The sequence below is a fragment of the Canis lupus genome, chromosome 22 (genome assembly GCF_011100685.1).
Source record: "Canis lupus familiaris isolate Mischka breed German Shepherd chromosome 22, alternate assembly UU_Cfam_GSD_1.0, whole genome shotgun sequence".
In the NCBI taxonomy this organism is placed as follows: Eukaryota; Metazoa; Chordata; class Mammalia; order Carnivora; family Canidae; genus Canis; species Canis lupus.
In genome coordinates, this window is record NC_049243.1 from 32809862 (window position 1) to 32950429 (window position 140568).

The 140568-nt window shown below is 36.8% G+C and overlaps 1 protein-coding gene and 1 long non-coding RNA gene across 3 annotated transcripts in view; one reads left to right on the plus strand and one right to left on the minus strand.

Annotated features, from left to right (window-relative positions):
* LOC111091666 overlaps nucleotides 1-530 on the minus strand; it is a 6465-nt gene extending 5935 nt beyond the window's left edge. For both annotated transcript variants that reach the window (XR_005376431.1, XR_005376430.1), the window contains exon 1: nucleotides 322-530. This is a non-coding gene — a long non-coding RNA (uncharacterized LOC111091666). The remainder of the gene's footprint in view (nucleotides 1-321) is intronic.
* A 10220-nt stretch (nucleotides 531-10750) lies between these two features.
* Nucleotides 10751-76043, plus strand: NDFIP2 (Nedd4 family interacting protein 2). The gene is made up of 8 exons (XM_038569856.1): nucleotides 10751-11041; nucleotides 42255-42420; nucleotides 47671-47804; nucleotides 54412-54505; nucleotides 64532-64656; nucleotides 69282-69348; nucleotides 71957-72062; nucleotides 74500-76043. Exons 1-7 carry the CDS (start codon nucleotides 10766-10768, stop codon nucleotides 72058-72060), a joined length of 966 nt encoding a protein of 321 aa, XP_038425784.1. The 5' UTR covers nucleotides 10751-10765; the 3' UTR covers nucleotides 72061-72062; nucleotides 74500-76043.
* The last annotated feature ends 64525 nt before the right edge of the window (nucleotides 76044-140568 follow it).

Sequence of the window (140568 nt, forward strand, 5' to 3'; positions counted from 1 at the left end):
TAAGGAAATTAATACACAAAGAGAAAATGCAACTTGGCCAGAGTCAGTTGCTATGTAAGTGACGGTCAGTTTTCCAGTGTAGGCATACCAGCTCCAGTAATTGTGAAGATTAAATAAAATAAGCCAGGTGGAAACAACTCAAATGTCCACTGATAGATGAATGGATAAATAATATGTGATGTACTCATTCAATGAATATTACTTAGTCTTAAAAAGGGAATGAACTTCTGATACATTCTACAGCATAAATAAACCTGAGGACATTAGGCTAAGTGAAATAAACCAGACATAGAAGGATAAATATTATATGATTCTACTTACATGAAGTACTTCCAATAGTCACATCCATAGAGACAGCAAGTAGAATAGTGGTTACTAGGAGCTAGGAGGAGGGGGGAATCGGGAGGTAGAATTTCATGGGTACAGACTTTCAGTTTGGGATGATGGAAAAGTTCTGGAGACAAATAAGAGTGATAGTTGCACAACAATGTGAAAGTATTAGTGCCACTAAACTGTACCCTTAAAACTAATTAAAATGATAAAATTTAGGGGTGCCTGGGTGGCTCAGTCAGTTAAGCATCTGCCTTCAGCTCAGGTCATGATTGTGGAGTCTTGGGATTGAGCCCTGCATCTGGCTCCCTGCTCAGTGGGGAGTCTGCTTCTCCCTCTCCCTCTGCTCCTCCCCCTGCTCATTCTCTCTCTCTCTCTCTCTCTTTCATTCCCTCTCAAATAAATAAAAAATTTAAAACATGGTAAATTTTAAAAAAACATGGTAAATTTTATGTTGTGTATATTTATCATAATAAAAAGCAACTTATGAAAATTTTTTAGTAGAGCTATAGCCCATTATAGTACCAAATCAAGGTGGAGAATCATTATACTTTATCTGTAATAATAAAAATAAATAAAAGTGAGAAGGAGATAACTAGTGAGATGCCTTTGAAGTGGTCAGACCTTACCTTATTTCTGGAAAAATTATGAAGTATTGCGAATCTAAGACAAATGCAGGTAACTCAACTGAACAATAGGCAAATGACCAGATCAACAAAATGACCTCCAAATGATCAATAAAGTTATCAAAAAGGTGAGGAACCCCTGGGTGGCTCGGCGGTTTAGCACCTGACTTTGGCCCATCCTGGAGTCCCAGGATCAAGTCCCACATCAGGCTCCCTGCAGGGAGCCTGCTTCTCCCTTTGCCTGTGTCTCTGCCTCTCTCTCTCTCTCTCTCTCTCTCTCTCTGTGTGTGTGTGTGTGTCTCTCATGAACAAATAAATAAAATCTTAAAAAAAAGATATCAAAAAGGAGTTCAACTTTATTAATCATCAGAGAAATCCAAATTGAAATCAAAGTGAGATACAGCTATATTCTCATCATGATGGCTTAAATAAAAAAGACACAATACTAAATGTTTGTGAGGCTGTGGCTCAGCTGGAATTCTCATATGAGAGGTTGAGAGGAGAGAAAACTAGTAACATCATTTTGGAAGACTATTTGGCAGTATCTGCTCAAGCTGAACATATATATACTCTAATATCTAGCAGATCTACTTGTAAGAGCATACTCTCCAGAAATAAGTACATATATTCACTGAAACATGTATAAGAATATTCTTAGTAGTATTGGTCATAATAGCCTTGTTATGGGTTGAATTGTGCCTCCTCCACCCTTCAATTCATATGTTGAAGTCCTAATCCCTGGTATCTTAGACTGTGGCCTTATTTCGAAATAGAGTCATTGCAAATGTTATTAAAGTGAGGTCATAGTAGGGTGTAGCTCTAATCAGACCAATGACCTTTAGGAGGGGAAACTTTGAACATAGACACACACACACACAAGATGAAGGTGGAGAGTGGGGTAATATCCTATAAGGCAAGGAATACCAAAGACTGCCAGAAAACCACCAGAAGCTAGGGGAAAGGCATGGAACAGATGCTTCCCTACATCCCTCCAAAGGAACTGACCCTGCTGACACCTGGTCTCGGACTTCTATCCTCCAGAACATTAGATGATGAATTTCTGTTGCTTCAGCCACTCAGCTTGTGATACTTTGTTATGGCAACTCTAGAAAACTAATACAGGCTTCAAATTAGAAAGAACCCAAATGTCAATTGGCTGTATTTATTCAGTAAAGCAAGTAAATAAAGTAAGGTATATTCATGCAATGGAGTACTATACAGCAACAAAAATGAACCAGCTACAGCTACACAAATTATATGAATTGGCCTTAATATAAGGTTAAGAAAAAAAATCAGACCCAAAAGAGTACATGTAGTATGACTTCATGTATATGAAGTAAAAATTATAAATTAGCCAAAACTAATTTGTGGTGTTCAAAGTCAGGAATAGAGTTACTCTTTGTATGGGAGAAGAGACAGGAATTGGGCCAAGGATTTTTCTGAGGTCCTAGAAATATTCTATTTCTTAATATAGGTGCTGGTTGCATGGGCTGTGCAGTTTATGAAAAATCTTTGCGCTGTACACTTACCAAAGTCTGTGTATTTTAATAAAAAGTTGTTAGAGTGGAAAAAAAATCCAGAAAATCCCTTTTCCCTAAATTGTTTGTGACCTTTGGTAAATTTCTTAATACTCTAGGTGTCAGTTTTCTGATATATAAAGTGATAGTAACAACAGTACTTATTCCATATGTTTGCTGGGAAATATAGGGAGATAATATATATGGTAACACCTACCAAAATGACTGGCAGCATTCAATAAGTGTTAGCTATTATTACCATAATTATAATGATTGACAAATATACTATGGAATAGTTTTACTTCTAGATAAACAACTGATGTATTTTTTATGGTTACACACATTGGAGTCTTTTATTTATTTTATGATGACTCATTTGGAGTATAAGCCCAGACACTTAGCCTAGAAAAAATATGATGTGACCAAGTTAGAAGGCCTAACCACCTTCTGGGTTTCTTTGAGCTAATCTTCATTGTTTCTAAGTTATATTTATTCCACGTTTGACTGTGTTAAATGTCACTTTTTTTTTTTTTTCTGACAGTATTAGGAAATGAAAGGAAAAGAACCTCCAGGATTAATATTACTTTATATATGTATGGTTACATTTCCTTTGAGCTTCACAACAAGTGAGACAGGTAGGGAAGGAATTAGTATTCTAATATTTAGGATGAGCAAACCAGTTCAGCAGGTTAAATGACTTACAGAAGAGCCGGATTGCTAAGATATGAAGAGTTGGGATGAAAGCTATTAGAAAATTATACGGATAATTCAGGAAATAAAAGAAGGTAATTTAAGTGAAGAGTAAGATAATCTTTGCTTGAGCAATGATGGCCAGTGGAACTTTAGGTGATGATGTAAATGTTCTTTATTTGCTCTGTCCAACAGAGTAGCCAGTGCACACTTTTGGCTAGTATCATTGAGGAACTGAATTTTTAATATTAATTTAAATGTAAATGGTCATATGTAACTATCATATGTATGTGTAACTATCATTTCCAGGAATCATGGTAAAGTCCATGGTCAAGGGGTTGGGGCTGTGCTGAGAGCTGGCATCTTGTTCACTTTGTGTGTTTAGGTCATCTTATATCCCAACCTTATCTGGATGGACATGCATATATAGGGTTGGGATTGTTTGGTTTTTAAGCTTGCAAATATACATCTAGTATTAGGTATCTATTGTATTTTCAAAGATTATCTTTTTGCATTTAAAAAAGTAGAAATTCTTAAGGAATCTGGTGCTAAACCATTTTTAGACAACCAGCTTCTGGGTCAAGGTTTCATACTTAGTAAAGCAGCAACTTCACTGTGATCTATTGAAAGTCAGCCCTCAACATTAAGGTTTGAAAGAAAAAATAAGAAGAAAAAGAAGACAAAAGATAAAACAATATTTAATATGTTTGTAAAATAAAAAATTTAAAATACAGAAAAAGAAAAAAAGTAAATATTTTACTTGTGCCAAAGCAGAAATGCCTGAAAGAATTAGCAATGATCATAGAATTTATCCTGTTTTGTGGAAATACCTTTGACTATACTATCTCTTCCAAGAGAAATGTTGACATTTTGAGTTCATGATGTGTTGGAGTTCTGTATTTATTAGTACTGTTTTGGAAAGTGTTTCTTTTTGGATGTGGTAGGAACAGTCAATGGAATATTTTTTATTGTTTTATGAATTTTCAACCACATTTGAACCAAACTGGAAGTGGAGTGATAGTCTCATAGATAATCACGTCAAGGATACATTTACCTCTCTGAGCCTCAGTTTCCATCTATCCAAAATAAAGTTTTTGGAATAGGTGACTAGGAAGTTCCCCTGAAATGCTAAAGTTTTATGAATCCATGAAAAAAACACACATTTCTCTCTTTCCCAGACATTTGGGTTCCAAGGAAATTTCAGTGGCCTGTAAGCGAGCCAAATTACCTGTTCTGTTCAAACGAAAAAAAAGTTAAATTTGACTTTATACTCTATGTACTATATTTGTATGTACACATGTGCTTTGGTAACATTCATGTTTTTTTTTTTAAAGATTTTATTTACATGAGTGACAGAGAGAGAGAGAGAGAGAGGCAGAGACACAGGCAGAGGGAGAAGCAGGTTCCACGTAGGGAGCCCAATGTGGGACTCCAGGATCAGGCCCTGGGCTGAAGGCAGGCGCTAAACTGCTGAACCACCTGGGCTGCCCATGGTTTTGTTTTTTAAAGTCAGTATCAGAATGCTATGATCTGAGTGTTTGTTCTTCCCTCCACACAAATTCAAATATTGAAAATCTAATGGCCAATTTGATGGTGTTGTTAGGTGGTGCATCTTTGGGAGGTGATTAAGTCCACAGGCATGGGATTAATGCCCTTATAAAAGAGTCCCTAGATAGATGCCTCTTGGCCCCTTCTGCCACATGAGGATACAAAGAGAAGTTGGCAGTCTGAAACCTACCAGGGGGCCCTCACTAGAACCCAACCATGCTGGCATCCTGATTTTGGCCTTCTAACCTTGAGAGGTGATGAGAAATAAACTTTGTAAAAGATTTTATTTATTTATTCATGAGAAACACACACACAGAGGTAGACACACAGGCAGAGGAAGAAGCAGGCTCTCTACAGGGAGCCCGATGTGGGACTTGATCCTTGGACTCCAGGATGACATCCTGTGCCAAAGGCAGATGCTCAACCACTAAGCCACCCAAGTGTCCCGAGAAATATTTTTTTTTATATGCCACCCAGTCTATGGTATTTTGTTATAGCAGTCCAAACAGATAAAAAAGATTTGAGCTTGATGTCTTTACCTTTATTGGAGAAATCATGCCAGATTTCTCAGTGATCATCTTTCATAAGCAGAATTTATAGACATTTCATGGGAATGTTACATACTATTGACAGGTGAAGTGGGATAGTATAAATATTTTATTTTTTCTATGAGGTCTACTAGATATAAAAGGAACTCCCTTTTTTCATTATCTTGGCTTACTTTGGCTCTGTCAGGCCACTAGCTTTTTTTTTCTCTCCTATTTGAATCTTAAGGTCAGGAAATGGGTATGAATTTTTTCTTAGTTCTGGAAAGGCAGCATCTTATGAGTCACTCCATCTGAATACTTTTATCATTTTTCCCCTTCAGATAGTGAATGCCCTTTATCCTCATTACTGAAACCAGGCAACTTTATCATATGGAAACCTTATTGCTAATGTTATACTATGTTAATTGTAAAGGAGAATTCTGACTTCAGATGATTTAACAAATGAGGCCCGGTTCCTGTTATGGAAGAAAGAGAGCAGACAATGTTTAACATGTTAACATCTTTAACATGTTGATATATAGAAGACATTTTCCACTCCTAATATTTTATATACACACCCACACTCACATGCACAAATAGTATTTGTCTTCTTATACAATGATCTTGCATTAGTTAGTCAAGAGAAAACTGTCATAATAGGAAATATACTCAGTGCCAGCCCTGCTCTTCTATGATGAAAGTGATTATCAGGATTGCAGAGAAAACAGGAGACAAAAAACACATAAACCTGCTTTAATATGGTCAAAGAACAGCCTTCTGTATTCAAGGTAAAGCAAAGAACATTTTAATAACTTATGACTCAGCCCAATTTAAAATAAGTAATCCCTAAGGCAAAATGGCTATTGATTTGCTCACATTTGTTGCTCATGACAACAAAAAATTAAAATGCTAAATAAAACTAGCATTAGGACAGTTTATCAGAGTTCAGATATTTTCAAATCGCTTCCTAGTGATGCCTCCATGGATAATAGTACAAATATAAAATAAAGCTCATAGGAAATACTTAATATGGAAATTTTAATCCCTAAGCTACCTCTCTCATACTTTTTTTTTTTTTTTTTTTTTTTTTGTCTCTTTGGTTTCCTTCTCTCTCTCTTTTTATCCTTTACTGTATGGAGACAATTTCAGCTTGCAATATTTAAATAAATATGTGATAGTCAGTTTTCTGTGTCAACTTGGTTAGGCTATAGCTCCAATTATTCACTCAAACACTAAACTAGGTGTTGCTGTGAAGGTATCTTCTAGATATTATGATTAAAGTCCAATTCCGAAGTCCAGTGATTTTTTTTTAAGATTTTATTTATTTGTTTATTTGAGAGAGTGACGAGAGAAGGGATGAAGGGGAGAAACAGACTCCCCTCTGAGCAGGGAGCCCAACATGACTGGGATTGATCCCAGGACCCTGGGTTGACCTGAGCCAAAGGCAGATGCTTAACTGACTGAGCCACCCAGGTGCCCCCAAATCCAGTTGACTTTCAGTAAAGGAGATTATCTTGTATAATCTTGATTTATCCATTGAAAGGTCAAGAGAAAAGGCTTCCTTGAAGAAGAGGAAACTCTGCCTGAAGACAGTAGTTCTAGAACTCTTTTAGAGTCTGTAGTCTGGATTTTGTACATTTAGCCAGCCTGTAGTCTGTAGTCTGGATTTTGTACACTTAGCCAGCCTTCGCAACAGTGTAAGCCAATTCCTTGCAATCAATCTCTTAATATATATCTTCTATTGGTTCTTTTTCTTAGACCTTGACTGATAAAAAACATTAGCTATATTTTAGATTCTTCCCACACAGTGTATGAGAATAAAGAGAGGAAAAGGGAGTAGATACCTGATTGTCAAATTGCTCAGATTTTTTCTCTAAAATTACAGAGCTAAACAGATGACAGGAATTTCAGAAACCGTTAAATAAGGAACACTATGTGAAGCTAAATTAAGGTCCAAGCCTCGAAACTGCTTAAAAGATCCATAGACATGGTAACAGAAATAAAACTTTAGAGTAATAAATGATGCTTATTTTCAGTTACCAAAATGATAATTTCTTATATTTTCTAAAACCTAGTTTAGAATTTAGTGTACAGAAAATATGACTAGTGAATTTTTATTAGGTAGAGATAGAAATCTTCAGACAGAGGATGTAATTTTATCTCTTTTAATCATTCTCTAGATAAATATGCAAAATCATGCATATTCCAGATACAATTAACTATTGAGATATATGGTCACACTAACCATCAGCAGCTACCTGAGTAGTAGTTCTATGTTCTAAGTTCTGTGTTGTATGTTCTGTGTTGTAGAGGTAGTGATAAAACTAAAAATCATGAAGAAGTAAGGAAAATTTGGAGTATTTGCCTACCTGTGATTTTAGGCCAGAAAGCCATCTGTAGGCAATGACCTGTCTCTCCACTGCTCCTTAATTGGTGAGAATATCAATTAAGACTCCTGGCACATATATATGATAGTTTAGTATACCTGTTTTGAACTAAGAGGAGACTATGGGAGGATGATAAGAAATCAGTTTACCTGTGGAGGGGATGACTCTGCCTCTGGGAAGGTAGGAGGGATTTTGGGGGGAAGTATGTCCTAGGAAAAGGGGTCCCTGTGACCCGATAGCGTTATTCTACAGAGCATTAAAGTCATTCTTTGTGGGAAGATTATCTCCACATGAGAAGATGATAACAATGGAGGGTACTCGGGGGTTGTTCTGGAGGTGAAACATCAATTATGTGACAGGACTGTTGTAGTCACTTCACACAATTTTGATATTAACAATGTTTTATTACTTTACATCTTGGCACTTGTCTAGTTTGGGTTCTGCAGGAAGCAGATGCTGGTATGAAGTTATGAGTGCAAGAGGTTTATTAGGGGGTTAACAACTGTGAAGGGAAAAATGTTTGGGCAGGGAGATTCATTACAACATACTGCCAAGCTAAAAAGTCTCTGGTAGTTTAGCAGGGAGTTCTGAAGCAAAGATTGCCCCTTAAAAGGGTCAATGTCAAGCAAAAGTGGCTCAACCTGTACCACCACCAGTCAATGGCCAGATGCCACCCTGAAAGGAACACAACCTCAGGGTGAAAACTAAGGAAAACCCTGACAAAGCTAAGAGCTGGAAGCTGTTGATTAATCACGCTCCTTGCAACTGGTCAGAGAGTGTTTTCTGAATGGGGAATCCAGGCAGTTTATCTCCATGTCTGCCCCAATACTGCAGTGTGGCATTAGTGAAATTATGGGTGGCTGTGTGTTTGGAGATGAAAATCAATTAGGCCAGAACAAGAGATGTTAGTGCATTACCATTTTTAAATTCCACTTCTTAGTAGTTTATAGTGGTACACTGCCACCATTCCTTAGTTAACTAGAGTTGTCACCACCAAAAGGTTAGGGATTGAATATATCAGATGTTGTTTAAAGCCTCCAAAATAATAAGAATATTGTAAGAATATTGTTACTCCCATTTCATCCCAAATAAGTTGCTCATAGTGGGTCAACTCAGGGCCTCCATTTGTGTTGGACTATTACAGTTATGAAATGGGCAAAGGAGTTCAGAACAGCTCTTTAGGGGATGATGAGAAAGATTCATTTCCTTCATCTAGATCAAGAAGGTGGGATTTAAAGAAGTCATATTGGCTCTTTGTGATGTATCACTATTTTTTTAAGGGCATATTATAGCATAGTGCTTAATATAAAGGAGACTCTGGAGTCTGTGACCACTTGCTAGTGATGTGGCTTTTGGCAAATCCCTGAACCTCTTGGTGCCTTACTTTCCCCATTTGTTAAAGATTATAGTAGTGCCTACATCATGGGGATGTTGTGAGGATAAAATGATATAACACATGCAGTCCCTGGCTGGGGAAGGATTCAATATCTGTTAGCTGTTATTCTACTTCTTCCCCCACTTTTTCTTCCCTTCTTCACTGAATAAGTGCTTTCCCTTTGAATTTTGTCATCTCTCTAGATGAGCAAAATGTTCACAGAACTTGGGAGGAAGGTAAAATGGAAAGAATCTGTTACTCTAACAGGATTCAGGATGTCTCCTTTTGATCAGGTCTTTTAGTGTTATGTTCTCAGTCTTGTTCTGGGAGTGTTGAGTGTAAAAAAAATGGCCTCTGCCCTGAGCAGTAGCATATTTGAAAAACAACAAATGGACATATAAATGATTAATGAAAACACAAGCATATATAAAATTAAGTTCTAAAAAAATAAAAATAAAATAAAATTAAGTTCTAAAGGAACAGTCTAGGAATCTAATTTCATTTTGCTGACACACTGTTGTTTTGAGCATGAAAGATGATACCATTTGGGGTAAAATTGTGAGGGTGACCTCTTGTATGATAATACAATAAAAGGTCCCATGTTTATTGTCTTCGAATCTAAAATATATGAACTCAGATCAAAAGAAAACAAGTTTAAGGACATTTAAGCAGGATTGTATTGCCTCTTTTTATTGTTAGCCTATTCATGCTCTCTACCGCTGGATGTGTCAGGATGGCAAAAAATAGGAAGAATTGCTCAATACTTTGAATAAAGCTATCAAGAAGGCTTAATTTGTGTGTGTGTGTGTGTGCGTGTGTGTGTGTGATGATTTCTCAATGAGTTTGTCTTTATTGTTTTTTTTTTTTTTTTTTTTGCTACTTTAACTAGCTGATTCAGCTCACTCAGTGGCCTTTTTCATTCCAGGAATCTCCTTTGGAAATTCAGGAAGGAAGTAAAGTAAAAGACACAGGGCCAGATTATGGGATCATAGTTTTCAGGGCATAGAAAGCAGGTCTTTGGGTTAAAAGGTGCTTTACTTTGTCCCATCATACTCTCCTGGCTCCCTAGAAAAACATGCTTTGTGGCTTTGGGAGATGCACATAGTAGGTCACGTGTGGCTAACCAGACACTGAAATCCTCTTACCATACTGCACACAAGGGGATTCCTTACTGTTAAACCCTTCATAATTACTGAAGCGAGCATGAGGACAACACAGTCCCATCTTACTTTCATGTATCCTTTCAGTGACCTCGGGCTCTCTAGAGGCCTCCTTCCTTGGCGAGAGAGGAGTCAGGTTGAAGAGTCCCTGTGAGACTCTTAAATCTCCTACTACCAAGAGAGGGACAAAACAGCATTTAAAAAGATGCCCCTTCCCTCACTAATGATTTTGAATGCGCGTTTTAGGAACGTCCCAGGGGTCCCAGGGACGGCTCTCCCTACATCGTCCTGTGCTGTCGTGTAGGGTAAGCGGGTGACCCGTCCCCAGGTGTTCTAAGACACGCGTGCCCTTTCTCCTGGACTCTGGTCTCTGCCTGGTGCCACCGTGTCCCCGCCTATGCTTGCGCGAGACCCGTCCAATAGGAAAGCCCTATCAAGAACAGTGATACTTATATTTTTTCCGTTCCTTTTGCCGCCGCCCACTCCCGACAACCTAGACAGCTCCCCCGACCGGTCTTACTTTTCCATCTACCCAGCCCCACCCCCCGCTCGCGACGCGAAGGGGACGCCAGAGGACTCACGGAGCATGCGCGCCCTTCCCGCGCATGCTCAGTGGTGCGCGCGGCGCTCTGGGGCTTCGCCGCGCGGTGGGCGACGCGGAGGTGTCCGCGGCTGCTGCGGGAGCGACAGGAAGTGAAGCGGCCCGGCCGGGCGACAGCGGCGGCAGAAACAGAGGCGGAAGGCGCGCTGCGGCGGCGACGACGTCGTCGACGGGGGTGGACGAGGGGGCCGAGCGCCGGGAGGACTCGCCCGCTCGGAAGCCGGATCCCGAGCCGGGCAGGATGGATCACCACCAGCCGGGGACTGGCCGCTACCAGGTGGTGAGTTCCCGCGGCCCCGGCCCGGCCTCCCGCGCGGCCCGGGACCTCGGGGCTGCCTTCCCGTCGTCGACCCGGGAGTCCCCTTCTTCGGGCTAAAACCTGCCTCATTTTCTTTTCTTTTTCTTTTTTTCTTTTTTTTTCCCTTTACACTTCTCGTGGAGCTTGCCTCCGACTCCTTTGAGACCCTTTCCTCTGGATCCAAGGCTTTCCCCACCTCTCTACCCCGCACCCTCCCCCTACCCCCCGAAGGACGCCCTGCGCCCCCCTTCCAACTTGTATTGCTTTTACTTGTGACTTCCTTGATCATTTCTTTATTCCCTGACTGAGTCACTTCCAGTGTGGATTGTCTGCTGGAAATGGTGCTGAGTTCGCGTACCTGCTGGGAAGATGATCGCCGTCACAAATGGAGCGGGTGGGGGGTGGGGGGAGGAGGAGATGTAAGCACGGCGAAGGGTAGGATGTGGATTCGGTGAAAAATGTGGGTTGAACAACTGCGCGACTGGAGAGAACAGAGCTGCTGATCTTGTGTCTCCGCTCTAGTTAACCTTGTCATTTTGTCCTTTAACATTTTCTTAGTATTAGAAATGACTATTCCTTTTTTCCCCTATCCACACCTTTTTATTTTATTTATTTTATTTTATTTTATTTTATTTTATTTTATTTTATTTTATTTTATTTTTAGGGAGGGGGGAGGTAGGAGAGGGAACAGAAGTTTTCCTAGAAAAAAAAATGCAAATCTTGTTCGAAGAATTATTTTTCATTAAATACAGGGTTTCCAGTTCACCCACGAAAGCCCTTGTATGTGAAAATGAGTGAAAAGTGTCCCTCTCTGTTTTCAGGGTCAATGTCTCTAACGTCGTTTTTCCTGGAGTATTAAATTATGGTCCTGCCATTGAGGTTTCTACCGTAAACCCTCTTTAAAAAAGTGGACTCAGCAGTAGTTGACTATTTTGCTGTACGTAGGTAGCATGTTACAGTATAAACTTTCGGGTAGTGATTAGGTTAAGGAAAAGGAGGAAGACGTTAATAGGTAGCGTTGATGGTGCAATTATTAGTACTGTTTGTGAAATTTTACAAATGTAGATACAATAGTGCAGATTTCACCTCTCAAATATACATTTGCACATGTGAGCCTTAGTTATGAACTAAGAATCTATTTTAGTTAGCTCATTTTGACAAATATGAAGGCTCCTGAAAGATGAAATCCCAATGTGTGCAATTTCGCATTTTTCCAAGAATAAAAGCTCATGGTGTTTTCATTTTATCCAGTTTATATCCTGTAAATCTTCAAATGATCTATATTGGATTTGTGAAAATTTGTCCGTATTTTCAGAATGGTTTAAACAATAGCGCTGCCAGTAGGGAAGGCATTTTTCAAGTTGTCAGCGTATACACTTTTGGTAGTTTTTTTTTTTTTTTTTTTTTTTTAAGCCCATTCTTATTTTTGCGTATATTAGCTATAATACTATAGCTAATACTGTATAGCTAATACAGTGTAATACTGAATACTATTTCCAGTGTCTTTTCTAATCTCTTTTCTTTCTTGTTCCTATTTGTTCCCTTAATGGCATTAGGTGATTTGAATCCTTTCTCTTTGGGGATTTTGCTTATTAGATTCAACCATGTTCTCATATACAAGTCACTACTCAAAACATTTTTAGCTGGTAAGGCTGTACCTTAAAATAATTTATTATATTGTCACATTTGCTTTCAGTAGTTATGACTAGTTAAAATTGGACTTAATTACTAAAAAAAAAAATTCTTAACACCAACATATTGAAATTTACTCACTCAGTTTTAAGATATTTTCCCCTTTTCTCTACATCTTTTTTTCATAAGTGGACAGTATCATATTTTATTGCAATTTTTTTCCTCAACTGGAGATGTGTCCTACATAGACTTTGAAATGGACTTTGAGTGGACACATTCCTTCAGAGCAGAGGGCAAAAATTTTAAAGTTGGTATTCACTTTAAGTAAGTATGGTATCAGTGTGTTTTCCTTGTAAGGCAAAGTGTTTGAGAATCTTAGAATAGTTTAAATTTGGATTTTAATTCCTGTTGCTTTGTAATCACAATAATTATTTCATTTGTCTAGTATAACTCTTGCATTCGCTGAGAATGGCCTGAGTTATTCCAAAGAAGCAGCTGAATTGGTGTGTAGTAGACTATTTGGCTAGGGAAAAATCTGCAGCTCTGGTTTATATTGATGATCACAACTGCTGTGTGGCTTTCTTAGTTCAGTTTTTTGAAAATTCTGGAATGATAAATCATTGAACAGTCAACAATTCCAGTTGTTGACTGTTAAGAGATGACTAAGTAGGAGACAGGCAGATATGCTTAGGGATGAAATAGTATATGACATTAATTTATCACTCATAGATAGAGTTAAAATTTAGCTTTCCATATTGGAAAATTAGTGATGCACAAGACCATCAGAACGACTCGCTACCATTAACCAGTGCACAGGGTTTTATATGGAAACTGGTTTTTCTGTGGCCTTTTCTTCCATTGTTAGAAGGGATCTGAATTTTGTTAAGTAAAGCAGTGGAAGACGATGTAGAGTTACAAAAAGCCTTCATTATAACCCTTCTAATTTCAGAAGAAGCTAGATGTGCTAGTTTCCTAGTGTTATGGGTAATTAAGTAGTCTTTGGTAGAAAATGAGCAGTGTTGCCAAACTATGTAGTTGTTGATTTGGCTTGAAGCTGTTAGGCCACATTCTACCTTTGATGTTCTCTATTTTAAAGGATTATGTACCCGAACCAAGCCGACTACTAAGGTGTCAAAGATCATCCTGTAGACAAGTAAAGTTGGCACTGTTGATTGTAACAGTGGTTTCCCAAACTGTTTTCCAGAATGATTGTAATAGATGGTCTTAGAAGATTTATGACCTATGTTAGCATCTAAAACCATATATTTGCACATTAAAACGATGAGAAATTCTGCAGTAAAGACAATAGTTTGGATTTGTTTGACCTAGCTTTTCCTAAATTTTGATCACAGATTTTTGAAGAAAATTTTAAGATTATGCTAATATTTCCAAAATGTTAATATTCTGTGAACATAATAAAGTATTCATACTACAGAGGTCTAGGTACTTTGGTCTTATATCTGGAGAATTAGAGTTGTCCTTGATAAATCAGCTGGGAAGGAGATAGACTATTGATGGTTAAAAAACCCCCAAACACCTTTTAAGGGCATCTGGGGCTTATATTTAGGTCGTGCTGTTTACAGTATGTGAGGCCTTAGCTTTTTTACTTAACATTTTAAAGCCTCGGTTTTTGTCATATTAGTACCTACCTCATAAGGATTATTATGAGAATTATATGTTGTAATATATGTAAAACCTATAATACAGAGGTTGTTACATGGTAGGTATTATGAATAATTTAAGGTATTCAAACTATAAAGTGTTACATATTTTAAAAATTTCAATTTTTGTTTGTGACTACTTTTGTGTCTCTTTTATATAGCAACACGAATATCAACTAGTTCTTTGTTCATGGCAAATACTGTGAAAAGTCTTGATTTGATTTTACCATATTTATAGGCTAAGTTAGTTTAATTTTAATGATTGCTAGCAGAAAACAGGAGACTCCCAGATCAGAAACAAATAGAATTAATTACTTACAGCACAGCAAGCTGTATGAACGTCAGCATATTTGTGTAGGTTTTCCTTACACCCAGGTTCCATGTAGGTGATGGGTCTAGATGGATGCATCTAGTGGTCACAGTGGAGGAACTCAGGACCAAGGCTCCAACACTTTTATAGCAAGCAGCAAACATTGTAGCGAGCAACAAACAAGGTAGTTCACCTCTCCCAGGGAGTATAGTTATGTGCTGTGGTAACTTTGACCTTCTTGGTTGCCTAGGTGACTTATTACAAGAATCCACTCAATATCAGGAAATAGGTAAGTTTTGCAGACTTTCACACTCAGCAAGAATATGCAGGAACAGCCAGGCCCATGGCAGGCTGCGTTACTCAATAGTACATGTTCTGGATGAGGTAGATAATAGATGGGGATTTTTAGGTGTAGTCATTTACTTTTGCTTTCCATGTTAGAGAAATATTGTAGTTTTTTTACCTTATGTTGCTCTCTAGTTTTTGCCTTCTTTTCTTGGCCCACCTCTATTTCTTTGATCCTCACTTCTTTATTTCCTTTGAATTTATCAGTATTCTTTATCTGGTTTACATTCTTACCACGTCACTTTTACATCTTCAGAGTTGCTTATTGCTTAATCTAATAGATGTTTTTCTGTGTTCATCTTGCTTGATTTATATTACATTGACACTAGGAACTTCCTTTCTCCTTGAAACTCCTTTTTTATTCCTAATAGAAACTTTCTACTCTTTACTTCTCTGACTTTGTGAACTCATTTTGTACTTACTCCTTAAGTGTTAGTACTTTCTATGACATTGACTATTGTTATAGCCTACTTACTACTTTCTTCCTTCATGTGATCATCCTTCAGTGTGTCTTTTGCACTGCATGACTCATATTTGTAGACCATAAATTTGATTTTCATTTCTTTGCTCAAAAATCTTCGGTGGCCTGTTACTGAATTCCCCCTCCTCCACATTTAATATTAAAACTTTCAAGTACCTATATAGAAATGTTGAAAAAATTATACAGCTAACCCCCATATACCAATTGTAGGGTCTGCAGTGGCCAACAGTTTGTTATATTTGTGTTGTATATTGTACACGTATCAATCCATCTTTTTTTTTTTTTTTTGATACTTTCAAAGTTGCAGATATCAGTGTACCTCATTGCAAATCACATGCTTATCATTAGCCTAGAGTTCAGTATTTCTTTGTGGTTCTCTTTTTTTGGGGGTAAAATTGACATATAGTGAAATGCACAAATCTTAATGTGGCTTATAAATGAGTCTTGACAAAAACAAAAACCTTTGTAACTCAAATCACTTTCAAAATATAGAGCAGGGATCAGCAAACCATGTTCCAACTACTGTTTTTGTAAATGAAGTTTTATTGTAACACAGCCATGCCCATTCATTTACAATGCCAGAATTGAATTTTTAAAAAATATTTTATTATTTATTTATTCATGAGAGACACATAGAGAGAGGCAGAGACATAGGCAGAGAGTAGCAGGCTCCCTGCCAGGAGCCTAATGTGGGACTTGATTCCAGGACTCTGGGATCATACCCTGGTCTAAAGGCAGACGCTCGACCACTGAGCCACTCAGGCATCCCCAGAATTTAATATTTGATGCGGGGTTCACAAATAACAAAATATTAACTATTCTGCCCTTACCAGATAACATTTATTGACTCCCTCATATAAAATATTGCCCTTACCAGATAACATTTATTGATTCCCTCATATAAAACATTGCTATCACCCTATAAAGTTCCTTTGTGACTCTTTACTGGTGATTCTTCTTCTCTAGTTAATCACTGTTCTGATTTTTTTCACTTCAAATTAGTTTTGCTTATTCTAAAATTATATAGCATATGGTCAGCAAAATTTCTTTCATTCGGCATGAAGTTTTGGAGACAGGTCCATGTTATTGTATATATCAATATATCCTTTTTATTGCTGAATAATATTTCATTGTATAAATTGAATGGATACAGTTTGTTGATGGACATTTGGGTTGCTTCTGGGTTTTGGCTATTACGGATAAAGCTGGTAGGAATATTTTTGTACAAATCTTTTTTATCAACATATATTTTCATTTCTCTTGGGTGGGATTACTGGGTGATAGGGTTGGTGTATGTTTACTTTTATAAGAAACCAGCAGCCTTTTTTTTTTTTTTTTCCATGTAGTTGTACCATTTTATGCCTATACCAACGATGTATGAAATTTTGGTTGTTCTACCGACTTGCCAGATTTTGGTGTTATCAGTCTTTTTAATTTTAGCCATTCTGGTGGGCTTATTGGAATTTTGAAATATAAATGTCTGGTTTTAATATACAAGTTCCTTGAATGGACCTTTCCATAGCTATACTGTGCAATATGTTAGCAGTTTCCCCTCGTAATGTTTATGCACTAACTGCTGTTGTCCAGCAGGATATACTTATTATTAGTTCTTCAGCCATGATGTCTGTCTGTCTTTCTTTCTTTCTTTCTTTCTTCTTTCATTTTACATGTTTATTTCTCAACTGCAGTTCAGTTTGTCTGTTCTTAAATGTAAAAACTCCTACATAACTATAATTGGAAGAGGGAAGGAGGGCAAATTACTTGCATTTCATCTGTGTCAAGGCATAGAAAAGTTGAAAATCACAGTATTAGACACTTTGTTATAATTATGTTTTTATGTGGCTTTCTACCCTCTAGACTGGTGTATTTCAGAGATGCTTCAGGGTTCCTGTGAATGTCTGATTTTTATTTCATCTTTAAAATAGGTTTTAAACTTATAAAAACTGTAATTGAGGAAATTCACACTCAACTGTATATTATACCAATTTTCCTCAGCTTGAAGACTAGTATTATGTTATTGTGTGTTGCCAGGTTAATTTGGTTTTGAACAGTGCCCATAGTAAAGTTTCTCTGGCTATTTCTGTGCTTATGGTGATATTAACTGTAAGTGTATCACTAATTGGATGGATTGAATGCAGCTCTCTTTTTTTTTAAGTTATGCAAATGAACAAGACACAAAACGTCTTGGTAAGGATGTGGAGAAATAGGAACCCTTGTGCACAGTTGGGAATGCAAACTGGTGTAGCCACTGTGGAAATAGTATGGAGGTTCCTCAGAAAGTTAAAAATAGAACTACCTTAGGATTCAGTAATTGCACTACTGGGTATTTATCCCCAAAATACAAAAACACTAACTTAGAGTGATACATACACCCGTATGCTTATTGCAGCATTATTTATGATAGCCAAATTATGGAAGCAGCTCAAGTGTCCATCCATAGATAAATGGATACAGAAGATGTGTGTGTGTGTGTGTGTGTGTAAAATGGAATATTAATCATAAAAAGAATGAAACATTACTATTTGTAACAGTATGGATGGAACTAGAGAATATAATGTTAAGCCAAATAAGTCAGAGAAAGGCAAATACCACGTGATTTCACACTCGTGTGGAATTTAAGAAACAAACAGAAGAAAAAAAGAGACAAATCAAGAAGCCGATTCTTAACTATAGAGAACAAAGTGATGGTTACCAGATGGGAGGTGAGTGGGAGGTGAAGGGGACTAAGAGTATGCTTATGATAAGCACTGAGTAATGTATAGAACTGTTGAATCAGTATATTGTACACCACCTGAAACTAATGTAATAGTATATTCTTAACTACTGGAATTAAAATAAAAAGCTTAAAAACCTTAATTAAAAAGATAAAGTTTGGATCCCTGGGTGGCGCAGGGGTTTAGCGCCTGCCTTTGGCCCAGGGCTCGATCCTGGAGACCCAAGATCGAATCCCACGTCGGGCTCCCGGTGCATGGAGCCTGCTTCTCCCTCTGCCTATGTCTCTGCCCCTCTCTCTCTCTCTCTCTGTGTGACTATCATAAATAAATAAAAATTAAAAAAAAAAAGTTTATAGGAGTATACTATATTAGCATTTCTAACTGATGCTGAATCAAATGCTAGCCATTGCTTAGGCATATTTGAACAGTACATGACCTAGTAATGGTAAAAGATTTGTGCAGTAGCAAGTATATATGTTGGAATTATGTCATGAAAATACCACCTTATAGTTTATATGCTTATTTTATGTTTTGAGTACATAAGATTTATGCTTAAGATAAGGTATGGGAACAGTTTTTTGATATCATTACTAATTGTGAAACAGAGGTCCTGTAATTTTTTATTCAGTTTATAATATTTATGATGTATTTCTGTCTTCCAAATTCTGTTTTAGGTGCTGGTGAACAAGACAATAGCCAATTGTCGTATGGCTCATACTTTGGTGGAGGGGGTGCAGATAAGTAAGCAATTTCAGATAGTACCAGGTAGTTTAAAGAAAATGAAGGTTGTGGAATGACTAATACAGTTTATCAATACTAAAATAGCAATAATAGAACAGTAATGATTTTGTATTTTGTCAGAAATATGCTGAGAACTCTGTCAAGTGCTTTACACATATGAGCACATTTAACCCTAAGACCACTTCTCTGAAACAGATAATGTCCTGATCCTCACTTTGCACATGAGGAAAAAAATGAGACATGAAGAGGTTAAATAATAGGCTTAGCTGTAATGGATCTAGTATTCAGATTTTGTTGTAGTTTTAGTTTTATATTGCTTTGTAACAAACTACTCCATATGCAAGCATTTTATTATGTTTCAAGATTCCATGGGTTAGTTCTGATCAACAAAGGGGTTCTTCTGCTTCATGTATTGATTGCAGTGTGATGATTGCTGGGGCTGCAGCCATTTTGGGGCTAGATTGGGTTGAAACATCCAAGGTAGCTCGCTCACTTGGCTAGCGCTTATGCTATTGATGGGGAGCTCAGCTGGCACTGATGACTGGATAATTTCAGTTGTGTTCTGTGTTAAAGTTTAAAACAGTCATTGGTTCAGTCCTATTCAAAAGGAGAAGAAATAAACTCCATCTCTTAGTGAAAGAGAGGCGTGTATATATATGGAGGTAAGAAATTGGTGGTGACCATCTTTGGAGATGTCACACCAGTTGGTTTGACCCCTCAGTTGACTGGAGTCAGGATAATCAGAGGGCTTCATTGACTCTAAAGGTATGACAATCAAGCTGAGACTTGATTGAACTGTTCTAGGTGATGAGTATTTCAAGTGTGATAGTGGCCTATGGTGGAAATTAGTTTGTTGGTTTAAGAATATGAAGAAAACTTTGTGGCTAGAATGAGATGAAAGGAGTTGGCTTAGTGAAATGGGACAAGCCATAGAAATTTCATGAATGTGATAGGTACTGGAACTTTCATTTACAACTTTGTTTTATAATTTTTGTTTTGTGAAAGCAATGAAGTCTAGCTACATAATCTCTAGGACCTACTGCCAGATGAAAATAAGGGGTCCTCGCCTAGGGCAGGGAGGCAATCTCCCTTTTCTACAGGTATGCTGTCTCAACCCATAGCAGATGGACAACTCCCAAAGCATTGCATCTTCCGTGCCAGGACTTGTTCCATATCTGAATCAGCAATAGGAGGAGACCTTTCTGGTTTGCCTATGAGTGTGTCATGATGATGGCAGCCTGGGATGCCTAGTTATGGGACGAAGGTCGGGAGGTTAAGCAGAGCCAGAGAGTTCAGGTGACTGAGAAGACTTCCTGGGGAGGAAGATTGCTTTTAAGCTAAGGTTCTTTTTTTTTTTTTTTTTTTTTTAAGCTAAGGTTCTAAGCCCCTGGCACATGCTCTGATGTCCCATTGGGGTTCACTTACAAAATTCAGAGTCAAAGATAAAATTATAAAGAATTTTAAGATGGTGACCATAGAGCATTAAACCCCAAGCATGGGGCCTTCTGGAGGCAGAGTTCTGTGTGACTACACTGGTCATGTGCTCATGAAGATGGCTCTGAAAGTAGTCTTACTGTGGGATGGTAGTGGTGGTGATGGTGATGGTGGTGATGATGATCATCTACACCAAGTGTCATCAAACAACTTCTGTAAAGGGCTGGATAGTAAATATTTTAGGCTTCCAAGGCCATGTTGTCTCTGTCATAACTTCTCAAATCCACTGTTGTAGTGCAAAAGTATCTGTACCAAGTATTTAAAATATATAAACAGATTAATGTGGCTCAAAAACAGTGGGCTAGATTTAGCTTGCTAGCTGTGATTTGCTCACCCCTGATGTAGGTGTTATGGGAGTGTACCTCAAACAGTCATAAAGTTTGGGCCTGTTGCCAGATGCCTCTGACAAATTTTTTATTTCACCCAGTCTAGAAACAAAACCTTAGGAGTGTGGTAAGGTTGTTTTGCATCACTTACTTGTACCTGGTAATCAGGCAACCACCTAGTCTGTCACTAGAATTGGAGTAGAGATGAATGGGTAGTGGAATAGAGTATAAATTTTTTTTTTTGTGAGAATGGCTAAGTTTCTTGTGTCTAGTAAATCTTCATTTTGTTGGAGTGGTCGCCTCATTGAGGGCATTCTGGCCCATCTTAATTAAAATACCTATACCCTCTTCACTGTACACCCTAACCCCACTCTGTTTCAGTTTTTCTAGAATACTGATCACCAACGGATACTGTCAATATTTCACATATTTAATTCCTACTTCCTCCCTTCACCCCAATGTAAACTTCATGAGAACAGAGATTTTGTTGAGTTCACTGCTATATCTTTCTATCCTTCAGTACCTGGCATATGGTAGGCATTTAGGAAGTATTTGGTAAGAAAGAAGAAAGGAAGGAAGGAATATTGCTAGCTCAAGACCAAATTTATACACTCAAAATCTTGCTTATTTTATTATGCTTTTATGTATTTTTTTTCCATTGCTGAGAATTGGGCTTTCTGTGGTGGTGGTGGTGGTTTGTGTATTTGCATTATGTTCCAGTTTAATGTGTATTGTTCAGTTAATCTTTCTGTATATGTGTGCATGCATGAGCATGCACATGCGCATGCACACACCCCCCCCCCCCCCACACACACAATCTATGATTGGCAGCATCTAGAGTTGTTCAGTAAGTAATCTGTGAAGCCATATGCAGTGGCCTTGCTTAGTATCTTCATTAATTGTGGAGTTATGGGAACTCCTTTGATTTTCTCATCTGTTTTATATTGATCAGTTAGTGATTATTTTCTTAATGTTAGACTTACATTCTAAAATGTCTGATTTTTATGTCTATTATTAATGGTTTAGAATTTTAAATCATTTTTGTGTATTTTTTGCCTGACTTAAGTTTAAATAATTATGGAGGGATGCCTGGGTGGCTCAGTGGTTGAGCAACTGCCTTTGACCCAGGGTGTGATCCTGGGGTCCCAGGTTCGAGTCCCACATTGCACTCCCTGCATGGAGCCTGCTTCTCCCTCTACCTGTGTCTCTGCCTCTCTGTCTCTCATGAATAAACAAATAAAATATTTTTTTTAAAAAGTTTAAATAATTATGGGATACATTCTGCTGTTTATTAAATTTAAATTTATTGACAAGATCCTTGTAATAATACTAACCTACCTAGTGTGTGATTATAAATCATCCTGTATCTGTATTTTAGCAACCATATTGTTATGTTTTCTTCCAGAGTTTGGTTACTTAGCTGGAATTAAGGTGTGGATAAAATTCTTGTTAAAGACATGTCAAATGCAAGTTGGGAAATGCTGCAGTGGTCTAAGATTTACTGTGAGATTATTTCAAGCGTTTGACTTGCTTGCTTTTAAGATTTGTTTGAACATGAACAATTTAATATTTTAGAAGTTTAGGAATGTGCTGTGGTTGAGTTGTCTATGATGTTTCTCCAGAATTACCCATTATATTATGTAAAGAAATTGTGCTGTTTGGCATAGGCTTTGAGAATCAGGAAATAAACTAGATGGTTTTACCTCTTTACTAACTATGAAGTACTTACAACTCATAGACTTTAGATAATGGTCTGAAGAAATCCAGTAGTGACAGTTTTTATATAGAACATTTGTGCACACTCAGAGCTTGCATTTATCAGTGTGATTTCCTCCAAAGAGGAAGGGTTTTGAAATAAATCTTGACCCTTTTTAAATTTTTGTTTGTAACCTTTAGAGAACTACATGAGGCTCTGCTTACCACCCCCCACCCCGACCCCCGCTTGGTTTGTTATTGTACTGCACAGGAGCCAAATTTTGAACTATATTACTTTTGTCTCTTTCTCTGCCCTTTTCTAACCACCACTCCAAACCATGCTTTCTTGCCTTTGGGCTTTGGAACATATTATTCCCCTTTTTTCTTTTTTCCCATCTTCCTCCAAGATTAATTTCTGTTTATTCAGAAAATCTTCCTTCACCCTCTGCTTTGTGCCCTTTATTTCCCACCCCTTACTACCAAGTTCTTTGTGTTCTTTAACATTGTGCACTTATCCCTATCATTTTTGAAAATATTTTATTTATGTGAGAAAGAGAGAGAGAAAGAGAGTGCATGCACATGAGCTGGGGGAGGGGTAGAGGGAGGAGCAGACTCCCCGCTGAGTGGGGAGCCTGATGCTGCTGGATGCTGGGACTTGATTTTGGAACTCCAGGATCATGATCTGAGCCGAAAGCAGATCACCAGGTGCCCTGGTGACTGAGCCACCCAGGTGCCCTGCACTTATCTCTATCATAGTTCTTATTTCATGGCATCTACCAGGTGCCCTGGCGACTGAGCCACCCAGGTGCCCTGCACTTACCTCTATCATAGTTCTTATTTCATGGCATCTATTTTGTAAACTCAATGGGAAGTAGAATTTAGATTTTTCTTGTTTTAATAGTAGATAGCATAGTTCTGGGCCAATATGCATAGTACATACTTCTTGAAGAAATAGATGAAAGTCCGAATGACTTCAAGTGTATGCATGAGTTTATTGGTGTATTATCTTTTATTTATAAAGTGAATGGTTTTGCAGAGTTATAGTAAAACAACAACAATGTATTGCCTGGCCTATACTGTGATATTCTTGATGTCCATAGTTATGGTAGATATTTTCTTTTTAGAATAGTGCTAAGGGATCATTTAGATGAATTCTGGTTGTTTTTGTTTGTTTGTTTGTTTATTTTTTATTTATTTATGATAGGCACACAGTGAGAGAGAGAGAGAGGCAGAGACACAGGCAGAGGGAAAAGCAGGCTCCATGCATCGGGAGCCCGACGTGGGCTTTGATCCCGGGTCTCCAGGATCGAGCCCTGGGCCAAAGGCAGGCGCTAAACTGCTGCGCCACCCAGGGATCCCTTTTTGTTTGTTTTTTACATAATTCCTCATCTGACTGGTGACTTTCATTTGCAAGATAATTAACTATGATTAGGTTATTTGGTCTACTTATGGAAAAAAGGAAAATAAATGAAACTGTTCTAGGTGTGGAAGTTAGCATTCATTTTCTTCAACCTTCTTATTTTACAGAAGATTGAAGGGGAGGGTCTGGTGGACAAATTTTACTTTATTACTTGAAAACATATCAGTTCAGTTAAAATGTTACATAATATATAAAATGTATATTATTCTCTATAGTTTGTTAATATTAATATCAAGTAACGAGAAACACTAGTCTCCTTTTGTTCTCCAAGGTTACTCAAAAAACAATTTCTTTTAGCTGCTTTAACTTTGTATTTTTAACACATATGTATATTCATTTATTTGTTGATTTATTAATTTTACATTGACTCTTGGACAATGTGAAGGTTAGGGATGCTGCCTGCTTCCACCACCCCCTCATCAGTCAAAAATCCCAGTATAACTTTTGACTCCCCCAAAATAGCCTGCTGTTAACTAGAAGCCTTACTGATTACAGTTAACACATATTTTGTGTATTATATACTGTATTCTTTTTTTTAAAGATTTTTTATTTCTTTATTCATAAGACAGAGAGAGAGAGGCAGAGACATAGGCAGAGGGAGAAGCAGGCTCCCTGCAAGGAGCCCAATGTGGAACTCGATCCCAGGACCCCGGGATCACAACTTGAGCTGAAGGCAGACACTCAACCACTGAGCTACCCAGGTGCCCCTGTATACTGTATTCTTACAATGAAGTAAGCTAGAGAAAATAAAATCTTACTAAGAAAATTATACTAAGAAAATACAGTACCGTACAATATATATATACTTTTTATATATATATAAATATATACTTTTTATATATATATTGTACGGTACTGTATTTTCTTAGTACTGTATTTTCTCATGTGTAAGTGGACCACACAGTTCAAACCTATGTTGTTAAAAGGTCAACTCCGCTTGTTTTCTTATATATCCTGCCTTACCTGCCCAGATCATGATCTTTGTAGTCTAACCTTTAGGGTTCAAATCTTGGCTACTCAAAGCACTATAACCTTGGGCCAATTACTTAACCTCTCTAAGCCATTGCTTTCTCATTGTAAAGTAAGGATAGTACGATACAGGACTTAACAGAATTATCGTGAGGATGAAATGTATGGAAGGCACCTAATTCTAGCTAAATCAGTAATTAGTATTTACATTTTATGACATGAATATATTGCTCACTACTGAGTCAGGTGGTGTAATTTCTATAACTTTTAAAATTTTTAATGGTGTTGCCTAATTTTTATTTTTTTATTTTTCTTTGTATCTTTGTTAAGTCTTTGCCTATCCTGTGGTGATTTTTTAAAATATACTTTTCAGCTATATTCTTTGTATGGTCAGACACATCAGTAATTATTTGTTCTTTTATTTTGTTTCTTGAAGATGTTCTTCTTAGAGCCCTTCTCCTGTTTCCATCTGTAGTGTTTGTTCTCTAGGCCTGATACAGAGCTGCCATACAGAGACTTTTCTTCAACACTTTGCAATGTTAGATCCTTTATTTCTTGAGTTTTAAATCTTACTCTGGTTTTTGGTTTACTCTCTTATTTTAGTGGGATGTGTTCTCTTGTAAATTCATAAGAAAAGATGCTTAGTGGTAAAATTCACTCAAATTTTGTTGTTTTTTCTGTATACCTGCTAAGATTCTTTCTCTGTCATTTTCATTGAGTTCAAGGTAATTTTGATTTACTTCCTGGAACATAGTTATAATAGCTGCTTTAAAATCCTTGCATGATAACTATAATCTGAGTCATCTTGGAATTGGCATCTCTTGATTGCCTTTTCCCCAGATAATGTTTTCTATTTTCTATTTTTTATTTCCAGTAATTTTGGATTTTATCTTGGATCTTCAGAGTTTTGCTGTGGTCCTCCGGAGAATATAGATGTTTTGTTATAGCGACAGTCAGCTCAACTTTAGGTTTTTTAAGTGTTGTTTCACACTCTGTGTGCAGTAGTTTAAATAAAATTTTAATTCCTTAGTCCTTTACTAATCTATTTTGGGTCAGTCTTACACATGCGTGGTTTCAGAGTTAGTGATTTCTCCTAACTTTCTGGCTGGTTGGGCTCCATTTCATGTTTCCCTTGGCTAGAAGTAGGAGGATTTCAATTGGGGTTTTTGTAGCTCAAGCTGTGGTGTTTTTCACAACTATGATTTTGCCTCAGAATCAAGTTGCAAAAAGAAAGGTGGGGAGTGGGGGAAATTTCTGTAGGTTGCTTCCTCAAGTTTTAACTTACCTCTACATCCCTAATTTTTTTTTTTTTTTAATAAATGTTCAGATTGCTCAGACATTGGGTTGTTTTGTATGTTTTCTCAAGTTTATAGTTGCTGTCAGTGGGAGGCTTGGCCGAGGGGGCCTGTACAGCCATGCTGGAACTAGATCCCACTGGAGATTTTTGAGATTTTTTGTTTTTATTTCCTACATGAACTTTCTTCCTAATATTTTTGTTTTGTTTTTCTTTCATGTTGGAGGTTTTCTCTAAATTTGGGTGTTCCTTCTTTGCCTGTTTGAATTTTATAAGCTGTGTTTATGTGTTTTTGACTTATTAATTGGTGGGCTTCAGTGTTGTGTTATTTTTTGGTGAACCAGCCAAGAAATAAGAAAGGCAGTGTCTGCAATTTAGTAGGAAGTTGTGGCACTAGTTGAGGTAAGAGATAGTGATGGCTTGGATTACAGCAGTGGCATTGAAGGGAAGTAGATGGGTGGATTGAAAGATGTGTGTACTGTATGTTCGTGTGTGTGTATGTTTGTGTGTGTGTACTCGAATCAGCATTAAAAGTACTATAAAGGACATTTTGTGGCAGAGTAGGTTACTACCTGTGATTTGTTTTGTTTTGTTTTGTGGTTTTTTTTGGAGGCATTTTGAAATAGGAAGAGCATGAATTGGGATCCCTGGGTGGCGCAGCGGTTTAGCGCCTGCCTTTGGCCCAGGACGCGATCCTGGAGACCCGGGATCGAATCCCATGTCGGGCTCCCGGTGCATGGAGCCTGCTTCTCCCTCTGCCTATGTCTCTGCCTCTCTCTCTCTCTGTGTGACTATCATAAATAAATAAAAAAAAATTAAAAAAAAAAAAAAGGAAGAGCATGAATTTGGAAACAGTACAACCTGTATTTGAATCTTGACTTTGCTTCTGTGTCCCGTACTCAACATACTCAACCATACTCAGAGGGTTATGCTAGAGACTGAAGTTGATGATCTATGTAAAGTGCCTTTGTTTTGTTTTGTTTTTTAAAATATTTTATTTATTTATTCATGAGAGACACAGAGAGAGGCAGAGACACAGGCAAAGAGGCAGAGGGAGAAGCAGGCTCTATGCAGGGAGCCCGATGTGGGACTCGATCTGGGGACTCCAGGATCACACCCTGGGCTGAAGACAGATGCTCAATCACTGAGCCACCCAGGAATCCTGTTTTGTTTTATAAACAAACATTTATTGGGTTTTTACTATGTCTGGCATTATTCTAAGTATTTACAAAGGTTAATTTTTGTAATCTTTACAAAAACTCTCTGAGTAAGTATTTCCTGTTTTAAATGATGGAACTGAAGCTCAGGCTGGTCACAGGTTGTTGGTAAGTGCTGGAGCCTAGACTTGAATCTAGAAAAATTGGTTCAAACCCTCATTATTTAAACCCAGTATGCTTCTTATTCTTAGTCCAATACAGGTAATTGAGGATAGGCTTAGAACTATTTGTGCTAGTATTTTATTTCATTTATCTGTACTTTATTGTCTACACAGTGCTTTTTGTTGACCTTGTTTAGAGCAAAATTAACGTATAATGAAATACTTTCAAGTCTTAATCAGTGTTTTAGTTATGCTAACTAAAGATTTCTCTTTGGGGCACCATGGGTGGCTCAGTTGGTTAAGTTGGACTTTTGATTTCCTCTTCAGTAGTGATCTCAAGGTCATGAGATCAAGCCCCATATCAAACTCGGTGCTCAGCAGGGAGGTCTGCTTAAGATTCTTTCCCTCTTCTCTGCCCCTCCCCCTGTGGTCTCATGTACTCTCTCTTTCAAAAAGAAAGATTTCTCTTTAAAACAAAATGCCCTTTTTCAGAAAGTAAAGCATTTAGATTACCAGCATTTCCCCCCCTCAAAAACTATTTGATGAATTTGTTTTATAATGTGTGCTGAGGTTTGCTGACAATTGGAATTTGAGTATCATAGAGAACCACCTACTCAGTTTCTCTCTGGAAAGTAATTTTGCTCTGTTTTTTTTTCTTTCTGGAAAGTCATTTTTGCTCAAGTTATAACATGTTTTTCTTATGCATCTTTGCTCCTAGTGCAAATCAATAAAGCAGTGGAATTCAAGTGTGTAAATTTTTATTCAAAAATGCCAGTAATGTCAAGTTGCATGGAAAACCTCAATGTAATAGTGTTTCTCTATTGACCAGTATTTAGAAGTGTGACATTATAGTGATCCCTATAATGTGAAGATATTATTTACATAGAAATAAATAGGGTGAATCAGCACAGAGGCACACGATAACTAACTTTTTTTTGAAAGGAACAGAGAGAGATCATGTGTGTGTTTGGCTTCTGATATTATGAAGTTACTGAGATTATGTATTTAGATTTATCAGCCAGTTTTTGAGGGTTTGCTTTGGCATATGACACTGATGGATGAGCCCTTCAACTTTTGTCTGCAATGGCATCTTGTCATTTGCTGTGCTTCCTGGATGAATCATTAACAGTTTATCTCAGTAACTGGTATTACTGTATTTAGTTTTGCTTGAGGATTCTGTTCATAGCTTCTCTGTGTTTACTGAGGGAAAATTGATGTCTCAGTCCTAGATCATTGCTGGTCTTGGCTCTCTGATTTACCTGTGATAAAATATGCAGACCTTTATTTCCTTTATTCCCTGTTGCAGCCCTAGTTTTACTGTATCGTGGCCTTGCTTCAGAACTCCTACTTGTTGAAAGCTAGAAGTTCTAGGGATTGATGGGTTGGCATTTATATCCATTACTTACACCTAGTATAGTACCTAGAACCTACGAGGCACTTAGTAAAATATTGGCTGAGCAATTGAATAGAAATGAATGATTCACAGAAAAAAGATGAGGCTTGAAGACCAGTCAGGATTATGCAGCTAGGAGGTGGTAGATATCTTGAATTTAGATCTTCTGGCATCAGATTATCTTCTTTTCTAATTTATTCACTTAGCAGCTACCCAATCATCTAAGGAAATGTAAAATCAGAAAGTACACCATGCTAATTTTGTAATGACAAATGAATGCTTGTAATAGTAACTTTAACACTATTACATGAGGATAGTTGCCTCATGTCCTTGCAAATGAAACTAAATCATACCAATTACACACTATCCAGCTTCAATCCAGTCTCTCTGTTAGAGGCAGTCTCCACAGTTCTTGATTCAGTTTCAGCTAAGACTCTTTCAAGTTGGCAGAGTAAAATAAGGACCCCTACAAGAGAAACAAAATGAATAGTCAGAGGTAGGAGGAAAGCCAGAAGGAAATAGTTCTCCAGAGACTAAAGATAAACCAATTAGAAATACACTCAATAAAAAAAAAAAAAAAAAAAAAAAAAAAAAAAAAAAAAAAAAGAAATACACTCAATTGTGTTGAATGTATTAAAGGTTTTCTTATAATGAGGACTAAGAAAAAAGACTTTTGGGTTCAACAATTAGGAGGTAGGTGTTCTTAGCAAGAACTCTTTGAGTGAAAGCCAGTTGGTAATGGATTGGGAGGAAATGAGAATTAAAAGTGCACAGAATAAGAATAGATCTCTCTCGCGCGCTCTCTCTCTTTTAGGATGTTTGGCACTGAAGGCAAGAAAGGAGAGATGGAAGTAGTTCAAAAAGCACAAGGGGAAGAAAACCCTTTATTTTTAGCTGATGGCAGTTTTTCTCTTTTTTAAGTATGGCATAAATAGAATATACATGTGGGTAGAGAGAAGGAAATTAGTGGAAAAAGGAAAGAGAGACAATTTAAGTAAAACGATCCATTGGGAGGCAGGATCTTCTTTGTACAGTTGTCTGGCATTTAGGAGCAAGGAGTTTAAGTTCGGATAGATGCCATAATGCTAAATTTAGAGATGCAGGGGAGAAAAGTTGAAGGAATTTTTGCTTGAAAACCTGTTTTCCTCTGTGAAGTAGGAAGCAGAGACTTTTGAGAACTCCAAGGTTGGAAGTGGGGAATAGGAGATTGGCAAGTTGAAACACCTGCCCTGGTGAGGACTAGTTCTGATAGCCCAGCAGGAATTAGAATAAATCTGTAGTGGCATAATCTTGTGATTTCTTTTCCTCTCTCTACCAAGAGAATAGCAGTTAGACTCATTCCAAAAGGGTAGATGTAGCAGAGGATATAAGAACTAAGAAATGGAGTGTGAATATTATGCAGATTTTTCACTTTATAATCCTGGCTACGTACAATAGAAAGTGGTTAGTGAATGGAGGACCCAAAGAATACATTTAGTGGAAATTAAGGGAGTGAGAAAGATAAAGGCTAGGAGCTTGTGACCAAGTACTAAGATGTAGAAATCTTTTTTTTTTTTTTTTTTAAGGTTTATTTATTCAGGAGAGACACAGAGACAGAGAGAGGCAGAGACATAGGCAGAGGGAGTAGCAGGTTCCTTACAGGGAGCTTGATGTGGAACTCGATCCCAGATCCCAGGATCACGCCCTGCGCCGAAGGCAGACGCTCAACCGCTGAGCCACCCGGGCGTCCCTGGAGAAATCGTTTTGTAAAGTGACTGAAGGTCTAGAGGTTTTTCATGGTCTGTAGGATTTTGATACTTTATTGGAAATTGTTAGAAGCTGGATTTGTTGTAGAGTTTAAGTTAATCTGTTGGTTTTTACATAATCATTTTCTTATGTAGCATTTTGTTTTTTAACTTTTATTTTAAAATATGTTAAGCTTACAGAAATGAGTGGAAAAATATTGCAAAGAATTCATGTATATCGTTTATCCAGTTTCCTCAAATATTGAACTTTTTAAATATTTGCTTTGTGATATTTTCTTTAAATGTGTATACGCATACAAATGTATACTATGTTTTTTTTCTGAAACATTTTAAATAGCAACCATGCTGTCCCTTTACATCTAAACGTCTCTGTGTATATTTTCTGAAAACAAAGGCATTCTATTATAAACTACAGTGCAAATTATTGAAATCGATAATACTTATATAATAATGTAACCTGTAAACAAATTTCACCAATTTCCCTAAGATCTTTTATAGCAAAAGAAAATACATTTTTACAATGTCAGGATTCAATCCTTGATTAAATCTTGTGCTTAGTATTGTGTCTGTTAGTCTCTTTTAATCTGGAACTGTTCTCTAATCCTTTTAGTCTTTCATGATAGTGTTTTGGAAAGATTTGCATCTGTAATTTTGTGCTATTCCCCACAGATATATTTATACTTTTCACCCATTGGCTCTAGAATTCATTGATTATGATAGCCTGAAAAATAGTTCTGGTGGTTGTGTTGTCAAATGGTGATTTCCTAATTCTGTCATTTCTTCTACATTTATTTAGGATTCTATAAGGAAACATTTTCCTTTTCTCCAATTTATTCATTTATATCGGTATGAATTAATGGAATTCTTATTTTATTCTACTAGGTTTAATCTGATGCTGTTATCATTTATCATGAGGCTCAGCTCATCCCAGATTTGATCATTGGGCGCATCTTCCATCAGCTTCTATGTCCTTTGATCATGTCTGTACTTTCCTACCATATAGCATCTAGATAATGTGAAGTATCTGATTTCTAGAGTTTGGTTTGGATTGAAGAAGGTTCTGTTTACACTTACACATAGGGCTGTCATGAAAGCAAACTGACCAACACAAGAGTTATTGCCACTGTAGCTTACTACTGCTGTATTGGGTGCTTAATGAACATTTTCTCATGGAGTTGTTTGTGGAAAAATTTTAATAAAACAGTTGGAACATTGGTGGCACTAACATTGGTTAGTGTGCTGTGCCATCCTTACAATTAGAGTATAAGGAGTAGATAGTATTACTGTGAAAACTGAATGCCTTTGTAATTTATTTAGAAGAATCATATAATGTGATTAACAAAGGCAAAAAAGGACACCATGAAGATAACTCTTATAGATGGAGAGGAGACAAAGAAAAAGCTCGTAAGAGTTATTCCGACCTCTAAGATAGGTTTCATTAGAAAATCATCACACTAAAATGGATACGTGTTCATATCTATTTAGCACTATTAATTGGACTGATTGAAAATAACAAACATGATCATGTTGGTTTATGTACCTTTGTTTTCTTATAAAGATAATGGTTATAAAAGATGATTGAATGGATGTACCATCTGTGGTGATTTTTTTCTTTCAGTATAATTGAGAAATTTTACATTGTCAGTTTTATAACTTACAGAAAATTATTCCTTTAGTCAAAGTGGAAATCTCTTTAATGTACCACTTTGTGTCTTACTTTAAGAACATAAAAGAATGTTTCTTACTTTCATCTTCCAGTTCTAAGGAACTTGGGAAAAATAGAAAAGTAAAAAAGAAAAAAAGAAAAGTAAAAATCAAAGAAATAAAAAATTTGGACAACTTGGCAAGCACTCATGCTGCCCATTTTGTCAGCTGTCATTTTGTAACATTTTTTCTTATTTAAAAATAGAATAATTTATGAGTTAGTACACTATTTTGTTACTTCTTTAATACAATGTCATGATCATTTCTTTATGTTATTTTCATGTTAGAAACACCATCCTAAATGGCTGCATAGTGTTTTGTTATATTGATATTATGTGTTTATACATTGTTTCCAGTTTTCCGTTATAAAACTGTGATGACATGGGCAGCCTGGGTCGCTCAGCGGTTTAGTGCCGCTTTCAGCCCAGAGCATGATCCTGGAGACCCGGGATCGAGTCCCTCATTCGGCTCCCTGCATGAAGCTTGCTTCTCCCTCTGCCTGTGTCTCTGCCGCGCGCGCTCTCTCTCTCTCTCTCTCTCTGTGTATCTCATGAATAAATAAATAAAATCCTTAAAAAAACTGTGATGAACAGTTTTATAAAGAAATCCTGTTTTAAGTTTCTGATTAGATTCTTTGGGTGTAGTCAAAGTAAATGTGTTCTTAAAAATACGGCAGTATAAGTACAGAGAAAGAAGCAATCTAGGCATCCATACCTTACCAACCAGAAATAACTTAAGTTAGCATTTGGTGAGCATAATTTCATTTGTACGTATAGAAGGGAACAATGTTACAAAAACAATAATGTTATTTATGTTGTTTTAAAAAATGAAAATGTGAAATATGATTTTGTTTGAATTTAACACCCAGGGAAAAAAATTTAAAGAACTGCTGGATTCTAGATAAAGGTTTCTTTAACACAGAGCTATTAGATTATGTAAGATTTAAAACACTAAAATTAAGAAAAAAATGAAAACCAGTAAGAACTTGGTTGGGGTAATTTAAAAAATGGTATGTTTTAATTTTAGATCTTAGAGAGTAAATCCCTGCGGTGATAGGTGAGTGATAACTAATACTTTCTCTCATCTCATCTTTTCCCCATTTCCTGATTTTAATGTTGCGTATATTTTTACTTTTTCAGAGTGTATGTTTCTTTTCTGTTTGCCAGCAGCTATTTAGTCTCTAGCTCTGTATTCACTGTTAGTTGCATTTTTAAGAGAATTCAGTGCTAACCACCATATCTTTTCTTTTTCTTTGATTCATTTTCTGATTGCCTGGTTTTCATTATGGAGTAATTTTTTTTCAAGAAGTCATGGGTGTTGTAAATACTTTATACATGGAAGACAACTTAGCTCAACTTTTTAAAAGTGTAAACATTAAAATTATAAAACATTTCAAATATAATGAAAAGTACAGAAAATAATGTAAAAGATGGTTTTATATCCACTATGGAGATAATGGCAAATGGGGATAATAGCATTTTTACCATATGTGTTTCAGGCTTTGAGCAGTTTTTTCCTTTTATTTTTTTAAAGAAAGATAATCTTAAAGCCTTATATTTATGCCCTTCCCTTCTTCCTCATACGCTATCTTGAATTTGACTTATGTAATTTCTGTGAATGTTTTTACTACATAAAATAGACACTTTAGTTTTAGATTATGTGAAAATGTATTTATTACAATATTTTGCTGTTTTATACTTTCCCAGCTTGCTTTATTCACCTCGCATGTTTTAAAGATTGGTCTATGATGATCCATGTATATCTATCAATATAAAATATTGAATTGTGTTATAAATCATGGAATAGTATTCATTTTCAACTGGCAGACAGTTTTCAGTAATCTCACTATTACAAATAGTGCTGCCGTAAGCATTCTTTTACTTGTACCTTAATGTCCAAGTGTGAGAGTTTTTTAGTGTTGACATCTGGAAGTAGATTTATTGCACTCTACACACCTTCAGCCCTACTCGAAATTGCCAAATTGGTTTTCAAGGTAGTTGAGTGAATTTATACTCTTTATTAGCTGCTCCAACTCCATCCTTTCTAAGAGACATCTTTGCTCTTTTAATTGTTAGGGATATTTTCTTTTTTTCATTAATTTATATTCTTTATGTGATACTGTTTAATTTCTTTTGTCCAATAAAATGTGTTTTCCTAGAGTTTTCATTTCTACTAACTTTTGTCAAAAGATCACCCCCTTTATGGCCTGTTTTTGGTTTTGTACCTATATTTTTTCACAGTAAACTATTTTTTGAGTAAAAATTATGTTTATGAGCATTTGTTACTGCTCTGTGCTGTAAGTCACTTATGTTTCCTTTGTCAGTGTATACAGTCTCAGGCAGTTTATCTCTGATCCTGTGATCTCAGTGATTTTAACCTTGCCAACTCATTGATTTTGTTGTGGGAGAGGATAGCTACTTGTGACTTTTGTGACTTTCTTTGTTGTTGGCTGTCTTGTCTGCTGTGGTAAGAAGGGCTGTCTCTAGGATTGTTCTAAAGACTTGAATGATGTGGGGATTTGGAATTTATTTTCTTGTTTAGGATGTATAAATCAGTGAATTTTTGTTTTGAAAACATGTTTTAATTTAGTAAGCTTTTGGACCCAACATTTGCTTATTAAGTTATGGTGAGTGCCCATAAAGTTGGATAATTAAATAAATATTTCAGGTTTCCACTATGTATAAAGCACTGAGGAAATCATAGGAATATATGAGGATGTTTCTTGCTCTTGCAGCGTTCAGTGCATCCATTCTTGACTAAGCTCTCTTTCCCCACTTTGGTAAAATAAAAACTCTGGGAGGCTTAGACAACAGTGTATTTTCTGTGAAGCCTACTGGAAGCTCTAAACTGAACTATTTTAGGGGATACTAGGATGAATAAAGCATACTTCTAAATTCAGAAGGTTATGAACTGATTGGGAAGGTAGAAACATTCCTAAATAATTAGAAGTTGCCAGGGTCCCTAAGTACCCAGGGCATCATGAAACGGTACAAACTTGCAAGAGGTAGTTTCCTGAAAGGAAATGGTTACAATTAGAATTTACTAGATCTTGTTTTTCATTCTTGTGCCTAAATAGGTTTGCTTTTAAAACCTCTAGTTGTTCAGATTCTGATTGCTGAAAGGGGCTTATTTCATGTCTGAGGACATCTATTTTGATGTTTTTACTCTATTTTAATGTCTGAGATCTCAGTTCTTTATTATGAAGCAAATTCCTTAGACAATTTTGCTTTTTAAACTTTACCAGATACCACATTTGCTGACTTATTTTGGTGCATGCAAATCAGAAAATCTATCAGCGTGTTCTTATTTAATTTGATTAAGGAAATAGGAATGAAACATTTCATTACAAGTTGCTATTATATTGTCAATGGCAATATGTTACATATTACTAATGCCTATGTTAGATAGAATAACACACTCATATATTTCTCTCCTGTCACTCCCCCTTCCTTTTTTTTTTTTTTTGAGGACCATGAGATCAAGCAAGTTGTTAGTAAGTCTGTCTTAAGATCATTTTGACCTGTTGGTAAGGAGACAGAATTGTAGGGCACATTTATAATAAATACATATTAGGTAAGATCTATATAAGTTAAACAGAATTTTGAAAAAAATCTTACTATTTGTAACAACTAAAGAATTAGGTTACACGTTTGACATTAATTAGCTATGAATACAACTAATGAGATGCCCTGTAGAACCCTTTGTACTTAAGGAGGGAATCTTAGGGTCTAGTATATTTACATTGGAACTTTAGCATATAAAAAGGAATTTAACCAGAGGTTGAGTGCTTTTGAAAATAGAAATTTATAAAATCTGTTTATAAACATCTGTTTAGTTTCTTTGTTCATTGCTGGTCTTCGGTATGTAAATATTGCTCCCTCTTTTTATCCTTTCGCTTGCTTAGGTAGTAAGTAGCTCTTACACAGACGTCAGAGTACATAGGTTATTCACTTTCAAGACTTCCATTTTACACTATTTGACTGGTGACCCATTTTGCATTTCTTTTTAATTTTAACCAATGTTGACTCCAAATACTTTGGAGCTTTTATTTTTGTAGTGTTCAAGAAGACAGATACAACCTTTTATAAAGCTCTTACTTCAGCTGGGAAAACAGATTGCAAATGAACAATTACATAAATAATTGTTATGATAGGTACTCTGAAGAATAGTGTGCTTTAAGAGTACAACAGAGAGTCCTCATCTACTTTTGGGAGATGTGAAAGGCTTCTGTGAGAACTTGATTTTGATCTGAGATATGAATGATGTGTAGAAGTTAGCTAGGCACAGAATGTGTGATATGGAAATAATTGAACATATATAGCTCAGAGTTCTTTTCTTTTATGTGATTATGTTTAATGTTTCAAAGAAATGAATTAATAGTAATAAATGATACAGGCCTAAAGCTCAGATAAACAGTCTAGTCTGGCATTATAGATTTTGTCTTCTGTTCTTTAATCATTCTGTTGTCTCATTAAATATCTCTCTTATTTTTTCTTAAAACAGATACATATTGTGTATTACATTCTTCTAATGTATATTATTTTGGCTGCAATTACAGGTTGTGTTATTTTTATTAGAAAATTGCATATACATAAACCTAGGGGGACTGCTGTAATGATATTATGTAATAGTTATGTTGGAGAAAGCTTTTTATCGTAGAATATGGTGCTTACCCGTATTACCTCATTGCTTCTGAGATATACCAAACCAGAAACTAGAGGTTTCATTTTATTGCATTTTGAGTTTATTAAAAATTTCAAAATAACTTATATTTAGGGTGAAAAATTCAAGTAGTAGAAAACAATGAAGTCTCTCTCCTCACCTGCAGTTCTTTCCTGTTTCTTGCTTATCTTTCCAAAAATTTTGATTGCACATGTGTATTACACAAATAATATCTCTCATTATTTTAAACATTCAGTTACATATATACTCTTTGCATGTTTTTTTTTCAACTGACATGTGAACAGACAATAGCAATTTTACAATGAAACAATCCTTATTTATTTAAAAGATAGTTTAGTTGTGCCCTCATAAAATATCTGATGATACTTAGTTTTGTTTTATTTTATTTTTTTCTTTTTTTTTTTGATACTTAGTTTTAAACAGTTGTTTTGCAGACTTGTTCAGGTAATAGAGCATCTGGAGCTCATGGTGCTTTTTGTGGAGCACCATGAATAATGAAATAATGATATCTTTCATACTAAGAAGAAAGTATTAAATATAAAACTACAACCAGGATTCTGTACTTTGAAGAGAAGAGGCTGAAAACTAGGCATAATTTGCCAACTCACAGTTTTTTTATTAATACTCATTTCTTATATATTCTTTCCTAATTGTTTATATTTTTACTTTTAACATAAACATTCATTTAATACATTAAAACATTTAGTTTTTATTAATGGAAAAATGTCCAGAGACAATGAAGTTTTAGTGGAAGTAACCCTAAAATTAAGATAATCCTGTTAATTTGCTAAATAAATAGTGTGTTTATATCATTAGGAAGACCTAGAAGTTTTATTGGTAGAAAATCTACCTTCATTTGCCAAGCAGCAGTGCTTTGTGGGAATCTACCTTCTGAGCTATTGGTTTAGATCACTTGGGCTATCTGCAGGGATTGTTTAGCCCCTGCTATATTACCTTATCCCTAGCAGCATAGATAAGATAGCTCACTTTCTTTGTGAATGATTAAAATGGGTAGCTTGATTCTACCAGTTGATTTTATTGCAGCTCTAATCTGTTTTTTCCTCTGATTCAGGTGTTAAAGAAGGCAACATAGAATGATAGAGATGACCATAGATTTTTGCTGGAGTCACATTATATAAGAGTTCAAAGAAGCCTTTGTCATCTATTAATATCATACAAAGGGCAAAAATCCCATTATATGTAGGATGATCATTCAATTTTCTTGAGAATGAAAGGGGTGGAGAAAATGCTAAATTGAGTGGAACCCTGAAATAATAGGTATAAACTAGGACTGTCCTGAGAAAAACAGCTGTATGGCCATCCTAGTTATAGCAGCCCTGCCAGAGATTCATCCAAAATCTGCCTGAAGCTATTTGTTGCCCTACAGAAAAGCTAGTGTTCTCATAATTTAAAAGATCTAATTAAAATTTTAACAGTCTTTTATAGAGTTAAAAGTTATCTCCTTACAACTACAAACTCTTCTTCCCAGTTTTGTCTTCTGGTATTAAATGTAGTCAGAATATGGTAGTATTCAAAATACATTATCTCTTTGCATACCTTTTTTTTCTTTTTGACAACTTTTTTTTTCAGATATTCACTGAACAACACTCTAGTTCATCCATACATTCTCATTTTGATATGTTTAGAAAACATAGCTTCTCAAAAAGCAATGCTCACAGTTATTAATCTTTTATCTTAAGATAGAATGAAGTGCTACAGCAAAGGAGAGCTGCCAATTAAAGGAAAAGAAACAATAGTTTACACATGGGAAGGCTGGACTTTCAGCTAGTGTTAATCATAATGCTTATGGTTGTCTTATTTCAAAAATAATACATATACATCAAATAAGGACTAACTACAAATATGCTTAAGACGGCCCTCTTGTCATTCTTTTATCCTTCAGGCTAAACAACTGGCTTTATATGCAACCTTTCATCATCCTGGTCACTATATTCAAGACATATTTTAGTTTTCATTTGCTGTTGCCCGTGTTTTTTCCAGGAGGCTCAAAAATAGGACAAGCTAGGAGTATCACTTTTGAGGTGATATGTAGACAGTAGACAGAGCCTAGTTCATTATTGTTTTTTTTTTTTTTCCTAGTTCATTATTGTATATATGGAGTTCTCATCCCACTAATCTCTGACCCCCCCCCCCTTTTTTTTGGCTGCTTATTATAATCCTTAAAGAATATAAAATAGAACCACTGGACAACATGATTAAGGAAAATTTCCATAAATGGCATTAATTTGATGAGCATGTAATTTGATTTGAACTCTTGAATGAATTTAGTTAAAAGGCAAAGTAGGCTAATTTATAGAGGCACCAAACATATCAAAAATAACAAGTTGAATTTTGGAAGTTCTCTGCCACAGTGGGTAGAGATTACTGATTGAGTTATTGGATTTTACTGTTGATACATGGGACATGTTCACCGTATATTATAATTTTGTAAAAATAAAACAAAGTGTGAGATAGGGCAGTTGAAATAATTTAGGGTATGTTTTACAAGTAAGCTTTACTTCTGAGATCATATGTAAAAGTATCTGTAGTTACTTTTTTTTGGTCTGTTTTTAAAGATTTTATTTATTTATTTGAGAGAAAGCATGAGCGGAGGGAGGGGCAGAGGGATAAGTTGACTCCCCGCTGAGCAGGGAGCCCAACTTGGGGTTCAATCCTGGGACTCAGATCGTAAGCTGAAGGCAGATGCTTAACTGACTGAGCCACCCAGGCACCCATGAATACATTTGGATAGGTTTTAAGTTAAGTTGGTCATTCTGGGAAGCACATTTATGTATTTGATATGGTAAGGAGTGTTTCTTGTGAGGAACCAGAGGAGAGCTATTTTGTCATATAGGATCTTTTTCTTTAGTACACTTCATCCACATTTGCAGCATTAAGAATAGAGATAGGACAGTGGTTTTCCTTTTTTTGACACCATCACTGTTAATTGTTTAGTTGATAATGGTAAGTTTATACTATATACTTAATATAAGTATATTTACTTTATTTGCTTTAACTTGCTCATCTAATATTTTTGCTCTTCAAAGTATGATCAAAGATGGAACTCTCCTGGGTACCTTGTAATAGGAAACATAGAAGATGCTTGGTGACGCAAGACAGAGTGTTGCTAGTCAGGAGGATGGTCATGTGATGCCTGCTTAGAAAACTGCTGCAAGTAAATACAAAACTCATAGAAAATTCACTTTATGATTATTTGACCTTAAATTCAGTATCTGTGAGTAAATGTTATTACCTAAACCTTGGTGTTAGGGGAAAAGAAAAAAACAAACTTATTAACTTGAGGAATGATTTTAAGTATGTTTATGGCAGTTCTGTTACAATAGAATTTATGAACTCACAGAAGTATCATGCTAGTGTGATCACTAACCAAGACACATACAAACAGTAGTGAAGTAAATTTTACTTTGCATATATATATATATATTTTGAGGCAAGGGAATAACTACTTATTGGACTGATAGCACCAAATTATTTCAGGCCACAAAATAAAGTATATTAAATTAGAGGGGAAGGAGGAAACTAGTATTTATTAAATGCCTTCTGTGTGTTAGGTGTTAATGTTAGATGCTTTTCAAATGTTATTTTACAATTCTATGAGGATTTTGGCTGCATTTTGAACTTAGACTTGGAGACACCGAGGAACTGAAAAGAGGTTTATCAAAGCTCCTAAAAGGGGGAACAGAAATTTGCATGCTCTTTTTTTTTTTTTTTTCCTCACTACATCACAGAACTCAGATTTGTGTGTGTACAGATTTGCTCTGCGACAAAATTTATTTTGGGGATTATTTTTAACATTGAATTTCTTTAAAGTGCAAGAATAAATTAAGGTATGAAAATTGAATAATGTTGAAGACCTGTAGTTTCTCTTCAAACCAAGATTCTAGCGAATTTAAAAGTATCTTAAAAAATCTAGTAAGAATCTTTTCCGAATATATTTTAGGTGAATTATAGTACCTCTTAAAATTTTTTAGAAAAGATTTTATTTATTTAGTAGAGAGAGAAAAATCCCAAGGGGTGGGGGAGCGGAGGGAGAGGGAGAAGCAGATTTCCCACTGAGCAGGGAGCCCTATGTGATGCAGGGCTGGGCTCATTCCCAAGACCCTGAGATTATGACCTGAGCCAAAGGCAGTTGTCTATTTAACAGACTGTGTACCAAGGCATGCCTTTTCGATGAGTCACTTTTTTAGAGTATTGATGCTTTTGGTTGACCTATAGTTAGTTTGCCTACATGTTATTATCATCTCCTAACAAATGAGCATTTAAAAGAATACTTATAAATGAAGTAATAAGTCCATAGCCCTACTGCTTAGGTTTGATTCCTGGCCTTACCCTTCCTAGCTGCTGTGATGTCTGGCAAGTTACTTTAGATATCTACATTTTCAAGGTTGTATTCACCCCCACCCTTTTAATCTGTCAAATGGGATAACATTCTCTATTTCATAGATTTGTTGTGAGGATTAAATGAGTTAAACGATTGCAGATCCAAAATATTATCTTGCACTTACTGAGCTTTCAATAAATATGTTGTGTTGAAGAACATCTTCCAGGATTTTACATTGGATTGATTGATCTTGCTTTATAAGTAATTCTTTGGGTACTTGAGAAAAACATCAGAGTATTCTACATTTTTGGAATGTTTATTATTTCCTTTTATTAATTCAGGTTACATTTTCAATTATGCTAGATACTAGTGTAATAGAAATGGTATTGTGGTTTTATTATTAGGTGCTTTACTTTTCACCGTAGTACACAGTGATTAACACATGGTAGACAATATTTATGGTAGGATTGAATGAATTTGAATCTATTTGTAGTCATGATTTTTTTCTTTATGCTTTCTTAATTTGAACTTCATTTTTACTGTAAAGAAACAACCAAAATTTAAATTCTTCATGACTACTTAAGTCTCTTACAAATTTTGTTCATCTTTTTAAATGGTTTTACTTTGTTTTTAGCTAAAAAATGATCCTTTCCCTGAAATAATCTTTAAAAATTCTCTTAAAATTAAAAAAAATAGAGACGCCTGGGTGGCTCAGCAGTTGGGCATCTACCTTCAGCTCAAGGTGTGATCCTGGAGTCCCAGGATCGAGTCCTGCATCGGACTCCCTGCATGTAGCCTGCTTCTCCTCCCTCTGCCTATGTCTGCCTCTCTCTCTATCTGTCTCTCATGAATAAGTAAAAATCTTTAAAAAATTTTTTAAAATAATAATCAGAATGACATTAATACTTCTTTTTCTTTGTTCTCTTAGCTTCACAATGAAGAGGATAATTCAGAGTCATCGGCTCTAGAACAATCATCAACTTCAAACCCAACACCACAGATCATTCAGACCACTCCTTCAGCATCGGTACTTGAAACGGAGTCTTCTCCTCCACCTTATAGTAGTATTACTGTGGAAGTACCTACAACTTCAGGTATTGTTTTTAGTACCAAACATTTAGTAATACTTTTAGTAGTTCAGGCTTTTTTTTTTTTTTTTAAACTAGTGTGGTTTTGTTTAATTATAGAGTTTGTTAAAGAGGCTTCCTGGTTTTATATATTTTTTTTTAAGAAAGGTTTTCTCGAAGGACAGTTTGTAAAATACTTATTCATAAATTACTTGTCTCTTATTTTTGCTTTCAAAAAAATTACAAGTGTAAACTTTATTATGCTTACTAGAATCTATTTCTAATGGAGTAGCATATTCCTTTTGGAAGAAATAAATTGTATATGCACAAAATTCATTTATGTATATATATATATAGACACATGCACATATAGATACATACATGTATATATACACACATACATATTTGTGTTTGTCTATGTCTACTTATATAGTTATAAAACAAGGTGTTATTGATGCTGAATGTGAGCAGGAATGTGGTATGTATGAACAGAGGTGAAGGGTGCACATAATTTAATCATATACACGGTAATAATTCCTGGACATGAAGCAGTGGTTCCTGTGTCCTACTATTCATTGTATCTCTTCAGGTCATTCTGGAGAACTACCCTCATCTATTTCTCTGGCCACAATTTATATTTTCCCAGTAATGCTAAATTAATTATTTTATATATATATATATTTTTTTTTTCTTTTCTTTTTTTTTTTTTTTTTTACTTTTATTCCAGTAGAATTAACATACAGTGGTATACTAGTTTCAGGTTTACAATATAGTGATTTAACAATTCTGTATTTTACTTAGTGCTCATGATAAGTGTACTCTTCATCCCACTCATATTTCGCTTATCCCTCTACTCACGTCCCCTCTGCTAACCATCTATTCTCTGTGGTTAGTAGTCTTTTTTTTTTGTTATGTCTCTGTGTTTTCTTTCCTTTGTTTTGCTTCTTAAATTCCACATATGAGTGAAATTCTGTGGTATTTGTCTTTCTTTGACAGACTTATATCACTTAGCATTATATAGTCTAGCTCCATCCATGTTGTTGCAAATGGCAAGATTTCATTCTTCTTTAAAAGGCTGAATAATAATCCATTGTGTGCATGTGTATATATCATTATCCATTCATCTATCAGGGGGCACTAGGTCGGCTTCCATAATTTGGCTATTATAAATAGTGCTATAGTAAATACAGGGGTGTATATATGCTTTTGAATTAGTGTTTTCTGTTCTTTGGGTAAATACCCAGTAGTGTGATTACTGGATCATAGGGTAGTTCTATTTTTAATTTTTTAAACCTCTATAATGTTTTCCACCGTTGGCTGCACCATTTTGCATTCCCACCAGCAGTACATGACTGTTCCTTTTTCTCCACATCCTCACCAACACGTTTCTTAATATGTTTTTATGTACTATTATAAATAACCTCTAAATATTTTATACATTCATTATGAAACATTCTTTAAATCTGTTATAAAAATTTTAATACTAAAAATCCCTTCACTAGAATATTTCATCTTTCTTATCTGTTATTCTATAATTAGTATCATCATTTGTCTTAAACTCTTGCCAGCTTTCTCTGATTACCATTTCTGCTTCTATAGATTTTATCTAGACCACATGGATTGTGTAGAACGACCAAACCATTTACTTTTTTCATTTACAATTTTATGCAGTTACTGAAAATCATCTTTATGAAGGTTTTCTCACTGATAAATTAATAAATGATTACTCCTTTTATTTGTATATAATGTTTATTTAGATCAATATGCTTGTTTAGTGCCAAGTTTGATGGACAGTTTTTATATTGATGTATAGCAGTTTTATTTATTTTATAATTTAATTGTTGGATTGGTGCTTGCTAAAATTTATTATGGGCTGAATTTTCTTCTTCTTATTCTTTAAGTTTCCAGAATATAGTTCAGTGAATTTGCTATCCTAAATTAAAAAAACAAAAAAACAAAACCTATTTGATGGTAGTCTTAAAGAAAGAAAATCAGTTGTTTTGCTGATGTTTGTGTATGTTTTTGAATGATGGAGGATGGTAAGATTAAAATTGTAATATTTTTGGTTGTTGGCCACCATTGCCACTGCTGTTTAACAAGCTAAATGGAGTAGAGCCATTTATTGTTATTAGTTCTTGTGGATTTTGGGGTGGGGGAGGCCCAATTATGCAGTATTCTCCCAAGATCTCATGTGATTATTGTCTTGTGGTGACCTGGAGCTCAAGTCACCTTGATTCCTTCCTTATTAACATATTTGGCAGCTGATGTAGGCTTCAGCCAGGGCCTCAGCTGGGCCTATTGGCCAGAACACCTGTATGTGGCCTCTCATTTTGGCCTGTGCTTCCTCCCTGAATGGAGGCTGGGTTTCAAGAACAAGCATTCTGAAAGCCAGATAGAAATTCTATCACTGGAATGCCTGGGTGGCTCAACAATTGAGCATTTGCCTTCGACTCAGGGCTGATCCCCAGGGTTCTGGAATCGAATCCTGCTTTGGGCTCCCTGCGAGGACCCTGCTTCTTCTTCTGCCTGTGTCTCTGCCTCTCTGTCTCTCTCATGAATAAATACAATCTTAAAAGAAAAAAAAACAAAAGAAGCTCTGTCACCTGTTATGGCATTGTCTCAAAAGTTACACAGTGTCATATCTGCCACATTTGGTTTGTTAGAAGTGAGTCGCCAGGTTTAGTCTTTATTCAAGAATTAGTCTCTACCTCTTGATGAGAAGAGTTTCAAAGACTAGAGTGAGTTTCAGCACTGTCACAACTGTCTCCTGCCTCTTCCCCTATCACCAGACCTTTTCCTTTGTCACTCTTCTTCATTTCAGTAAATGGCTCCAGTAGGCCAAAAGCCTTGAAGTCATCTTTTTTGGGACCTTATCACAAAATTAAATGTTTTTTCTCCTGTACTTTTCAATGTAATGAAATATGTTATTAATAGATTTATTTTTTAAGCCAATTTCTGTACTCTTAGAATAAATTATCACCATGTTCGCATCTCTTCTGGATATAGATTTGTTAATATTTTTTTAGAAATTTTACAGTTTCATTAGTGGGATCTTTATGTACTATCCTTATGGTTTTAGTATTAATATTATGGAAGCAACATAGAATGAACTGAGAAACTTCTCATTTTTCTATGCTCTAGAATAGTTTTGATAATAGAGCATGGCATTTTTAAAGGTAGGTAATTTTCAGTTGTAAGACAAGTGGAGCCTGCTACCTGGCTGTTCAATTATTCTTATAATGTGTGTGACTACTAGTCTCAAAATTTTATTTTTACAACTGTACTAAAAGACCATTCATGATTGTTACTGAGCACAAGAGTTAAGTTCTAGAAGTTTGCATCTCTTTAATGAAAACAATTGATACTATTTTTCTTCAGCCTTTTAGTGTTGTATTTTAAGCATTGACAGTACCGATTTTCTGTGGAGGTTATGTTCTTCAGTCAGTTACTTTCCAACTGGGCTTACAGATCTGAGCGACATCAGTAATAATAGTTGACATTTGTATAATGCTTTTACAGCTTACAGAGTCCTCTTGAATACTTTTAAATTCTGTCATACAGCAAGTAATAGCCTTTCTGGGTCAGTTTTATGGATGAAAATGTAGAGCTTCATAAAGTGCTTAAGTGACTTGCTTGAGGTCACACAACTTAAGGAGCTGGGACTGGAGCTCCTCAAACATTAAATTTTCTGGTTGAGAACTGCTACCTTAAAGGATAGACAGAAAATAAGTAAAATTAACCAGTGAAAATTAAAGCAGTAGCAAAATTGTGCTCTTTCCCAACTTTCATCTGTTACTGGTTAGGATATTTTTGTCTATCGTGGGAGTTTAAACTTTGAAAGCTTACATATCTGTTGTTAATATAAAAGATCTCTCTTCTTGGATAATGTATGTCATTGTTCCAGTTTTTAAATTTCTACTTTTAATGTTAGTGCCTTAAAATTCATTGCTTTCACTTAAATTTTCCTTCTAGTCTTCAGAACTGAAGAAATCTATTTACTTGGCCACGTGTGGTGTTTTTACATCTGAATAAGTATTTTCTTTTCTTTTTTTTGAATAAGTATTTTCTAAGAATTTATGACTCTTGTGCCTTTTTGGTGTTTAACATTCAGTAGTACACTGCCGTTAGCACTTCCTGTCATTGGATTAAAAATTGCCCAGCTTTAGATCTTTAGCTCTTATTGATAGCATTAGCAAAACTTATTTTAAAGTCAATATACATTAAAATATAATAGGAAAAGTATTGCTAGAAAGAAATGTGTTCTCATGTTGGAAATGCAAAAAGTTCTGATGGAGAAAATGTACAAATACTGTAGTTACAATGAGGAAATCACAGAAATTATAGCGTGGACTACTATGAGAACCTACTTGTTTTTCATGGCAGTGATTCTAGCATAAATCTAATCAGTTTATTGACCTATATGTATCATTTTACTTGTACTGCTTTAGATGGTGATAGGTATGCAGGTGTTTTGTTTCTTTTTAATTAGCACTCTGGACTTTTGTGTTATGTTTCTAGAGGTCATATTTTAAAGAGAGTTTAAAAATTGGGGAGGGAGAAATTACTCATTAAAAAAAGTCTAAAAAAACTAGGTTGATGGGGGGGGAAGAGTAAAAAAAAGAGCTAAGAATTGTCAGGTTTTTGTTTGTTTGTTTGTTTTTGTTTTTTTAAGCAATGAGAGATGCTGAGTTTGCCGAAGAGATTCAGGCAGTTGCTAAAACTGCCTGTAGAAAAATGAACCTCACATATTATCAGAGCAGATAGGGGGAATCAGGAAATCCCTGGGTTCTGCTACTTACTGATTGTGCAATACTGTGCAAATTACTTTTCTGAAACTCAGAGTTGCTAGGATTAATGTATATGAAAGTGACGTATTAAATGGTTAAGTGTTATTCCTGATATTTCTATTTCTTTGGCTGTGAGAGTATGAGCATGTAAATTCAATTCTTTGAGCATAGCAATAGGCACAGAAGATTCTTGTTATGCAGTGAATTTCTCACCTCCATTGTGCATAGACTTTAAGAATTTCATCTTGATATTTTTATTTTGTATATCAGTCTTTAGGTAATATTTGTCAGTACTTTCCCTTTATAATAAATATGAGGCTAAACTAATAAATATAGTTGTAGTGATTTATATGTTGCATAGACTTATTAGGACTACAAAAAGCAGTAATAGTCTTTAGTTGTCTTTTGTAAATTATTAAATTATGTTTTTGGCTATAAAAAATTAATTAGTTTGTTTTAATGGTTATCCTTTTTTAATCCCTGTCTTCAGATTCAGAAGTTTACAGTGAGTTTTATCCTGTGCCACCTCCCTACAGTGTTGCTACCTCCCTTCCTACGTACGATGAAGCTGAGAAGGCCAAAGCTGCTGCCATGGCAGCTGCAGCAGCAGAGACAGCTCAGAGGGTAAGGCAGTCTGATTCGTCCCTTTTCAGAATATCACTTTTGGTAATTCTCAGTACATTCAGTAATGTCAAAAATAGTTCTCTGAGTTTGAGTGTGTTTGCGTGAATAGATTGTTTTTTAGTATCTTCTCTATCACTAATTATGTGTGTCGTTTTTGATGAAGTGGCACTCTCCTATCTATTCCTTGACCTCTTCATTTCTGTTTTTGTTTCTTTTTATTTCTATTTTTACTGATCTTCCTGTGCCCCCATCTTAATTTCTGGGCATCCTAGTCCTTACCTTTACCAGTATGTTTCTTGTGCTCACTTTTGCCACCCATCCTCTGACTTTTTCATTTTAGGTACCCCACCCACATCGACCTCTTCTCTGTTGATGTTCTTATATTCTTCCTCATATAATTTAGATTCTGTGATCCATAACTATAATCATAAATTATTATTTTTTTTCGGGATGCCTGGGTGGCTCAGCAGTTGAGTGCCTGCCTTCAGCCCAAGGTGTGATCCTTGAGTCCTGGGATCGAGTTCCACATCGGGCTCCCTGCATGGAGCCTGTCTCCCTCTGCATGTGTCTCTGCCTCTCTCTCTCCATGTGTCTCTCATGAGTAAATAAATAAAATCTTTAAAAAAATTATTTTTTCCCTATTCACTCGTATATATTAGCAGAGCAAGTCTAGTGACTCCATGATTGAACTCAGAATAGGTTAAAAAGCACAGAGAAATAAGTTGGAAGGCCTTCAAATTATGTTTGTCAGTTCACTTTTTGTGTGTATATGCTCTTTTAACACATCCCACTGTAGAATTTTAGAATGATAGTTCAAGGGTTCCACCTGTCCTTTCTGTCTTCTCTTTCTGTCTCAGAGTCAGTGATACACATGTATAATACTTCTTGTTCTGGTAAAAGGAGTGACTGTCTCAGGAGTGAAGAATCAACGAGATGCATGTATGCTATTCTGCAATTAGATAAAAGGTGGAAGTTATTTTATTTTGTTTATTTTAGAAGATTTTATATATTTACTTGAGAGAGAGTGAGAGTAAGAGAGCACAGAGGGGGAGAGGGAGAAGCCGACTCCTCACTGAGCAAAGAACCTGATGCGGGGCTTGATCCCGGGACTCTGAGATCATGACCTGAGCTGAAGGCAGATGCTTAACGGATGGAGCCACCGAGGCACCCATTATTTACATTTTAGTGTGGCTGCAAGCAGGGCTAGAGTTTGTTGCCTTTTTTTCTTGCTTCAGACTTTAGAGATATCATTTTAGATTCCTAGGTTCACCCCATTTTGTTCCGGAAAAGACATTAAAATCACTTTACACAGAAAGCTAAAATTGGGTGAGGGACAAAGGGAGAGAAAGGTGATTCTATATGCAGCATTCTTCTGCTGCCATCAGGCCAGAGCTCGCTGAGTAGATTATCTGATAGGTGAGTATTTTTTTCCTGGTTGATTTTCTTTCATCAGTACCTCCCTTTCCATGCCTTGCTCCCACTACCATACTCCAACATACACAGAGTTAAGTGTCAACATAAATAGCTTTGGGCACAGAAGTAAAGACAGCCTCAAATGTATTATTTATGCTTTTCCCCTCTAAGGGTGAAAGCAAGTCTTTGTTAAAACAGTGGCATAAAATATAGCTCAGTCATAAGGATTTTTGGTGCTTGGAGGAGAGAATCATACAGAAAAGAAGGAGCATAGGTCTGTAGTGTGGAGTTTCTATCAAAATCGATTCTAGGTTGCTTAGCATGTTATATGGTTATATATGCATTATATACATGCATGCGCTCTCCGTGAACCAGAAGGACAGTAGCTCCTTTTAACAGGGAGTGTCTTCCTAGAGATCTTGGAAATGGCAGAGGTCCTTAAAGGAAGTTACTCAACCTTGGGACCTCCACTGTCCTAACTTCCACGCTATAGAACTCTGAAGAGATAGAAGTAGGCATTGTCTTGCTCTCTGTGCTTTGCGGGAAAGCATAAAGGTAATTTTACCTTTTGGAGAGAAAACTCTGTAGTGTTCCTTTTCCAACATTTCACTGTCATCACTTCCAGTGTCTTGTTTTAGAAAGTAATGTGATCCCAGTCTGAATTGGAACATGTCCATAAGGAAAGGTTTTTTTGCTTTCAACTGCTTCTAATATCTTTGTAACTCCAGCTTGTGAAGATTGTGGAAAATTTCATGGAAAGCAAAAATATAATTGAACAGAAGAGACTTAGGTTCCTATAAAAACTCTTTTAATTCATCAGTTTCTAACCCAGTACTCCAACACCGTTTTCTGCAGAAGAGTATGGGTTTCTATACCTGATTCAGATAGAAAACTGGCCTCATTAGCATTTGAGTATGCATTCAGTTGTAAGTGAATCTTACTTGGGTGAGATAAAAGTTTATTTCTTAAATCCACACTCATTGGGAGAATAATAGGTAGTAGCCAGAAGACTTGGAAACAGTGCTGTTTTCTGGTATTTCCTGTTTCTAATGCATAGGATTACATGTAAATTATGGGTTGATTAAATAGATTTATAGAAATGAACTATTCATTTTTTTAAGATTTATTTATTTGAGAGAGAGAGAGACACTGTGTGCATGCTAGCTAGCACAAGCTTGTGTTAGAGTGGGGAGAGGAGCAGAGGGAGAGAATCTTCAAGCAGACTCCTCACTGAGCACAGAGCCCACCACCTGGGGCTCTGTCCCATGACCCTGAGATCATGTCCCAAGCTGAAACCAAGATGCTTAACCTACTGACCCACCCTGGCGCCCCTGAATGATTCATTTTTAATATTTTTTATGAAAAGTATTTGAATTAAAATAATTTATTTCAACTTTTAGAACATACTTGTACACTAGTCTTATAATCTAACACTGGGTAATATTCTTTATCGTGTACCTTGTTTTGTTTATTTATTTTTTAAAGATTTTAAAATTTATTTTAGATAGAGAGGAAGCTTGACCGGGAGGTGGGGAGGAAGAGAGAGAATCCTTAAGCAGACTCCCTGCTGAGTGCAGAGGTGGTTGCAGGGCTCAGTCCAGGACCCTGAGATAATGACCCAACTAATTGAGCAACCCAGGTGCCCCTGTACCTTGGTTTAAAGTTTGTCAGTAATTTGTCTTTTGACATAAAAACTAGCACTTTATAAATTGTGAGCAACTCCAGGTTAAGGACTTTGTTTGCATTTCTAGCACCTTTCTATTAACCTGGTACATATTTGGTATGTATGAATTTATTTTATCTTTTAAATTTAAATTCAATTAAATTACATATAATGTATTACTATTTTCAGAGGTAGAGGTCAGTGATTCGTCAGTCTTATATAATACTAAGTGCTCATCACATCACATGCCCTCCTTAAAGTCCCGTTACTCAGTTACCCTGGGATTCCCCTACCTCTCCATATTTGGTATTTAATAAATTACAGTTTATTAAGTTGATGAAAACTTTTTAAAACTTAGCAATGTGAAATTAGAGAAAAGAAATACCACACTTGTTTTCTTAATAGCTTTTCATTTTAAAATATTTGATGTCCTTGATGTCTTTTACCACTTTTAGAACTTATAAATCAATGTTTAATGTAGTTGAAATTATTACAGAGTACTATGTTTTATCTTTAAGCATTTTATATAAACGTTGCTCTGTTATTTTAATGTTTTAGTGAAATTCCATGGAATCAATATACTATAATTAGGTGGCCATTCCTCTCCAGTGAACAGAGGAATTATTTTCAACTGTGATTATGTGTTTGTTTTCCATTCTTAATGTTGTAAAGGACATCTTTGTGCTAATGTTTTCTATCTTATTAAAAATGATGTCATATTATAAAATCTCTGTACTGATTTTTTAAAAAGAGTATGAATTATTTATATTTTTGCCATCATATTGACAGTGGTTTGGAGGGGCTCACATTGGGCTTTAATATTTATTTCTTGAGTGAACTTGAAATTATACGAGATTTTATTAATGCGTATTTAGTCATTGCCAATCACTGAATTTTCTCTACAAGTGTTGCCTACGATATATGATTGCAGAGTTTTAGGGATGTTTTTGCTCAAATGAGCAATATGGTTTTGAAAGTCATTTAAAAAAAAAAAAGTTATTTATTTATGAGAGACACAGAAAGAGAGGCAGAGACATAGGCAGAGGGAGGAACAGGCTCCCTGCGGGGAGCCCGATGCGGAACTTGTTCCCAGGACCCTTGGATCATGACCTGAGCCAAAGGCGGATGCTCAACCACTGAGCCACCCAGGCGTTCCTGAAAGTCATTTTCTTTTGGCAGCATAGTGAGATTACCGTGAATGTATTAGCATTTTCTTGACCAGTTTCCTGAGCCTCAGTTCCCACTGGGAAACACAAAGAGGGCCAAGTAGTGTTGCCACACATAGTGTGGAATCCTGGTTAGTAAACCCAGTACTTTCTAATGGTCACTAAACATGCACCCATCTCTGATCTAGGGAGAGACACTATCTCTCTCTTCCGAAGCTATCTGCAATATAAACATCCTTGTAAAGACAGTACAAAGGAAAGGCAGCTAGTGCCTCTACCTGGAAGACGTAGAAACATGAAGGACTGATGGAAGAATTATCTCCTGACAAGAGTCCACTATTTATGGGCATTTATTTAGATTGTGTCTAAATTATTAACATTGCTGCAGAGGCGCATGGGTGTCCCAGTTAAGCCTCTGATTCTTGATTTCAGCTCAGGCAATGGTGTTAGGGTCATGATATCAAGCCCTGTGTTGGGCCCTATGCTAGGCGTGGAACCTGCTTAAGATTCTCTCTTTTCCTCTCCCTCCCTCTCTCTGAAAAAGCAAACAAATAATCAAAAAGCCAAAAAAGCACTGCAGCAATGAATTATCTTTAATACATCATTTCTTATAAGTTGGAATAGATTGTATATTTGTACAGTATATTTCAAGAGCTAGAATTGCTGGATCAAGGGGTGTGTATTTTTTTTTTTTTAAGTTTTAAATTCCAGTTAACATACTGTGTAATATTAGTTCCAGGTGTACTGTTTAGTGATTCAGCATTTATTTACAAAACCTGGTGCTTCTTAATCCCCATCACCTTTTTAACCCATCCCCTTGCTCTGGTTATAAGAGTTTGTTTTTTGTTTGCCCCCATTCTCTTTTTTCCCCTATGATCGTTTTGTTTCATAAATTTCACATAAGAATGAAATGATGCAAGTATTTGACTTTGACTTAGTCACTTAGCATAATTCTCTCTAGCTCCATCCATGTCATTGTAAATGGCAAGATTTCATTCTTTTCTATGGCTGGGTAATATTTCACCATATATGTAACCACATCTTCTTTATCCATTCATTGATTGTTGGACACTTGGGCTGTTTCTGTAATTTGGCTATTGTATGTAATGCAGCTATAAACATTGAAGTGTGTGTGTATCCCTTTTGAATTAGTATTGTTGTATTCTTTGGGTAAATATCCAGTAGTGCAGTTGCTGGGTTTTAGGGTAGCTTTATTTTTAACATAATGTAAAAAATTAACATTTTTAACATTTTGGGGAACCTTCCTCCATACTGTTTTCCAGAGTAGCTGCACCAGTTTCCAGTCCCGCCAATGGTGCAAGAGGTTTCCTTTTTCTGCACATCCTTGCCAGCACCTGTTGTTTCTTGTGTTGTTGATTTTAGCCATTCTGACAGGTGTGAGGTGGTATCTTATTATAGTTTTCATTTGCATTTCCCTGATGATGAGTGATGCTGGGCATCTTTTCATGTGTCTGTTGGCCATCTGGATGTCTTGTTTGGAAAAAATGTCTATTCATGTCCTCTGCCCATTTTTTAATTGGATTATTCATTTTGGGGATGTTGAGCTTTGTAAGTTCTTTATATATTTTGGATAATAACCCTTTATCAGATATGTCATTTGCAAATGTCTCATTCCATAGACTACTTTTCATTTTGTTGATCATTTCCTTCACTGTGCAGAAGGTTTTTATTTTGATGAAATCCCAGTAGCCCTAGCCTCGAAGACACATCTAGTAATAATTTGCTACGACTGATGTTTAAAAGAGGTTACTTCCTGTGTTCTCCTCTAGGATTTTAGTGGTTTCCTGTCTCACATTTAAGTCTTTAATCCATTTTATTTTGTATATGATGTAAGAAAGTGATCTAGTTTCATTCTTTTGCATGTTGCTGTCCAGTTTTCCATCACCTTGGTTAAAGAGACTTTTTCCCCACTGGATATTCTTTCCTGCTTTGTTGAAGATTAATTGACCATATAGTTGTGAGTTGTACATTTTTATTTTTGGTAAATACTGCCAAATTGCCAGCCATAGAGGTCATACCAATTTAGATTCCACCACTGATTATGAAAATTCCTCTTTCCCATTCAGTGCAAATGTGTCAGTCACATCTTTCTTGATACATTTTCACTGATCCAGTGTTCAGTTTTTATCTTTTTTGTGTGTTTTCTTTTTAAGTTACTCTTTTCAAGAAAAATGAAAAATTAATACTTATGTTTTTGAATACTTATATGCCATTGTATTCATTGTATCATTTTGTCTGAACAACAAATTGAGAATATTTGATTTTATTTAAATTCTTATCTTTATACTTAATAAAGTTGGAATTAGTTTTTTAATGAGCTGTTCTAATGTTATGTGTTTTACAGATTCAGGAGGAAGAGTGCCAACCAAGAGATGACTTTAGTGATGCAGACCAACTCAGAGTGGGTAATGATGGGATTTTCATGCTGGCATTTTTCAGTAAGTGATTTTTCATTTCCAAGTTGTTTTTTGCGTATATTGGCTGTGTGTGTATTTAAATAACGTAGTTAGTGAAGAAAGGCAAATATTGTTAGTGTGTGTCTACTTTATTTAAAATGTAAATTGTTCTTGATATTGAACTCTATGTGATCATATGATACAATAACAATCCTGATATTTATTACTTACTACTGTGTATTGCAGTCATGATGCTAGATGCTGAAATTACACTAGATGCTGGAGTTATATAAACATATTTAAGATAAATACGTTTTTGCATGAGAAATGTTGTATGACCAAGCAACAATGTAGGAGCATGCAGAATGAAACTATAAATTCTGCTTTGGGGGCAAAAGACTTCCATTTCAGTGTATTTAAGCAAGAAGAATTGTTGGAAAAGGAAGTACTTTAGGCAACTGGAACAATGTGATTTGAGATACAGAAGAATGCAAATATGTCTTGTTTGGAGGAAATGGTAAGTAATTAGAAGACCAAAAACCTAAGTAAGATTTTTTAACATGTTGCAGAATTCTTAGTTAAATATCTGAATTTATAAAGTAGACTTTATACTTTGAGGCAAGACTATGTTACAGTCTATTATTTCAATTCCTAACACAGAGATTGGCATTTGGTGTACTCAGTACATAATATTTTGACACTTGAACTGTTTAATTGCTAAAATTAAGTTTTCAAAACTCAATATTCATGTAAGTAAATTTATTAGACTAGATACGGTAAATTTCTGCCCTCAACCTGTTTAAATGATCACCACTCTCATAGAATGCTGATTTAATTCATTTTAAGTATAAAATTTATTTTGATAATAAAACTGAGGAAAGTTTACTTGTTTAAAGTACCATATTCAACTTTTAAACAGAAAATACATGCCTTCAGTTGAGTTACTTTTGAGTCTGGGAAATCACTAATCCTCCATTTTGAAAATTTTGAGAAGGTTTCTTGCTTCTTTTCCTTCCTTCGTTTCATCTGTTGAAGAAAAGAAGTAGATAACCACTCAGAAATGGGTTGGTGAGTGGGAAAGCAGTTACATTTTTCTCTTCAAATTTATAAATTATAAATTATAATTTATAAATAACAATTTATAAATTATGGTCTGCTTGGCAACCAGCTAATAGATATGCAATATTTAAATCTTGTGGCTTTAGTTACAATTCATATTTAGATACGATGGTAGGTACCATGGAAAGAAATGAACACTTTGACTAGAAATAGCTACTGTTTTGTACTCTTAGTCTAGTAAATGTTAGTTTTTTTTCCTTAGTTTTAGCTCAACTGGTAACCCTTTATTATTAATAACAATCTTCCCACATATTTTGTTTATAAAAAGAGTACCATCAGTATATTATATCTTTCAAAAATCTTAATTGGAAAAGAAAATTTAAATTGATTGTACTATATGTAAGTATAAATACCTGTTTCTTAGGCATAAAAATGTGATTTGATACCATCTATTTGACTCAGAGTTTAATGATTATTTCTCCATTTCTGTATTTCACTTAACCTTACTATCTTCTTTTTAACCTTTTTTTTTTAGGTTTGAAAACATTTTGCTGATAAAACAGTTGTTGTAAATGTTTGGTAATCTAGATACTTAGTTGCCTTATTTTTGCCCTGTGGTGGTATATTAATATGAATAAATATATTTCATATATTTAGTGTAAATTACCTGCTTTTGCTACATTTTTACTAAATGATGTCTCTACAACTTATTTTTTATTCTCTATTCTATAAATACTGAACCAATATTGTGAGAATAAAATTATAAATTATTTTCAGGCTTCATTTCCTGATATATATGTATATTTTTTTGGTAGGAGGTAGACCAGTGTTTGAACTTACTGGCTTTGATAAGCATAGATTTATTTGTAATCACTACCATCTAGTGGCTGTTCTTCAGATTGCAACTTAATATATTTTTCATGCCTATTGAGCTACCTAGTAGCTGTTGTCTAGATTTTATTCTAATTTCTGTTTCTATGGTTCAGAAATAGATTTTATTTTTTAAATTTGATTATGTTTTTAAGTTTAATTTCAGTATATTTACTATATGGTGTTATGTTAGTTTCAGGTGTACAACATAGTATAGTGATTCAGCAGTTGTATACATTACTGAATGTTCATCATGATAAGTATACTCTTAATCTCCATTGCCATTTCACCCATTCCCCTCCTACACACACACACCTCCCCTCTGGTAACCATCCGTTTGTTTTCTATAGTCTATTTCTTGGTTTGTCTCTCTCTTTTTTACTTTTGTTTGGTTTCTTAAATTCTACATATAAGTGTGAAATCACATGGTATTTGTCTTTCTCTGACTTACTTGGCTTAGCATTGTATTCTCTAGTTCCATCCATGTTGTTACAAATAGAAATATTTCATTTTTTTTATGGCTGAGTAATAGTACTTTGTGTGTGTATCAATCACATCTTTTTTATCCATTCACCTATGGGTGGACACCAGGGCTGGTTCCATAATTTGGTTATTGTAAATAATGCAGTAAACCATAAATGCATATATTCTTTGAACTAGTGTTTTCTTATTCTTTGGAGAAATACCTAGTAGTAGTGTGATTACTGGATTGTAGGGTAGTTCTATTTCTGACTTTTTGAGGAATCTCCATACTGTTTTCCACAGTGGCTGCACCAGTTTGCATTACCACCAACAGTATGTGACGACAGTTCTTTTTTCTTCACATCCTCACCAACATTTGCTGTTTCTTGTCAGAAATAGATTATTCTTTTTTTTTTTTTTCAAAGACTTTATTTATTTATTCATGAGAGAGACAGAGAGAGAGGCAGAGACACAGGCAGAGGGAGAAGCAGGCTCCATGCAGGAAGCTCGACGCGGTTCTTGATCCCGGGACTCCAGGATCACGCCCTGGGCTGAAGGCAGCGCTAAACCACTGAGCCACCGGGGCTGCCCAGAAATAGATTATTCTTTAACGTGGCTTATAATTTAAACATTTCAGATGATATAAGTTGTGTGAATAAAACTACAGTGAATATCAATAAGAATATTTCAATTAAAACTTTTTGATACGGGATCCCTGGGTGGCGCAGCGGTTTGGCGCCTGCCTTTGGCCCAGGGCGCGATCCTGGAGACCGGGGATCGAATCCCACGTCAGGCTCCCGGTGCATGGAGCCTGCTTCTCCCTCTGCCTGTGTCTCTGCCTCTCTCTCTCTCTCTCTCTCTCTCTCTCTCTGTGTGACTATCATAAATAAATAAAATTTAAAAAAAAAAACAAAAAAACAAAAAAAAAACTTTTTGATAGTTTGATTCTTGCCTTCTCTCTTATAGCATCCACATTTCAGTCTCTTACCACATGTAATCCTAAAAAAAGTTTACACATAAATTTGGTAAAATAATTGCATGTATATGTTCAGAAAACAAAGAAAGAAATATATGCATCCCTTGATAAATTTTACTTTTCATTATCCCTTGCAGTGTCATAGCAAAATGCATCACATGTGCCTAACCTGCTTGTATCTGATCTTACTTTTATATAACAGAGTTTTTAAGAGAATGGATTGAAAGTCAATTATTTGTTAATTAAAAGCTGGAAATTAAGATTTAGTCCACTGGATAATTGATAGACTGTGGAAATAACCTTGAACTATTATAATCCTTAAAAATGTAATGGACTCTGTTTAGAAAACTTTTCTTTGAAGGTTTAGCTTTTTGTATCCGCTTGAATCTTCACATTTGCCAGCTATAGTAAAAATTAATCACCTGCATTATTCCTATTTTATTTTTATTTTTAAGGTTTATTTATTTGTTTGAGAGAGAGAGCATAAGTGGGGGAAGGACCAGAGGAAGAGGTACAGAGGGAATCTCAGGCAGACGCCCTGCTGAGGCAGAGCCCCATATGGGCCTCCATCCCATAACCCACAAGTCATGACCTGAGCCAAAATCACAAGTCAGATATTTGACTGAGTCCCTCAGGTGCCCCCATTATTCCCATTTTAGACTTGAGGGCAACACAATTAACAACATAACAAATTGTTGTGATTTTAAAAGGAATCAGAATATTGTTTTGAAATATAAATTCTGAATTGTAAGAAATTGCTATACTGTCTTACCAAAATGGCTGCTGCTCTGCTTTCCCGCTAGCAGTGAATGCTTTTCTGTTGCTCTGATCCTTATCAGCATGTGGAATTGACAATTTAAAAAATTTTAGATGTTCAATAGATGTGTGGTAGTATCTCATTGTGCTTTAATTCCATTTCCCCAAGGATTGATGATATTGAGCATTTGTATTCACTAATAAGTGATTTTGAGCAGCTACCATGGACAAGTCATAAAAGTTAACAGTTCTTAAAGAGGTTGCCTGGGCATCACACATGTTGAAAAATAATACGTTGATGATTTGTTCTGTCCAGATAAAGCTGTGTTTATAATTATATAGCTTTTAGGTGAAGTTGTATATGGTAAGTGAATCCAGAAAGAGAACACTTAAGAATGGTTAACTATACCTTAAGAAACTCATGTGATATTTGTGAAGTATTAAACATTTTTGTTTTCAAGAAAAACATTTGTTTTGGTCATCTCATTGCTTATAATTTAGCTGAAATGTATTAAAACTAATGAATTGTTAGCATCTCAGGTCTTAATGGCTAATTTTTTAAATGAGGAGAATTGCCTGAGGATGAGAGAAATTTACCTATATGTGTGTAGTTCAGAACTAAGTTTAGTAAAATTGATTATTCCTTGTCTAGGAACTTAGTGTCTTTGAAACCTAATACATTTATATATATTTTTATGTGATTGAAGAAATTAATAAGTGCTCATTGTTAGTATTGTATGTATTATATTCATTCACTTACGATTTTCATTTGTTGTCAAAAAAGTATCAGATTTTTAAAAATTTAAAACTTAAAACTTTTCATCTTTAAATAATTTAAAACTTAGGAAAAAGTTACAAAAATAATACAGTTGCCATGTAACTTTGATCTAGCTTTCTCAGGTGTTAACTTTTTATGTAACATCAGTGCAGTGATCAACATTAGGAAATTAACATTATGAAATAGTACTAACTAGTTAACAGACTTTATTCAAATTTTACCAGTTGTCCCACTGATGTCCTATTTATGGTCCATGATTTTATATATATTATTTTGTTGCCATTTTGCCTTAGTCTGGCCTTAATCTGTTCTTAATGGGGGGACAGTTTGTCGGTCTTTGTTTCTTATGACTTTGATTCTTTTGAAAAGTATGGTCCAGTTGTTTTGTAGAATATCTCTCAATTTGGATTTATGTAATGTTTCCTTACGATTAGATTTAGGTTATGCATTTCCTCTTTTCCTCCCCCCCCCTTTCTTTAAGAATACCATAGAAATGATGTGCCTTTCTCAGTGCATCCTATCAGGAGACAGTGATCTAGTTATGTGTTCTTCCTGGTGATGTCAACTCTTATCTTGGTGGTGTCTGCTAGCTTTCTTCACTATAAAGTTTTTCCTTTGTAATTAATAGGTATCTTGTGGCTTTTGGAAGTTTAAAAACTAAGCATTATTAGTTAACAGATGAGCTGTAGTATACAGTATTGCTTTCTAGGTTATCCTGTTGCCATCTTTATATAGATGCAAGATATATAATAAAAATCACTAATTCTAAGAGGTGAAAGACTAGGATGCTCCTGTCTTACCTATAGCTCTTATTTTGTGAGCTTATATAACACTTTACTGTTCCTTTTTCTTTTTTTTGCACTTTACTGTTCTAAGTCTCAGTATACCATTCTGTAAAATGGAATTAATTCTGATCTTGCCCCTACTTAAAAGGCCAATGTGAGTGTCAATTAAGTTAAAATATGTGAAATACCGTAAGTTATAGAGTACTCTTAGGTGAGGATAGTAGTAAGGTTCTCCTTTCCCATCATCCTCATTGGAACATTCACCTTTTACATTATTTAAAGTGATTGGCAGCCTTCTTTCAAATGTCATTAACCTGTCTGACTCCCTTTCTTATAAAGAAGGGGACTGGGAAGATGAATGTGGAGAGTGTAATTGGAGCAACACTGAGCATTCTTTTTACCAACTTTCCTGAGTTAATTGCCCTGCTTCCTGCTGCCTGCTACTCCGTATCTTACTTTTCTAAGGAATATAGGCTATTTAAGCCTTTTTTTGCTTATTTGGATTCCATGTTGGGCCTTGCTGTGCGGGGAATAGGTCTCCTACACCTTTTAAGCTTCCTGTTTTGTCTTTGGTTTCCAGAGAAACATGGCATGAATGAAGTAGAGCTGAGAGAAAAGTGTTCCTGTCTTTTTTTCTCGGCGTGTACCTGTTCATTTGCCTCTGTCATGTGTTGATGTGTTGTTTCTTTTATGCACCTAAGGTTTATTTATTTATTTTAATATTTTATTTATTTATTCATGAGAGACACAGAGAGAGATAGGCAGAGAGAGAAGCAGGTTCCATGCAGGGAGCCCGATGTGGGACTCTATCCTGGCACTCTAGGATCATGCCCTGGGCCGAAGGCAGGTGATCAATCGCTGAGCCACCCAGGTGTCCCCTGCACTTAAGGTTTATTAGCATACATTTATTAAATTTTCTTTTTTTTTTTTAAAGATTTTATTTATTTATTTATTAATGAGAAATGCAGAGAGAGAAACGTAAAGACAGGCAGAGGGAGAAGCAGGCTCCCTGAGGGAGGCCCAGTACAGGACTCGATCCAGGACCCTATGATCACACCCTGAGTGGAAGGCAGATGCTCAACTGCTGAGCTCTCCCCAGGCATCCCTATTAAATTTTCTTTTTTGCCAACTCAGACATGTCATAGAGGATTTAGAATTGAATGCTTCTGCCCTTTCTGTATTTTAAAGACCTGTTCAGCTTTATTTCCTATCTTACAGGCCAGTGGGAATAAAAAGTGAATCTATCTATGCTTAAGTAGTCACTAGCTTCACTGTTTTCCTAGTGCTTAAACCGATTACAGATGGATAAAGTTATATATTAGTCCCTCAGAGCTGCCATGAAAAAAAGCACCAACTGGATGGCTTAAACAGTGGAAATTTATTTTCTCACAGTTCTGGAGGCTAGAAGTCCAAGATCAAAGTGCTGGAAAATTCAGCTTCTGGTGAGGGTTCTCTTCCTGGCTTGTGGATAGCTGTCTTCTTGCTGCGTCCTCATCACATGGTCTCTTTTCTACATAATGGAGGATAGAGAGCTCTCTGGTGCCTCTTCTCTTCTTATAAAGACACCAATCCTAGTGGATTAGGGCTCTACCTTTATAACCTTAATTACCTCCCTGTAAAGGCCCTGTCTCTATATACAGTCACACTGGAGGTTAGCGCTTCATTCCGTGAGTTTTGAGGAAACACAGTTCAGTCCATAACATATTATATCTTGCATGAGCACAACTTTGAGATTATATCACCTATTAGTTTTAAGGCCTAGTAATGCATACTGCTGGCAGAGAGCACAAAGAAAACATGATGAGTCATTAAATACTTTTTTGTTATTTTGTATCCCATTTCTAATGTAAGTATAATTATATGTATAGTAGATATCTGTAAATCTGTTTTGAAAGAAACCGTGTTTGAATTAATTTTCCCAAAGCTAAACATACACACACTCATAGGTAAAAATGCACTTCTGAATATTTTGCTGTCTTGTATTTTCTCCATCAGTGTTTCCTATGTTTTAGTTAACTACATGACAGGCTTACAAAATGATAGAAGTTTTTATAGCACACAGGGATAAAGGAGTAAGGTGCTCAGGACTGGTGGCAATCTGTCCTCTGCGCCAGATCTCACCTGCCGACCGAGAGGGAACAGAGTAACTCTCTCAGTCTGTCACTAGCTCATATATGGCATACCTTATATGGGAAGCTCTACTACTATTTGGGAAGCTCTACTACTGTTTGGGAAGCTCTACTACTGTTTATTGATGTAGATTATTTACCTTAAATAGATATAAAATAATTTCTGATCAGCCATTACATGTTTTTCTCCACAGATAATACAAATATTAACCAATTAGATGTAGAACAGCTATATCTAATAGTATATTCTATGATGATGGAAATATTCTCTATCTCCGCTGTCCAGTGTGATAGCTATAAGCTAAATGTGACTATTGAGTGCTTGAAATGTGGCTAGTGTGACTGACGGACTAAATTTTAAATTTCACTTAGTTTTAATTAATGGAAATTAAAATAGCCCTCTTTGTAGAGTAGGGTAGGTTTCTGGAACTAGTGGAGAAAGCAGTGTGGCTGGTGGCATCAGATAGCACAGAGGTAGAAGATAGCAAAATCAGCATCTAGTATAAGAAAAAAGAAAATTGAGTGTAAGCAAGTTTTATTTCCAGTAGCATCTCCTGATTTTTTTTGTGTTTTTTTTTTTTTTTTCCGGAAAAGATATAACCTACTGTATAAAAAATATGGGTACTAATAATGGTTAACATTTCTTAGCAATCACTGTGCCAGGTTCTTTACTGTGCTAAGCCCTTTAAATTCATTATCTCACTTAATCCTCTTATCAGCCTTGTGAAGTAGATCGTACAGATCAGAGAACTGGCTCACAGAAGTAAGCAGTGAGTCCCAGGTCATGTATCTAGTGAGTGATACATGTCACATTGTGATTCAAACACAAGTCTCTTAATTTCAAAATGCATTCTCCTATTGTATCATATAATATAGCTTACTATAAATGATCAAGAAAGCTGTGCCTAGAAGGCATTAGGAAGGAAGAAATTATAGGAGTAGGAAAATTGCTTTGAATAAATAGCTATTTTATTTAAATTTATTCTAAAATGTTTCCTCTTTGTCTTCAGAATCCTGAAAAATCAGCATTTCTCTATGTTTTCCCTGAGGGTTAGTTAGAGATATTGAGGATAAGAGGATGGGCACTGAACAGGACCAAAGTCCTGCTCAAATTGATTTTCACTTTTATTATCATTTCTATTATTATCTTAGACACACACAGATAGCGCATTCTGATGATATCTCAAGGACCTGTGTCGGAATGGTTTCTGCTACAAGTTATAGAAAACCCTTACTCAGCTGTTTTAAATAGGTGGTTATCTCACAAAACAGAAAATCCATAGACAAGGGGATAGACAAGCAGACTCAGCCACAGCAAGTATTAGTTCTGTGGCTCTGCTTTTCTTTCTCTTCACACTCTCTAGCCCATGTGGAGTTATACTTTAATCCTCTGGCTGAGGGCAAAATCCCTGCAGCATTTCCAGGTGTTATATTCAAATTAGAAATCCAGTGGATAAGGGGGATTTTTTTTTTCTTTTTAACATTTATTGTAGAAATTCTCAAACTAGGCAGGAGTATAACCTGTATGTATTTATCACTCAACTTCAACAATGATCAATTTAGAGCCACTGTTATTTAACCTATATTCCATCCTCTGTCTCCTTGATGTGTTTTTAAGAACCAAAGAATGCATTTCAAAGTCCTATTAAAAAAAAAAAAAAAAGTGGCAGGGGCTCCTGTGATTTTCCCAGACTACTCAGGACCCCTCTCTTTTGGGGTTAAGTATATGATCTAGCCTTCCTTAAAATAAAGACTCTGTTGGTGGGTGGGTTCCAGAAAAGGGGTAAAAGTAGGTTTTGTTAGATAGGAAGAGGCAATGAACAGTACCTCCTCTGGAAACATTTTATAATTTGTTTGGCTTATCTTTAATATTGCTTTTTAAAAAATCCAGTTTAGTTAGTTGATTGCTTAGGCTGGAATTCTTGGGTGGGATCACATGGGAGCTGAGCTACATTATGACTTGATTTTTAGCTGGTTTAAAAATGCAGTTTTACCTATTGATAAGTTTTAAGGAATTGATTCCTGTTGACCAGACTAACAAGAAACCAAGCTTATCTGTTTGTTAATGTGTAATTAATAACCAATATATTTGCAAAAGGTAAACTACGGCCTATAAAGAAGATTTAATTGGTACAAAGTCAAAAGAAAGGGAATTCTTACTTCCATTGTGCAATGAAGTATTGTTAATATTATGTCTCTGTTAATTTGTTTCCAAAGTGTGGTCCTTAAAAGAACTATTTCTCTTGCTTTTAGTGGCATTTATTTTCAACTGGCTTGGATTTTGTTTATCCTTCTGTATCACCAATACCATAGCTGGAAGGTATGGTGCCATCTGTGGATTTGGACTTTCATTGATCAAATGGATCCTTATTGTTAGGGTGAGTGTCTTAATAGCCTCTATCACTTTGATCTCTAAAATTAAAATCTATGAAATTTCTTGTGTGGTTCATAAATATTCCTTTTACATATATGAATCAATTATTTTGAGGCTTATCTTTTATACTTATTGTAGTGATCTCTGTGTTAACATTTTGATGCTTTATTATATGAGAGCTTACTATGGAAAGAGCTTTGAAATCAGAAAAAAATTTGAGTTTGAATCTTACTTATATCAGTGTCCTAACTTTAAATTTTTAAATTGTTCTGAGAATTTCTTCCCAATAAGCTGGTATTAGCTGCCTTTCAGGATTTCTGTGAGGCCTAGCAGTAATATAATTAAAGCACTTGCCTAGTTGCTGCACAAATACAGGTGCTTGGTAAGCTGTGGCTGCATCTGCTGTGATACAGTGCACACATGCCTAAAATCAGGTAAAACATAACATTTTCTGTTGGTTAGTAAAATTCTCAAGGACTTAATTTCATCTTCTCACTCTTTCTTTTTTGAGAGCTCAAAAAACTAAGACCTGTGAGGTGTCTATCTGAACTCACCCATTTTCTGTTATGTTCCCTTTCCACCTTTCTTATTTCCCTGTTGTTCCTGGAATTCACCCTTTATCTACTTCTTAGCACTTACCACATGGTGTGTAGGGAGATAATGCTAAGTCTTTATCCCATATCAACAGTTTGTCCCAAAATAATTTTCTGTAACCATTCCAGTGGCAGTAGCCCTGTTTGCATAGTCTTCCCCCACTCTTTACCTTTGCCTCTTGGAGGCCCCTTTTAGATCCTTTGGTTCCTGTTACAAAGCCTTTTCCCTAATTTCTTTATGTTAGACCTAGGAGAATGATCAAGAATGGTTTGGGGGCACTGAATGGCTCAGTAAGTTAAGCATCCAACTCTTGATCTCAGTTCAATTCACATCTTGATCCTCAGGGTCATGAGTTCAAGCCCTGCATTGGGCTTACCTTAAAGAAAAAAAAGAGTGATTTTATTTATTTTTTTAATGAATTTTCTTAAAAGTAACCCACATATTTACATGCTACTATACAATTGATAAAATGCTTAATTTCTACAAACATATTTATTTAAACATTGATTTCTAAATGAGTGAGTCACATCCTCCTAAAATATTCAGTAGAATCACATACTTAATGTCAGCTTCTCTTAAGTGCTTCAGACACTTCAGTTATGTACCTACATCAGCAAATTGATTTAAAAAATTAATATTGGACTTAATGTGTTTCTTCATTATTTTTGAAGTTATGGCTTCCCAGAGTTTCAGTAATTTTATCAGACCTCATTCATCTCTGTTCAGACCAAATTATAGATTTTGGTTATTAATCAGTTGATTCTTGGGTGCGACATGACTTGGCTTCTTCTGAGATGATTAAAACCTGAGCCAGTGTAAGAACAGCCCCCTGGCGGATTCTTTTTCTAATTTCATTTAAAAAAATGTGAAGTGGATTCCCACCATGAGCATAAATGTGTTAAGATGTTAGCATACAAAGATAAAGCACAATCCCTGCCCTGAAAAAAGTTATTACTAGAAAAACCTCAAAATAGTTGAAGTTAATTGTGTCCAATGGTTATTATTATGTTAGTAATATAATTAATTACTATTATGCAAATGGATTTCTTATTTTAGTCACAGAACACTGAAAACGGTTTAAGGACTGTTTTCTCAACTCTCCTAAACTTAGTAAGTTTGTGTATTCTAGATTCATAAAAAAAGTCCAGTCCATTATATGCAACCTGTGCCTTCAGGGTATCAGGGCCTAATTGTCTCATAGTTCCCTAGTTGGGAGGGGGTTGATTATCTAGTAATTAAGTCCAGCTAATGTGGTAAGATGGAGAACTTAAATTCAAAAACTGGAGATCCTCAAAGTTTTCTAAGGTATATATATATATATATTATCATCAAGTTTGATCACTGGGACTGTTTCATTTCCCATTAAGATACCACTACCGAGGGGCACCTGGCTGACTCAGTCAGAAGAGCATGGGGTCCTGAGTTTGAGCCTCACATTTGGTGTAGAGATTACTAAAAATAAATAAATAAACTTAAAAAAAAAAACTTATAAAATATACCTTAAAAAAAATACTGCTACTGGGTTAAGGTTACTATTATGCTGTTAGTGTATGTTGAGATTTAATATAAGAAAATAATTTTAAAAAATCATTTATATCAAATAATAATGGCTGCTTTTCTTTGAGTACTTACTATGTTTCAAGCATAATTTGCTACAAACACCGAATTCTTGACCGCTACTCTTATCAGCAGTGCTCATGGTAATCCATCTTTATTGATGACAAAGCTAAGAATAAAAAAAAAGAGTCTAATAATTTGCTCAGTGCCCCACAGTTTATATGTGATTAGAATCTAGCTTGGTCTCAATTCAGTGCTTGTTCTCCAAATTCTGTATGGCTTCTGTGACACTGTACTTTGACTTTGATTATAATGCTACAAGCAATAAATGCCCTGTGGAGCTCAGTGCTGAAAGGTTTTCTCCTAAAAGCCCGATGTTTTATTTTATTAGACAATAACTAATTTATAAATCGTACTTCAGATTTTCTTTTTGTTTCTGAGTTTCCATGACACTCAGATTTAATGTAAATATCTGTAGCTGATCCTGGTATTATTTCTGTCTAAGGCTTTTGATGTTTTTATTGTTTAAGAATGAATATGTGTTTTGTTAAAAACTATTTTCAAAGGTAGACAGGATGTAAACAATAAAACACTGGTGTTATATTAATAAAATAAAATTAGATAAATTCTTAGTGTAGATTAATTTATTTTCCAAAATTTGATTTTTGCATCCTATGATTGGCCAATCAACATGATTGGTTTACTCATTAAAAAACCCCAACTTGGCTTAGCCTTGTGACTATTAGTATTTTAAAACCTTTTTTCTAACTCAGTAATGATCCCAAAAGCTTATTAGTTTCTCCTTTTTACATAGTGAGTCTCCTTTAATTGCAAGGTGAAAGTAGTATTTTGCATTTGGGAATAAAGACTAGCTTTGGTAAATATTTTTGGTGAAGAATGATGTTTTTTTCTGGTTGCCTTTTGCCAGGTTATATTATTTTTTTAAATATAGCCTACAATATATTCAAAAATTAGAAAGTTAAAAATGTATTGCTTTGGTTCTTCCTTTTCGTTCTTTTATAGACTGTAAAACCTGTAGAAGCTTTTATTTCTAATTAATAATCACTTGATTAAAAAGTGTAATGCAGTCCTACTTTACAAATTATATTTCCCCAGTTGTTTAGGTCTCCCTTGTACATATATTAAAGATGTAGGAGTGTGTGGGATCTGCATCTTTAATGGTATTTTAAAAATCATAATCTTTGACATTTTTAAACTCTAAACTGAAAGTTTAGATTATGGCTCATTTATTAATTCTAAATACTTCCTGTGGAAATACTTAAAAGTTTTAAAAAAACAAATTTAGGTAGTCTTTAATACATATGCTTCCTTAATTGTGACTTTTTTTTTAAATAGTGACAGTGTTCACAAGTATTTTAATTATTACCAAACCTATAGGATTTTTAAGCTTTTGTGGAAATTACCAATGAATGGTTGGAAATAATTACCAAAATAAAGTTACTTTTAATTTCAGATTTGAGGGCAAATCTCCATTTGACAAAATGATTTTTAGTTAAATCAGAATCTGTTTGAAGACCAGTGAATTAAAAGAGAGTAGTAATTTTTAGTAGTTTTAGACTAGATTATATTAAACACTTTAAAAAAATAACTACTTGGAACATGGTTTAGGTGCTAAAAGACGTTAGGGAAGAATTATCTGAAGTAACTGAAGAATATTAGGTTTTCTTAGAGAAATTTTAAAATAACAAATCATGACATCCAGAGGCTCATCAAGGAAAAGATACCTATGTTCAGTATCATCAAGCTCTGCCTTCCATCTGCCTGTTTGTATTCTCATTTCACAGAGAATATAAAACCATCTACCATGGTCACTGATAGGAGCTGTTGAAATGCCACTTCAAGGTTCAGTTAGCTGTTCTCAACTCACTGCTGGGAACTGAATACGGGAGCATCTAGTTTGAAAATAAAAAGACTCTAATGAGTTGGGGGTCTTTATGTGCCTAGTATTCTTGGCAGTGATTAACAGTAGGGGGTGTACAGAAGGTCAAAAGCTCCTCTTTTTAGAGGTCAGCTGAACATCCCCATCTGATAAGATTAAACTAATGTGGCTTTTGGTGTTAATATCTAAAGCAGCAGGTTGCCGTAGTGTGTTTGGGATGGTAGTTGTGGCTTTGAGAGATTATGAAAAAAGAACAGACATGTGAACTCTTTAATGAGAAAATTTGATTCAGATATATAGAATTTACCTTTCTTAAAATTTGGAAATTGATTCTTGTTTGTAAAATATTTTGTATAAGTTTGCTAAGTTTGTATAAGTTTGTATAAGTTATCATGTAAAAGATTTTGAAGGGTTTGTTTCCTCAAATAATTATGTGTGTCATTAAGCATTTTTTTCTCTTTGTGTTGTTTTAAGTGCAGGAAATTATTTGAGGTAAATCATTCTGAAATTCAGAGTAATCTATGATTTTCATATTTAGGTACATAAATATGGTTAATATATTTATGTTCACTCCATAGTTTTCTGATTATTTTACTGGATATTTCAACGGACAATATTGGCTTTGGTGGATATTTCTTGTACTTGGTAAGTTTATTCCTAATGCATTTCAGTTTAATTTGCGTTTAGTTTAACTTTGCTATTTCCCTCAAATTGCAACATGTAAATACATTGTATTGAAACATACATGGCAATAATTTTTCTACTGTAAAATTCTCATATCCACGTACTTAATTTCATCTTAGTTACTTGGATAATTATACACTGATTTCTAGATTTCTGATTGAAAATCCAGAGCTGGTCAATTTAAAAAATCAGTGACTGGATGATAATGGAATATTGCAAAACTTGAAAATCCTAAAATGATTTAAAATATTATCTTTAGCATTTAATTTGGAAAGTATACATGCATAATTTCTTTTAACTATCCTAGGATATGTTGAGAATAGGATAGTTGGAAGTTCTGTGCATTTTCTTATTTTTGGAACATTGAAACATTCTTTATACTTTTGAAATGTACCCTGCATTAATCATTAATCAGCCAGGAATAAGGAAAGGCTTCATGCCTAATGATCACAGTACTTCTGTTGAGTTTTCTTTTTACAAGGCATGTCTTTTTTTTTTTAATATTGATGGATTTCCAATTTTTGTTCCCTGGTGATTTTCACTTTAGATGTATGATAAATTAATCTCAAAATCACAGATGCCTTTAATCCACATTCCAGATTTATTTACTGACATGAAGAATATCCTCTCTACTTTGATTTAAAGCCTACATTTCTCTAATAACATAATTGTACCAGAAAATAATAGCATTTCAGTAGGTGGCAGTGTTCTCTTTGAGTTTTTGTTCAGTCCTAGTTTTGGATCTTTAGGATCTTTAGGGAAACAAATTCTTAGTGGTCAGTTAAGGTAACTAAAGATCCTGTATTCTTTATCTTAACAATTAAAGTGAAATTATTCTAATGTGATTTTGTTAGGGAGCCAGACCCCAACAACGGTTTAGGCAATTTTTTGTATTGTTAATTGTGTTCTCACTACCTGAATTCTGTGCTCATAGTTGAATTTCTTACTTAAAAGTGAAAAAATATAGAAAGTCTTAGGTATTTAAGCATATTAAATAAGTAGATATGCTTCTAAATATATTAAGGATTGAATGTTAGGAAGACAACTCTAGGGCCTAGTGGAATGCAGAGGACAACCCCGTTTCCACATCAGAACCACAATCTAGCATTTAGGGAATTGTGAAAATTTAATCCATGATGAAAATGTTGCTCTCACATATACTCAGAAGAATGTTGAGTACATTGTAGAACACTGAGGAGCATAGCTGCTAAATGATTGGTTTCTAGTTATGAACTGGCTTATTTTAGAAAATGCCTGAGCATTTTCTAAGACAAAAGTAGGGATTTCACAAATAATTTTTGTTTACATTTTTTTTTTAATACTTTTACATTTGGATCACAATACCATTACCTTTGAATAGCATCTGGAAGGGCAGGAGAGTGGAATTCACAATGGGAGTCACAAATGGAAGTAGTTAGGATATGGGAAACAGATCGGCTCAGATTTAGCTGAAATTTGTATCACTTGCTTAAGTCATTATTTGTATATTTTCTATATTTTCTCTTTATTATAACCATACTTTTTTTTAGTGCTTTGGTTACTGTCTTGGATTTGAGGTACAAGTTTAGTTTGGGACTTTGTATTTTAAATTGACAGTCTTCCTCTCAATGAGGAAAGTTACATGCATGTATTATCTTCTGTTTTTCTGTTTTTGTTTTGCACTGCCTGTAACCTAGTTAAAAATTTACTGAAGTTAATAAATGTTTCCCTTAGAATTCTATGCTTAATAAGTATATCAAAGAACTTACTAATAATGCTAATGCTTTTTATACTTACCTGCCATCTGAAACTTTGAAGCATTTCACAGGCATTGTTTTATTAATTACTAAGGATACCTGTTATATAAATGGTTGTTATTTAAAAATCCTGTTACAGAGAATACCGAGAGAGATGTAAGATTTATCCCAAATCATTTAAGAAATCACTAGTGGTTGCTTCCCAATTCTTTCTTGCTTCTCGTTATGTAAATTTGTATTATAGTCTTCTATTATTACTTGAAAATAGGAACTAATAATTAAAATTATTTACATAACACATATCTTCAAATACAGATTTCACAGGATACAGCCACTTGATATTGCTAGACAGGCTTATTGGTTTTAATCCCACAATTGTTAGCAAATTACTTACATATATTCTCTCTTGAATACTTTACATCAGTAAATATGTCTTAGTTTTCTTAGTAGTTGTGTTAATTGAAAAGTTTCATATAAAGATAGGATTTCTCTGAGTTGAGTCAGCTTAAATGCATTAGATAACTACTATGTAAAGAAATCAGGGAATAAATATATTTTTGTGTAATTCTGGATTTTCATGGCTGGATTTACTTTAATTTTTACTTTAATTTCGATACATCTAGACCTTGAAAGAATTTTGGGAGGCAGTAAACTTTTATTATATTTTTTCATGATGGTATTATTATAATATAAAATATATTATGGAATGAATAGAGTCTTACAGATTAAATTCCTTAAGCCAAGAGGATCTTGTTTATAATTGCGTGTTTTAAATTTATGATGCTCCTTCCATATAAGAATACAATGTATCTGTATTATTTTAATCTTCCCAGGCCTGCTTCTTTTCTTCAGAGGATTTGTTAATTATCTAAAAGTCAGAAACATGTCTGAAAGTATGGCAGCTGCACATAGAACACGGTATTTCTTCTTATTATAGAGGTAAGAAATATTAATACATTAACTCTATTCCCTTCATGTATTCATTTTGACAAGATGCATATTATGTGTACTCATGTTGTTTACTTTTAAACCTAGCATATTTAATGTATGGCTATACTGTTAGCATTCAAGACTTAATAAGTTGTGAACTTTTTAAGATTTTTAAAAATTGGATTTCATAAATTTTAATTTTTAAAATATATGATGAATAAAAAATTTTGAAGTCAGAATTTAACTTTTTTAAAGATTAACCACAGGATGTAAGTAACCATTAGCACACGATTTAAAGGCTTGAAAAACAAAATATGACAAAGCACTTTAGAAGGATGGGCATTTTGTACAAAACTATGTGAAATCCACAGACATGTGTTGAAATAAACAAAACACAAATTTGTGGTTGAAAAGAAATTTTCCATGCACTAATCTTAACAAACTATATCAAAGAATAAAAGTTGTGTGAAGAAAATAGGAGCTCTGATGTTGTTTCCTAAATGACTTAGTTTGTATCAATAATGAAGCCTTCAACTTGAATAAATGGGAATGAAGAAATGAGTAGAGGTCGTCTCACTAGTTATCCAGTGAGTTTCTGGAGGCTGCATGCAGCTAGCTAGCTAGTAGTTTCTTCACATGAGGAGACCTCATGTCTCTATTTTCTATAACAGACTCTTTTTGTTATTGAAATACAGTTACATACAGTATTAGTTTCTTGTGTACAGCATAGTGATTTGACATTTGTATATTTTGTGAATTGGTCACCACCATAAGTCTAGTTACCATCTGTCACCATAAAGTTAATATAATATTGATGGTATTCCCTGTGCTGTAAATTACATCCCTATGGCTTACATGTTTTGTAACTAGAAATTTGTACATCTCGATCCCCTTCACCCATTTTGTGGCCTCCCATCCCCAGACTCCTTCCCCTTTGATAACTACCTTTCTGTTCTTAGTATCTGTGAATCGGGGTATTGTTTTGTATTGTTATTGGGTTTTTTTGTTGTTGTTGCACTTGTAAATGAAATCATGTAATATTTGTCTTTCTATCTGACTTATTTCACTTAGCATAATACCCTCAAGGCCCATCCATATTACCACAGATAGCAAGATCTTTTTTATGGCTGAATAGTATTCTATTATATATACACATATATACACACACACACACAGACACACACAGACACACACACACACATACCCCACATCTTTATCCATTCATCTACTGATGGGCACTAAGATTATTTCCATATCTTGACTATTGTAAATAATGCTGCAGTTAACAGAGGAGGGCATTTATCTTTTTGAATTCATATTTTCGTTTTCTTCAGATAGCTAGCTAGAAGTGGAATTGCCAGATCATAGGGTAATTCTATTTTTAGTTTTTTGAGTAACCTCCATACTGTTTTCCAGAGTGTTGCCTCAGTTTACTTTTCCAGCAACAGTTCCACAAGGTTTCCCTTTTCTCCATCTCCTTACTAATACTTATTTCTTATCTTTTGGATTATAGCCATTCTCACAGGTGTGAAGTGATAATCTCACTGTGTTTTTCATAAGCATGTCCCTGATGTTTAGGGATGTCGAGCATCTTTTCATGTGCTTGATGGCCATCTGTATGTCTTTGGAAAAATGTTCAGATCCTCTGTTCATTTTTTAATTGGATTGTTTAGTTTTTTTAGTTTCTGAATTGTATGAGTTCTTAAACTATTTTAGATATTGACTCCTTACTGGATATATGACTTAAAAATATTTTCTCCCTCTATACTCTTTTTAAAGCAAGTACCATATATTTCATGTCTATAAATGATTTGAACTTTTAAAGTATTTGAACTACATAAGCAAAGTGCTAAAACACTTAACTTCTGGATGTATCTACAAGTACAAAATCTTTCAAAGTTACTATAACTATTCTTTTTACAAATAGTATGGTTTGTGATTTGATTGTTTAAACCTTATAACAGGAGTTTTTGTAATCTAATATAATATACTTATTTCTACTGAGGAGTACAATGAATACAGTTGTATTTCTGGAAAATATTAAAGTATCCTTTTAAATGTTCTTTTACCTCTATCTAGAAGGTGTCACATTTTCTCTTTAACCACTAAAATGCTTTGCAAGCAGTAACAGTAAGAGTGTATCAGTATGTAAGATAAAAGGCAAAGTAATTTTATTAATTTAAATGATATTCTGTGAATATTCAGCGTAATTACCTTGTTTGCATTTTCAAGAGTCCAAAATACAATGTAAATATTTTCTAGATGGTTTCCTATATAGAAGCTTAAACTTTGGAATAAATTCTGATACATGCTATTTTATGTTATCTTTACCAAAAGAACATTGTATGCTTGATGTAATACTACTATAAAATGGTTTTTTATTGTACTATCATTTAAATTTTTGCAACTTAATATACTTCAAGACTAATTCTTTCTTTGTCCCTAGACTGCATCGACCAGACATTGTTTTCTTATACCAATGTGACATTTCCAGATCATCTGTAAACCTACAACTTTAATAGGATAGAAGACTACTAAAAGCAGAAGACAAATTAGTGAAGAAAAGATAGATCTTCAGTATTGAATGGCAGGATGGTTTATGCTTAAAAGCCATTTCTGTTAATTTTCTTCAATATTTATATTTCATTTGTTTTGCACATTTGCATATGTGCCCATGTAAAGGATTTGCATATACTTGAAAGAAACCATAAAGTTGTAGCAGTAAAGTCCAGTCATATTTGGTTAATCAGTGTTTGATATAATTGAAAGAGGTGAGTGAGAAACAGTCTTCCAGCATGTAAATGCCATTGACTTCTGACCTGACATTTAGTATAATAAAAATGAAATTATTAACCATGTCAAATGCTTTAGTTTCTGGCTCCTAGATTCATCTAGTAACTCTACACATGAAATATCCTTTATTATATATAGTTTTTTGAAACCTTCAGTGCTGATTATAGAAAAGCTTTGTCAGATTTTTGAACATGATATTTACATTATTCTTTAGCAAACTCTTTCTGTAAATAACCATGCATAAATTACTTTCTGCATTGTTTTCTTAGAAACTGTGTCTGGATATCTTTTCATTAATTTAAAATTAAGTGAACTTAATATATAGAGAAAATTTGAGTGTTAAAGATAGCTTGTTTTAGGACAGATTTTTAAAAAATGAGTATTCCACATGTCCTTTATAAGAAAATTTTTTTATTTTCTTTTTAAGGGACATGCCAGTTCTAGGGATTCTCAGTTGAGAAGCTTGGTTTTTATAGCATTGCCATCTTAGAGATTCTTGCAGGAAGAGATTGTATTAGATACTATATTTATTTCATTTAAGACACTTTTGAAAATTAATTTTCTGAGTAAGATATTCTCATTTGCATTTGTCTTTTAAAAGCCAATAAAAATATCTTTCAATTATCATTGTAATAATTTTTTCTTTAGATGTTTAGTTAAATGAAGAAAATAAAAAACGTTTACTAATAATAGCTTCTTGCTTTATGATTATAGGATTAACCTATAAAAATCATATCTTGAATTGAGATATGCAAAATAATCTGTTTTCAAGTTAATGGAAATGTGTCTGTGGAATATGGGGGTGTGGTGTGTGTATGTGTGTTGCAGGAGTTTGTGTGTATGTGGCCATTATTGTAACTGGAATCTACATTCATAAGCTACTACATTTTACAAATCATTCTATGTCTCATCTGTTTTCAGTTATATTTTTGCTTTTGAATACCAACATTAAAAATGATGGGAATTATGTCATCTTTTAAACTTAAAAATCATTTAATCTATACAGGACATATAAAATTGGTTGCTTGTTTTATTAGACACTGACTACTTCTCAAAGATACATCTAAAACTATTCAGGGACATTTTTCCATTTCTGAAAAAATAAATTATGCTTTATAACTTCTTTTGTATTTCTCTGTATTTTCTGATTTATTTCATTGTCTTTGATAAATAAAACATGCAGTTTTGTTTTGCTAATTGAGCCTCCTATTTTTTGTTTTCTCTCATTCATTCTCCTTTCCCACATAAAATTTTTATTGTTGATTAAAGTACCTGTGTTACACCCCTTGACATCAAACTAGCATGGGGTAAAGAAAATATTTAATATAGTTGCCTGATTTGGAAATTAAAATTAGAATGTATCTATTAGAAATGTAATCTCCTGCTAGATCTCTTCTTTATCTCATATGAAGTTTCAGTTTACCTGTACTTTGTTCTTTGTGATAATTTTTAAATGAAATTAAGCTATCATACATAGTAATTTTAGATTACTCGGTGAGCTATTTAATATCAGTTTATTAAAATGTAATATTTTAGTTTTTGTGGTATTTATCCTTGGTTTCTGAATATGGTTGTGTCACTTTTGATCGAACATCAAAAACTTCACTTTTTGCTTTGATTCCCCCTCCCCCTCAAATCTATAAGGTTCAGGTGTGCATGTTACCTGATCCTCTATAATTGGTACAATTCAGTGGTAGCTTTAAATCTCATCATTCAGTCGGACATAGAATATTATTTTTAAAAACTTAACATTCTCTTCTAGATCTATCAAATTCTGCATACTTCCTTTCATTTCCTGTGAGCTTGGGTAGAACAGCTGCTGTTGTGTTTTGGGGGTGCTTAACTGCCTTTGCACTCTGTCTTAAAGTTTGAAATCAGAATCTTTGTTAGGGTGTCTAAATTTTTGAATGAATGTGAACTGAGGCTTGAAAGTTAATGCAAATATTTATTAAATTATTTCTGTTATATTTGAATAACTAGTTATGGCTAGGATAATTCATTTTCATGTATCTGTGTAATCAACTAAATTTAAGGTAAAAATACATTTTTCTGTATAGTTTGTTCAGGATTGAAATTAGAAATTTAAAATTAAAAGACAAATCCCATTATACTCAGTTAGAATAAAAATCTCTTTTTAATAGAAAAAATACTAATCTCTAGCTTTTATTTTGAGTCTCTGAGATAATCTCCCATGCCTTTGAGGTGGTTCATAAATTTTAACCTGTTAAGACCGTAATCACTAACATTTACAGCAAAACAGTCCACAACAAGAAAAGTGAAATCCAAAAAGTCCAACTGGAGAAAAAAAAAATCAGGTTTTTTTAATTTAACATTTTTTTCAATTCTTCTGTAGCCTGCCAAAGCACAAAAGTAACAATCGTGCTTCTGATACCGTTATTTAACTGGAGTGACATATGTTCTGAGTTTGCTCAGAAACAGTTGTGATTATTTCTGTTTTCTCAGCTTAAATAGTGCCTCCTCTTTCAAAAGTGTCCGAATTTGGAGAATAAATTACATGATCACCCTACATATAACTGTAACTTTACTGAGAATTGACTGCCTAAACCCCCTGCTCTTTGAGAGAAGGAACTGGAGTATTAGGTCAGGAGCTAATTATTGTCACAGCCTTTCCTAGCCAACCCATTTGTCAGGCCTGTAGAATATGCACAGTATCTTTTTATTTTTCTTTTATTTTTTTTAATAGAAGTTGTATTGGAATGATTCCAGCTTATGGTAAATAGTAAACAATGAGCTTTTATATTTTAAAACTGCTGTTAAATGTTATTTTAATTGTTTATTATTCTTCAGATAATCATATGAAATGTTAGTGTATTTTTTTTAAATCTCATTCTTGATAAAGTTCAACTGTTAGATGATAATGTGCCAATTATTATTATAGGAATGTCCTTGCCCATATATAAAAACATGCTGACATGTGTTTTGCTTATTAATAAAGTTCTATAGATATGGAAATGTGAACCTGTGCATCCTTTTGAAAATCAGTTTAAGATTCACAACATATTATTACCATCTTAGCCTCACAAAACATACGGTAGACCTTATTTGAGATGAAAACAAGCTGGCATGGAATTAAGTTAGAGTGTGGAGCAATATTAAACTTGTCACAGTAATTTGAATGTTAGATGATAATGCAATTTAATTTTAATACATGCAAAAAATCAGCTTTATGAAAATTTATGTTCATTGCTACTTTGCAGAATATCAGTGGCTAACCACAGTCCTCTCTTTGGGCTTATATTTGCATTTGGGACATAGGCCTAGAATGCAAAAACTTCCTTCAAGTTATTTAGAAGAAAATCAAAAAGCTCATTCCATACTTGATAAAGGTTTTTAAAATATTTATTTTGACCTCAACATGCATGGTGGTTTTTTCTTTTTTGATGTTTTCAGCTTAGGTTTTCATTCTTTTGAGAGGTTGAGCTACCAGCTTTTAAAAACCCAGTTGATTTTCATGAGAACCATTTTTAAAAATCCAGCAATAAATGGAGTATCACCTTTTTAAAAAAGATTTATTTATTTGAGAGAGAGTGGGGGGAGGGGCAGAAGAGAGGGAGAGAGAATTTCAAGCAGATTCCAACTAAGCACAGAGCCCAGTGCAGGGCTCAGGGTCGTGACCCTGAGATCATGACCTGAGCTGAAACCAAAAGTCAGATTCTCAGCTGACTGAGCCACCCAGGCACCCCTAGAGTATTACTTTTTTTTTTTTTTTTTTTTTTTTTAGCAGTTGAGGTTATGGAAAGCCAAAATCACACACTTCTGGTTCCCAGAAACTTAGAGGTAGCTTCTCTCTCACACTTGCAAGAAGAGTCACCTCATTACTTTCCTACTCCTTTTGTGTTTTACTTAGTTCAGCATTTTACCTTCAGTGACACAAGAAGGGATATAGGCTATCCTTACAGCATAATGTCTTCTTTTAGCTTTACCAGAAGCATAGTAAAATGAGCAGGTAAAACCAAAGTTTACCCAAATCTCAGAAGAAATCTGGAGGAGCCACTGTACTCAGAATATGAAAACTAGCAGATAACCTTATTGTAAAGTATGAACTCTTCAGAGATTCAAGAACAGTACTTGTACTACCTAAACCCCTAGTATGGAAATACATTTATCATTCCTTTCCCATCGAACTTAGTTTCTCAAGCACCTGAATTCCTGTGTGGTGATTTGGTTTGGCTGTGCAATCTATGGGATTTGGGCTCTTTTTTTTTTTTTTTTTTTTTAATTTTTATTTATTTACGATAGTCACACACAGAGAGAGAGGCAGAGAAACAGGCAGAGGGAGAAGCAGGCTCCACGCACCGGGAGCCCGATGTGGGATTCGATCCCGGGTCTCCAGGATCGTGCCCTGGGCCAAAGGCAGGCGCTAAACCGCTGCGCCACCCAGGGATCCCAGGGGATTTGGGCTCTTAAATTTTAATTTTCATCTTGTTCAGAGATAAGACCTAAAGACTTTTTTTTTTTTTTTTTTTTTTAATCAAGTAGGCTCCACACCCAATGTAGGGCTTGAAATTGTGACCCTGAGATCAAGAGTTGCATGCTCTACCAACAGCCAGCCCGGCACCCCAAGACCTAAAGAATCTTAATTGTTAGTAAGCATTGGTGATAAGTAAGTGTAAGGTATCACTTCCTAAATCCAGTTTTTAAAATGACGGGCAGACTATGGAAAACAGCGTCAGTTCATTGAGTGTTAGGAACTTTTAAAAGATAATTGAGTCTTAACATTTCCCTAATCCAATGGGATCTCTAGGGATGAATTCTTCCTTTTAAACTTATTTTTATCATTTTAATTTTTTTTAGGGAGATGGAGGGGAGGGGCAAAGAGAGAAGGTGGGGAGGGCAAGAGAGAATCCCAAGCAGGCTCCAGACCCAGCATGGAGCCCAATGTGGGTCTTGATCCTACAATCCTGAGATCATAACCTAAGCCAGAATCAAGAGTTGGATGCTTAACTGACTGAGCCACCCAGGGGCCCCAACAGGGATGAATTCTTAGTTGAATGATTCTGGGGGCCTCTCAAGAGCTGGGATTGTTATTCAAAATGGTGCATTAGAATCACTGGAAGTTTGGGGGAAATTAACATTTTAGCCTCAAATACCAGAGGATCCAATGCAGTACACTTGTCCTGTGACAGCATGTTTCTTTCTGTAGTTTGAAGTTACGGGATTTTGGTGTAGTAGGAATCTGCTGATTCCTTTTTCGTCCTTATGTACTCTATAGCTAGCTCCTTGTACAAAGGTGATGGATAGTTACAATGTTAGGATCAGTGTATCAGCCTTCTTGCAGGAAAAGGGAAAGGCACACAAAACATCTTAGAGTTAATGAGCATTTCTTGAGCTCTTTATGACCTCTCTGAATGAGAGCCTTTCTGGTCTTCATGCCTTTATACACACAACGTGGCTCCGCAGGGCAGTATCGCAGGGCTGTATCACAGGGCAGTGTGGGAGCGTTATATAGAATAGAAGTGTTTGTGCTGAGAAGGTGGTTGTTTTCTCCAAAGTCCTGTAAAGTGGGCAGAATTGGATTAATTTTCACATAGCTGATTTTTCCTGCCTCAAGAAATGTAACTTCTTTCCACTAGCACGCACCTTTGTCATTGAGGAGCTTCTGGATTATTAAGAGAAGCAGCTTTATGTAGCAGAAAGACTGGCTTTTGGAGCCCAATTGACTAACCCTGAACTCAAATATCAACTTTCATGTAAGCAGAGGCAATTTGCTTAGCCACAGCCTCAGATTCCTCAACTGTTTGGGAAGCATGCTATGTACCTGAAGATTAGGTGAGATTTATATGAAAGAAAAACATTGTACCTTGCTCAATGTGTTCCCAGACCAGGCTGCCTGTTACTGTCAACAGATACCTCATGCATTTGAAATAAGCCCTTGCCTGATGTGGGCCTTGCACCTGCCAAAAAGGGTGATTTTAAAAGCATTGTGCTGACCTAGTGTTAGTTCCTTATATCTTCTGTGAAGCAAGTGGAATCAAGGCCGAAGATTCTAAGGGACACAACCATGCAAAGGAAGGGAGTTGCCCATTGGACAAGCAATAAAGCACTGCAGCTGGTGGGGAGTGTGGCCAAAGTGTGGAGGCCCCAAAACCAATCCCACAGAGCTTCACTGTTGAATGGGGATGAGTAGGTATTCCCACTTCCTGAAAGTTCACAGTATGCCACTTGCTTTTATGAAAAACCTGCATTAGTTGTTTTCGCTGACTGAAAGAAATCTAAAGAGGATTTTTGCTTTAATGACAAAAGATGAAAAGCAAAAATAGCATCCAACATTTGTTTTGCAGCAAGTTATTACAAGGGTAGTGTGCACCCCAAGCAGCCAGAGTGGCCCTACCAAGCTTCTTTCTCTGACCTGCCCTTAAGTATCTCAGCATCAAGCCACCAGAGCTCTAAACTGGGTCTGTGAGCATCTGCCTCTTAACCTGATTTGTTTTGTGCATTTGTTAGCAAGATGTGTCATAAGGTATCAGAAAAGCCTAATGATTTTTGGGGTCTAGGAATGTTCAGAAATTAATGGTAATAAATTTAATGGTAATTGCTTTCATATAGATCAATGGTAATTGCTTCTTCACTTTATACATTTCGGCTTACAAAAGGTTTCATAGGAATGCTTTCGGGTAGCAGGAGAAACCTGTCATTGATGCTGCATAGCTGTTGCTCAGGGAGCCAGTGCTCTAAAATCCTGGGTGATCAGAAAATAGTGGCAGATTGTTGTTACCTTCATGCTGTTACCTTCACATGAAATCCAACTACCCTATCCATTTTTCCACCTTCTTCAAAAAGAGCTTAAATACCATCTCCGTTGGGAAGGTCCCTTCTCTCATCCTCTCACACTGACCTGGTCCTCCTGGTTTTCATAGCCCTGTGTATTATTTCTGTCAAGGCACATAAGGCACTGCATTATCATTACTCACTTTTGTGTTACTATCCTCAGTTGTAGATATTATTCTTCTTCAACTTTACATGCCTCCCCAAAACTCAGTACAGCTCGGTAAATTGGAAGGGTGGATGAGATGGCTGCTAGTGCCAGGCCGTGTGTACACCAGGATATGTAAAATGCTTTCTGCCCTTTAACTCTAAGCCAAAAGGAGGAAGATTTATAAACAGAAAATGCGAGATAGGGACAAAAATCACAGGCCTGAACAATTGATCTCCAAGAGAACCAGGGCACCCTTCACTAGAGAGGTGACACTAGAACTAGATCTTCTAGAGAAAATAGAAGTGTGTAGATATCTTGAAATGTATCATAAACATTTCTTGTTTTTCCTTCTCTTGCATGATGCTCTTTCTTGATCCTCCTCTGAAGGAAGTAATCATTTTTCCAATTCTCATGGCACTCCATCTGAGCCTCTTTATTATCCAACCACGTTGGTGCCACGTGTGACACCGCTATTGGCATCCATGTCTCCTCACTGCTGCTTGAGGCAGGATCCATGCCTCCTGTAACTCTCTAGCCTTCAGTGTGCCTGGCACTTGAAAAATCAAGCCTGAAGTTTTCCACATGTCATTGTGAATTACTCACTTTGCTATTGCAGATACTACTAACCTCAGTAGTTAACAATGTACAGGCACCCTCTCTAAATACACAGTACAAGAATATAGAATAAATTATGATACCTCTTTTTCAGATATCTTCCCATTTTTTCTCCCTTTTCAGAAGTAACCACTGTTAACTATTTATTGTATATTCTTACAGATTTTTTTCCACATAAGTTTTTTTACTAGTATGACCCTGTCTTCTGTGATGTCAGCAGAACTTCTGATTTCTTATAAAGGTGAGCTGCTGATCCCAGGTATAATGTCTGAGGCAATGTTCCTGTTTCTCTGCATTCCAGGAGGCAGTTCTCAGCTTCTTCCTGAAATTCACTTTGTTTTCCCTGAGAAACCAAGGTTTATTATCTTGGTTCTTTAGTCTTTAGATGAGGGATGACTTGAGGCTTCAAGGCCTTTGGGAGCTGGGTTGTTCCAGGATCTGATATTTGCAGCATTTAGATGTCCTGCTTTCTGATCTTCTGATAGGTCTATTTTGGCGAAAAGTTGTCTGGAACTAGATTATTAGAAGGAAAGGGGTTGGGGCTGACAAAAATACCCAGGCTGGGTAGGTTTAGGGAAGCCCAAAATGATTCTGGGTTTAAAATTTCCCTTGTTTCAAGACCAAGATTGTGTTCCAGGATGTGAGAGTCACTGTTCTCTGGCTAAACCTACAGACATTTATAACCCCTCCTTTCTTCTCTAATTCTTCCTTCCTTTTTTTTTTTTTTTTTTTTTAAAGATTTTATTTATTTATTTGACAGAGAGAGAGCACATGGAGGGGGAGCTGAAGGCAGAGGGAGAAGGAGAAGCACACTCCCTGGGGAGTAGGGAGCTCAATGCAGGGCTCGATCTCAAGACCTCGGGATCATGACGTGAGCCGAAGGCAGACACTTAACTGACTGAGCCACCCAGGTGCTCCCAATTCTTCCTTTTTTGGACTCAACTGTGACATGTGGAGCTGAAGCAACTGTCTTGTGCCATTGAAGCCACAGCTGGTAGACTAACTATAAGAGCAGTAAGGAAGGAGAAGCCTTGATTTTGCTGACATCACAGAGCAGTGCCTGAGACTTGGACCTCCCTTACCTTCTAACATTCTGCACAATGAGAAAAATAATTGTTTAGTTATCGTTAGTCAGGTTTTCATTACTGATATTTAAGAAAAATTCAAACTGATACACAGATATAACAATCCATTTCCCCAGAAGAGCTGCTCAGGTCATCAGAAGACAGTAACATGAAAAAGGAGTCACAAGACTTACTGCCCACAGTGGCCATTGACCATCCAGGCTCTTTGTACTTGGCTTGTTGATTGTCAGTCAATTCAATACAGTGGCAGTGTCTAAGCAGTAGGTTTACATCTGCTTTACTCATGCCTTCATTCTCTTTTTTTCTCCAATTGGGAATCCCATAGAATGACTAACTTCCCAACAACTGCTTCCAGAAATGGCCTTTGTGAAAATGTCAGCGGCCACAATTCAACCATTATCTCCAAGATCATTTGATGCTACCCATACTGCCCATCAACAAAACTTTGCCAGGGGAAGCAGGTGCCATTTTTAAATTATAGCTTGGCAAAACAACAAATAAGAATGGTCCAGGCGCAAAAGGGCACTCCCTTTTGCAATGATCTAGCTCCCAAATGTACGGTATTGATTTGCATTTTCAGAAATTAAACTAAGTCTGATTCTTTGGAGTTAAGGAGGTTTCTAGGTAAAGATCCTGCTGCCTAATAGACTCAAAAAATACTCACTGTCTCCACTCTCACCTGCCCTGAGTTCTGCTTCTGGTCTGGTACAGGATAAATGACTCTGAGTTTCATTGGCTATCCACACCAGGAAAGTTTGCACAAACACTTCCCTAATAATGTGTTTGCAATGATTGCTTACAGCTTTGAGCATTGCTGTGCCATCCCCCTTAATGTTAGTTGGAAATACATATTTTCTCACTCCAAATTACTCCCCCCCCCAAAATTATTTTCTTAGAGAAGTTAAAGGAAGAATATGCAATGAAGTCTTATAGAAATAAGACTTAAGCTTCCAGATTCTGAAATTGATTTCTTTTTCAACCGTGCGTAGCAGAATGCAAAAGAGGTGTAGAAAAAAAGTCTGAGACTGTTTACACCTACTTATTAACAGTGATTACCTCTTCCCCTCTCTCCTTTTTTCTTATCTCTTTACTTCCTGCTTTTTCTCCCTTTTTCCCCTCCTCCCTCTTTTACTGTTTCTTTGCTAACATAAACCTAGTTTATCATTGTCTGAGGCTAAGAGTAAAGGCCAAATATAAAAAATTCTGAAAGTAATTACTTGTAATGTGAGCTCCATTCTGTGTATTAGCTTCAGCCATTTGTTTACATTTGGCAAATCTCTGGGTCCTCAAATTCTAGAAAAATGTTTTAAATAATGCTAATATTTTACAATTTGAGAACTAGAGGGTTTTTTTTTTTTTTACGATTTTAATGTACTATTGGAAGATGGACATTCCTCCACTGCTTTTGATGTTTCTTCCATGTGGATGAAATGTAATTAGTGTAACTCCTGACCACCCTCTTTATTAGCTTTTCCTCTGGGGAGTAATTTATTTGATGGGTAAATCTGAAATGTAAATACCTAGGTATGTTCTGCTCAGCTTCTCTTCTTCCTCTGGGGAGGTAGCAGCTCACAGGAGTTCCAGTTGTGCTCTGTTCTTCAGGGTTAGCTCTGCTCTGCCCCAGCCCATAGAAGAAAGTGTAACACGACCTGGGTAGGATACATCTGCCTAATTTTGGGGTTCATTTAACTTAACTATGCCCCCCAATCTAGTTTTATCAGCAATAAAGTCAATATTTTAATTCTCCATGTGCCACTTTTTCGTTTTATTGCTTACATCTATATAACCCAGGTGGGAAAGAGAAGTGCTTTACTGGGATCATCAGAAACTCACAATATATATTCCCTTAGACTAGCTGTTGACTAGATGTTCATTAGCCATCTTCAATATACAAGACTCAAATGCACAACTATCTGAATTCTTATATTTGAAGTCATTTATTTGCTGCTTATTTTATTTTTCAAATTTTTATTTAAATTCTAGTTAATATATAGTATAATATTGGTTTCTGGAGTAGAATTTAGTGATTTATCATAACAAGTTATATAACAAGTGCCTTGCTTATGAAGTCTTTTAGAGGAGGATTTTTGGATAGATTGAGGCACAATATTGAAGGAGAAGAATAAAGTTGGAGAACTGACATGACCTTTTTTTCATAACTTACTACACAGCTACCGGAATCAAGACAGTGTAGTCTTGGTGAAAGAAGAGACAAATAGATCAATGGAAGAGAATAGAGAGCCCAGAAATAGACAACACACACACATACATAATACATACATACATACATTTAACTAAATAAAAGAAGAGATAGTCTATATCCATGGTTACAAAGACTCAATATTGTCAAGACATCAGTTTTTCCCAATACGATCTATAGATTCAATGCAATTCCAATAAAAATCCCAGCAAGTTATTTTGTGGATGTCAACAATCTGACATTATAAAGATTATAAAGTTTATATGGAGAGGTACTGAATAAGCAAGCAGGAGCCAAATCAGAATCACATTCACACATGTCTTCTCTGGGACCAATGGCTTCTTGTCACCTCCCTATGTGTCAGCTTTATTATTTTTTTCTTTCTACAGTTGATTTCTTCAGTTTATCTTTCTTGTGCCTACCTCATAATAATCATCTCCAAATGCCTGCCTCAGTCCTTGACTTGACTTTGAACCTAACAGAAGCCTGCCTATGAAGTCTCTCTGTGTCCCACCCTCAAACTCCCAGGAGATGAAATTTCATGTGCCTCTCTCCCAGGCACTATGTACTCTGTCAGTCTGTGGTATGCACCCATGGCACCATCTGGCGTTGGGGAAAGGCAGGGTCATACCTGCCTTCATCTGAAGTGGTGGCAGGGGCAGACTACTGCATATTCTAGCATCTTTATTTAGTACACTGCACACCCCTAGAAATATGACCAAACTGGAGGATCCCTCAACCTAGGATGAACTTTCACATATTTGGTCAGAACTGACTGATTTGAAAGCTAAAGTTTTGGGCTTAAATGAAGTTTGAGTGAAAGTTGTGGTCCTGTCATACAGCATTTTCAGATTTTGTTCTAGGTAAAATAAGATTGATGAAAGGATTTTATCTGAGGACCCCTGCTTCTAGGAAGATGGCATAGACAGACTTTGTTCCTCCCATTGACTACAGCTAAAAAACCCCAAACATTATATAAAACAGACCTAAGGAAAAAGGTGGAGAGGCTTTTTTCCAGGGACCTCAGGATCTCAGAAACAACACTGGGGTGATTTCCCTGAGTTTTCTTCTGCCCTGTATATCCCAGACATGGAGCCAGCAACCTGGAAATCCCAAAAGGCACAGACACAAAAGGTCCCCAGCAAAATTCTGATCTCTCTACCCACAGGACCAGGAAAGGGGCAACCTAGTAAAATTCTTGGACAACAGAAAATTCCTAGACAACAGCTACTCTGCTGCCAGCCAACACTGCAGAAAAAACTGTATTCTCATCCAAACTCAATCAACAAAGTGAGAAGTCTAGACTTCAACACTCAGCAGGCTGTAACAAGGCTCTTACCTTCAACGGGGCTGAGGAGGCCATGTAAGGAGCTTGCACTTGGAAGTCAGAGGAAGCCTAGTGGGCGTCAGGACTTTTGTCATCCAGTGGTAACAAGGCCACCTCAGTGTTACTATATGGAGAGATGAACACCCTTCTTTCCTCAGCAGTAATGAGGAGGAGGCCCCCTCCTTGGGTGTCAATGTGGGTTGAGGAGGGAACTGGACTTCTATTCTGCATGGAAGTAACAAAGTCAGCTAAAACAGGTTTCAATGAGACCTAGTGTCTCATGACTTTATATGAACTGTCCAGGTTTCATGTGAAAGAAAATCAATCATAACAAGGATTTCAAATGTATACTTACTAAAATCTAAAGTAGGAATAAAATGTCAAGAAATGCTCATGTGACTATTTAATCTTAAGTATTTAATCTTATGAATAACTTTGGAGAGAAATCCAAGTGATTACAGTGCTCAATTGTTTATTTCCATGTATTTTCAAGAATGCTAATAGACAGAAACAGGTAAAGCCTTCTAACCATTACATCCTGAGCTTGATGCTGGTTGCACATATGAAGATAGAGCCCTTGGGGATGAGAGCTTGAAAAGAGAATGGAATTAAAGGAAGAAGATTATCCAGAGAAACATAAAGTGGTGGTCTTGAGTCATAAGACTAAAGCATCAAGATATACAATGGAATCCATATACTGGGGAGTTTTCTGGAAATGTCTGGAAAATAAAGCTAGTAAGATTCTTGGAGGTAGGTGTGTGGTTTTGCTTTAACTGGAGAAATGTTTTATGTTTTCCTAAGTAAGTAGATCATCTATTTAGTTGCCCAAGTGAGTAAAAATTAAAAATGCTTTAAAAATCTTAAAAATATCCATCTCTTGTGTATATTACTGCTGATCATTCCTCAGATTTCTGTAGTGAATTTTGAACATTTTTCAAAAAAATGGAAAAGATGACATTCTTAAGTGATGAGAAATATGGCTAATTCTTTAAATAATTGATCTGGCACCCCTCCCATCCCCTAGGTTTTACATATCTGTAAAAAGGGTATGAGGAATGATCTCTTTAATTGTATGACCAAGTTTGTCTTCTTTTAATACCTGAGAAAAAGGGGAAAAAAGATCAGAAGTGTTGACTTAAGGGTAAGTAATAACTGAATGCTTACTAAGTGGCTAGATGAGTATCAGAGAAATGGTTCATGTAAACTTTGGGTTCTGCCCACCCAGAATGTTTTCTCTATAAAACCTTCAATCTTGCTCTCCTTAGGTTCAGCCTTCCTGAATTTACCATATAAACTTTTAATGAGTGCTCTATTTGCAAAACTCCCTTCCGGATCAGATGGGCAAACGCAAGTTGATAGTGGACTCCCATGCTTTTTTTTTTTTTTTTTTTTTCCTTTTAACTTCCCTTTCCTTGTATTTGCCCCACTGAGCCTTAGCAAGGCAGGAATCACACACATTGCATAGAGTGCACTTATCGGCCAAAGGGAAAACAAAACAAAACAAAAAAAAACAAAAAAAACCACGGACATTTACAATGGTAGTCTAAAGCATTTTTTTTTTCTAAAGCATTTTTATACTGTGATTTCAGAGTGAAATGATGTCAAACCATCGTGTTGTACAGCTAAAGCTAATACGACATTATTTGTCGATTACATCTCACTAAAGCTGGAAAAGAGAAAAAAGGATTTCAAAAGGGGTGACTTGTGTTAGGCACTTTGATAAAAAAAAATAGTATCTGCTCTAGCCTATGTGGAAGTTTTTAGACATAAAATAAAAGCTGCTTATTAAATGCTAGAACCTACCTCACTGTTGAGGGGTAAAGTGACATATAATGATGTCTGGAAACAAAAGGAAGAAAGGTTCAGAATCTTCTATATTTTGACTTAAAGTAAGCAACTAGTGGGGTGCCTGGGTGGCTGACCCCTCTAGTGGCCCCTCAGTTGGGTGCCCGGTTGGTTAAGCGTCTGCCTTTGGCTCAGGTCATGATCCTGGGGTAGGGGTGAGGAGGTGGATGCAGTGGCTTCTGGGACTGAGCCCCACTTCAGACTCCTTGCTCAGCGGGGAGTCTGCTCTTCCTTCTTCCTCTGCCCCTCTCCCTGTTCATGCTGTCTCAAATAAATAAATAAAATCTTAAAAAAAAATAAAGTAAGCAACTAGAATGCATCGATGCTATTAGCCATCTTTTAAGAAATTTTACAAATAGAGAAAATATTTTATTTACTTGTCCAAACAAAATTTAACCCTCAGTATTATTTCCTTCTTATTGTTTATTCTGTCTTTCCTCTGGAATGGACATATAAAATGTGAATTAAATTTAAATATCAAAAAAAATTTAGATCTCAATGAAGACTAAAATATGAAAACATTTTTATTCAGTTATGTTTAATTAGTAGATCAGCCATTATTACAACCCCTCAAATGTGCATATTTGTAAGAGCAGCACAATAAAAACAGGGTACTTTGAGACTCTTTTTATAGTTGTTCTTATTTGTTAGATACTTTTTAAACATGGAGACAACAGCAAACAATGCAAAAAATACAAGTTTGATTATGTTATTAAAAAACTATAATGCTCTGATGAAAAGACATTCTTTTTTCATGTACTCTTTAAAGAGCAAAAATAGATACTTTTTCAGTGAAAAACTAATGTGTCCCTATAACCAGAAGACTTCAGTAGTCTTTTAAAAAGAAATTCCAGAGCAGCCCAGGTGGCTCAGCGGTTTAGCACTGCTTTGAACCCAGGGCCTGATCCTGGAGACCCGGGATAGAGTCTCAGGTCAGGCTCCCTGCATGGAGCCTACTTCTCTCTCTGCCTCTCTCTCTCTCTCTCTCTCTCTCTCTCATGAATAAATAAATAAAATCTTTAAAAAAAAAATTCCAGCAAAAGTTAACGTTGTGAATTTTTGAAAAAAAAAAAAAAAAGAAAAATCATTTCTAATATCATTATCTTGATACAATTTTCATTTTGGCTCATTGTTTTACAGGTCTTGACCCCATGCAGTTACTATTTTTTCAGGCAAATTGTGTTCTCTTTTTTCTTCACTGTATTTCACCCTACAGTCCATTTTTATACAGTTGTCATACTTAGTATTTGTGATAGTTTTAATAATTTCATTTGTGGGAATTTCTCACATAAAAAGACTTCAGCAAAGAAAAAATACCTTATGAAGATGTTTATGATCCCTTTAGATATAATAAAAATAATACATAAAATGATCATATAATAATATTATATTGGTGAATAATATAATAGTAAAATAATGAGTATAACCATTGTCCAGCAATGGTAAATCATGGCCTATATACAGTATAGAGTATGATATCAGTGCTTCTGATAGCAGCCAAGAGGATGAGCACTCTGATCATGGTCAGCTCCAGAGACTCAAATGGCCAAGTTGACTGTCACAGTAGGTTGGGTAATATCTCTGTTCTACCTTCTGTGTTATGTGTCCAACAAAAAGTTTTATTTAACAGACAGAATGTGAGGAGAAGACTAGTGAGTAAAAGAGGCCCGAGGATGGCTCAACCTTCAGTTGGGATTTAGCACAAAAGTGAAATACATCCCCAAACTTGGCAGTGCCATGAGCAGAGATGAGTTAACAAGTTATAGCTGCTCTTCTTTCCTCTCAGGTTTTTATATAAGAAGGAACTAAGGTGCTGAGCTGACTTAGGTCACCTGGTTCAGGAAACCAGCATAAAGGAAAGGAACCTAATAGGCAAAGAAATGGTGTGGAGGGATTGATTAGACTTCTGGGAAGCACTGGAGGCAGGCAGCCTGCATGGGGCTGGTCCCACACAAATCAGAATGTTTACCTCCCAGAACAAATGGCAACTGCTCCTTCAGGGCAAAGAGCCAAGGTCGTGGATGATGCCCATGATATCTTTGATATTCTGACCTACATCCCTACAGGCAGGGCAAATTGGCCAGGTCAAATTGGGACTTTGGGTTTTCCTTGGGTATAGTTATCCCACTGGAAATATATTTAAGAGATGTTTTAATTTAATGTCATTATTTTTAACAAAGGACCCCTCAATATATGTAAAAATTAAACTAAAAATATAAATGGGTCAGGGTTTTCATGAATAAGTTTGCTGCTTATTGATACATCATTCATAAATTTTCTATTTCATTTATTCATGCTAAGTTAAAAGAAAACGTCTTACTTCTCCTTCTTCTTCTTCTTTTTCTTCTTCTTCTTCTTCTTCTTCTTCTTTTTTTTTTTTTTTTTTTTTTAGGGGAGGAGGGGCAGAGGGAGAGAGAGAGAGAGAATTCCAAGCAGGCTCCTCACCAGCATGGAGCCCAATGTTGGGCTCAATCTCACAACCGTAAGATCATGACTTGAGCTGAAACCAAGAATCAGTTTCTTAACCAACTGAGTTACCCAGATGCCCCAAATGTCTTACATTTAGAATGTCATACTTATTTTGAATGAAATGTCAAAAAAATTGCAAAATGTTTTAAGCACAATGAGATAATAGCCTCAAGTATTAAGCTATGCTTCCTTTTTTTAATCTCTCCTGTGACCCCTACCATGTGTTTCTCATGCAGGCAGCAGGGAGGAAATACTAACACTTGTCAGAGTATAGCTATTAGAACAGCAATGTAAGGACGAACAGGTAAGGGGCTTGACTAAAAAAAAAAGTCAACGTTTAGTTTCATGTTCCCAAATACATTTGATGTTCATGGCAGGAATAGCAGTTGAAAAGAAGAAGTTTTTTGAGTTGTAAGAAAAGTAGTGTCAAAAATCAGAACTCTGAAAAACTAAAGTATAGTGCCATGCTCTAAACAAGAGGCATACGCGGCTATCCCACAGATCCAGGTAGCCCACCTACCCAGACCACACAAAATTATTGCAGTCTAGGGGAAGAAGAGAGTAGACAAGGAGAGCCATGATTAGGCAGTGATGTGACTGAATGGAGGACTCCAGGCACATGCTTGTGGGTTCCGGAGTGCATTGCAACTCTGCTTTGTTTTCTTGGTGGGGACTGGGAGAGGGTGAGGTTCCAGATTTCTCCCATATTGTGGTGTGGGTCATGACATTAAGGCAAAATGGCAAGGAGAGCGTCTAAAACCTTACCCTGTCCCTAAGATGGGCACAGAAGCTGATAGAGAGGGCTATGATATCTATGCAATCCCACAGTTAAGAGAAGAGAGATGCAGACGAAGTGCCAAGGACTGTAGGCTGTGAACCAGATGGAACTATGGCCATGGGACTGTGGGCTATAGACGTCCCACATGAGAGACCAGTGAGAATGAGGACCCGCACTGAATGCCAGCTTGGGCAGATGACAAGTCCCAGGGGCCTCTGACTCCTGCTGCCTATACCTGGACATTATAGATCTTTCTGTACCTTTGATGCAATCTTGAAGAGATAGAAAGGGGATGGAAAAGGCATTCTGAATTAACCAAGGAAATTCTGCTTGACTACCATTCCCTTTATATCATTTATGAAATGAGGGCTTGAGAAAGAAATAAGTTGATTTATAGAAAAATCAGTATTTTTTGCCGAATTGAACTTGCAGTCTATGAGATTTAATGCATAGTTATTAGTATAAAGACCTAGTCAAAACTTTATATCAGAACCTTACATATCCAAATAAAATGAAGTATCTTAAAATGCTTACATATAAAAGGTTAAATATCAACCCTTAGAGGGAGATTTTCATTTTATAAATTCATTCCATCAAGATTTAGTGCATTTGGAAGGGGATCCCACTCAGTTTCCACAGCCTTCTTATGACATAAATGTCAGTACTGTTACAGTAGTTTCCTTTGTGGAGAAAAAAAAATATTGTAACATAAAACTAAGTTTAACTGAGGACTTTGATTCAGAGGAGCCAATAGGTTAGAACTGTGCTTTTTCTCCCTTTGCGGAAAAATGTGTATCCCAAATACTGGGTCCTTATTAAGCTAATTCTGTATTTGGTTCTTCGAGAAGAGTTTTCCACTTTGATCATCTATCCTGTTTCTTCAGTCCCACGGACACAGCTAATTTGTCCAAAGGTGCACAACTGACCTAAGCTGGGCCAATCAGATTTTCTGTTCCAGAAAATTCAGAACTTAAAAGCAGGGTACATGAGTTTTTGGTAATTGAGAAACTGTAAACTCATGTGGTGAGTTCCCAGGGCAGCCCTGAGTGGGTTCTGAAAGCTTGGTTTTCAGCAAGTCTTGGATCTCAGCAGCTTTTCTAAAATCCATCAGTTTTGCCTAAGTTAACTAGATCGGTTTCTTCTGGTCTATAAAACCAGAAGAAAATTTCTGGGTGAAATCAGAAGGTCTTGCCTGGGATACTGGTCTTTCTTTCCCTTTCCTTCCTTTAAACATGTAAAAACACACATGCACACCATACAAAGTGTTCTTTCTGAAATCAGCTCACAAAGGTGGTTGAGTCACCCCTATAAAACTTAGCCCTGGTCCCTGATGGGCTTTTTAAGAGAAAAAAATAATTTTTAAAATCTAGTATGTTTGGGGATCCCTGGGTGGCTCAGCGGTTTAAGCGCCTGCCTTCGGCCTAGGTTGTGATCCTGGAGTCCTGGGATCGAGTCCCATGTTGGGCTCCCTGCGTGGAGACTGCTTCTCCCTCTGCCTGTGTCTCTGCCTCTCTCTCTGTGTGTGTGTCTCTCATGAATAAATGAATAAAATCTTTAAAAAAAATAAATAAAGAAAATCTAGTATGTTCTTAGATAACCACAATTACTTAACAAATGGCATGTGTGCACCTGTTGGGTACTACAGAACTTCTCGAACCTTGGAATCATATTAGACATCACCATCCTTGTTTCCTATTCCAAATTGATGTTTTCAAGTCATGCTTGCTTATTCTTTTTATCACAGCAATCACTGACAACTCAACTTCCCAAAATATGGTGTTATGGAAACAAACAGAGTGAGATCTCATGTTGAAGTTGTGAGACTGATTTGAATGAGTCACTTGTGCATTGTGTGATAAATGGTGCTGGATTTCTCTCAAAAATTTAAACTAGCCTGTGGCCCCTCTTGTGACTTGGTTGCAGTAATTCTGCCAATTTTTTGTTTGTATACATTTTGAAGCTAGGTCACTGGACATAGAGTATTATAATTGTTACGGCACTTATAGTAGATTGGACACTTTATCATTATGATAAATCTGTCTCTAAAAATGCTTCTTGCCTTAAAGTGTACACTATTTGATAAGAGGATTTCCCAAACCTGTCTTTGTGTTTTAGTGAAACTGTTCTTGACATCATGTTAAACCTGTTCTAGAGAATATTTATATCTGCTAATGTTCTTCCTTATAAGAAAACATTAGGGCTGCTTGAAAGTGAATTTAAGATTCCAAAGTAGTCCTTTATGGCTTATTTCTATCAATTCCATAAAATGCTATCTAAAAAATTAACAGCAGGTACTGAAGAGTACTTACAGCCCAGCAAGCACATCATTTTGCACAGGTCTGCTCTTTGGGTTCCCTGCTCTGTCTCATGGAGTAACCCCTCTGGGACCAGCCCATTGGAAGAAATGTCTCATCCCAGCCAGTCCCATTACCTTTGGAGACTGTAAGTGTACTATTTAGGTAGATGGGAAGAAACTGTAAATGTCTTACTTACAAAGTTTTATTTGTAAAATTTAAAAGGCTACAGAATGAATTGTGTGAGCTGCTCATTTCCTGTCAGACAAATGAAGAGTTTACATATCCCTCTTGTTCTTACAACAAGAAAAGGCTGAACAAATCAAGAACTGCACTTAGATCTCTCAGATGATAGAGGTCACCAGGCAAGATGTTGCCTCAAGTATTGAAAAGACAGGGAAAGACAGAAAATCATGGTTTAATGGGAGCAGAAGGCAGTACTAGGGTAGAAAAGCTTAAACTTATTGGGGAGTTGCTGGCGGCTCAGTGTAGATGAGCTAGGGACCCCAAATCTCCTGGGGGCTCAGTCTTACGGGTCTGCCATGCTTTTGTTAGTTTTATCTCCCATTGCCCCACCACATTCTCAGGGTGGAGGTCAGAGAAAAATCTCATGTTTCTGGCAACAGGGAGTGGTGGGGCCCTTTTGAAATCTGCCCAGAGCAGGCTAGAGAAATTATGTACCAGAGCCCACCTGACTTAGGGGCAGGGAAACACCCAACTGTACCTCCCTCTAGCCTTTCATGTGGGAGAAGAAAAGTACCCAACTACTGCCCCTCTAGTCTTCCTGTGTCATCTAGGCAGGAAAAAAGCTGAGAAGCATTTGTGAAGATTACATCCTAGTGGCACAGGCTCACTAAAAGATTGAGACCTAATCACAGGACAAAAAGAACACTCCCCCTCTCTTTACACCTTACTGCCACATAAAATGCGCTCCTGTATAATAACCAGGTATTACAACAGAGAAGACTGTAAGCCTCAGATGCTATGTAAGAAGGAGTATCTAGGGCAACCCAATGCCAACAGGGAGACGAGGATGGTAGAAGGAGTTCTAGCCTCTGACACCTGCAGCTACAAGAGTAAACATAGTCTGACTTCTATGCAGGCAAACTTTAAACCTCACACTAGAAGCCTATTCACATCACATGTCCAGATATGAACAAAAAAGCTGTGAGATGCCTGGACCCAGGATCTGATCACACAATCTCAGATTAAAGTAGGAGGCCTTGGGATCCCTGGGTGGCGCAGCAGTTTGGCGCCTGCCTTTGGCCCGGGGCGCGATCCTGGAGACCCGGGATCGAATCCCACATCGGGCTCCCGGTGCATGGAGCCTGCTTCTCCCTCTGCCTTTGTCTCTGCCTATCTCTCTCTCTCTCTGTGACTATCATAAATAAATTAAAAAAAAAATTTAAAGTAGGAGGCCTTACCCTTCTCATAGAGTCAAAGTAACTCTGTTCTCAAAATAAAAATATGCCAGTATTTGCAAGTGTCCTAACTGGTTACTTGACAATACTCTCTTTCTTTGTAAATAGCTTTTTTTTTTTTTTTTTAAATTACACGTTGAATACTTTGCAGGAATATCTATAACCTGCAATGCATAAAGAACAACAGTAACATGAACACATGAACACCCATCTCCCAACTCCCAGCTGGAGAATAGGATAATTCCAGTGCCCTTGGAGGCCTTGTGGACATGACTTGATCCTGTCTTTCTACCTGCGCCACAAGGGAACTTCCCCTAAACTTTGTATTTATCGTCCTCTTGCTTTTCTTTATAGCTTTTCCACATTTTTATAACCAAGAGATGTGTTTTTTAGTTTTGCATGGTTTTGAACATTATGTAAAGGCAACCATCCTAGGTGGATTCTCCTGCAGATAGCTTTACCAGTGCTGAGATTCATCCATAGTAATATATGTGGTTATAGTTCACCTCTTGATATTTTGTTTTTGGCATTCGTTTCTCTTTTGTTAAGATATATTATTGCTTTGTAGTTTTGGTTGAGTCATTAAGGATCTATTTTAGCCTGTTATTATTGTACACTTTTTTTGTATGTTTTATATATTTATTTTACATATACTGCCTGCTTGTCATAAGTATTTTTCCCTTCTGTTTACCCCCTCCTAATCACTCCTATTAATATCTGGGTCTTGGGCCCAACAGCCTCTCATGGGCTCACTTTCGTCCTCTGTGACTACAACATTCAGAGACAGGAAAAGAGAGAAGTTCCCCCCAGGTGTGTTTTAGAGCCTCTCCAGAGGCCCTTCAGAGACTTCCTTTACATCTCTTTAACATTCTTAAACTAATCACTGGCAAGAGCAATATCATTATCACAGTGGAGGCTAACAAGTTGAAGTGGAGGGGGGGCGGCTACCCAGCTTCCTATGAAGCATATGGCCTCCCAAATTGGAGGCTAAGGAAGACTCTCTCAGAAAGAAGTGGAACAAGGGGAAAGGGGCTCTTGTCACACCACCCTACTTACTTCATCAGATTGTGATGGAGATGAAATGTTGTAAGATAAGCAAAAGAGAAACAAAGAATGTGAGAAAAAACAAAAAAATAGAAGACATTAGATTGAGAATCTTAAAGCATAAACTATGTTATTTCCTAACAAACTACTAGTTAATAGTTTTCAAGAATCACTATGAACAACATTAAAATTAATATTTTTAGAGGCATGTTCTGAAAGAGCAGTATTTGAAATGTGCCTGATTTCAATAACTGCTGTCCAGGATACAGTGACATCTAGGGTCTATGAGAAGAAGACAGACCATATCATTTTGGGGGCTTTAATGTTGTGATAGGAAGTTGCTGGTGTTCTATTAGATTTGCTGAGGGGATAGACTAAATTTCTTATTCTTCTTTGTGACTTAAGAAAACTAATACATAAGAAAGAATTTCATAAGATACTTAAGATGCTTAGGTTTTTATAAAGGAGTATCTTTCTTATAAACATTGTCTAATTATTTTAAAAATCAGCTTTGAGTTTAGATTTTAGCTTTTTTATTTTTGGCAAATACTGTCTTGAACAAGAACTCTGATGACAGGATTCATCCACTTGAAGTCTTCTAAGACAGATTACACTGGCCAAATCATTTGAGCAAATGGAAAGCATTATATGAGATATAGTAATTCTATAATTATTTGTTGATAATCAAAAGATTATTATATTGAGTATAATCAGTCTTCTAAATATATTGTCTTCTATCTCTTGATGAAGTTACAACTTTAGTAGCAAGATATCATTTATTTTATTTTTTGTTTTATTTTAAAGATCTTATTTATTTATTCATGAGAGACACGGAGAGGGAGGCAGAGACATAGGCAGAGGGAGAAGCAGGTTCCCCTCAGGGAGCCTGATATGGGACTTGATCCCAGGACCCCAGGATCATGGCCCTGAGACGAAGGCAGATGTTCAACCACTGAGCCACCCAGCGTCCTGCAAGATATGATTTAAATATTTAACTTGTCTTACCTATAAGTATATAGGTTAGGTCTACTGAGAATGACTTTATATTGTGGTGAAAGACATTTTTTTTCCACATATTTCTTTTACCTTTTGTTCAGAACTGAGCTTTTGGAGTTAATAGCTTTTGGATTTATTGCCAGTTTTATAAATCCACAAGGCATTTTGGTTCAAGAATGGAAATAACATAAATAAATTTGTAATAGAGTTTTATAAAAGAGCAGTAGCTGCTCTTTTTTCCAGAGCTGGAAAAGAGGGATTGTGGTAAAATTGAGCAAAATTACATATGCTGTGTCCATTTAAAATTGGAGATCAAAAAGAGAAATATCTTTTCTCTGGGTCCATAGGTTCTTTTTCTTTCTTTCTTTCTTTCTTTCTTTCTTTCTTTCTTTCTTTCTTTCTTTCTTTCTTTCTTTCTTTCTTTCTTTCTTTCTTTCTTTCTTTCTTTTTCTTTTTTTAATGGAGAGAGGAGGTAGAGAAGAATTTGAGACAGAGAAAAGATCCTGGGCAATGGTAAGAAGATGAGAGAAAACAATACATGTCAAAGCTCAAGCAGGCTAGTGTTGCTGAGCACAAGTCAGAGGTAGTGTAATGGAAGAAGAGCCTTGAGACTCCAATGGGGCCAATGATGAAGTCCTAGTATAAGACAGAGGAGCCATAAGAGCCAGAAGAGGTCAAGATAGGGGAGAGAGGAGATTCCTGCTGGATCAAGTTTCCTAAGAGGACAATTGGTGATAGAGTTAGGATTCCAGGTGGTGCAATCTCCAGGGTATGGTTGCAGGGGAGATTGGTGAAGTAGAGCAGGTGCCTTTAATCTTCTCATTTACAGAGCACAGTTTTCCAGATTATAGTATGCTTCCATATGGTAATCATCTTAGTGGTGTGTGGATGAACATTTTTCATAGTTGTGTTGTAGAAAAAATATCTCATATATAGCACAACTGAGACCTTCTGGATGTTATTGCTCATACATAAATTAAACATTTTAAATGAAAGGGTTTAAAGAAAAACATAAGTGCTAGTTCCAGAGGAAATGATTAGGGTGGAAGTCATGAAGGTGCCACGTGAATGATGGAGATTGGGGAACCCGTATATAAGAGGTAAAGTGAGAGGGGAGAGCTCAGGAAGGTTTGGGGGCCTTAGGGGTGTGGTGAAGTCTTAAAATAGCCACTGAAATGGTGGGTCATGGAGTTCTAGGACAATGGAAAAATTAATAGGCAGTGTTATGAGCCCAGCTGAGGCTGAGATGAATGACATTTGTACACCAGCCAATCTTTGTGGTTGTGAGATTTGTCCCAACAGCCCAGCCACCTGTAGCCAAGACTGACTCTGCAGCATGCATCCCAGGATGGGGTTTTGCTGGGAGACCTTGAGAAAAGGTTGGAGATGTGGGGGAATTGAGGGAACCTCTGAAAACATATAGTGCAATTCCACTTCTGGATTTGCAGATATGTGATACTGATCCAGAACACCAGCCTGTGGCATCTGCTGTCCATAACACTGGACATGCGGGGATCCCTGGATGGCTCAGCAGTTTAGTGCTGCCTTTGGCCCAGGGTGTGATCCTGGAGTCCTGGGATCAAGTCCCACCTCAGGCTCCCTGCATGGAGCCTGCTTCTCCCTCCGCCTGTGTCTCTGCCTCTCTCTCTCTCTCTCTCTCTCTCTGTTGTCTCTCATGACTAAATAAACAAAATCTTAAAAAAAATAATACTGGGCATGGGTATCCTTTTTCTGTCAATCAAACTATACAGGCAGCCTACCAAATTGTTGATAGGAAGGGTCTGAAAAATATCACTGTCAGAGCCATGGATGGCTATGCTCAGATTTGGGTTTGTGGGGCTCAAGCCTGACATTTGAGCACCTGGGCACCCCTATGTTGGGAACAGAAAAATCACTCAAAACAGAAGCAACCCAACTGTAGCAGAAATTTGGGATGAATGCCGCTAGAACTGTGTAATCATTCGGCCACATTGGATGATATCGACTGGATCAGCACTGACTGCTTGTGCCGTCCAGGTGTTTATCAGGTAGCCCCAGAGGGGATCCAGTGATTGTAGTGCATACATGCTCCCACCTGGGTGATTGAGCTGCTGCATCCTGGGTTGTCCCTGGGCATAAGGGAGGATCTACTCCGTGATGACAAAAGTCACCAGCCTCCCTCTTCTTAAAGCCAGATGGGCACGGTCGGTTTTCCACTGGTCAGTTCATTTGTCCCTCTGTGGAGGACGTTCTACTACACATAGAAGCCCTTATCAAATCCACCTGGTAAGCCCTAAATGACAGTTGGCAAAACCAGTCTTTACTAAACACTAAAATGTCTCTAAATGAGAAAAACTGTCCTCCAAAATAAGATAGATTTGGACATTATTACATTCTGCTTCGCAAGGAGGAATTTATGCTATTATCCAAACAGAATATTGTGTGTTCATACATACTAATGTATCATCTTTATTAAATTATGTGAGGACACAAGTAAATGCCCTGAGAGGTCCAATCCCCAGCCCTGGGGACTTCTTAAATCAAAGTTCAGATCATGGGGCTCTTAATGGAAAATATTCTTACTTTGGGCCTCATGATCTTAGTCTCTGTTTTCTCTTGCATGTACTAAGTTGTTACTGAGGTATCTGCCACCAGTGCAACCAGATAGTGATCATGGGAGGGGCTGCTTCCATGCAAAGAAAACCCCCTGCAGACTGCTCAGGGCACACTTCCAGGGTGGGAGGAGAGTGGAAAGTTGGAATTGCTGGTGCAGAGGGCTGCAGGGCTGGAGGGTGGGGTTATGGAGAGGACGTGACCACTGGTTGACTCAGAGCTGGATTGGGCGATCAGGGATTCCCCACACCTCGCCTGTCCTTGGAGTGTACCCCTCGCCCACCAGCTCCACAGTGGAGGCGGTCTGGGAGGGCACAACCCTGAGAGCACAATGTGTTGTTTAGCCATCTAGATGGTGTACAAGGATGAACCTGGCTAAGGCCTCTATAAACTTTTCAGATTCTGGCAGGAGGGTGCAGAGCCGGGCTGGTCTTCACGCTGCTGGAGACAAGACTCCTACTTAAGTTCCGTTGCTTGTTTAAAACAGGGACCTAGCAGTCTGGAAGGGTCTGCTTCTTCCTCCCATCTCTCCTTCCCCTCCCTGTACCAGGCCAGTTTCACATTTTACTGGGAAGCTCTGAGTTTGAAAACCAGCACCTAGAACAGCCACATTTTGTAGAGGCAGAAAGTGCAATAGCAGTTACTGGGGGTGAGGGAGTGAGGATGGGCAGTTACTTACTGTTGAGTGGGTGTGCAGTTTTGGTTTGGAGTAATGAAAAAGTTCTGGAGATGAATGATGGTGACCTTAGCACATCATTGTGAATGTACCTTTTTTTTTTTTTCCAAGATTATATTTATTTACTCATGAGAGGCAGAGACACAGGCAGAGGGAGAGGCATGCTCCCTGTGGGGAGCCTGATGTGGGACTTGATCCCAGGACCTCGGGATCATGCCCTGAGCCGAAGGCAGAGGCTCAACCACTGAACCACCCAGGTGCCCCTATTCTGAATGTATTTAATGCCACTGAGCTATACACTTAAAAGGGGCTAAAACAGTAATTTTATTATTTTTTTAACATGGAGCTTGAACTTACGACCCTGAGATCAAGACCTGAGCTGAGATCAAGTCAGATGCTTAACCAACTGAGCCATCCAGGTGCCTCTAAAATGGCAAATTTTATGTTACGTCTATTTTATGACAATTAAAAAACAAAAAACAAAAAACCCCAGACTTTGAATTAATTCAACGACAAATCACCAACATGGAACATGATACTTGAAGTCTTGTAGACCGTGCCTTTACCATTGGGGCTCTGATACAGCTCTGCCTGTGCTGAGGGTCTCGAAAGATCTTTCAGTTGTTTAACTCTGTCCACTTCTCAATTTACTCCTCCCTCAGAGAGAGACTCGGAATCAGGCATGGGCTGTGTAACAGACACCAACCCTCATTCTGTGTCTCTCCCTTTCTCCTCGAGAGCCTCTGTGCAATGAAAATATAACCTTTGCCTTCTCCTTTTCCTGTATTTCCTGTCCCCCCCCCCCCACTACCTCATTAGAAAAGCCTGGACCAATCAGTTCAAGTAAGTAGGCACTCGTGGGCACAGGGGGATTGCTCTCTGATTTAGGATACCAATTTCAGCCAGGAAAGACCTACTAGTATAATAAGTAGATCATATTATTCTGAAATGAACTTTTTACCTTGTGTTTCATCCCCTTACAGGAAGCTACTGGAAGGGCGGGCCTATGTCTTAACTGTGTCTGTTCCTAGGGTCTAACACTGTGCCAGGTATATAGGAGTAGGTATTCAGGAAATTTGTGCAGCTGAACTGGGGAGATTCATACTAATTAAGCCAATTAAGCTAACATTTAGTAAGTACTTATATTAATTATCTATTGCTGTCTGGCAAATTATCTCACACTTAGTGGTTTAAAACAATACTAACATATATTACTGTTCACAATTTGCTGGAGCAGAAATCCAGGCTTAGCACAGGAAAGAGGGCTTCATGATGACTGGGACCACAGGCAGATGACTTGAAGGCTGGGGTTGGAAGCATCTGAAGACTCATTCACTCACATGTCTAATGCTTGATGTTGGTGTCACCACATCAGGATTCTCCATGTGGCCTGGGCTTCTTCCCAATATGGTGGCTGGGCTTCCAGGGTAGGCATCCTACAAGAGACAAAGAGAGAGAGGCTGGAGCTATATATTTCCTTGTATGACAGCCTCAGAAGTTGCACAGCATTATTTCTGTGACTTTTGGGACAGTTACAAGGTATGTCTAGATTCAAGAAAAGGAAACAGACCCTAGTGGAGGTGTGTCAATCTTATTTGGTAAGAAGAACATATGGGATGGATCATGTCAAATGTGGCCAAATTGGAAAATACATTTGCCACAGAGCCTCTAATGTGTCAGGCACTGCATTAATGCCTTTCTCTAGGCGTTTATTTAGAATACCTATTTAAATTCTTTCAGATGATTGACTAGAGTCAATGACAGTAATATTCATTTGTTCTTCTTCTTCTATTTCACATTCTCTTAAGTCTAAAAATGCAGAATATAACCAGTCATCTTTTTTTATGATTCAAGTTTGATTTACTTATTAACTTGCTTGGCAAGTATTTATTGAGCACTAGTTGCCAGGCACTAAAGTTAGGTGCTAAGAAGAGAGATAAACAAAACAGATGCGGTTTTTGCCCACATAAAGGTTGTGGTCTGGTTGGTGATAGAAGAAGCATTGTAGCCATCATTTCATTTACGTGCAGAATGAAGACTGAGTCAGTTACTAGCACCATAGATTGACAAGGATATAAAAGACTTTAACGAGGGGCGCCTGGATGGCTCAGTTGGTTGAGTGCCTTCGGCTCAGGTCATGATTCCAGGGCCCTGGGACTGAGCCCCACGTCTGGCTGACCCTCATCAGAGGCTGAGCAGTAGGGCTCCCTGCTCAATGAGGAGCCTGCTTCTCCCTCTCCCTCTGCCTGCCACTCTGTCTACTTGTGCACTCTTCCCCCTCCCCTGTCAAATAAATAAAATCTTTTTTAAAAAACCTTTAACGAGGGCCTTGTTTTTCTTTCTTATAGGCCATGTCGACCAGATGGTTGACCATTCAAATTTTAAAATTGGTGCAGGTTATGAGAGGAAATTTCTAGTGATAAAGCCTCATGGTAACTTAAGCTCATTTTTTTTCTTGTCTGGTTTTCTGTCAAGCCACAGAAGTGGTCAGTTCTCTCCTTACAAAACTTTGTTCCATACTAAGTAATTACTATCAAGTCCCTTATTAGTTTTTCCCTTTTCTGGCTAAACTTCCTCAACTTTTAAACTTTTCCTCATAGGGCTATTTTCTATTCTGTAATCATTTTATTGTTTTGTTTTGTTTCTGTAGGGGATCTCAAACTGTACACAGTATTTTGAATAAAGCCAAGAAACCACAGGAGTAAAAAGATAATGTGTAGGCTTCAAACATATTTCTGTGAGTACACACTGCTAACACTGACTTTAATGTGCTACCACATTGTTTATGTGTATCTTAGGATTTATTGACTCTTCTATTCCCCTTTGTAAGGTGAGTTCCAAGTCATACTTGTAACTTTGTTCTAGCTTGTGCTTTGTTCTTAAATGACTGTGCTTAACACCACCATCAGAATCAACACTTTACTAATTGAGATAGGCTCTGGGATCTTATTTTCTTATTTTGATACCTTAAATATTTAGAATCCTTTTTCACCTAGGATTGAATGTTTGAATCTATATATTTAGACAAACCAGTTCTAAACACCCTGGGACCTAGTTTAATTCATTCTGGAAATATTTATTGAAATATTTCAAAAAATATTCAAAAAATATCCATTCTGGAAATATTTATTGATTCTAAGAATTCTGAGCATTAGACCTTCTAGCACCTTACCTACTACCTGGCCCATAGTATGCTCAGCATTCTTAGAATCTAGTTTCTGGTAAAGGAACTAGATGTTAATTGAATTACAGACCAAGAAAATGCATGCAGGTGTGCGCTGTTACAGAAAGATGTGAGAGTTGGAACACAGAACCTGATATTTTACTTGTGAACTTTTCATTTTGAACAGTTTTAGACTGTTTAGACAGAAAAATCAAGAAGATGCTACAGAGCGTTCCCATATACCCAGTGCAGTTCCTCCTATTATTAACATCTGACATTAGTATGGTACATTTGTTACAATTGATGTACCAGTATTGGTATATTTTCAGTGAAGTCCATAATTTATTCAGGCTTCCTTGGTTTTCTCATAATGTCCTTTTTCTGTTTCAGCATTCCATTTAGAATACCACATTACATTTAGTCATCATGTCTCCTTTGGCTTCTCTAGGCTGTGATAATTTTTCAGATTTTCCTGGTGTTTGATGACCTGAAAAATTTTGAGGAGTACCGTTCAGATAGATGTTTGTAGAATATCCCTCAATTGGAATTTGTCTAATGTTTTTCTCGTGATTAGAATGGGGTTCTGGGTTCTGGGGGGGAAGACTATGGAGATAAAGTGCCATTATCATCACATCCAATACAGGGTACAGGCTATCAACATAATTTATCACTGTTGGTATTGACCTCGATCGCTTGCCGGAGGTTGTATTTTTAGGTTCTTCATCATGAAAGACACCATTCCATGCCATATTCTTTGGAAAAAGTTTCTATGCACAGCCCACACTCAATGAGCAAGGAGTTATGTTCCACCTTCTTGAAGGCAGAGCACCTCAGTAAATTATTTGGAATTTTTTTGCGTGAGAGATTTGTCTTTTGTCCCCCAGGAAGTTTATTTTATTTTATTTTATTTTATTTTATTTTATTTTATTTTATTTTATTTTATTTTATTTTATTTATTTTATTTTTTTAAAGATTTTATTTACTTATTCATGAGAGACACAGAGAGAGAGGCAGAGACATAGGCAGAGGGAGAAGCAGCTCCATGCAGGAAGCCTGATGTGGGACTTGATCCCAGGTCTCCAGGATCACACCCCGGGCTGAAAGTGGCGCAAAACTGCTGAGCCACTTGGGCTGCCCGGAAGTTTATTTTAATAGCTAGCTTTGCTGTTAGTTAGCCATGGGACCTCTGGCAGGTTGCTTTACCTCGATGAGCTTGTTTCCTTATCTTTAAAATCTGTCTTCTTCACATGAATGTTTGAGACATGGTAGGCCCAAATGCTTTGTGCTTTATGAACTGTGACCATATGAAGGTCTTGATAATTGTTTCTCTTGGTTCAGATTTCTTGTTCCCTGGGACAGCATTTTCTGAAGGTTATCTGTGTGGTGCTTTCCCCCTGGCCATCAGTGGAATGGCCACTGGTGGAGGGGGACCTGAGGCCTCAGGGGACAGTTGCTGGCTTGAGACAGACTCACAGGCCCGAGGAGGGAGTTCTGCATAGCTTTACATTCCTTCCTTCCCTGCCAGGAAAGCTTCTCATCTGGGGTGATTGCTGTGGTTAAGATTACCCAAGAGAGCTGTTTTAAGGCTGTTCACCAGGTCAGAGGTATGAGGAAGAGAGGGCTTTCTCTAATCAGGTAGCACAAAGAGAGTCCAGAGCGTTTTGGTCCAAGGATTTCAGTAGCCTACTTGGTACTCCTTGCCTACTCTTTGGGGCTTTCTCTCTTTCTTTGCTTCTCCCTCAGACTCTCTTAGGAGTATTTTTGGTTTCAGTTTTGTGCAAGTTCCTAACACAGTTGCAGGTTGTGATTAGGTTGATTGTCTTTATAAAAGACACTTGAAAGTCAGGTTCAAACACGGCACACGCACGTTCTTTGCAGAGGATGTCAAGCTTGTTGACTGGAAGCCTGCCTGCCAGAACAAGATCCTTCTGCGAACACCAGAAACAATCTGCTATTGTCTCCTGGGATAAAACGGTGCCAATAAAAAATGAAAACTCTGAGCCAAGAGGAGGAATACTGCATTAACTGCTTCACCACTAAAAGTAATTATGGGAAGGGAGAGAGAGGCAGTAATACCCTCTCCTTTGTGTTTGGCTTGCAAGGACACACAGAGCACATATGTGACCAGAGCACAGCCTGTCCTGTGTCCTGGTACCGTGGAGGGACTTGTGTGTGTGCACTTGTCAGGGTCAGAGCCCTACCTTCCTTCTGAGCATGCTTGATGCTGCCAGTGGAGAGAGCTGGGCGCCCCCTCACTTTCCTTTCCGCTTGATTGTGTTAGTTCCAAAAGCTGTTACCTCAGGTACAGGCCTGTGCCAGGGCTTAGAGGGAAGGTGGGGGGAGTGTGGGTAGCTTTCAGGGCACCTTAGGGGAAGGGGATAAAATGCAGTATGCCCGGAAGGGACTTGGGAAGGAGAAATGAGAAGGAAACACCAAAGAAAAGACACGGAATTAGGTAATGGGGAGGCTTGTCTTAGTTTAGTAATTCCTTAATTTGTGACTGAATGAGCATGAGGGCAGGAAAAGTTAGGAACCAGAGGCTCAAATTCTCCAAGCTCCCTCTTCCATGTTCTCCCCTAGACTCTGATGAATGAAGGTAAAGGGATATTGATTAAATCTCTATGGGAGACTCCATTTTCTTCCTCCCCACAGTCTGTGTCAGTCTCCATCACAACTCATGGGAAGCCCTCTGGTGATGTTCCGAGCCCCCTGTCCTTCAGCTGACCATGGGGCCAGCCTACCTAACTCCTGTCCTCACAGAGTTCAGCTTTACTTAAGAAATTCAGAGGCTGTGCAATAATTCGAGACTGCAGGAGTTTGGGGGGTGGGGGAATGGCTTCATGTGAGTAATCACCAAGGGGTAATGAAGGAGCACCTGGGGCAGCAGCCAGGGTTCGCTCCAATTAATCAAGGTCTTTCCACACAGACAACATCTTCGGGGAAAAGCCCAGTTCTGAGGGACTGAGCCTGCTGGCCAGGTCCCATTCTAGTTCAATGCACTACAAGTTTGTCTGTGATACTTTATGAACTATCTGTGGTAGAGCGGTGTTGGGCGGCGGAGTCATCTGCCCTGTTTTAAAATTGGGGTCTGATCATTTTGATACCTGAATCACAACTATGTCTGATTCCATTAGGCTTTTTATTTTTTTCCTTTTATTTATTTTTTTTTTTAAAGATTTTATTCATTCATGAGAGACACACAGAGAGAGGCAGAGACATAGACAGATGTAGAAGCAGGCTCCATGCAGGTAGCCTGATGTGGGACTCGATCCCGGGTCTCCAGGATCAGGCCCTGGGCTGAAGGCGGCACTAAACCACTGAGCCACCAGGGCTGCCCTCCATTAGGCTTTTTAAATCCTAGTTCTCTCTGTGGGTGTGTCTGATAATCTTCTAGGGAAGGTTTGTGAAAAATGGTAGAGGATCTAGATGATACTCTTTCTTCAGAGAGGATGTCATTTTGTTTCTGGAAGGCAGTTAGCAGAGGAGCAGATCATCTTAATCCAATGGGAGGGAATCTAATTGGAGCCTGAGTCTCCATCTTTCAGTCTTTGACTCTTCAGAGTTTGCCCTTACTTCTAAGGTGTAGGAAGTTTCCAGTGAAACCCTGTAGTGTTTGCCTGGGCACTTTCACTCTGGAGAACTTGAACTCTATTTTTCCCCCTAGCACAGTGAGGCTGTCAATAGCTCTGCATTAGTGTTCCAGTTTTTTACAAGCACTTTCTGGGTCAGCATCTTGGCCTGCACCACAGACAGATGGGGGACTGTCTCAAGAGGAAACGTGACTCAGACTATCAGGCTTATTTCCCTGCAGATCCCTTCTCTCCGGGATCTTAGCTTCTTGTATCTTGGGTTTCTTGTCCTGAACTCTCACTTTTGACTCTCTTGTTCCATAAGACTGCTAAAAGTTTTGTTCAGTTTCTCTGCATCTCACCAGCCACTTTCTGCCCACCCTCTTAGTTAATTTTTCTTCTTTCAAGGATCTTGACCCCCTCAAGTAGCTACTTTCATAGTTCTTCAATGCCATGAAATTGAGTGTGTGTGTGTGTGTGTGTGTGTGTGTGTGTGTGTGTGATGCTTGTCTGGTTTTTCTAAGTGGAATGATATATAAGCCATATAGAAAATCCTGTCCTTGTTTTAAATGTCACTGATGGAAAGTATTCTAAAGTTTCCTTTTTTTATGCCTTGTTTCGAGCCTTTAGTTTTAACTTAGAAAACCAAAAAGGTACTTGTTTGACTTGACTTCTAGTTTAAATATGATATGTCTCATATTTGGGATTGTGTATATGTTTCTCAAGGACAGGGGTTTATATTTCTTGCTTCTCCCATTGTGACTTACAGAGTAGGTACTCTAGAATAACCGGCAAGTACGCGGATTTTATAGTTACCACCTTACTGGCAAGAAATTCCCCCTCTACCCCTCTGGGAATCCAGCTGAATCATTCAGGGTGTCAGCCAGACAGAGATTTCCTGCCTGAGATAGGACAGACCATCTGTATCTCACTTGAGGCAGAGGATAAAGGAAGCCAAAAGACAGATCACATCAATTTCTTCAACTGTAAATTGGTAGGATGATTCTAGACAATATCGAGGTTTCTTCAGACCCAAATAGTTTGTGAACCTGGTAGCAAACTCACCCTCACTCTTTGGTCTCTTCATTGAAGAGGTTGCTAAAGACAGTGCCTATCTGCACCTTTGTTTCATTAGGCCCCTCACATGCTCGGTGACACTCTGTGATAAGAGAGACTAGTCTGCGTGCTGATTTTTTTCCCATAAACTTTGTCTACCATTGTATTAGTTCCCCAAGGCTGCCCTAACAAATGGCCATGGACCTGGTGGCTTAAAACAAATTTATTCTTAGTTTTAGGGCAGGAAGTCAGAAATCAAGGTTTCAGCAGGGTTGGTTCTTTCTGGGGGCTCTGAGGGATACTGTCCCAGGACTCTCTCTTGGCTTCTGGTGGCTGCTGGCAATTGGCATTCCCCGGCTTGTTGCTACATCACTCCAATCTCTGCCACCATCTTCCCATCACAGCCTTCTTTCTGTGTCTCCCTGTGTCTGCTCCGCTTATGAGGACATCAAACATTGGGTTTACGGCTCACCCTAAATCCAGGTTGACTTAATCTCAAAATCCTTAGTTCCATCTCCAAAGACCTTATTTCCACATTCTGAGGTTCTGAGTAGGCTTGAAGTTTTGAGTAACGCTAGTCAACCCACTGTAACCACCAACATCAATCAAACAAGAAACTTTATGAGGGCAGTAATTATGTATGTCTTGTTCACAACAGAATCCTCAATGGCTAATTCAAGGCATTTAATATTTGTTAAGTAAATGAATGAATAAGGTTGAAATAGGGTCTAAGTGGTAGAAATTTACTACATATGGCCAGCTACATTCAAATTAAGAGGACATTCATGGGCTAATCTTCTAGAGTGCTTGCTTTTTATGAGTTTCCAATGTATTTATATAAGTTCTATGCCACATTAGGGGGATGGAAATGCAATCCATCAGTGAAAATTCTAATTTTGCCTTTTCTCTTCTTTTTTCTTTTGTTTTCTTTCTATTCTGTTGGAATTGTTTACTATTATGAGTTACAAGTCCTCTGTTTTCCTCTCAATTCTTTTTTATTGTTTTTTTTTTCTCTTTTTTTCAAATCCTTATATTGCACTTCCAAATAGTATGGGTCTGGAATGTAATATATATATTCTTATATAAATACATATTTCAATATATTCAGTAAATATATATTTCAATAAAACTTAGATGAAAAATATCCCAAGTGTTCAGGTAGCTTAATCTGGAAAAAGAGAGTGATGCTTACTTAGTGATTTTTAAACTGTTTCCCTGAAGAAAGCAGCTTATTTTGTATTTTAAATTAGCCAGAAGAGGAAAAGAATTCCATGTTTTCCAGCATATAGTCTTTTAAGGTATTACCGTCTGCATCTCTTCTAATAAACGAGGACATAATGAGGGAGGCGACATTATACATAATAAGCTTCTAGCCATCCAACTAAGAAATCCTTTCTCACGCCATTTCCTGCAGAGTGAGATTGTACGGATGCCTGCAAATATCTAAACTTGCTGCACTGTTTGAACATCCCTATTACCTTGCTGAGCCTCAGATCTAGTTCTTTGATTTGTTCTCTCAAGCTCCTTAAAGCTTCTTCTATGCCAGTTTGGATAGTATTTAGGAATCTTGATGAATATGCTCATTATCTAATACAAAGTGACATAAAACACTCCTGCCACGAACTCTGCCACATAACCATACCCTGCTGAACTCCCTCGATTCATTCGGTACTAGATTAATAGCATTTATGTTATTCATAGATCTCAGTTGACCTTGATCTGCTAGAAACTCCCTCCTTTTTATCTCTGTTCCATACTGGGGAGGTTTTGTCCGGCACGAACAATGATTCTTTTGTACATCAAAGCACACGCTTCCCTTCCCCAACATCCAAGTTTTAATTTTCCTTGCATACATAATATGTATCTCTCTTCTGTTCAATGTCTGTTACTTCTTACCTATGTTTAATTGATGGATAATAGAATTTTCTATTTATTTTGCAAAAGAAAAGTACTTAAAAATTAACCTTTTAGTAGCTGAACAACAATAAAAAGACTACAGCTCTGTAAATGAAAAAATTCACAAAAATGATTTTTCTTCCGTTTTTCAAATTTATGAAATACAGATTAAGCAAAGATCTAGTCTCATACCTCCATTTGTTCAGCACCTTTCAAATAACAGTATTTGTCTTGGAAAACAAAAGAGGGTTTTTTTTTAAGATTTTATTTATTTTTTCATGAGAGACATACAGAGAGAGGCAGAGACATAGGCAGAGGGAGAAGCAGACTCCCTGCGGGGAACCCGATGTGGGACTCGATCCCCAGACCCTGGGATCAGGACCTGAGCCAAAGGCAGACATTCAACCCCTGAGCCACTCAGGCATCCAAATGAGTTTTAATCACACTGAAATATCCCTATTTGAGTTGAGTATTTAATATAAATCTCTATGTATTTGGTATATGTGTGTGTGTATATATACACACAATCTTTTAGTGACTAATGATACAGATGTCGGATAAAAGCTTGTCAGCAATAATTGAGAGTTTAATTCACTGAGTCACTTCTGACATTCCTTTTAGGAAACTTCTTTGAAAAGCACTTACCAAAAGCTAACAAACAAATGAACAAAACAGAAAACAAAATCTAATAACAAAAACCTCATAACTTAGAAATTACTCCGTACCATGAATCTTCCCTCCTTTCAATATAACACCTTAACTATAAAGTACTCCCTTCAATTAGCTTATTCTTTGGTAATCGATGAATACTTATCGGGTAGTTAGTAATTCTGTGTAAAATATTTATAACTCTGTTCTCCACCAATTACTCCAGGAGGTGGGTAAAATCTTTTGAAACCTTCTTTTGTGGAATCTGATTCAGAGTGTTCAAACGTCTCTTGTTTTTACTTCAGGGTTCAAATTTTAACTTATTTATTTGATGTATTTGTTGTTCTGGTGCATTGCTTCGCTCTGAGGAGACACTCCATAACTATTTGAAGTAGCAAAATGTATAATGAAAATTATATACCAAACTTAAAATGTTTTTCCACATTCTCAAACTTTAGTTTGAATAAATAGCACCTTGACAGCTTTTTTAAAAATGCAGAGTCCTAAAAAAATAAATAAATAAATAAAATGCAGAGTCCTGGGCCCCATTTTGAGAAATGCTGACTTAGTAGGTGGGGGTGGGGAAGGGGCCAAGCCTACATTTTAAGTAAGCAGCTCTGTTGATCCCAGTGTGCTTGGCTACAGATTGTACTTTGAGAGACATTTTTCTAAAGTATTATAAAGCAAAGAGCTTACTTAGTTCCATTGCTGGGGAACCTAGAGTTTGAAGGTTTGAATGGTGCAGTGGAAATAGATTCTGGAATGCTAACAGTATACCTGGACACACAACAAAGATGCACAAAATATATAAACTAGGTAGAAGGAATATATGATAGGTATGGCTCTTAATACCTTGCAACAAGTAGGAAGGGGAAGCCCTTACAGAAATTGATGTTGTAGGTAATATGGAATGAAGAGTGTCGTTGGAGGCGAAAGTGTAGGATGTTTTCTTCTTTCCCTCTGTTGGGCTTATTTAAAATGAACTGCCCCCCCCCACCCCCCGCTGTTACTCATGCAAAACACCAGGACAGGCTAAAACTACACCATGGGAATAAAATTACTCACCAGCCCATCTATACTTGTTATTGTTTTTTAAGTCTTCCCATAATTGTGCCATAGAGATACTTTGGAAATGAGTGATTCAATCATTAGACAGTTTTTAACTCCTTCAGGATAAAAATGCTCATTTCCCCAGACGAATAGGTGTAGGCTATTCAGAGTCCAGATTAACATAATTAGTGTAGAGCCTGCTTCAAAATTAGGTCATATAGTTAATTGTTTTTATCTACATTTGGCTTTGGTTAATTACACGAGCTAATACACGTGAAAGTGCCTGGCCCAGAATCTGGCATATGCTAAGTACTCAGCTCCAATTGCTTATTTAGCATCTCCTCTTGGATAGCTTGCAACCACCTCAAACTCAATAGAAGCCAGATTGAACCATCTACCGTGTCTCTTTTCCAAATGTTTCCCAAACCAACCAATCAGTCAAGTCAGAAAACTTGTTTTATCCTTGATGTCCTTCCCCTCCAAGTCTTATTGATTTGACTTCCTACCTATAAATCACCCACTTCATTCATTGCTCGGTGAACCAGTCATGGCCTGTAGAAAGTTTCTGGGCAGGTTGTGTGTGATGGCTCTCAGGTCCAAAGAGCTTGATACGCATAAGAAACACAGCAGTCAGCATGCAAGGGGAAGGAGGCCAAAACACGAAGTGCCCTTTTAAGCCACTGTAACAGTTTTTGAAATTTTTATTCCATAAGAACAATGGGAAAAGTTTGAAGGGTTTCACACTTGGGAGTGATGTGACCAGATCTGAGTTTTACAAAGATTGCTCTCTTCCATCTCTTGGACTCTGTTTGTCACCATGTAAGAGTAGGTCACGGAACTTCCCTCCTCAGGAGTATTACATCTGGTCCCCTTGACCTCTTCCTTCTCCCCTCAAGTGCATGCTCTGCATTGCAACTAAGCAAAACCCACAAACAAAACCCTGGGGATCTGATTATATCATTTTCCTGTTTCAAGTCTTTTAATGGTTTCCCAATGCCCTTAGGATAAAATCCAAATTCCTTGACGGGGCTTCCATGACTTATGAGTAATATTTACCTTCCCAGGCTCTTCTCTCAACCACTTTCCCTCCTACATTCCAGGTACACTGAACATCTTTTCAGTTATTCTAACGAACCATGCTCCCTCTCGCCCAGACCTTCCTGTTCTCCATGCCTGGGCACCAATCCTGCCCAGCTCTGTTTGGATTGGTGAATTCTTTAAGTTTTATTCTTACAGCCTTTGACTATGTGGAATATATCCTGCTAATGATCCCCATCTTTTCCAGTTGTAATGTTTATCACATGTTTCCCTGCTAGACTGAAGGTCCACCAGGTCTGTCCTGGTCATGACTTCAGCCACAGGTCCTCACATAGTGCCAGCCTCTGGCAGGCTCTCAAGACCCCTGGCAGGTTGTCAGTAACAGCTCCGGCAAGAATGAATGAGTGAGCAGTACCTCATTCACTTTCTTCACTTTGCCTTTTATATCATGTCTTCCTTCTAAGGAATGCATAGGAAAAAGGACTTCCTCAGTAATAACATACTTGTTTTGAGTTTAGATTACACGTTTTAGTCCTATTACACTGTTTGGAATTATTTTTATTCCTTAATTCCTTAAGGGTTTAAGGATTAATTCCTTAATTTATCAAGTTAAATTTTAGACAGGGATATGAACTCTGATAGTAGGCCAACAAAGAAAGACCTAAGGGAAATTTTTTTCTATTCTAAATGAGGGACACTAAATAATTGTTAAATATAATTAGTATAATCAGTTGCTTAGGGTTTTCACTTATTCCTTTCAAATCATAATATTTGAAAAATGCTTTATATTTTGTGAAGTGCTTTTCGCACACTTGATCTCTTTATTCTAACAATGCTGTGTTATCATTACCTGCCTTATAAAGTAGAAAACCCAGGTCTGCCTGTGGTGCACAGTGACTCCCCAGTGGTAAGTGGTAGAGCAGGACTTAAACCTATGTCTTGACTTCCAATCCAGTGATCTTCTGCTAATCTACTGAAAGTCAAACCGAAATGGTTACTTCTGGGCATGGTTTTGTGTGCATGATTATTTAATCCAGTAAAAGTTGAAAATAATTGGGAGGAAAAGAAAATAGGGAACAATAGGACTTTTGTCTGGGAATGGAATCCGTTTCTGAAATATATGCTTGTAGAAGGAGCAACAGCCATGTGGCAGGTATGCCACTCCTGATTGCCATTCTCCTTAAGCAAGTTTACCCCCGAGGAGGAAGACCCCGATGGATGGAGGCCTCCAGCTGCTATTAAGACTTTTCAATTTTTAAGAGCCAATCAATCACCAGAGAAGACTGAGAGTCAACTAGAAACTTAGCAAATCTAAAAGGGAAGATAGAAGGCAGAGGTAAAAAAAGAAAAAAGAAAGAAAGAAAGAGATAATTCTTGCCCAGATGAAAGTTCTAATCTGTGGCGGAAATGCATAAACCTTCAAAACCTCTACCAACATGATGAGAATTAATAGCAGGTGATTTAATGAAGAGCCTAGGTCAATGGTTCTCAACCTTGAGCACCTCAAAAATCCATCTAAAGTTCTGCTGCCCAGACTGCAGCCCAAACCAATTATACCAAAATCACTGAAGATGGAACCCAGGCAGCAGTACTTTACAAAACCTGCCAGGTGATTCTAATGTTCTGGCAAAGCTCAAGTATGAGAAACACTGCTAATTGTTCTTTTTCTGCTAGTTTAATAGGAGTTACTTCAATCTTAGTTTTATGACCACTGATGTGGCATTTTTTGATTACTTTGAGAAATGCTGAAAAATTTCTGAAATATAGAAGTTCACTGAAATCTCTAACTCAATGAGTACACATTACAATGAGCAACAACCACTAAAGCAGTCATGAAAGCTAGGCATAGGGCTCTGGGACTTATCTGGTTTATCTTATTTAAATGAGTTGAATTCTCACAATCCTGAGGTTTCAGTATTAGCCTGTTTGAAGATGAATCAGCTAAGGTTCAGATATTTGCCTAAAGTCGTATAGCTGGTAAGGAGTAATAGAGACAGAATTTGAACTTGCTTGCCTAATTTTGTAGTCACCAGCCTCTAAACCATTCTATATATTCATTGGGGAGTGCAGAGATGCTATTAAAACAAGTAACAGCAAACCTCACTTCCAGAAAGGTTGGGCCTTGCTGTGCTTTAATTTTTAGCTAGAATACAGTAGACTTAGGTTGTATTTCTAGTATTTTCAAAATCTGTGAAAATTTAATTTTTAGGCTCAAGTTTTTTAAATTAAAAAATGGAGGATAATGTTATTTACAAAGTTTATGTTTTTTTTTTTTTAAAACAAAGTTTATGTTTTTCTTTTTTTTTTTCATACATACATGTTTTTGTTGTAGATCCAGAGTTCGAAGGGGCATTTTTCAGAAGAGCAAATTTCCTTTCGGCTCCATCCCTCAGCCACAGGTTTTCTCCAGAGACAGTAGTCTGGAGATTTTATTGTATTCCAAGGAGAATGAAACGACCACAATTGATTTAGGCTCTTCAAGATTAATTTCCTGGGGATGGGGAGTGAAAAGATAGAAAAATATGGCCTAATAGCAAAATAGAAGTTGGGGAATGATCTTTGGATAGATAAGAGTGACTGCTATGGTTTAGGTGACTGGCCACTTAAGCAATGCAAGTTGGTGTCAATTTCTGAACTGCTAATATAAATGATGCTCCAGTGAAGAGCTTTATATGAACATCATTTTGCACATGCCTAAGTATTATTTTTTCTTCTTTTTCAAGGGTTTTATTTATTCATTTGAGAGAGAGAGAGAGAGAAAGAGAGCACAAGTGGGGAGAGGGGCAGAAGGAGAAGCAGACTCCCTGCTGAGCAGGGCATCCAACAAAGGGCTCCATCCAAGGACCCCAAGATCATGACCTAAGCCAAAGGCAGATGCTTAACTGACTGAGCCACCCAGGTGCCCCTCACATGCCTAAATATTTACATTGGATAAATGACCTAGAATTTCTGGGTCATAAGTATGTGCATTTAAATTTTGGTAGATACTGCCAATTGCTCTCCATGAAGGCCGAATTCATTTGCACACTCACAAGCAGCAAGAGACTTCCTGGTTCATAATATATTTGCCATCATTGTACTCCAAACTTTCTCAACTTTGCCAATCTGGTGGGTGAAAAATGGAATTTCAGTATAGTTTTTAAAATATTTCTCATTTGAAGATCTTTTCATATTTTTAAGAAACACTTGTATTTACTCTGTTTTTAGATTTTGCTTACTTTTTATTGGTCTTCTTATTGATATCTGGAAGTTCCAGTGTTAAAGAAATTATACATTTTTAAATATGAATTGCAGACATTATTCCCAGTTTGTTTTTGGCTTTTTTTGTGTGTAAATATTACCTCTGTGATTACTAGGCAGACTACAGATTCTTTACTCCTACTCCTTACAAATATATATAAGGCAATATTTTCAGAATAGCTGTAAATTTTCAGTGAACCACATATATGTTTAACCATCTACATCCATAAAATCTCTAGTTGTGTTTCTATAAGGTAAAGTTTAGTAGTGTTTTTTAAAATATTGTTTTAATTTTAGTAATTTGTATTTATTTTTATAGAACTTAACTTTACTATAATTCTTTTTTCTTTATTATATTTAAATGATGATTAAATCCAAAATGAGTTCTTTACCACCATAGATATGGTGTCTCAAAAAGCAATTTCCACAAACCATTTTATATTACATCACATAATAAATACATATATCTAGTGCTTTTTTAAAAAAATTTTTCCTACATGTTATGAGTATGTAGTCTATCCCAAGAATGTCACTTTTCTTTTATTTTTTAAAAATATTTAATATCCTATTTACCTATTTCTCACACCGCCCCTGGCAACCAACAATCTGTTCTCTGTATCTATGAGCTTGTTTGTATTTTTGTTTTGATTTGTTTGTTTTGGATTCTACTTATAGGAGAGATCATGCTGAAGGCAGACGGTCAACCACTGAGCCACCCAGGTGTCCTGGTGTAGTTCTTGTTTTTAAACTCAAGATGTTTGATTCTCTTTTTGGGGACAAATTTGTCTTTAGACAATAGGAAAGAGTATAATTTGGATTTTTTTCTCTTTTTGGTTTTTGGTCTTTAGATTTAGTCAAAATGATCCCTGAAGTTGCTCACCAATTTTGGGACTGCCAGTGTACAGGGGCAAAAAGGAAGTTTGCTCTCATACAGTCTCTTGAATACTTGATCCTGAAAGTTTGAGCAGGTAAACGAATCCTAGCAACACCAAGTCTTTTTTTTTGTTCTAAGAGTCTGGGCCAAGAAATGTAAACTGAGAGACTCCTGGGTTGCTCACCGGTTGAGCGCCTGCCTTTGGCTCAGGGCATGATCCCAGTGTCCTGGGATCGAGTCCCCCATCGGGCTTCCTGCATGGGGCCTGCTTCTCCCTCTGCCCATGTCTTCTGCCTCTCTCTCTGTGTCTCTAATGAATACATAAATAAAATTCTTAAAAAAAAAAAAAAAAAAAAAGGAAAGAAACGTAAATGCAAACGTAAAAGAAGTAGTCCCAGCCATTTCCCAGCACTGTTTTGAAAGTCCTGCTAATGAATCCTGGGGCTGTATTTCCAAGGGTTAGTCCGCTCTGTTGTGGCCTTGGGACTCCAGTAGCAATGCCAGGTCACTTAGTTCAGGTAACACTGTGGCAATCAGTATATTAATATTTCCTAACTAGTCTCACTCTCATGCCAACATTCAAAAAGGACAAGCTAAACAAATATTTATTTGCTGGTTTAAATCTTGTCTTAAATTCTGCAAATGAAACCTGAAGCTTTTTGAAGTCAAGTCCCTGAGTAATAAAAACATCATTATCAATGCTGGGCATGTGCTGAAATCACTTGTGTCATTGTTTTGGGAAGTACATAGATTATGGCCAAATAGTCCTTTCAGTTCATAAGGAGTCACAGTGCAGATCTTACAAAATTGTTCTGACTTTTCTGCCTGCTCTGACTTGCCGTGAAGAACTTCTCACAGTTAGGCAAAGTTTCTGGATTCCTCACTGCTTTAAGTTTTAAAAGTGCCTGTTTCTCAGAAATGTACTCGTGTTACTTGCAATTGTTCTCATTGGCAACACATATGCCAACACCTGTATTCTAGGGTTCAAACATCTTTTTCTTTCTTTCTAAAAAAATATATGTTTAATTGATTGTACATTGGGGATGAATGAAAAATTCGAGTATGGTGGTTGATTATTAATTTGTGCAGATATTTAGTTTGGGGAAAACATCCTGAAATGTATTTGCTACATTCTTATTTCTTGCTGTATGAGTCCAATCTATTCCCATGGTAGCATCAGAAGTCAACATGAATTTCATGACCAGATAAAAGGGGGGCTCTGGAGTGTTCTTAATTCATTTGATGCTTTATAATTTTGGGAACTTCCTCCACTATCTGCCCACTAATTTGGCCAGCTATAGTGTTTTTGTTGTTTTATTTGATTTGATTGGTGTTGTTTCTAGTCTTCTAGACAGAATCAAAAAGGAGTGCTTTTTGGTGACTTGGTTCCAAGCCCAAAATGAAACAAGATTATAGGATAGAGAGGGACTAGAGGCTAGTTATACATTTAGCTAGGCTTTTGGCCTCTAATGAGTAAAAAACTGAAGTCCTCAGACCAACAGGGGATGGTAAACGGAATCCTGCCAACAACCATGTGAATGAGCTTGGAAGAGGATCCTCTGTAATTGAGCATTGAGAGGACCTGCAGCCCTTTCTAGTACCTTGGATGCAGCTTGGAAGAGCCCTGAAACAGAGACTTAGCTGAGCTCTACTTGGATTCTTTCCCTACAGAAACCTGCGAGGTAGTAAATGTTTTTTCAAGCCATTGAGTTTTGGGGTAATAGATACATAATACAGGTGAGTAGGGCCAGATCACATAGGCCATGGTAAGGAGTTTGGATTCTCTTTCATTGCAGTGGAGGAAGGATATGATCCCTTTTAAAAAGACTACTCTGACTCCTATGTGGGGAATGGATGACACAGGGACAAGAGCATTAACAGGAAAATCAACTAGGAAGTTCTCAGGGAAGTATAGATGTGGAACATGTGTATTTATGGTACATTTTGTGCATATGTCTTGCTGGGGACTGTATATAGGAAATAAGAAAAACAGGAATTACAGATGACTGACACATCTTTGGCTTAATCAACTGGATAGATGAAGGTACCAGTTGCTGAGATGAGGAAGATTGGGGGAAGAGTAAGTTTGGGGTGGAGATGGAAATACTTATGAAGATAGTAAGTCCATGTGGAGATGTAAATGGAGAAATGTCAGGGGTTCAGCTGTGTCTATGTATGTTTGGAGGATAGGTGGGGAAGTTCTTTTTTTTTTTAATTTATTTATGATAGTCACAGAGAGAGAGAGAGAGAGGCAGAGACACAGGCAGAGGGAGAAGCAGGCTCCATACACTGGGAGCCCGATGTGGGATTCGATCCCGGGTCTCCAGGATCACGCCCTGGGCCAAAGGCAGGCGCCACACCGCTGCGCCACCCAGGGATCCCTAGGTGGGGAAGTTCTTTGGGGGAATCTATTTACATGAGTGCTCTGAATCCTCTTGTGCAAGAAATATCTTAAGAGAAGTCAAGATGCTCTCATTTGGTTGAAAGAAAACAGGCTAGAGTTAGAGAGGGCTGGTGATCCTGTATATAGTATCTTATCCTCTGCCTTAGTCCACATGTTCTAGGGTAAAGGGAATACAATAATGGCTTCAATAAACATTAAAATAAACACTTTCCATAAATCCCCATTGATCCATTCATCACCTCTGGAGCCAACAGTTCTGTAGAATGAGAGATGTTAGACTCAGCACAGACTTTGACACTGATAATATGAGGAAGCCTTAACTTGTCTTAGCAGTATAGCAGTGTCCTTGTCAACCATTGGTGATGGCCGCTTCCTGTGAACTATAATATGTAGCTGCCATTTTTGGCTTTAGCAGTGATAGGTGCTATCACTAAAGCATAGAAGAGAAAGAAAAATGGTAAATATCAAATTATAGCCAAGAAGACCCTCCTTGGGGGACTTTCCCTTGTTGAGAAATATGAAATGGATTGAATTCTCTCAAGTGGGTTGGATTTGGAGAATACTGTTCTCGTAACTGTGTTTTTTATCTCCAGGATATGTTCTCTGGAAAACAGGAGTTACAAGAGTGATTTAAAAAGGGCTTCTGTATTTGTTGGAAAACTGTTGTCAAGAACGTTAGCTAGTGAGCCATACAATGTACCTATATAAAATCCTAATGTTAATAATATTTACTATTTTAGTCAAGAAATTGATGTGCTTCCACTTTTATGTTCAGAAGACTGACATATGGGTGCCTGGGTGGCTCCGTCAGTTAAGCAACTGCCTTCAGCTCAGGTCATGATCCTGCATTGGGCTTCCTGCTCCACAGAGAGCCTGCTTCTCCCTCTCCCTCTGCCTGCCACTCCCCCTGCTTGTGCTCTCTTTTTCTCTCTGTCAATTAAATAAATAAAATCTTTAAAAAAAAGGGGGGGGCTGACATAATTGGTTGTGTTTCCTATGTCCCTATCTCTTAGGAAGATCACAGTTAAATTTTACTTTCAAATTGTTTTTGGAATATTTACTTTCTTCTCAACTAGAGTTTGTATTTTGTAAATTCATTTCTTAATCTTGTTAAGATATTATGAAGTCTTTTCCTGTGAGTTTTTTCCACTTTTTTGTCTTTTGAGAAAAATGAGGGACTTAAATAAAACATTTTAAGGTAGCACAATATTGGATTATAAATGTCTTAAGTGTTTTCTATATTGTGCAATATGGCTCAGGGATTTTTCCATATGGCACTAACCCTTTAATTTTAAATTTTTAAAATACTTCTCATTCTTAAATAGGAAAAATAAATTCAGATGGTTAGATTAAGCTCTTCTTTGTCTTTTGCTATTTTTTTCAAACATGAACATTTGGGACACTGGGCTTTTTGAGAGCTGAATGTTCTTAGACAAATTATACAGCCTAAGCAAGTTTACAGACTTTTTTGGAATGAGAAAGTTATTGACTGAGTAGAATGAGTTGAAAGGAAGTTCTGAACTAAAAATATTATCACGTGAATTCCAAATATTTGCTTTTAAGATATCTAGAATAAAAAAAATTAATGGGAAATTGAGATCTATTTTTTCCCAAACCATTCTTTTATAAAAAAATTTTTCTGGCATAGTATATGCCATTGTTTTCTCCAATACAGTATTTATTACTTCTGATATGATTCGGGAATTAATAGCCAGCAAACTTGTTGGCACAGAAAAAAATTACTATTTCTTGAAATTTCAGAGATAAGGTGAAATTGCTAAATAAGTAACAGGGAGGATACACACTATCTTATGTCATTATTTTAAAAAAAATTTCCACACACTTACCTATTATGTTGAAAATTAATTAATATTATATATAATTAAAAATATTATATATAATTTATTTAAGACAACTGTTGGGAATGAAAGAACTTAGAAAGAGCTACTCTTGTTAAAATTAAATGATGCGTAGGGATCTCTTCCTGCTTGGTACCCCAGACCCAACCCTATAGCTTACCCAGGGTGAGTCAGCTTAACCTAAAATGCTCCAGTGAGTTAGGTACTGCCTGAAAATCAAGAGTTGGTCATATATTCAAATGACCTTCGGAATCGTTCCAGCCTAAAAGATTTTTTTAAATCTCTTTCACACATGGGATAATCTATTCTTTGTTGATTTTGTATTTGTTGCACTTGTTGGTTTTGACTTTAGACTCAGAGGGCAATTTATTTTCCTTATTTAGAAAATCTCAGAGGACAACCTCACTACAGTTCCTAAATAATTGTTTCAATAATTTCTATAGTATGAATAATTAGCTGAGAATGTCTTTTTTCTCTAAGTCAGTTTTCAGAGTAAACTAATAATTTTTCTTTTTCCAGCTTAGTAAATATTAGACAGACAAGACTACATTATACTAACTTGTTAGCTTACTATCAGAAAGTTCCCAATCTAAGTTTCTAGTTTGTATTTGTAATGAATGTGCTTAATATAGGATTCTTGAATAAATGAATTAATGAGTAAAGAAAATAATCTCCCTTCAAACTGATCCTTTCAGATATGGTTCTATCTCTTAGTCTATTACAAATGAGAAGTTCACTGACTTGTTCACAAATATTTCCCCCACAGTCTGAAGCACAGATGACCGATGACATATGCTACCTAAATGTGACTTTCAGGTTTTATAACCAAACCACAATCCTACAGACTGAGTAGAAGATCTGTTGTGAGCCTTCTGTCTCTGGCCAGCTTCAGATGTATTCTAAAAATGTCCAGAGTGATCTGGGATATGTTTCATACTGAATCTTGCCTTGCACAAATTTAGTCTAAACTTGACAGGTTTCTTTGGAGTGTTGCTATATAAAATAGTGACATACTATAAGCCAAATAAGATCACAAACGTCTTCAACTAGACAGGCACTAAACACTTTTTTTCCTTGGTTGGACTTGAACTGATAGCCCTGATTTCAACACTTGAGCCAGACCAAGAGGTGAACACTTAACTGAACACCCAATAGACAGATATTAAGCATTTAAAGATAACTTTTAAAGACTAGTTATCATTTTGTGGTGTCTTTATTCCTGATGTTATAAAAACTGGCACTGAACTGAACCAATCTATGTATGTCTATAAAAAATGTTATATCAGCTTCACTTGAGACAGAATTCTCTTGAAAACCAATAACTAGTATTCTTTTTGAACACTACATTTGTTATGATTAGAAAGTTACATATTCTGCTTAGAGTCACTAACCAAATTTCAAAGCCTTGAATGTTTCCTGAAAGTAAACCAGAGCCACAAACCTACATCATGATACACTCTATTTTAGAATATGCTCCATCGTAGAGCAAAACCACAATAATCTATCAAGATTTTTCAACCTGATTTCTAGAATTCATCTTTGTTTTTCAAATGAGAGATTTTATAAACAATCAGGTAGGCCATTTCAGCAGATGGAAAGTTATGGTTGCCAACTGAGAGGTTGTTTTTTTATATATGTATTTTTTAATTTTTAAGTAACCTCTACACCCAACTTGGGGCTTGAACTTAACAACCCGAAATCAAGAGTTACATGCTCCACTGACTGAGCCAGCCAGGCGCCCCTGTCAACTGAGAGGTTTTTAAAGGTGAAATCTGCTCCTTATTTATTGACTCACTGGTGTGATGGACTCCAGGGATCAGTTTCAGTATTTTTGAAAGGCTTTAGTGATTTGGGAGATTGCTGTGCTCACCAAAGCAAAATTTGAAAAATTTACAGTAAAATATACATTTCAGAGTTCATTTGCCATCTGAATGAAATCCATTAATATATTCACATCAATAGCTCTAACTTCTCTTCTGTAAAATGAAAAAGTCGGACCAAATGAGTTTCTGAGCTTATGTGAGTTCTAAAATTCAATGATTTTAAATATCATGTGGCTGCCAGAGTAATCTTAAACAAAATTTATAAGATACAGTAGACTCCTGATATTCAAGAGGGTTGTTTTCTAAGATCTTTATGAATTCCTCAATTCGGATATGGAAATATGTCATATTTCCCAAGTATATCTTAATGATATGAGTTAACTATCTCTTCGATATTAGCTGAAGTTTTACTCAATTAAGTTTACTTAATTAAGTTTCACTTAATGGACATTTTAAAAAGTTGAGTGTGCATGACGAGAAAGAGAGTGAAAAAGAAAGATTCATTCAGATGGGAGTGCTGAGGTGTTTTCTGCAATCTGGCTTTGCATCGTGATGAACTTGGATACTGTAAAAAAGATAGTTGCTCAGGCTTTATCTCTGATCCACGGATTCAGAATCTGCCTGAAGAGTAGGTCAGTACCCAATATATGCTATATTTTTAAAAAAGCTATGATTCTAATGCATAGCTAGATTTAGGAACTACATATAGGTCTAACTAAGTGATTCACTTGAAACTACCAGCTGCATCGTTTGGTCCTTTCAGAAACGTTCATGTGACTGTTCTGGTATTCTACAAGAGTTTATACCTCAAGTATTTAATCCTTGAATGACAAAGTTCTACATTCAGCATTTACAGTGGGGGTGATAGTAACCCTGTATTCTGTTTGGGCTACCTCACATCTTTAGGGATACTAAGTTTGGGGGTGCATCTTTACAAGAGAAATATTGACCACATGAATTTGCAGTCTAGCACGTTGATTCCATGCTGATCTATCTTAGGGAAAACTTGTCTATGAGCTTGGGTGACAGAGTAGAAGAGAGCCTTAAAAAGCAATATAGTTCTTATATTATCACTCTTGGTTTATCAAAAATTAAATCAATCTCAAGTTTTATGGGTAAATGTATACAGTATACATTTTTATTTCTGACCTAATTTTATATAGTTTTATATACTGGTTAGCTGATTTCTACATTACTGATCCAATATCTATGTCATTCTTTTTTGGTATTTCTGCTTTCACATTAGGGTAGAAATTACCCCAATAACCAAGAATATAAATACAATAAAAGAGGATTGGGGGCACCTGGGTGGTTCAATTGGTTAAGCATCTGACTCTTGATTTATGCCCAGGTCATGATCTTAGGGTTGTGAGATCTAGACACGTGAGGCTCTGCTCTTAGCAGGGAGTCTGCTAGAGATTCTCTCCTCTCCCTTTGCACCCTCCACCTGTTCATGCATGCTCTTTCTCTAAAATAAATAAGTAATTATTTTTTTTAAAAAGAGGGTTGGGTTTATCACTCTAAAAAACAAATATTTTGGATCCTGGGTGGCTCAGTGGTTTAGCACCTGCCTTTGGGCCAGGGCGTGACCCTGGAGTCCCAGGATCGAGTCCTGTGTCAGGCTCCTGGCATGGAGCCTGCTTCTCCCTCTGCCTGTGTCTCTGCCCCACCCCTCTCTCTTTGCATCTATCATGAATATATAAATAAAAAATCTTTAAAAAAAAAGATAAAAAACAAATATTTAGTAAGATTCTAAGAGTTCATTTACTTTCTTTTGAGACAAGTACTAATTTCAAATAGCATTGTAAGATGGAATTATATTACGAAAAGAGTAAGGTGTTTGTGCCAGCCTAGCATCTAAAAGAATGCCCAGCACATAGAAGCTAAATAATAATTTATGGGGTAATTTAATATGTTTAAACTGAATTTTAATAATGAACTCTATTTTGAAAGTTTTTTTAAAAAAATTTCATTTGTGTTCATTCAATTTTTTTTTTGATGATTTACCTGAATGAGTAGGGGTATGTCTGGCCTCAGGGATTTCAGAGACTAAAATATTGTTAGGTCTGCTGTCCCCATTCTGCTTCTCTTTCCTGGTTGGCCACATTTTTCCTATTTCAGATGCATTTCCTCTATGTAGTGAGGAGAGGAGGTCACAGCCACAGCCTACTTTCAGCTAGTGATCCCAGAGGGAAGAAGGGTTTCCTCCCTTCACAGGGTCCATATATAATGTCCCCAGAGAAGGACTCATTGATCTAGCTTGAGTCACATGCCCATCCTTGGACTGAGCACAATGTCCAAAGAGATGCACTGCTAGCCAAAGCTCTGTGACTAAGGTATCTGTGACATCTGTGATTAATCAATTGTGATTACCAGTTGGAACCACATAGAGTGGGAGGGGGGAACAGTCATTCCCCAAAAGAAGTAGGGCTATTGCTATAAGAATCCTGAAAATGAGACTAGGTAGACAAAATCAATAGGTATCTGTGACACACCTTCCCATTTGCCAGGGGCTGAGATAGTCGGTGGTCTCTCTGCTCTGAATGCAGGTGCACTTAGTGAGGTAGAAAGACCTGTAAGCTGACAAACAGCAATCCAGAGGGGAGAGTTCTAGTGGTGGAGGTCCAGAGTGCCATAGCCCAGAGAACACCACTTAGCTTAGGGGAGACTAGAATGCCATCTCAGAGAGGATGGCATAAAGAATTGGCAGCGAGTGTGTGCGTAGCATGCGACAAATATTCATGGGGTGAATGAATAAAAGAATGTTGAGCTAGTATTTGAGGCAAAGTGATCAGCTTATACAAAGGCAGAGGCTGTGAAGGGCTGTTGTATTTGGCAGTGGTGAGAAAGCCACTGTATCTGTCCTTTTAAATGAGAGGCATTTGGAAGAGAAGACGGTGAGAAGAGTTGAGTCTTGAGAGCTTAGAAGACCACTCATTTATTCACTTTTTGAGTACCAGTATATGCCAGGAACACGTAATAAAAAAATAATAAATATGTAATAAATCAAAAACAATTGAGTTGAATTTTCTTTGGAATGTGATAATGAGGAATGACGTGGTCAGATTTGAGGTTTAGAAGGATGACTCTGGCAGCCATGTGTAAATGTATCAAGGAAAGATAAACTATTTGTTTATTTATTCACTTATTCTTATCATTTACTTATTCCACTCTAGCACGCTCACTTCCTAAGTCTTTTGATTCCTTTATTATTAACCATGATAGCTCTGGCATTTCTATTCACTTACTAAGAGTCATCCTAGGAATGTATTAGTGCTGTGTCCCTGGATCCTTGCTGGTGTGTTCGATTCTGTACTACAGAAGTGTGCTGCTGTAGCAGACACTTGCTGTAATCCAATGTGTGTTTTGCTCCTGTTGATGTAGTTATTTTCAGGATTCAGTCCCATATTCTTCTAGTTTCTTCTGGTATATCTTGGGATCCTGTAGCAATTTTAAGGTATAATCTCTTTGCTTTGTTAGAAGACCTGATAATTCTTCAGGGGGATTATCTTTTGACTTAGTGTTATGGGTCTGGTGGCCAGGAGGTGGGTGTAGATTTAGAGTGGTATGTGATTGTGTTAGGCACAAGTCCCTTAATTTTTAAGAGAGGTCTGTCAGGAGCCTTTAACAGGGAGGAGTGGGTGACTTCTGCAGGCCCAGAGGGCTTAGGAAAATATGAGGATTCAAGATTTTTTAGTGTATCAACTCAGCTATTCCTACCCCCTATCTTAGGTTCCCACTACTTCTGAATCAGGGCCCTGACCTCGGAGTAGTCAATGGGTCAGGGTAAAATATATCACCTCTCCTGGAGCTTTGTTACTCTAGAATTAAGTCCTGGGTCTAATCCTAAATTTTCTTACCTTCTGGTTTTAAAAAGTGAGAGGATTTGTTTGTTTGTTTGTTTTAAAGAGGGAGGGAGGGAGAGAGAGAGAGCACGACCCAGCAAGGGCAGAGGGAGAGGGAGAGAGAGAATCATTAGCAGGCTCTATGCCCAGCCTGAACTCAGGGCTTGATTTTAGGACCCTGAGATCAGATCTGAACCAAAATTAAGAGTCAGACCCTTAACTGACTGAGCCACCAAGGTGCCCAAGAGTCTTTTTATATACTACTTAAGGAGCCCTCTGGCTTGAACACTTATATTTTAATTGATGGTTAATCACTCTCAGATGCTTATTGTCTTTCCCCAAAGCATCAGTTGATCCTAGGAACATGTGTCCAGCTGTCTGATATATTGTATCAGTCAAATGTTCCCTTCCACAGGTACACAGGCCCAGATCCTCACCAGTAAGAGTTTTAATAAGGGTTTTAACAATCACACACGGCTACCCATGTAAGCAGCTTTCTGTGCTCTCCCCTGCTACCCGTGAGGGGGATCCTTATAGCCAGCAGACCAGCTGGTCATCCTTAATTAAAATTCCACTTAGAGTCGGCTTCCTTGGACCACCCTGGGCTCTTGGAAAGCAGAATCAGAGACTGATTAAGGTGCAGGCAGTTTATTGCAGAGTGCAACATCTAGGGGGAATGAAAGAAGCGGGAGTGGGCCCTGGGAGGAGCTGAACTACAGGGCACCTGCAACAAAGGCCTCAGACAGTTTCAAGGCCTTCAGGGTCTTTAACTGACCAGTCATTGAATAAGTGAGTGGGGTGGTGACCTTTGGGTAAGAGGGTAATCTTCAGGTCAAGGCAATTACTGCAGATAGACACAGGTGAGAACTGTTGGCCATCAACACCCCCAGTAAATGAGAAATGAAGGCTTCAGTTCCAGGTCACAGACTGGAATCTGGGTGAGTGCCCCTCACATCCAAGAGCTCCGTGGGAGTGGAGTGGTAAGTAGGTCCTTCTTTACTGTAAATTTGATCTTTATCTTGTGGAAGGCTATGCAGGAACTGCAAGTAGGAATTGCAAGTAGGTTGGTAATCCCAACAACGAGAGTTTTAAAGGTGGTGGAGAATGTGTCAGAAAAGATGTGGGAAAAACTGCTATTAGGTTTGAACAAAAACTAAGTGTTCAAAACTGGGTATGTTCTGTAAAATGGTTTGACTTTTTTTTATATGCTAGCTGTAGCAAACACCTTTATTTAAAAATCTGTAGAAAAAAAAGCCCCCCCCCCCCCTTTTGTTAAAGGAGTCTTATAATCTGTACATTTCTTTCCCTTTAGGTCCTGACTGAAAGGTGATTTTGGAATGTGGTTTTTGAAAACATGAGGTTTCATAGTACACAAAGCCTTCTTAGTAATGGAAGAGACAACACACAGAGTAAGGAATGTGTTGATTCCTCTTTCCTTCTAGAACTAGAACTGATTCAGTAAATATCTAAACAACCAATCCTTCATGATTTTGAAGACTTTTGAGGGAGGAAGCATGAAGTCTGGATGACCAGTAGCATTTCTTCATTATGCAATGTTTGCTTTTTACTAAGGCATTTGTTACCTAATTATTTTTTTTAACATACCCTGACTTATAACAAAAGAACAGTCTTGCTTTATGTAATTCCTTAGGTGCTAAAAACGTATACTTTTTCTTATATTTATATACATATTCTTATTGCTCACTTTTAAAGATGAAGACACTGAGATTTTAGAAATAAATTGCCAGATGCCATGCTTCTGCCTTCTAGAGCTTGTAAACTTTCCAAATACTACAAGACCTTGGATTTATTTACAGTCTCTTGCAGTCTGATAATTTAGCAGAACATCTATGATTCAGAAACAAAAGTGGGGGAAGGGTGGAGGAAAGCATGTAAACCTTTCTGAAATGAATTTAATTACGTGGTCTAGAAGGAAAGAAGTCTCCTTTTGCCTTGGGCAGGGAAATACCTTGGACCCACCCTGGATGTAGGAACAGGGGAAAAGACCAAAGGGATGTGAGGAATTCAAGAGATTTACCTCAGGGTAGGGAAGTGAATCTGATGAAATGGCACCTGAAAACCACATTTGTTCTGGGAGTCTGAGACCAGGAAAGATGTGGACATTTTCTTGGAAAATGATCAGAAAAGAAATCAGGAAGGTGACTGAGGAGGGTGGAGGGACAGGTTAAAGGAATTAAGTAGGTTCACCTGGGCTTAGAGACCGCAAGGGTAGGCCTTGTTAACTGTCGGCAATGATTTGGATATATAAATACCACGGAAGGTAAAGTGCTACCAGGAGTGAAACAAATAAGTATATATAATTATTAGAAAATTAAGGCAATGAAAATAAGCCTGCATATGAAATCATTCACAGTTATAAGAATATTCAGGGTAGCAAATGGTGGGTATTTGTCATTTCTAATAGCTGAGTAATATTCCATTGTATACATAAACCACATCTTCTTTATCCATTCATCTTTCGTTGGACACCGAGGCTCCTTCCACAGTTTGGCTATAGTGGCCATTGCTGCTAGAAACATCGGGGTGCAGGTGTCCCGGCGTTTCATTGCATTTGTATCTTTGGGGTAAATCCCCAACAGAAGTAAGTCAGTCGGAGAAGGACAAACATTATATGTTCTCATTCATTTGGGGAATATAAATAATAGTGAAAGGGAAAATAAGGGAAGGGAGAAGAAATGTGTGGGAAATATCAGAAAGGAAGACAGAACGTAAAGACTGCTAACTCTGGGAAACGAACTAGGGGTGGTAGAAGGGGAGGAGGGCGGGGGGTGGGAGTGAATGGGTGACGGGCACTGGGTGTTATTCTGTATGTTAGTAAATTGAACACCAATAAAAATAAAAAAATAAAAAAATAAAAAAATAAAAAAAAAAATTATAAAAAAAAAAAAATAAAAATAAATAAAAAAAAAAAAAAAAAAAAAAAAAAAAAATAAAAAAAAAAAAAAAAAAAAAAAAGAATATTCAGGGTAGTTCTTTTACAAAACTTCTTGGTGTTCAAGGACCACGTTACCTTAGATAAAAACTGTAGAATGTAGTTTAATACCTCAAAAAATAACCTTGTTTTAATGCTGTAAATTGTATCAAACCTGAATTCAAGTATTCTAGGCCCCTCCCGTGCCCCCTCCTCACCCACTCAACAAACAAAATGTCACAGGGATTGCACTACACAGATCACACTGTCCTTCATTTGGGTGTGAGGGACACCACAAATGCCATTATTTCTGACCCACGAAGTGCCCAAGATGACAGGGGCACTTGATATTCTCTCTAGGAGAGAGGTTTAGTGACCTAAGGGAGTGGCTGGTCACCAGAGGACACCTGGAGTAGTCCGCGCTGGAGCTGTGGTTTTGTCAGTGTGCCTAAAAGAAAGAACTATGCCTTTGTCAAACTCTTGCCTCCTTGATGGTCACATTTAACCTTGACTTTCAGGATCTGTCCTTGGCCCTTCAGCTATTTTAAAGTACAATCTTTGCCTCTTTGTGTATTATATGCCACTCTTAGGGGAAGGTTAGAAGATTCTCACAATTTTTGCTTTCCTTTAAGAACTTCGAGATGGTATATGGAATTCCTAGTATATACTTATTTTTGTCCATACCCACATAAGAGTTAATTTGATTTGGGGAGACATTTGAGAGTCCAACAGTGATTCTCATACTTCCTGTGGTGAAGGATAAGTTTCTTTTTCTTTTTCAAGATCTTGTGGAGCAATACTTTCTAGAATACAGTAAAATTACTCATGAGGAAAAGGAAATAAAAACGCTGAAGAACTACAAAACACAAACCCTAGTTTATTTTTAGATTTTTGTGGACAAGATTTACTCTGTCAATTGTTACAGAAGTCTCTAAATACTTACAGTCAGTTCTGTGCTCCACAGAAAATTCTAGGGTTCTACTCTTCTGCTGTTTCCTGATCATGTTGCCTCTGGCAGCACATCTACTCAGCCAGAGCATGAGTTTTCTTATTCCTGAAATGGGTATAATAATTCCTGTTCTTTCTTTCTGGGCATGGTGAAGATCCTGGCAGGAAGGCAGGAAGCTTGGTTTGTAACTAGTGAGGTGCTAATTACATATTTTAGACCATATGGGTTGAAATGGTTCCTATGTGATGTGCTTGAGAAAATTTTCATTTGTTCTAGCAAAGAAGTGAGTTTTTCATCTAGTTAAATGTTTTGCATTTAACAATTGTCTTAAATTCCAAACTACTTTAATTTTGAATGTTTTTCTTCTAGGAATATTTTGTACCTTTTCCTGGTCAGCAAAATCTAAGAGCCAGGGAGCCACTGGTATAGGTTTCAAGAAGTTATGTGTATCAAGAGAACTTTGGAGCTTTTTCAAGCTATGCACTTTGGTCCCTTGCCCCAAATTCCAACCTATCCCTGTTCTCCCAGGGTGTGATAAAATTTTTCAAAGTTCATATGTTCTGTCTCTTTCATAAGACTTTTCCAACTGTCTTATAGGGGCACATCAAAACAGGAAGAAAGGGGCAGCCTGGGTGGCTCAGTGGTTTAGCGCTGCCTTCGGCCCAGGGCATGATCCTGGAGACCTGGGATCAAGTCCCACATCAGGCTCCTTGGATAGAGCCTGCTTCTCCCTCTGCCTGTGTCTCTACCTCTCTCTCTCTCTCTCTCTATCCTGTGTCTCTCATGAATAAATAAATAAAATCTTAAAAAAAAAAAAAACAGGAAGAAAGATGTGGATGAGATTGCATAGGTTAAAAAAAAAAAATCTCACAGGACATTCTGATATTTCAACCATCCAACCCTAGTTTGAGAGCAATCACTTTCTACATAGTGTTAGGTTTTGAGTTTTACAAGTAGATTTCAGGGACTAGGAGATTAAGAATTTAAGAAACAGAGGTGCTAACAGTATAAGTACCTTAAGATTAACTGGATACAAGTCCCATAATCTGGAGACCAAATGCTTGGCCTGAAATATGGTAGATTATGATAATAGACATTTGCCATCATTAAGATTTAGGCAAGGGGAAAGGTATATTAGCTTTCAGTGGACAGGAACCTGCTAAACTAAACTTTTATGAAGATACAATCTGATTTTTGCTTGGCTGTTTCTTGGATTTTTCTATGCTTCAAATATCTAATGAATCTATATAGTATCTTCTGTTTTCTGGATCCTAGACACGTATTCTGAAATGGGACTCCCGACTTTTCTGAAATCCCCATAGCAGAGTGTGTGCTATTATATTATTTTTAAAGAATTTGTTTATATTTATGCATTCATTCAATTACTTATTCAACATATCCTTATTAGTCACTAAATGTAGATGATGGCAACACAATGAAATGATTAACACATCTTTGCATTCAACACTATTCATGATTCTATAAAACAAGTGGTACACATGCCAAAGAATCTCAAACTACATTCTGAATAGTTAATAACTTAGAATTATGAAGCTGCCCAGAAAAGAGTACATAGTTTAATCTCACATTTGTTCTTTAGCAGATAATTATGATTCTCCTGATTATATTGTTTCAAACTTTAAAGTATTTGGAAAAAAGATATTACTAAGAATATAGCTACTTGAAATGTAACCATCTACCACAGTAACATTAGAGGAAACATTTCTAAAACTTTAGAATCCTGTTAAGAGAGGAATGTGGGTTTGAGATTCAGATAGAAGTAAGGGCAGCTGAGTGGCTCAGTAGTTGAGCCTTTGGCTCAGGTCATGATCCTGGGGTTCTGGGATGAGTCTGGCATCAGGCTCCCCACAGGGAGACTGCTTTTGCCTCTGCCTATGTCTCTGCCTCTCTTTCTGTTTCTCATAAATGAATAAAATCTTTAAAAAAACTCAACACCAAAACCAAAAGACTAGTTCATAACAGCACTATTCATAACCAGAAGGTGGAAGCAACCCAAGTGTCCCTTTACAGATGAATGGAAAAACAAAATGTAGTGTGTGTGTGTGTGTGTGTGTGTGTGTGTGTGTATCAATCACAGAATATTCAGCTGTAGGAAGGAAATTGACACATGTTTAACATGGATGAACCCTGGGGACATCATGCTAGGTGAAATAAGTCACTCACAAAAAGACCTGTATGATTCTACTTATATGAAGTACCTAGAGTGGTCAAATTAATAGAGATAGCATGGTTGGTGTCAGGGGCTAGGGGAAAGGAGGGATGAGGAGTTGTTTAATGGGAATAGCAAAAGAATTTCAGTTTTGCAAGATGAAAAGAGTTCTGGATTGGTTATACATTGGTGTGAATGCACTAAATACTACAACATACATTTAAAGATGGTTAAAATGGCAAATCTTAAGCATATTTTACCACAATTATAGGATAGAGTGAAAAGCTCTAGAAAATAAAATAATTTTATTATAGTCTTTTTTTCTCTAACTTATGACCTTACATAGTCCGCCGTACAATTTTGAACTGTAATAACCTTGATATTAGGACATCGGGAATGTAATTTGTACAACTTGAAACATCTTTCCAGATGACCCTCGTTGCCCTTCATCAAGATTGTGTAAACAGTTCAGAGAGGTTAAAAACCTTGCTGGAACATAGCTGTTTGCGGAAATATGTAGATCAGTTTTCTCTGATCTTGGCCATGGTGGAGCACAGACCTTATTAACTTTTTCACTATGTTTTCAGTGTTTTCTTAGATTTCCATTGCTGCCAGTCAGGGGCCCAGGCACGTCCAGTTTTATCCCTGCCTGACAAGGTTAAGCCAGTTGATGATCTGCATTTCTGGTCAGCTTTATTTTCCATAGATTTCTCCTGATAACACATACTCTAGAGTTCACACTATGGTTAGCAGCTGAAAAGAAGTCCAAAGAATTTTAATATTCAATAATTTTCTAAGAGTAATTTTCTATGTGCCTGTGTCCTCTATGGAAAAAATATAGTTAGCATAAAAGACTTTTTTTTTTGGATTCTACATTAAGCAAAATTCAAAATCTAAACTTACTGATGATCCCTGCCTTTTATGCTGTCTCCAAATCAACCTATTTAGTGTTTCCTTCAGTTCTATTCTAAAAAGCGAACAAAGTATTCTGCTGTGTGCTCTGACATTCTGAACTAATATGGGGAATTATGATTAAGTTGATCATTAAGCTTCAGTAAATATTTTAGGAGTACTTGCATTCTGAAAACAGGTGTTAAAATGAAGATAAGGCTTGCTTTTACTCCTGTGTTGGATGGATACAAATATGACTAGTAGATATTTTGATTAAGTTCAGATTGTAACAAAAATAAATATAAATCCTCTGTACTAAACCTAGTTCTTTTCCTATTGCACTGACTGCTGGTTAATTGTTCTTTCTTTCAGAACACTGTTAACCAACTCATTTGTCTACCTCAGCTGATTCATTATTTTTTCAGTATTTGGTGATAGTAAATATACTTGTTTTTAATAACTAGAATAGATGATGAGTAATTTCCATAAATCAAAGCCCAAAGCTTTCTAATGGTTTGTAGGACTCCTCTCTCATCCTGAATTAAGAGATTTGGAAGTAAAGCAAAATTCCAGAGCTCATACTTGGAAAGAGGTCTTTATCTTGCTGACTATCACCTGCCTCTCATGAGCAGTCAGTTCTGGCGATGAAACAAGATGGTACCTCCTGCAAGGCTCTAGGGATGGGACAAGGAGAGTGAAATCCATGACATGGAGGGAATTGGGGGTAGGGGAGAAGAAAGTGAAAATTGAAGATGGGACCGTGTGAGGCAAAGTTCTTCCTCATAAGTTCACAGATCAAGGAAGATATTTAGGTCCAATCCCAGCAAGAAGCTCTTATCTGCCAAGGAGAGATAATAATGCTTCTTGATATCTCCTTTTCAGTGATGGAAATCCCTTGTATGAAAAGATACAAAACCCAAATTCATAACCTGATTCTCAACTAAAGGGGAACCAGAAACCAGCCCCTAGGAACACTGATTTGAGTTCCAGGTAGTCGACTGGATTTAAGAACTAGGGTCCTGCTTCTAAAGTGACCTGAGGGAGAACTAGGATCTGGGAACCTAAAGAAAAGAGTGTTTTCAGAGCCCATTTGTGAACATACCAGATGCCCAACACTCACTCATTTGGGACTGAAGTGGCAGGTAAAGTGTTACAGGCAGCTGGAATGGGGTTAGGACAGGTGGGCGCATTTATGAAGTAATGTAAGATAAAAACTGACAGAAGGTATTGGCATGAGGTTATCCACTCGCCCCCTCCCATCTTAGTTCTTTCTCCCTCGTAGTGAGGTCGACTGCCACCTGCAGGTCAAACCTTACCTAGAATTCCAAGGTCATTTTCAACCATCAATAAGAGATTCCCTTTAGGATAATATCAATGGACTCTGCAAGAAGTCCTTACAGTTAGGTGGAAGTGACCATTTAGTTCTGATAACTGAGTTTCACTATCTCAGGAACTTTCTAGAACTGTCTTCTTGGATTCCCACATTTATTCAGTAATTATTTGTTGAAGATCTACTGACAGGCCTAGGGAATGCAGAAGTGTGCAGAATGGATAAAACTGTTTCCTGCCCTGTGACTTCTGACCCAAGGCAGAGGTCCCACTATCTGCTGCTGGTTTCCTAATGTACATTTATCTGCTTTGGAAGCAGGCCTCCTCACCTCTGGGTCACTTATGGTTGACATTCCATCCAGATATTTTATTCTTTCCCTTTAGATTTCCTACATTTATCTGTCTGATTGCACTACTGACACCCACCTAGCTCTGGCTCCCGGATGATCCTCCCACACTGGCTTTTCTCTATTTGCTCCCCATTCAGTGAGCACATCTGCTTCCAGGTCTGGCTCTGAGTCTGCATGATTCAATTAACATAATCTGGGACATAATGCCAAAAGGTGATAGGTTTTGATCCCAGGACCCTGGGATCAGAACCTGAGCTGATGGCAGATGCTCAATCACTGAGCCACCCTGGCACCCCAAGATTGATAGTTTTCTAAGTACAATGTCACAAGAATGTGGACTGGAGGCACATCTAAATTCAAAACTAGCTTTACCATTTCTAGCAAGTAACCCAAGACAAGTTACGTATACTTTTTCAGTCTATTTCATTATATGTAAGCTACTCAAAATACCTCTCAGGGTTTTTGAGAGGTCCAAATGGGATAATGTATGTCAGGCAAGTGGGATACAGTAGGTACTCTAGGATGGTTCTCTACCTCTTTAAGCAGCTTCATTATCTCATTTGATAATGACAGTAATCATGAAGAAAGCCAGACAGGGAGATAATTCCTATCCTGCAGATACAGACACTGAGCCTTAGGAGAGTTAAGTTACATCAAGTAGGTCAGAGGAGGAGCTAGTATGAAAAGCCAAGAGCTAACTTCTGTTCGGTGTTGTTGTTTTTTCCCATTAAATTGTGCCTCTTCTAACAACAACAACAACAACAAAAAAAACAAATTAAATTCTACCACTACTTATTTTAGAAATGTTGGTCAAGGGGCTCCCTGGTAGCTCAGTTCATTAAGATTCCAACTCTTGATTTCCTCTCAAGTCTCAGTTCATGATATCTGTTCTCACTGGGTGTGGAGCCTACTTAGGACTCTAGTTCTCCAGGCACCTGGGTGGCTCAGTTGGTTAAGTGTCTGCCTTTGGCTCAGGTTGTGATCCCAGGGTCCTGGGACTGAGTCCTGCCTTGAGCTCCCTGCTTTTCCCTCTCCCTCTGCCTGTCACTCCCCCTGCTTGTGTTCTTTCTCTCTCTCTCTCTCGATTTGTCACATATATGTATTTTAAAGATTCTAGTTCTCCTTCTCCCTCTGCCCCCTCCTCCCTTCTCACAAGCATGTTTTTTTTTCTCTCTCTGTCTTAAAAAAAAAAAAAAAGTATTTGTCGATAGCTTATAGTTTTTTTTTCTCTGCTCATTTCTTCCTGTCAATCTTCTGTTAATTTGTCCATGCTGAATATAAATGCGATGTGGAAAAGGATAATAACTGTCTGACAATAGACAAAGTATATTTAGTTCTTACTGTGTAGCAGGTCCTGAAAATATTGTAAATGTTTATCATTTACAACCCTTGTCTACATTTTAGAATGATAGAACTGAGAATGTTCATGAGCCCACCTTAGCAAAGCCAGCAAGGGACAGATTATGCATTTCACGGAAATCTGACATCGGAGTCTAAAATTACTTCATTCTTAGTTACCTCTTTATGTAAGTGATGAATGTACTTGTTATTTATTGCTATCTGTCTTAGCATTTTATATTGGTGGCTAAATATCTGCTTATACCAGTGTAGACTGAAGGGGGCACAGCCAGCACAAAGTGAAGAGAAGACTTTTAATTTCCAATTTACTGCCAACAGGAACAAGCTTAGAAATCTGTGCTGTGACCTCAGGCTATTTTTATGGAAGAGGAAGGATGACTCAGAGGGCAGAACCAACAGCACAGAGCCAGGAGTTACAGAAAATTATTCGGGGAGAGTGAGACTGGCCTATCATCAAGAAAGTGGTGCTAGCTTGTGCTGGAACCAGAGTGGCAAATGGGCGGGTGGAAGAAAGGAAAGAAGGAAGATGTTGAAAAGGAAGCAAGAAAAATATCATTTATTTTAGATGATGTGATAAGTTATTTTAGGTTTTACATATAAATTGAATTCTTAGATTTCAAAGATTAATATAAATTTGTTAAGCCTTTCAGGTAAAACCTTCAACTTTCAAAGGCAAACTATTAGATTGACATCAGGCTTTTGAAAACTCTTATGCAAAGAGAACAAGAGAGCACATTAAAAAAAAAATGAATGGGGGATCCCTGGGTGGCTCAGCGGTTTGGTGCCTGCCATTGGCTCAGGGCAGGAGTTCCCGGATGGGATCGAGTTCCACATCGGGGTCCCTGCATGGAGCCTGCTTCTCCCTCTGCCTGTGTCTCTGCTTCTCTCTCTCTCTCTCTCTCTCTCTCTCTCTCTCTCTCATAAATAAATAAATAAAATCTTTTAAAAAAATTTAAAAAAATGAACGATAAGAACATGAGGGCATGATAATAGGATATAGGAATTAAAGTGAAAGAGACTTCAGTATCCAAAACTGGACCAATTTGAAGAACAAAACAGTCAATAGTGTTGAATTATAACTTATAGATTGGTATGAGTCCACACTGCTATAAATGGGATAAGGAATAGCTCTTTCCTATGGAAGAACTCAAATGAGTAAATGTAGAAGGAATGGCAGAAATATAAGCACAACATTATATAGGCAAAGACCTTAGTAATAATTATTGCAAGCCAATAATGCTAAAATCAGTGGGCAGAGGTTTGAAGAGAAATAGGATATTAACATAGATTGAAGTATCTCCCAAGATACCAGAGGGAAAACTTAAGTGGACACACTTGGAAAAGGCTTTTTGCCAAAGTGATCATGGTTAAGCTATTGACTTTATAAATCCCTAGACATGTAAAGCATGAGAAGGGTACAACATCACATCTATGATATTCCTTTTTTAAAGAGCCTTCTTTATTTCAGAGTACAAGCATGAGCAGGGGAGGGGCAGAGGGAGAAGCAGCCTCCCTCTTGAGCAGGGACTTCTCAGATATGGGGCTCCATCCCAGGACCCTGCGATCAAGACCTGAACTGAAGGCAGAGGCTTAATGGACTGAGCCACCCAGATGCCCTACATCTATGACATTCTTAACAAAAATTTATAATTTCATTATCATGAGAATACCAGAAAGGCCAAAATGGAGATGTATTTTACAAAACAACTAACCAGTACTCATCAAATTATCAAGGTGTGGGAAGACTGAGAAACCGTCACAGATTAGGGGAGAGTAAGGACACACAGTTAAATGAGATGTGTGACTGTGGATTGGATGCTTGAACATAAAAAGGATCCTAGTGTGGGAAAAGCTGATGTAATTTTAATAAGGTTTGTAGCTGATAGTATTGTTTCAATGTTTTCTGTTCTTGATAACTATACTGATTATGTAAAATATGAGGGGAAACTGGGTGTATTCATTCCAGTTGATTAAAACTTTCAATGTTAAAGGCAAAACTATAAAACTTCTGGAAGACAATTTTGAAGCAGTATGGCCTTTGAGTAAGAAAGCATTTTGTAAGACACCCAAAACTTAAACCGTAAATAGAATGACTAATGAATTATCACATTAAAATGAACAACTATTGATACTACAAAGTAAACAAAAAAGGAACAAAAACCTAGATGCTACAAACCTAAAGCTAAGAAAGAATTGGCATTATAAATATATAAAACCTATATAAAGAGTTCCTACTAATCAAGAAGTAAAACACAAATTTACTAAATAGTAAAGTAGGTAAAAGCATGAATATCCTTTCATTGAAACATACATGACTGGCTCATAAACATATGAAGATGTTTAATTTCATTAGTCATCAGTAAAATGAAATAAAATTCAAATGCCATTTAACATTTCTGAAACTTGCAAAAACAAAAAAGTTAGATACTAAAGTGTGGGAGAGGATATGGATCAATGGAAAGCTTGTTCACTGCTGGTGGGACTATTAATTGTTAGAACCTCTTTGCAAAAAGTGTAGCTCTATCCAGTAAAAGTAGAATTTGTGAATTTGTGTTTAGGAGTCCTTGATCTAAGTCCTGGAAGAATTTCTGCACAGAAACATCTTGAGATCTATATAAAAATGTTCATAGTCACAGGATTCTGAGGAGTCAAAAATCAGAAAAATTCCCAATGGTCATCAACTATAGAATATAAAAATAAGCGTATTTGTAATAAATGGCAGTATATACAAAGAAATGAAAGCTACAAAGTCAATCTAAGTGAATCTTAAGTATGTGAAAGAAGCAATGCATACTTTGTGATTTTATTCACACAGTGCTGTAAAAGATAGCAAAACTAAACTGTTTAGGAATTCACACATAAAAAAGCAAAACTATAAAAAGAAAGGAATGATAAATTCAGATGGAGATTGCCCTTGGAAGGAAGGGAGAGGTGATCAAAAGGAGACACACCCAGGAGTCCTGTAATATATTGGTAATGTCTATTTCTCTATATACAT

Coding starts and splice junctions, on each gene's coding strand:
- NDFIP2 (XM_038569856.1), top strand. CDS start 10,766: ATGCTCAGTGGTGCGCGCGGCGCTCTGGGGCTTCGCCGCGCGGTGGGC. Junction 42,421..47,670: donor GGAAGTACCTACAACTTCAG/GTATTGTTTTTA, acceptor CCCTGTCTTCAG/ATTCAGAAGTTTACAGTGAG. Junction 69,349..71,956: donor GTGGATATTTCTTGTACTTG/GTAAGTTTATTC, acceptor TAATCTTCCCAG/GCCTGCTTCTTTTCTTCAGA.